At 39.2% G+C, this 136,071-nt stretch overlaps 2 protein-coding genes across 2 annotated transcripts; one reads left to right on the top strand and one right to left on the bottom strand.

Annotated features, from left to right (window-relative positions):
- Positions 1-32,248: 32,248 nt before the first annotated feature.
- Positions 32,249-72,314, bottom strand: LOC129088078 (inhibitor of carbonic anhydrase-like). The gene is made up of 17 exons (XM_054595220.1): positions 72,165-72,314; positions 70,322-70,494; positions 61,283-61,391; positions 60,348-60,524; positions 59,457-59,604; positions 58,660-58,715; positions 55,583-55,761; positions 54,009-54,183; positions 52,991-53,133; positions 50,546-50,636; positions 49,286-49,342; positions 44,656-44,811; positions 41,376-41,517; positions 35,533-35,597; positions 34,683-34,867; positions 33,270-33,456; positions 32,249-32,495 (listed from the first exon to the last, which is right to left on the bottom strand). Exons 1-17 carry the CDS (start codon positions 72,205-72,207, stop codon positions 32,461-32,463), a joined length of 2,121 nt encoding a protein of 706 aa, XP_054451195.1. The 5' UTR covers positions 72,208-72,314; the 3' UTR covers positions 32,249-32,460.
- An 8,796-nt stretch (positions 72,315-81,110) lies between these two features.
- TOPBP1 (DNA topoisomerase II binding protein 1) lies at positions 81,111-129,790 on the top strand. The gene is made up of 28 exons (XM_054595219.1): positions 81,111-81,277; positions 81,906-81,996; positions 86,193-86,327; positions 87,863-88,006; positions 88,859-89,040; positions 90,219-90,415; positions 92,075-92,248; positions 92,972-93,141; positions 95,238-95,401; positions 95,550-95,797; positions 101,065-101,408; positions 102,121-102,293; positions 105,637-105,848; positions 107,119-107,381; positions 112,130-112,303; positions 112,394-112,503; positions 116,411-116,534; positions 117,361-117,507; positions 117,625-117,727; positions 119,001-119,193; positions 120,920-121,140; positions 121,999-122,165; positions 122,414-122,525; positions 124,476-124,639; positions 125,394-125,531; positions 126,958-127,050; positions 127,224-127,385; positions 129,052-129,790. The coding sequence occupies exons 2-28, from the start codon at positions 81,913-81,915 to the stop codon at positions 129,193-129,195; spliced, it is 4,542 nt and encodes a 1,513-aa protein (XP_054451194.1). The 5' UTR covers positions 81,111-81,277; positions 81,906-81,912; the 3' UTR covers positions 129,196-129,790.
- The last annotated feature ends 6,281 nt before the right edge of the window (positions 129,791-136,071 follow it).

The raw sequence follows: 136,071 nt of genomic DNA, 5'->3' as shown, positions 1-136,071 counted from the left end.
TGCTCGCTCTGTACCAGGAGCAGAACTGCAGCTGATAGGGGCCCTGGGGAGAGGGGGGGGGGGGGGGGGGGGAAGCTCTGTTCCCGAGTCCCTAGATGGTAGAGCTGGACCTGCACCAGTCTTATGTGCTCATACCACAGGTGGAAGAGGGAAGGGAACTGTCCCAGATCAAGACTAGAAACAAAAATGACAGGCAAAGACTCTCCTGGGAGAGGATGCCAAAGAAGAATTAAGCTGACTTCAAGTCAGAGACACCAGGCTCTACACTATTCAGTTGTTTCCAGGTGTTGGTCTCCTGCTCCTGGGGTCTTAATGGCCTGCCCAACTGAAAAGCTGCTTTTTCCCCTTGTGCCCTGCAGAGCTGAGGCTCCTGGTCTGGAAATCTTCCTTCCCTTCATGCAGCCTGCTGGACATGTTGGCCTAGGGACAGAGTCACAGAAGAGACCAATTCTCTGCCACTGGAAGGTGCCCAGGAATGCAGTCAAGGCTCTGTGAGAGTCCAAACAAACTCAGAGCACAAAGAAAGAGGCCCAGGGGAGGCTGTGGCCTTATCTCAATGCCCTGGGTCATCCAGCTAAGTGGTTTCTAAACAGTTTTGATTGCACATCCTTATCAGGGAAAAATAGTGAAGTTTTATATTCTACATATGATTTTAAACTGATATATATAAACTAGTATGTAAACTTTTAAACTAATATAAACTAATTTATCCTTTTATTAATTTCTATTCCTTTCATTGATTGAAGGGCATTGAAGGGTAGGGATCTGACTTCATGTTGGAACCTTAAAGATGGAGGGGAAGTCAGGATCAGAGCTGGCTAGGAGAGCACTCTGCAGCTTAGGCATGTCCACATTCAACTGATGCCTTCCCTAGGCTCTACAGTGAGCTTGCAGGGTCTGCCCAGAAGTAGGAAGGAGAGTTGGTAAATGTTGAGCTAATCTACAAACTCAGGGAAGCTTGATGAAGGCCATGCCAGATCAATGGACCATGATTCTCCTCCCTGAGCCCTTATTGCACTCACATAGGGAGGTTTTCCTGAGGCAGCACCGCCATAGACAGGCCCACAGCCTATCCTGAGTCCTTCAAAGGGAGCACCATTGGGCCAGGCTGAGCCGTCTCTAGACCAGCCAACCCTATGCCCTGCCTCAGTGGAACCCTCTGAGTCCAAGCCCTAAGGTTCAGGTGATGAAGTGCAGAGCCCATGGCATCTTGAGGAAAGTAGGATGAGATATGGACAGCAGGAGTCCAACATCACCTACTCAAATGGGCAGGGACTCTAGTTCTAGCTCAGGAAAAGAACAGGAACAGACCCCTGTGTCTCCCATTCTTTGGAGGCAGGGGTTAGGCTGGCTGTGAGGTATACATGTATATAGGATCCCAGTTGTATGGCTGTGCCCATGTCCATAATGAGTAAGCAGATGTGTAGAGGTAAAGGTTAACATGACAGTGTTTCATGTCCTAGGTGGCACATGACACCCTTCCTTAATTCTACACCAGAGACATTCTAGAGTCAGGAAACCCATTGTTCCTCTTTTACTACCTAATGATGGCTAACATTTAGAGCTTTACTGGATGCTAACCCTCTGTGATTGGTGCATTAGAATCCCTGTTTCACAGATGAGATTAGGAAACCAAGGCTCTGAGAAGTTAATAACTTGTCCAAAGTCAGCTGGTGAGTCAGATGGAAAATCAGTCAGTCTGGTTCTAGAGTGTATATACCCATTCACCAAGGACACCCCCTCTTCTACGAAACAGACGCATAGAGGCCCTGGAGCTCATATGAGAAAGAGATAAACAGGGGACTTCCAACCCTACTGTTTCTCCACAAACATGCAGCCCTCGTCCGTCTAGTACCCCAATTGCAGAACCTCACTGACTGTTGTTCAGATGGAATGAAAGTATCATGTTTGCAACCCTGCCATGTATCAAGCGCTGTTCTAGGGCAAGATCTTGTGATCTTGACGAGCCACCTTAAGAGGGAGAATCAGTACCCCCATTGTTTAAATGTGAACACTGCAGTAAAATGACAGCTCTTCATTCAGAGAGCCCTGGAACTTGAACTCAAATCTCCTAAATTTCCCAGCCTTCTGAAGACCACAGCTGCCTCCTTGATATTGATCTTTATCCAGAAGAAGAGGAGATAAAGGCAGGAAGGTAAAGAAGAAAGAAGGAGAGAGAGAGGGAAAATGAATATGAGAGATTTTCCAGTTACAGAACAATCCAAGTCATGAACCAAATCTTCCATCATAAACTGAGTAAAACTCTTAAGTTTCAACAAGATTGGCCCTCCTGAAGAAAGAGCTGAACTTGTGTGTAAGACGTGCAGAGGGGTTGCGTAGCTGACCTAAAGAGGATGGGCAGAAAGACATTAGTTCTCGGAACCAATATTTGCTGTTTCCAAATGTTGCCTCATTTACAAAGAAACAGAGCAAACAAAGAGCCTCTGTCTGCTCAAACCAGACCCTCCTCCACCTCCCACTCACTGCACTCTGCCTCACAACAGTCTTTCTCCTCCAGAAGACCTCATTCCCCGTCAGAGACTTCTGTGCTCATAGACCTGTTATCCCCCAGACCTACAGCTCAGGGAAAGTGTAGTGAGACAGGTGGGAACCAAGGTCCTTTTAGAAAAATGTCAAGCAATTTGAAATGCCATATACCAGCGCCTCTTTCTCTCTGTCTTACCCCTCAGGAGCCCCCTCAACAATAATTGTTAGTTTCCATTCTTTTCCCAAGGCATCCATAAAAATATCCTTTTCATAAAGAATTGTCCAGGGACAGAAAGCTTCACTGACAAAATACTAAACATTTAGGAAGAATTAGACAGTCTTAGGCCTACTCATCCAGGGAACAGAAAAAGATGGATTACTCCCTGACTAATTTTTTAAGGCCAGTAAGTATAGTTTGAAAGAGAAAACCATCAAGGACATTATGACAAAGACTTAAAAATTAATTTTTATTAACATAGATGCAAAAATCCTAAGCAAAATATTAACAAATTGAATCCAGCAATATCTAAAAGGAATACTAATTATTACCCAGTTGGATTTATTCCAGGAATGCAAGTTATCATTTGAAAAATCAATCACTGTAATTGACTACATTAACAGAATAAAGGAGAAAACATATATGACCATATCATCTGTACAGGGACAGCATTTGGTAAAATTCAACCACCCTTCATTTTAAAATCTCTTAGCAAACTTGTCCTAGGAAACTTGCTTAATCTGATAGATTGTACATATATGCGTGTGTGTGTGTGTATAAACATATATAAAAGAAATGTTTTGTACATAAAAGAAATGGTTTGCAGTGGTGGAATGGTGAATAAAAGCTTTCCCTTTGAGATCGTAAAAAAGATCAGAAGGTCTATTATTATTAGTCAAAAATTTTACTTGCAGTCTTTGCCATTACAGGCAGGTAAGAAAAATATATAATATGTAAAAGGATTGAAAATATATATGTAAAAAGTATATAATATGTAAAAGTATTAAAATATAATATGTAAAAGGAAAATATAAAACTCATTTTCACAGATATGTGATTGTACATGTGTAAAATTCTAAGGAAATGATTAAATATTAGAAAGATAAATATTAGGCAATATTAGGCTGGATACAAGTTAAATATACAGAAATCTATTGTATTTCTATATACAAAATGAAAAAGACCATGAAAATGCTATTTAAAGTAGTATAAAATAACAAATGCCTAGGAATTAGTTTATCAAAAGATGTCTAAAATTTGCATGTATCAAACTATAAAATATTACTGAGAAAGGTTAAAGAAACTTTTTAAATATATATTTCATTGATGTTATTACAGTTGTCCCATTTCTTCTCCCCTTTATTCCCCTCCACCCTACCCCACACCACCCCACCCCCAGCATTCCCCCCACCCCTTAGTTCATGTCCATGGGTTGTACATGTAAGTTCTTTGGCTTCTCCATTTCCTATACTATTCTTAAACCTCTCCCTGCCTATTTTGTTCCTACTGTTTATGCTGCTTATTCACTGTACCTTTTCTCCCGTTCTTCCCTCTGTTTTACTGTTCATAGTTTTTGATCTTCTTTTTCTTCGATAAGCCCCTTTAACATTTAATATAATAAGGGCTTGACGATGATGAACTCCTTTAACTTTACCTTTTCTGGGAAGCACTTTATCTGCCCTTCCATTCTATGATAGCTTTGCTGGATAGAGTCATCTTGGATGTAGGTCCTTGCTTTTCATGACTTCGAAACTTCTTGCCAGCCCCTTCTTGCCTGCAAGGTTTCTTTTGAGACATCAGATGACTATTGTCTTATGGGAACTCCTTTGTACGTAGCTGTCTCCTCTTCTCTTGCTGCTTTTAAAATTCTCTCCTTATCTTTAATCTTGGGTAATGTAATCAGGCTGTGCCTTGGTGTGTGCTTCCTTGGGTCCAACTTCTTTGGGACTCTCTGAGCTTCCTGGATCTCCTGGAAGTCTATTTCCTTGGCCAGAGTAAGGGAGTGCTCCTTCATTATTTTTTCAAATAAGTTTTCAATTTCTTGCTCTTCCTCTTCTCCTTCTGGCACCCCCATGATTTGGATGTTGGAACATTTGAAGTTGTCCCAGAGGTTCCTAAGCCTCTCCTCATTGTTTTGAATTCTTGTTTCTTCCTTCCATTCCGGTTGAGTGTTTATCTCTTCCTTCTGTTCCCAATCATTGACTTGAGTCCCGGTTTCCTTCCCTTTACTGTCCATTCCCTGTATATTTTTCTTTATTTCACTTTGCATAGCCTTCGCTTTTTCCTCCATTTTGCGACCACACTCAACCATTTCTGTGAGCATCCTGATTACCAGCGCTTTGAACTGTGCATCTGATAGGTTGGCTATCTCTTCATCGTTTAGCTCTATTTTTGGACCTTTGATCTGTTCTTTCATTTGAGTCATATTTCTTTGTCTCAATGCACCTGTTATGTTGGAAGTGGCAGAGCTTTAGGTATTCGCCAGGGTGGGGCAACCCAGATCGCTGTGTTGTGACACGTATGTGGGGGAGGGGTCCGAGAGGGAACAATGCCACCTGCTTGGCTCTCGGCTGGCTTTCAGTCTCTTCCCCCACTACCCACAAACAAACCGGGCCCTTCTAGTGCTGGTTCCAGGGTGGGTGGGTTTGTGTACATTCTAGGACCCTGTGGGTCTCTCCAACAAACTCTCCTGTGAAGCTGGGAGTTTCTCCTGCTGCCGCATCCCTCACAGATTTTTACAGCCAGAGGTTTTGAGACTTTCTTTTCCTGCACTGGAACCCTGGGTTGCACACTCTGTCTCCCTCCCCATGTGGGACCGCCCAGTCCGCCAGCCCTTGCCTCGCCAGCCTGGTCCTCCAGCCGCAGCCTTGCTGCATGTCCTCTCTGCCCTGGCTGCCTGTCTCCGCCCCTCCTACTCGTCTGGATAAATGTTTCTTCTTTAGCTCCTTTGTTGTCGGACTTCCATACAGTTCAATTTTCTGGCAGTTCTGATTATTTTTTGTTTTTAAATTTACTGTTGTCCTTCTTTTGATTGTGTGAGTAGGAAAAATGTATCTACCCATGCCTCCGTCTTGGCCGGAAGTATATTTAAGAAACTTAAAGTTACACTCCCAAATTAAAGGAACTTTAAGTTATACACAAAACATAGAGTGGATACCCAATATTGTATAGACATCAATTCTCCTGAAACAAATGTATAGAATCAGTGCACTCCCAATCTAACTCCCAGTAAATGTTTTATATTTTTTTGGTGTGATTGACAATATCAATCTTAAGTTTATATGGAATTTCAAAAGCCCTAAAATAGACATTTGGTTGCTTGTGTAAACTGTAGCATACCAAGGTAAGAATCGAATGTATTTGATTTTTCTTACCTCGTTTGCCCAACTCTGAGCACCAAGATCTCTAACTAATTCAGGTGTTAATTATTAATAGTATCACCTAAATGCTTTCTATAACTTGATACTGGACTAGTAGTATGGAATGTAAATTACATACAGTCCACTATAGGATCTGTAGACAATTGTCTAACACAGCTGGTATATAGTCTAGTTCTCATGTTTATTCCATTTCTTCCATGTTAATAAGTAAATTATACTCTTGACTAGCTATGGTTTAGGTCTTTTTCAGATTTTTCTCATCATCCTCCTTCTTCTTTTACATATATATGAAAAAAGTTAAACATATATAAAAGTAGAGAAAATAATGTAATCAGCATTCATTCATACCTTACCTGACTTCAACAATCGTCAATAATTTGTCAATCTTATTTCATGTATTCTTCCACTTCCACTTTTTTATGGAATAACAAACATATTATTTCACTCATTACTGCTATTCATCTCCAGAACTCTTTTTATCTTGCAAAACAAACTCTAGATGAAGTAATCAATAACTCCTCATTTCCCCCTACTCCCAGCCCCTAGCAAATACACTTTCTGTCTCTATGATTTTGACTACTTCAAGTATCTCTTTTAAGTGGAATCATACAATATTAGACTTTTTAAAATTTTTTATTTTTAAATCATGTTTAGTCTATTACAGTTGTCTCAGTTTTTCCCCCTTTGCCCTCCTCCACCCATCCGATCCCACCCCACCCCTCTCTCCCACAGTCAATTCCCACTCTGTTGTCCATGTCCATGGGTCATTCATACACGTTCTTTGTTTAGTCCCTCTCCTTCTTTCCATCCTTGTCCTCCTTCCCCATCCCCTCTGGTCACTTTTGGTCTGCTCCATGTTTCCATGCCTGTGATTTATTTTGTTTGTTAGTTTATTTTGTTGAATAGATTCCACTTATAGGTGAGATCATACGGTATTTGTGTTTCACCAACTGGCTTATTTCACTTAGCATAATATTCTCCAGTTCTATCCATGTTGTCACAAAAAGGAGGAGTTTCTTCTTTTTATTTTTTAAATGCAGATTGATTTCATTCATTTATTTTTTAAATGTCAAAATCCATTCTAAAATATTAAAAAATTAAATCCATTATAAAGTCTGAGCAATTAAAACAACCTGACACCAGCACAGAAATAATCAAGTAGATCAATGAAATAAAATGAACATTCTAGAAACAAACATATATATCTAACAGTGTAATATATGATTAAACTGATATTTCAAATCAATGGGGAAAATAAGGCTTATTCAACAAAAAAAGGTGCATGGACCACTATTACTTGAAATAAAACAAATATAGAGCCCTATTTCACACATTATTCAAAAAATATTTAGATCAGTTAAAAATCAATATATAAACTCTAAGGAGTTTTAGGAGAAAATACAAAACAATATTTTTCTTACCCTGAATTAAAATATTCAAACCCAGAAACTATAAAGTAAAATACTGACAATATGACTATATTAAACATTTAAGACTATATAGTAATATACATATTAAAAAAGTTAAAAGACAAGTGATAGAATAGGAAAGTATTTGTGACACATCTAAAAAAGGGTTAATAGTATTTTTTTTTTAGGGAAAGAATTTTACAAACATTTAATCAGAAAATGGGTAAAGAATACCAAAAAGTCATTTAAAGCTTTTTAAAAATAATAGAAATACACAAGGAATATACAAAAACAGGTTTAGTTTCAAAAAATAATAAGGTAACAAAATAATACATCAATATCACAATCAGATTAATAAGTATTAAAAATATTGGTAATATCAAAATATTGGTGACTGTGAAAGGATGTGGGTATTCATAGACTCTTTCTCTTCATCTTCTTAAATCAGTCCCTTTGGCACATCTTGTAATGATAATTTGGTGGAGGTGTGTTCTTTTAGCCTCCTTTTGTCTCATAAACTCCTTATTTCACCTTCCATTTTAACTGAGAGCCTTGCTGGGTAGGACAGTCTTGGTTACAGGCCTTTGCTTTTCATGACTTGGAATATTTCTTGCCATTCTCTTCTGGCTTATAGTGTTTCTGCTGAGTAGTCAGCTGCTAGCCATACCAGGAATCCCTTATATGCTACTACCTCTTCCTCTCTTGCTGCCTTTAGGGTTCTCTGCTTGTCTTCGATATTTGCCATTTTAATGATTATGTGCCTTGGAGTGGGCCTCATTGGGTTCCTCTTGAATAGGAACCTCTGTGTTTCCTGGACTTGTGTGACTTTTCCTCTCCTCCAATTAGGGATGTTTTCCATTATTACTTCTTCAAACAGGTTCTCTATCCTTTGTTCCTCTTCTCCTTCTGGTATCCCTATTATACGGATATTATTACGTTTCAGGTTGTTCTGCATTTCCCTAAATGCCTCTTCATTCTTTTTGAGTCTTTTTTCATATTCTTGCTCTTTCTGGCAGCTTTTTTCTACCTTGTCCTCCAGCTCACTGATTCGATCCTCAGCTTCATCTAGCCTGCTTTTGATTCCTTCTACTGTGTTCTTCAATTCAGAAATTGTATTCTTCATTTCCTCTTGTCTCTTATTGAGAGTTTCTATGTCCTTTTTCATGCTGATAGAGTTTGCAGTAAGTTCCTCATAGTTTCCCTGTAGTTTTTTGTAATTCCCTCTGAGCTCACTCACTGAGTTTCCTTAGAACCATTGTTTGGAACTCAATATCTGATAGTTTACTTGCCTCTATTTCATTTAGTCCTCTTTTTAGGGATTCCTCCTTTCCCTTGGACTGGGGGGTGTTTCTTTGTCTTCCCATTATTTGTGAGGCTCTTCTCTTTTGCTTCTGCTTCTTATATTGATCTGTCTTGATCCTGACTTTGTGGTGTGAACTTCTATGGTTGGAGACCACTGTTATTTCTTTCTGGATCTGCCTCTAATGATGTCAGATGTTGACCCTGTGTGACCTTAAGCAGTCTGTTTGAGTCTTCCAGGAATCTACTGGCTGTGGCTGTTTCCTTCAGCTGTTAATCTAGTCAATCTGCACTCAGCAGGCCAGTTTAGACACCATAGGGCGGGGCTGAGTCCCTCCTGGGGGCAGGGCTATTGTGTCATCTCATGCTGTTCCCACTCAGGGGAGTGGTCTGCCTGAGCAAGATGGCTGCTGTCATATGGGGGATGAGTCAGCACCAGGATCCCACCAGCTACTCTCAGTTCTATCCCCAAAGCTTCCTTCCCCAGCCTCTCCTCAGACATCTCTAGCCCACTCTGCCCCCACCGTTGCCAGAGACCAGGGTAAGTGGCTGCAAATAAAAATTTATGGGTTGGCCCTTTGAACAGCTCTTTGCGTCTCCATCTGCCTGTCTCTGGCAGAGCAACCCTGCCGCTTTTCACAGCTGGCTGTTATCTGTGTACTTTATGGGCTCTGGGGCTGTAGAATGGAGATCCCCACTTATGGTTGAGACCCCACTCATCTCAGGGGAATCCAACTGGCCATTTTAATATCCTTCTGGTTCTGCCACCCGTGAGTGCCCTTTCTGTCTTCTCGAGTCTCTCTTGAACTTCTTACCAGTTAGGTTGTGCTAAAGCTGATTCTTCTGTCTGTCTGAGGTTATAAGGCTCCTCTGTCACTATTGTTCAGTTGTTTGTTCTAGGTGATTTCTCCACAATTTAGTTGTAATTCCAGATTGGTCTTGGGAGGAGGTCAGTGATCAGTGTGTCTTCCACTCATTCCTCCACCATCTTGATTCAATATTATTAGGCTTTCTGTGATTGGCTTACTTCACTTACCATAATGTCCTCAAGGTTCATTCATGTTGTAGTATAGGTCGATAATTTCCTTTCTTTAAATGGCCAGATAATATTCCATTGTATGTATGTATTATACTTTTGCTTATTTGTTCATCTATCAATGGACACGGGTTGTTTCCACATTTTAACTATTGTGAATAATACGTCCATAAACATGGATGCCTAAATATCTCTTAAGGCCCTGCTCTCTTTTCTTTTGGGTATCAAATCAGAAATGGAATTTCTGGGTCATATTGGAATTGTATGTTTAATTATTTAGGAACCTCCATATTATTTTCCACAATGGCTATACTGTTTTATATTCCCACCAGCAGTGCACAGAGTTCCAGTTTATCCACATCCTCAACACTTACTACTTTGTGGTTTTGGGGGTTTTTTTTATAGTAGATATCTTAATAGATACGAGAAAGTTTCTCATTATAGGTTTGATTTGCTTTTTCCTAATGATTTGTGATCTTGAGCATCTTTTCATGTGCTTATAATTTTTTTCGAAGAAAGGTTTATTCAAGTCCTTCACTCATTTTTGAATTGGCTGTTTGTTTTTTTGGTTTGGGGGGGGTTTGGTGTGGAGTTTTAGGAGTTCTCTCTGTATTTGGGGTATTAATCTCTTATCAGTTATTTGATTTTCAAATAATATTTTGTCCCATTCTGTAGGTTGCCTTTTTACTCTGTTCGTGGTGTCATGAAGCATCCAGTTTTCATACAGTCCAGTTTTTCTGTTTTGTCTTTGTTTCCTGTGCCTTGATATCATATCTAAGAAATCATTGCCAAATCCAAAGTAATGAAGCTTCTGCCCTATAGTCTAAGAGTTTTATACTTTTAGGTCAGAAGTTTAGGTCTTTAAATTATTTTGAGTTTATTTTTTATATGGTAATGGAGAGGGTCTAACTTTATTCTTTTGCATTCAGTTTTTCCAACACAATTTTTTGAAAAGACTATTCTTTCTACCATTAAATGTCCTTGGCCCACTGTGGAAAGCCATGTGACCATTTATGTGATGGTTTATGTCTTGGCTATTCTATTCTATTCATTCTATTCTATTCTATTCCATTCTTTTCATCTGTCTGTCTTTATACCAGTACCATACTCTTTTTTTAATATTCTCTTGCTATAAATTTATTATTTGTGAGGAAGAATTTCTTTTTTAACAACAAATGCAGAGCAGAACTATTGTTTATTAATCCCCAAATGGAACAAATTGTTAAAGGACTGTGGCATGGTGAAAACAGTACCATGTTCTTTTGATAGCTATAATATTATAAGTTACATAAGTTTTGAAGTTAGGAAGTGTGAGCCCTCCAACTTTGTTCTTTTTCAAGGGTGTCTTGGCTATTCAGAATCATTTGACATTCCATATGACTTCTAGGATTCTTTATCTATTTCTGAAAAAAAAAAAGTCATTGGGATTTTGATAGGAATTGCATTTAATCTGTAGATTGCTTTAGGTAATACTGACATCATATCATGACAATATTAAGTTTTCTAATCCACAAGCATGGGGTGTCTTTTGTTTATTTTTGTCTTTCTTAATTTCTTTCAGAGATGTTTTGGAGTCTTTCAACTTTTTGATTAAGATAATTCCTAAGAATCTTTTTGATACTATCATAACTGAAATTGTTTTCTTAAATTTCTTTTTGGATTTTCATTGTTAGTCAGTCTTTCACCACTGGGTATGATGTCTGCTAGAGGTTTTCATCTATGTCTTTTATTAGGTTGAGGTAGTTTTCTTCTATTCCTAGTTTATTGTTTGTTTGTTTGTTTGTTTGTTTTTTATCATGACAGAATGTTGGATTTCGTCAGATGCTTTTTCTGCATCAATTTAGGTGATCATGTGGGTTTTTCCTTCATTCTGTTAATGTATTACAATGTTAATGTATTACACTTGATCAGTTTTCACATGTTGAACCATTTTTACTTTACATTCCAGAAAGGATAAATCTGACTTAGTCACTGCTGAATTCAGTTTGCGAATATTTTGTTGAAGATTTTTGAGTGAGTGTTTGTAGGGTTATTGGCCCATGGTTTCTTTTTCCTGTAGTGTTCTTTTATGGAGTTAGTATCAGGGTAATGATGGACTCATAGGATGAATTAGGAAGTGTTCCCTCCTCTTCAATTTTTTTGAAAAGTATAAGAATTAGTGGTAGTTTTTTAACCACTAATGGTTAAAAACTGGTAGTTTTTAAGTGTTTCATAGAACTCATCAGCAAAGCCAACATATCCAAGGCTTTTATTTGTTGGGAGGTTTTGTTTTTTGTTTTTATTGCTGATTCAATCTCCTTACTAGTTAAAGGTCTCTTTAGATTTTCTGTTTCTTCATGATTTATTCTTTTAAAAATTATATTTTATTATTTATGCTATTACAGTGGCTCCAGTTTTTCCCCTTTGCCCCCTTTCACCCAGGCCCACCCACTCCCTCAGGCAATCCTCACAGCATTGTCCATGGGTTGTTCATATATGTTCTTTGGACTCTATTCTCTATACTGTACTTTGCGTCACCATCACTATTCTGTAACTACCAATTTGTACTTCTTAATCCTTTCACCTTATTTGCCCATCCCACTGATAGCCCCTCCCATCTGGCAACCATCAAAACATTCTTGTATCTATGATTTTGTTTCTGATATGCTTGTTTTGTAATTTTGTTTTTTTTTAAAGATTTTGTTTCTTTATTGTTAGAGAGGGGAAGGGAAGAAAAGAGGGAGAGAGACGTTGATGTGCCAGAGAAACATCAATCAGTTGCCTCTTGCACACACCGAACATGGGATGTGGCCTGCAACCCAGGCATGTGCCCTCATTGGGAATGAACTGGTGACCTTTTGGTTTGCAGTACAACGCCCATCCCACTGAGTCACACCAGTCAGGGCTGTTTATTTTGTTGTTGTTTTTTTTAGATTCAGTTGTTAATGGATATGCATTTATTGCCATTTTATTGTTCATATTTTTGCTCTTCTTCTGAAAGAAGACCCTTTAACATTTCACATAATACTGGATTGGTGGTGATAAACTCCTTTAGCTTTTCCTTGTCTGGGAAGCTCTTCATCTGTCCTTCAATTCTAAATGATAGCTGTGCTGGGTAGTGTAATTTTAGATGTAGGTCCTTCCTTTTAATCACTTTGAATATTTCTTGCCAGTCACTTCTAGCCTGCAAAGTTTCTTTTTGAGAAATCAGGTAACAATCTTATGGGATCTCCCTTGTAGGTAACTAACTGCTTTTCTCTTGTTGCTTTTAAGATTCTTTCTTTGTATTTAACCTTTGGCATTTTAATTATGATGTATCTTGGTGTGGGCCTCTTTGGGTTCATCTTTTTTGGGACTGTCTGCATTTCCTGGACTTGTATGCCTATGTCCCTCTTGAAGTTAGGGAAGTTTTCCGTCATTATTTTGCTCAAATAGGTTTCTAATTTCTTGCTCTTTATTCTCCTTCTGGTACCCCCATGATGCAAACATTGGATCTCTTGAAGTTGTCCCAGGGGCTTCTTACACTATCCTCATTTTCTAAATTTGTTTTTCTTCTTGTTCTGATTGTTTGGTTTTTGTTTCCTTATATTCCAAATTGCTCATCTGATTCTTGGCTTCATTCACTCTACTGTTGATTTCCTGTAAATTGTTCTTTATTTCAATTAGTGTATCCTTTGTTTATGACTGGATCTTTTCATTGCTGTTGAGGTTCTCACTACATTCACTGAGCAGTCAAATAGCCAGTGTTTTGAACTCTGCATCTAACAGATGGCTTGTCTCCATTATGTTTAGTTCTTCTTCTGGAGTTTTGTTCTGTTCTTTCATTTGGACCATGTTTCTTTGTCTCATCATTTTGACATTGTCTGTGTGTTTGTTTCTGTGTAATAGGTAGAGCTTTTATGTGTTCCAAACTTGGTAGACTAGCCTAATGTAGTAGGTATACTGTAGGGTCCAGTGGCATAACTTCCCATATTACCCAAGGTGGGTACTCAGTGTGCACCTACCGTGTTGTCTGTGTACACCCTCCTGTAGTAGTCGAACCTTTATTGTTATCGGTATGTACAAGGCCTGTGTTCTGCCCAGGGTCTTACAACATAAGCTTCAAAGCAATCTGCAGATGGCTACTACTTGTGCTGTGCTTGGAGATGCCCATGTGAGGCCAAGCCGTGAGCCAAGGCCAGCTGCTGCTAATGCTGGATCTGGGACAACTTAGCAAGAGGAAGGGGGACACTGAGGCCAAATACTGCTTGTTTGAAAGAATTTACAAAAATCTGAGGCATGGAAGAAGACAAGCCATTTGTATGGAAAAGCCACTGGAAACAGCTTTAGTAGACCAAAAGTTGGGTGGAGCAGGGCCTCAGGGAATCACCAGGGTGGAGCAAACAGTGTGAGCCAGGTTGATGGAGTCTCAGATATGACACCCATCTTCCAGTTCCGTGGCTCTGTGTGGCAGAAGGCCTCAGAAAAGAAAGAGTAGCCTCTGCCAACACTTCTGCTGGAAGAAAGCTGCCCCCTAGCTCTTACCCTGATGCTAGACAATTCAGTTCCTCCCTCTATCTCTCTAATGCGTTTCAACCTGCTGCCCCTGCACTGGAGCTCAGAAGGAGTGAGTCTGAGTAAGTCTGAGTGCAGGCCATTTAAGAGGACCAACCTGGGAATCCAGAAGTTTCTGTCTCCCACAGCCTCAATCCCTGCTGATTTTTATAGCCAGAAGTTATGGGGACTAACTTCCTAGCACTGGAACCATGGTCGGTGGGGCCTGGTGTATCACTGGGACCCCTTGCTCCTAATATATCCCACCCAATTTTTATCTGGTGCACTTGGGTATGGGACCAGCCTGTTCCACATCTTGGCCCCTCCTACTATCTCAATGTGGTTTCTTCTTTAATTCTGTAGTTGTAGAACTCCCATTCAGCTTGATTTCTGACAGTTGGGAATGATAGTTGTTCTCTAGTTTAGCTGTAATTTTGATGTAGTTGTGTGAGGAGGCAACCCATTTTTACTTATGCTGCCATCTTGACTGGAAGTCATGACTTAGTTTTGATAGGTTTTTTTATACCTAGGAATGTGTCCATTTTACCTATGTTATCCAATGTGGTTATGTACTATTATTTATAATACTCTGTATAATTCTTTTTAAAAAATTTTTATTGTACTTTTTTCCATTACCATTTATTCTGCTTATATCCTTTCCACCTGCACCCACCCCCTCCTCTCATAAACACCATAATGTTTCCCATGTCCATGACCATTTTATTTCTGTAGAATCAGTAGTAATGTCCCTACTCTCCTGTCTGGTTTTAGTAATTAGAGTGTTTCATTTTTCTTAGTCAAGCAAGCTAAAGTTTTGTCAATTTTGTTTATCTTTATTTAAAAAAAACAATTTTTGGATTAATTGATTTTCTCTAGTTTTGCTATCCTATTCTCTATTCCGTTTATTTCTACTTTTATCTTTATTATTTCCTTCATTCTGTTAGATTTGGGTTTAGTTTATTATTCTTTTCTTTAGTTCATGAAGTTGTAAAATTAAGCTATTGATTTGAGATCTTCATTCTTTTTTTAATGCATTTATAACTACAAATTTCCACTTAGCACTGTTTTCGATGTGTTCCATAGTTTAGTTATATTTTGTTTTTATTTTCATTCATCTCTATGTGTTTTCTAAATTCACTTGTGATTTCATCTTTGGTTGAGAGTCTGTTAAGAAATTTGTGAATTTTCCAGTTTTTCTTTTATTGTTTACTTCTAACTTAATCCAGTTGCGGTCAGAGAAGATTCTTTGTATCATATCTATTTTTTAAAATCTATTGAGACTTAGTTTGTGACATAACCTGGAATGGTCTAATGTCCCATGTGCACTTGGAAAAAATGTGTATTCTGTTGTTGTTTGGTTGACTGGTCTGCATAGAATGCTATCAGAAAGAAAGGGCTATTTTATCTTTGAGACATTTTACACAAACCTCATGGTAACCACAAAACTAAAAGGCAGAGCTATAACACAAAACATTTAAAAAAGAGGAAAAAAAAAAACCAGTATGGAGCCCTGACAGGTGTGGCTCAGTGGGTTGAGCAACATCCATAAACCAAAAGGTCACTGGTTTGATTCCCAGTCAGTGCACATGGCTGGGTCCCTGGGCCAGGTCCTCGGTTGGGGTGTGTGAGAGTCAGCAGATGAATACATCAATGTTTCTCTCCCTCTTTTTCTCCCTTCATTAGCCTCTTTCTAAAAATAAATGAATAAAATTGTTTTAAATCATTGAATATCACCTAACTAAAATAGCAGACAGACCCAGCCAAGAAAAAGTCTTAGGAAGATACACTTTTCTTCCTCACACAACCAAAAGAAGGACAACAGTAAATTTAAAAACAAAAAATAATCAGAACTGCCAGAAAATTGAACTGTATGGAAGTCCGACAACAAAGGAGCTAAAGAAGAAACATTTATCCAGACGAGTAGGAGGGGCGGAGACAGGCAGCCAGGGCAGAGAGGACATGCAGCAAGGCTGCGGCTGGAGGACCAGGCTGGCGAGGCAAGGGCTGGCGGACTGGGCGGTCCCACATGGGGAGGGAGACAGAGTGTGCAACCCAGGGTTCCAGTGCAGGAAAAGAAAGTCTCAAAACCTCTGGCTGTAAAAATCTGTGAGGGATGCGGCAGCAGGAGAAACTCCCAGCTTCACAGGAGAGTTTGTTGGAGAGACCCACAGGGTCCTAGAATGTACACAAACCCACCCACCCTGGAACCAGCACTAGAAGGGCCCGGTTTGTTTGTGGGTAGTGGGGGAAGAGACTGAAAGCCAGCCGAGAGCCAAGCAGGTGGCATTGTTCCCTCTCGGACCCCTCCCCCACATACGTGTCACAACACAGCGATCTGGGTTGCCCCACCCTGGCGAATACCTAAAGCTCTGCCACTTCCAACATAACAGGTGCATTGAGACAAAGAAATATGACTCAAATGAAAGAACAGATCAAAGGTCCAAAAATAGAGCTAAACGATGAAGAGATAGCCAACCTATCAGATGCACAGTTCAAAGCGCTGGTAATCAGGATGCTCACAGAAATGGTTGAGTGTGGTCGCAAAATGGAGGAAAAAGCGAAGGCTATGCAAAGTGAAATAAAGAAAAATATACAGGGAATGGACAGTAAAGGGAAGGAAACCGGGACTCAAGTCAATGATTGGGAACAGAAGGAAGAGATAAACACTCAACCGGAATGGAAGGAAGAAACAAGAATTCAAAACAATGAGGAGAGGCTTAGGAACCTCTGGGACAACTTCAAATGTTCCAACATCCAAATCATGGGGGTGCCAGAAGGAGAAGAGGAAGAGCAAGAAATTGAAAACTTATTTGAAAAAATAATGAAGGAGCACTCCCTTACTCTGGCCAAGGAAATAGACTTCCAGGAGATCCAGGAAGCTCAGAGAGTCCCAAAGAAGTTGGACCCAAGGAAGCACACACCAAGGCACAGCCTGATTACATTACCCAAGATTAAAGATAAGGAGAGAATTTTAAAAGCAGCAAGAGAAGAGGAGACAGCTACGTACAAAGGAGTTCCCATAAGACAATAGTCATCTGATGTCTCAAAAGAAACCTTGCAGGCAAGAAGGGGCTGGCAAGAAGTTTCGAAGTCATGAAAAGCAAGGACCTACATCCAAGATGACTCTATCCAGCAAAGCTATCATAGAATGGAAGGGCAGATAAAGTGCTTCCCAGAAAAGGTAAAGTTAAAGGAGTTCATCATCGTCAAGCCCTTATTATATTAAATGTTAAAGGGGCTTATCGAAGAAAAAGAAGATCAAAAACTATGAACAGTAAAACAGAGGGAAGAACGGGAGAAAAGGTACAGTGAATAAGCAGCATAAACAGTAGGAACAAAATAGGCAGGGAGAGGTTTAAGAATAGTATAGGAAATGGAGAAGCCAAAGAACTTACATGTACAACCCATGGACATGAACTAAGGGGTGGGGGGAATGCTGGGGGTGGGGTGGTGTGGGGTAGGGTGGAGGGGAATAAAGGGGAGAAGAAATGGGACACTGTAATAACATAATTAGTAAAATATATATATATATATATATAAATTTTTTAAAAAATAGCCAGAATCACAAGAGCAAAGAAGCAATGGATATATAAAACCATCAGAAAAAAGGTAAAATGGCAGCAAAAATCCATCTTATATCAATAATCACTCTAAAGTAAATACACTGAACTCATGAATCACAAGGCACAGAGCAGCAGGATAGATTGAAAAACAAGTCCTACTATATGCTTTCTTCAAAAGTTCCATCTCTGGTTTAAAGACAAACATAAGCTCAAAATGAAGGGGTAGAAGATCATACTCAAAGCAAATGATATACAGAAGAAAGTGGATGTAGCCATACTTATAACAGACAAAATAGATTTCAAGCCAAAAAAGGTAACAAGAAACAGAGATAGGAATTATAGAATGATAAATGGAACAATCCATCAAGAAGACATAATATTTATTAATACAGGTATATATGTATCCAACTTAGGAGCACCAGAATATATAAAACAATTATCAACAGACCTAAAGAGAGAAATAGACAGCAACACAATAATAGTGGAAGATTTTAACACCCCACTTACACCAATGGATAAATCATCCAAACAAAGTCAACAAGGAAACATTGGCCTTAAGTGATGCATTAGACCAGGTAGATTTAATAGACATTTGCAAAAGATATCCAAAAGCAACAGAATACACATTCTTTTCAAGTGCACATGTTAACATTCTCAAGGATAGGCCATATGTTGGGTCACAAAACAAGTCTTAATAAATTTAAGGAAGTTGATATCATATCAGGCATCTTTTCTGACCACAATGGTATAAAACTAGAAATCAGGCACAAGAAGAAGGCTGGAAAATTTGCAACTATGCGGAGATTAAGCAGCATGCTTCTGAACAACTTTTAGGTCAATGAAGAAATAAAAGAAGAAATCAAAAGAGACCTAGAGACAAATGAAAATACAACATATCGAAATCTTTGGGACACAACAAAAGTGGTACTAAGCTAAGAGGGAAATTCATAGAAATACAATCCTACCTGAAGAAACAAGAGAAATCTCAAATAAACAATCTAACCCTACATCTTAAGAAACTGGTAAAAGAAGAGCAAATGGAAGGCTAGTTCAACATCCACAAATAAATCAAGGTGATATACCACATTAACAAAATGAAGGATAAAAATTATATAATCATCTTAACAGATGCAGAAAAAGCACTGGACAAAATTCAACATCCATTTATGATTTTAAATAACTCTCAATAAATGGGTATATAAGGAAAGTACCTCAACACAATAAAGGCCATAGATGAGAAACCCACAGCTAACATCATATTCAATGGTACAAAACTGAAAGCTTTTCATCTAAGATCAGGAACAAGACAATGATGATCACTCTTGCCACCTTTATTCAACATAGTACTAGAAATCCTCACCAGAGCAATTAGGTTAAAAAAAGAAATAAAAGGCATTCAACTTGGAAAGGGAGAAGTAAAATTGTCATTATTTTCAGGAGGCATGATTTTATATATAGAAAACCCTAAAGATTCCACCAAAAACACTATTAGAAATAATAAACAAATACAATAAAATTGCAGGTTACAAAATCAGTATACAAAAGTCTGTTGCATTTCTAATCACTGACAATGAATTATCAGAAAGAGAAATGAAAAAGATCCCATTTGTATCACAACAAAAAGAAAGAAATACATAGGGATAAACTTAACAAAAGAGATAAAAATCCTGTACACTGCAAACTACAGTGTACAGGATTCAAGAAACTGAAGAAAATCAAGAAATGGAAAGATATTGTGTACTCATGGATTGGAAGAATTAACATTGTTAAAATGTCCATATTACTCAAAGAAATCTGTGGATTCAGTGCAATCCCTGTTCAAGTCCCAATGACATTTTTCACAGAAATAGAACAAAAAAAAAAACCCATAAAATGTGTATGGAATCACAAAAGAACCCAAATAGTCAAAAGGTCAACAGGCACATGAAAAGATGATCAACATCGCTAATTATTAGAGAAATGCAGATCAAAAAACATAATGTGATAATCACCTCACACCTGTTAGAATGTCTAGTATCAGAAAGACAAGAAATGACAAGTATTGATGAGGACATGGAGAAAGGGAGCCCTTGTGCATTGTTGGTGAGCTTGAAAATTGATAAAGCCATTATGGAAAACAGTATGGAGGTTTCTCAAAAAATTAAGCATAGAACTACCGTACCCTGGCCAGTGTGGCTCTTTTGGTTGAAATGTTGCCCTGTGCACTGAAAGGTTGCAGATTTGATTCCTGGCCAGGGCACATACCTAGGTTTTGGGTTCGATTTCCAGTCAGGGTGCATATGGGAGGCAACTGATCGATGTTTCTCATTCACATCGATTTCCCTCTTTCTCTCTCTCTCTCAAATCAATAAATGTATCCTTGGGTGAGAATTGAAATTTAAAAAAAGAATAGAGCTACCATATGTCCCAGCAATACCTCTTCTAGATATTTATCCAAAAAAATATGAAAACATTAATTCAAAAAATATATATGTATCCTTATGTTCTTTGTAGCATTTTTTTTACAATAACCAAGATATGTAAAAAACCTATGTGTCCATTGACGGATGAATGGATATAGAAGATGCAGCATGTATGCATATGTTTTTGTATGTATACACATATACACACGATGGAATTCTACCCAGCCATGAAAAAGAAGAAATATTGCCTTTTGCGACAACATGGGCGGATCTTGAGGGTATTATGGTAAGTGAAACAAGTCAGATGGAAAAAAAAACAAAACTGTATGGTTTCACTCATGTGGAATATAAAACAAAAAATAAACAAATAGACAAACACAACAAAAACAAATTCACAGATACAGACAACAGATTGGTAGATACCAGAGGGGGAAGGAGTAAGAGGAGAATGAAAGGGGTAAACGGAGTCAAATATATGGTAATGAATGGAAACTAGATTTTGGCGATGAGCACATTATCGTGTATTCAAATGTAAAATTATAATGTGTACCTGAAAGTTATAGAATGTTATTAACCAATGTTACATCAATAAAAAATAAATACATAATTACTGATGAGGACAGACTTCTGTCATTGTACTATTTACTTTCTATATGCCATGTAGCTTTTTTGTTCCTTTTTACCTGCATTATTGTCTTCTTTTGTGTTTGATTTTTTTTGTAGTGAAACATTTACATTCTATTCACATTTCCTTCTGTGTATATTCAATAGTTATTTTCCTTCTAGTTACCATGGAGGTTATATTTAAAATTCCTAAAGTTATAACACTCTAATATGAACTTTTAATAACATACAAAAACTCTGCTCCTTTAAAGCTCCTTTCCCCACCCCTTTCAGTTGATTTCACAAAATGTCATCTTTATACATTGTATATTAAAAACAAACTAATAATTATTTTTAATGCATTAGCCTCATATGTAGGAAACAGATGTGAAGTTATAATAACACTAGTTTTTTAGTGCCCATGTATTAATTGCCCATGTATTTTCCTTTACTATGAACTTTATTTCTGCATAAGGATTCAAATTGTTGTGTCATATCCTTTGATTTCAACCTGCAGGACCCCATTTAGCATTTCTTAACAGGCGGGTCTAGTGGTAACAAACTCCCTTAGATTTCATCTGGGAGTGTCTTAATTTCTTCCTCACTTTTGAAGAACAATTTGCCAGATATAGGATTCTTGTGACTTTCTTTTCTTTAGCACTTTAAATACATCAGCCATTGCCTTCTGGCCCTGCTCCACCCCAAATTTCTGAAGAAGAATCTCTTTATAATCTTATTGGAAGTCCTTTGTATGTGATAAGTAGCATCTCTCTTGCTGCATTTAAGATTCTCTTTTAGTTTTAGGCTTTTGGTGGTTTGCTTGTAATATGTCTCAGTGTGAGTCCCTTATTAGGTTCATCCTACTTGGTGTTGAATTTCTTGGATAGTTATATTCATCTCTTTCATCAAATTTGGGATATTTTTAGCTATTATTTCTTCAAATATTCTCCTGCTCCTTTCTCTTCTCCTCCTGGGACTCCCACAATGCATTTTGTTTCATGTTATGGTGTCTCATAGATCCCTTAGGTTCTGTTCACTTTTATTCCATCTTTTAAAGTTTCTGTTTCTCAAACTCAATAATTTTAATTGTCCTGTCTTTCAGTCCACTGACTCTTATGCATGTTCAAATATTCTTTTGAATCCCTCTAGTAAATTTTCATTTCAGTTACTATATTTTTTAACCTCAAATTTATTTTTGTTTTCTTTTTAGGCTTTCTATCTTTTTATTGCTATTTTCATTTTTCTATACATCAGATTCTTAACTTTCCTAACATCTTCTTTTAGTATTTTGAGCCTTTTTTCAATAGTGTTTTAAAGTCTGTCTGGTAGATCAGCAGTCCCCAACTTTTTTGGACCAGGGACCAGTTTCATGGAAGACAGTTTTTCCATAGACCACAGGGTAAGGATGGGGATAGGAATGGTTCGGGGATGATTCAAGAGCATTGCACTTATTGTGCACTTTCTTTCCATTATTACTACATTGAAATACATAATGAAATAATTATACAACTAACCATGATGTAGAATCAGTGGAGCCCTGGGCTTGTTTTCCTGCAATTAGATAGTCCCATCTGGGGGTGATGGGAGACAGTGGCACCAAAAATGCCACCTTTTGAACTGCAGCCTTGCCTAAAAGTTCATGACAAATGTCCCTAGCAGCAGGTAAGATCAACTCTTTACCAAAAGTAAAGGGCTTCTTAGCTCTAGCAAGGCAGTTAGCCCCTGAGAATGATGCTCTCAGTGCAGACACATTTGATGAAGTGGTGGCCTTCAATAATTGCTTCTGTTCTTCATGTTCACAGTATTTTCTTTTCAAAAACTCCAAAAGCTTGTCTCGTAATGCAGGGTGCTTTGTCTCCATGTGGTGAAGCAATTTTGAAGGTTTCATGGCTTCATTGGATAGCCAGTCACCACATATTATACAAAGCAGGCTTGGAGAATGTGAATCATCTGTTGCAATGAACCCGTAATTTAAGACTCTTGGTATTTTCTTTTAAACGCATCTTCCTTTTTGTTGGCAGTCTCAGAGTCTTCTGCTGTCTCATCATTGGGTCTTTCCCCCTTTTCAAAGAAGCTCTCCAGCAATGTTTGTGTTTTACCTACTTTGGCTAGAGTTAGCTTGTGAGCTTACCAAAACTGTGACTGAGACAAGTACACAGTGTGGGAAAGAGGTGCTGATGGAAGTAGTAAATAAAATAATAAGCAGGCCACATGCAGACTAAGTGTCAGAATCTGACTTAAAGCAGTTGTACAATTGAAGTACATCGACTCACTTGCCACTATAAAGCCAGCCACAAGATACAGCTTAATGTCACTTGATACTCGCTGATAGGGTTTTGATATGAGTCTGTAAGCAATTGGTTTACTATGGTCTCTGTGCAGTCAGACCTCTCTGCTAATGATAATCTGTATTTGCAGATGCTCCTCAACACTAGCATCACTGCCTCAGCTCCACCTCAGATCATCAGGCATTAGATTCTCACAAGGGGTGTGCAACCTAGATCCCTCACATGCACAGTTACAGCGAGGTTCATGGTCCTATGAGAATCTAATGTCGCTGGTGGAGGCCACCAGATAGGCCTCCAAGATTTCTCTATATTTTTTAGAAACCCCATTATTTTTTTAAACACTTCACTTTCTGGCAGAATAAAATATTCAGGCCTATCTTTTACTTCTCCTGCACCAACTCTAGAATCCCTGTTTCTGGAATCTCACTTCTCTAAAAAAAAACTTTATTCTTTTAATAGAGAATGGTATTTAGGAACCAAATTCTGAGTGCTAGTGTGGTAGCTACTATTGGAGAGACGTTGATACTAGCATCTTTCAATAGACAGAGGTACAAATAGATAAATAAGTCAATAAATATCCATGACACAGATCTGTATCTATTTTCCTTTCTCCCTCTCTCTCTAACCCTGAGTTCACAATGATTCCTCCAATTTCAATTGAACACCACAGCATATCTCCCAGTTTTTTTCCTCCCCATATCTGCAACTTCCTTCTCTGACAATGAGAAACATGGATCCCAATATTCTCAATATCTTTCTCTCTTTGCTCACTTCCTCTGTACATAATCAACTTCCTAATCCTCCAGCTGCCCCCTTGGTCCCAATCTCTGAAGTTCCACTGCCCATGGCCACAGTGAGGAAAGGAAAAGGAGGAAAGTGAATACCTATTTCTTAACTGAAGAAAAGAACAAAAAGGGGAAGAGAACTGAGAAAGGTCAGGAAAGAAAAGAAGAATATGAAAGGGAAGGCTTTTATCTGTCTCCACAGAAACACAGTACTCTGCAGGGCAAATAGCTGGATCATGTGCAAAATGAGGAATAACTAAACAGAGATGGTCAGCATCTTTCAATGTTACAAAGTTCTAGGTTCCTTTTCTTCAACTTAGTCATTCTGTAATGCACTGGCAGAAACGAGCAGCCATTTGTCTTCATTTCAAAAACAAGCAATATCCATTCTGTGAGCAAAAGAACCTCCTAAGAAAACCCCTTCCTCATTAGTATAATGTTCAACCTAATCCAACCATACCTGACCTCTAGGCCAACAGCTTCAGAGGCCACTGACCCTGGAGCTGAGTAGACTCTGGAAACTGTCATGTGTAAAGGAACAAAAGTCCTGACCAAAGGTAGGCATGCAAGAAAAGCTGGTCTCCTCTGGCACATTGTTTGCAGAACACTTGGATAGGTTTAGCAAAGATGGGAAGGGGGGTTAGAGGTCAGGGTCAGGGATACAGTTTACAGTCCATTGCAGGGTCGATTGCAGGCAAAATGAAACAGACTGCTTCTGTCCCAGAAATTGCTTCAGTTCCCACTCCAGAGGCCTCTCTGGCAATTGACTTCTCCTGAGCCACAAAGTTGAATGCTAGGGAGGACGAAGGAAGGCTGGGGAATTCTGAGAGCCTAGTATAAAAGTGGACCAGGACACTGGGTGTCAAGGAGTCTGGATTATAAAATAAAGAGATCTCAAGAGAGAGGACTCTTCTCCCAGAAATGGAGTTTATTCCCAGATTCCTAATTGGAAATCATCTGCTCAGTGCAAAATAGTAACGTATTGGTAGTAGAAGTGACATCAAATAAACATGAGATATGATCAGAACTGCAAAATTAGGAGAAAAGGAGAATATGGCCTTGGTTCTCCCTGACTGGGGCCACCACTAAGCTAGTGTAGTTTGGTTATTTGCTTCTATACATTCATTTCTTTATAGTAAGGCATTTAGTTGTTTAATGAATTAGGCAAGTTACTTAACTTTCAATTTCCCATCTAGTAAATGGAAATAATGACACCTACTTCTTAGAGTATTCCTTCTTATTTTTATTTATGTCATTACCAATACCTTCCCCATTTAAGTCCTGTGTACACAGCACTATGAGCCCAACCCATTAGGTTACACCACATCAGGAAGCCCTGCAAGCACTCTGACCACTAGATCCTAGATAATGCATCACAGAGAATACAGCAGACAGATCTAGCAGCATTTTTGCTCTGTATACCTGTTACCTGTGCACTCCTTTCATTATCTGTCCATTATTAAGAACAGGTGCTGGATATTATGTGTAATCTATGGAATAAAATAGTTATGAAACAGGAGTCAGAGACTCCTGGGTTTGAATTCTAGGGCACTTGTCCAGCATCTGCTGCATGATGCTGGACAACTTACTTACCTATTGTATTTGAGCCTCTGTTTTCTCATTAGCAATAGGGATATGAATACCAACCTTCTAGGGGCACTTTGAAGATGTGTTAAAAGTGCTGGCTCTGCCTGACATGTAGCAGTCACCATAGATGTAAATGACTATCATTATTACAGAACACCTGGCATAGACCAAGTACTGATGAAACATTCAGTGAATTGATTAAGTGACTGCACATAATTTCTTTATGGCTTCATCCATTGCTAATAGGCCAGGCCAGAGGACGTAACTGGGAAAGAGCCCAGAAGGACAGGCAAAGCTAGAACATAGATAGGACTTTAGTTTCAGTATCTTTAGCTGTCACTACCATCTTGTGACACACTTTCTTGGAGGGTGCCATTCCTTTTTGCTTCCAAGATTTTTTAGGGATTTTACTTCCCATTACTCTTTCACCAAGAGAAGCCAAGACCCAAGATCATCAGGTGGACCCATGTGTAGCTGCTGGTTAAGCTGAGCAGAGTCTAGTGCTCCTGGGGCCAAAACAAACAGATTACTGATCACTGTATTGCCCCCAGAGCAAACACCATTGTTTAATGTCCCTGCTGTCCACTGGAAGAGAAGAGCAAATTCCACCTGGTTTTTCAGCTATTCCAAAGTAAGCCTCTGACCAATACAGATTTGTAGACAATTGGTATCAACTATTAGTTTCTACAATTGAATTATCTTACTGTTTTTCTTGTTCTTAACATTCCCACAGATAGGCCTTTTACATATGCAACTTGTCTACATGTGTAATTTAACAACAGTTGGCCCCATAGGATATCGTCTGCCTAAAAACAGGTTAACTAGCCTCTATCTCCAGTCTTTCAGCCCAGAGACAGGTGGTATAAAGCTTCAGGGAATCACTGGACTGCAGCTATGAATACACAAAAATTGTACACCAAATCATACGTGTGTGTGTTACTATGGTGAGAGAGCCAGGCTTTTATTAATCCTCAAAAGGGGCCCCATTAGTTCCACAAATATGTTGAAATGCTAAACATTAATGATCTGTTCTACTCTTCTTTCCAAGTTCTTAGAATTGGAAGGTAGTGGAGGTAGGGTACTTGACAGCTCTTCCCCAGCACCAGTCAGTGAAAGGTCCCCACTGGACCGGAGTCTTCAGGCTCCTCCCTCAGATCTATGCCACTCAAGACTTCTAAGTTTCCTTCTCCTTGTAAGGGAAACTGGTGGCTGAAACTCAAGACCATCAGAGCCAACAGTCTCCAAGGCTTTGTCCAATGGAGCCTGAGGGCTTTGCAGTAGGTGAAACTCCAGGAGATAGTTTTCCTAGAACCTCCAGTGTAAAGGATAATCGTGCTTGTGGCTTTCTAGGGGCAGCCTGTAAGGAGATGACCTAAAATTAGGTGTGAAAATAGCTTTCTCAAGAAGTACTAAAGGATCAGGAACAATCTGGAGCAGGAGACACTATTTAGAAGTAAATCAAAATTGTGAAGGAAAGGGACAACAAGGATGAAGTAAAAAGAAGTTCTAGATCAAAGTGGAAGAGGGAATAAAATCAGGAAACCCTAGAAAGCAAGCAACTATGTTTTTGAATAATGCACAAAACAATAGAAGATGTTGCTTTGTCAAGTCAGAAAACATTTACTGAGAATAGCCTTATTCTAAAAGTTCAAGAGAGCAAATTTTGCCTAAAACTGAGCAACAAGAATTACTGTGGTCAAATACCATACAAAGTTATTACAAGAAAAAATTAAATTAGGAGAGAAATTACTCTACAATGAAAGTATGCCAGAAAAATATGACCGCAAAACACCTAAAATATCTAACCCACACGAAACTATGAAGAGAGTCAGAAATAGTAAAGATGTGTGTAAATAGTAAAGATTTTTCTTTTTCACTTTTAAATTTCCTTAAAATGTAATTGTTTATTTGATATAAGAATAACAAAAATGTATTGTGGAGTTTCTAACACGTAAAAGTAAAATGTATGATAATAAAAGCACAAGAGAGAAAAGAGGGAAATCAATGGAGTAATGCAGTAAGCTTGGGTTGACTTGCAAACACTGATTGTGTATATCTCTTCCCAACTCTGATTTCCTTGATGTCACTTTGGTAGCTTGAAATCTTCCATGACAAGTATTTACTCCATGAAACTGGCAAATGATACAAATCAGGCCACCCCCCAACCCCCGTTTTTTTTACTTTGAAGATCTTGTTCTTTACCCGCATATCACTGGGGAAGTAGAACTGTGCTATTATAGGATCTTACATTATACACAAAGTGATATAATATTATTTGTCAGTAGTTTTAAGCTAAATATGTATATTACAAATCTTGAAGATGTTAAAATATAAAAGAATAGCCACGCTGGCTGGTGTGGCTCAGTGGATTGAGTGCCGGCCCACAAACCAAAGGGTCACTGGTTGGATTCCCAGTCAGGGCACATGCTTGGGTTGTGAGCCAGGTCCCCAGTAGAGGGTACTTGAGAGGCAACCACAGATAGGTGTTTCTTTCCCTCTCTTTCTCCCTCCCTTCCCCTCTCTAAAAATAAATACATAACTAAAATCTTTTTTAAAAAATAAAAGAATAGCCAATAAGCGAAATAAACCAGGCAGTGAAAGACAAATACCATATGATCTCACCTATAAGTGGAACCTATCCAACAAAGCAAGCAGGCAAGGAAAATATGACCAGCAACATTGAAATAAAGGAGAAACAGACAGGGATGGGAGGGATAAAGGGAGGGAGGCAGTGGGGAGGGGAAGGGGAAGGGTCGGATCAAGGAATAGGTGTGAAGGACACATGGATGAAGCCAAGGTGGTGAAGGATTGAGGGGGAGAGGTGGGAGTGGGTGGGGCAGGGGAGAGTGGTGGCGAGTAAATGGAGACAAATGTATTAGAACAATAAAAAAAATTTTTTAAATTAATTGATAATTAACTTTTCTTATTGTGCTTTGCTTTATTGACCTTCACAGATGTTGTATTTTTTACAAATTAAAGGCAAACCCTCCACCAACAAAAAGATTATGACTTGCTTTTTTGCATACTCACTTTATTGCAGTGGTCTGGAACCAAACCCACAATATCTCTGATGTATGCCTGCAGAAGTCAGAAAAGCAGAAGCAAGGAACAAAAGACAGATAGATAACAAATATCAATAATTACATTATCTATACACATTTAAAATGGTAGAAATTGTCACAGTCAATGAAAAAAGACCTATGTGTTCCCTACAAGGAACCCAGCTTAATATAAAGAAGCAGATGGATTAAAAGTTAAAGAATAAAAATACACTAAGCACATGCTAATAAAAAAAAAGGTGGAGTGGTCATATTAATATGCAAAAAGTAGACTTAAGGACAAGTATTACCAGAGACAACTAAGTATTACCAGAGACAACTAAGGACATTTCATAATGATAAAGGAGTCAATTCATCAAGAAAGTCTAACGTCCTAAATGTGTCTATACCTAGCAGCGTCTCAAAATATACAAAGCAAAGTCTGATAGAACTGCAGAAATCAACAAAACTATACCTATAGTTGGAAATTTCAATCCTCTTCTCTCAGAGATTAAATGCATAAAAAGTAGACAGAAAATAAGTCAAGACAGAGGATTTGAAAAATTATGTCAACAAACTTGACTAATTGCTATTGTAGAGTTACACTAAATACAGAGGTTGATAAAAATTAGGTTTACAGTTGTGAGTATGGGAAACACAAAGTTTATTCTTATTTATTAATTATTGTATTATTTCCATACAAACAACTGTAAACCTACCTTTGCCTACCCTTATATTACAAAACTATACATTGTAGAATCACACCCCACAATTATAGAATACATTTTTTTTCATGTATACATAGAACATCCACCAAGATAGACTGCCTGTTGGCCATAATAAATAAATAAATAAATAAATAAATAAATTTAAGAAGATTGAGGTTTTACAAAATATAGTCTCTGACCACAAAGGAATTAAATTAGAAATCAATAAAAAAGCATATCTGGAAAATCACCAAATATTTGGAAATTAAAAATAACTTTTAAATAATAGATAAGAAAAGACATTTTTGGAAAGCTATTTTTAAAAAATTTTACCTGAATGATAAGGAAAGTACAACATAACCAAATTGTGGAATACAACTACACCAGTACTTAGAAGGAAATTTATAATTTTAAATGTCTTATTAGAAAACAAGAATGTTCTAAATCATTGATCTAAGCTTTCACTTTAAAAATCCAAGGAAACAAGTAAATGAAATTAAAAGTAAGTAGAAAGGAAATAAAGCTAAGAACAGAAAATTAGATAGAAAATAGATAAACAATAGTGAAAATTTATAAAGCCAAAAATTTATTCTTTGAAAATTTCAACTAGACTGATTAAGGAAAAAGAATAGAGAAAACACAAATTACTAGTATGGAGTATGGAAGAAGAGTTGTCACTGTACATCCTATAAATATTAAAAGGATAATAAGAAAATATTTTGAACACTTTTATGGCAAAAATAGACAATTTAGATGAAATGAACAAATTCCTTGAAAAATAAAAATTTTGCAGCTGTAGATTTTCACTGGTTCTTTGTTAAACCTTACACTTTTTATGTTCATGTTTTCATTTAAATCCTTTACATAAACAGTTGTTAACTTTTTATTGTTATTCTATTATAGTCCCAATTTTTCCCCCTTTGCCCTCCTCCCTCAGCCCAGCCCCCCTCACAGTCAGTCTCCACACCATTGTCCATGTTCACAGTCATTTATCCATGTTCTTTGACCAGTCCTATCCTCTTCTTTACACCACTGTCCCTCTTTCCCCTCTCCTCTGGCCACTGTCAGTCTGTTCCATGTTTCTATGCCTCTGGTTCTATTTTGCTTGTTAGTTTATTTTGTTCATTAGATTCCCCTTACAAGTGAGATCACATGTTGTTTGTGTTCCACCAACTGGCTTATTTCACTTAGCATAATATTCTCCAGTTCCATCCATGCTGTTCCAAAAGGTAGAAGTTCTTTCTTTCTGCCACATACTATTCCATTGTGTAAATGTGCTAGTTTTTGATCCACTCATCTACTGATGGGTACTTAGGCTGTTTCCAGCACTTGGCTATTGTAAATAGCATGGCTATGAACATAGGGGTGCATAAGTTCTTTTGAAATGGTATTTTGTTATCTCCAAAATATAGAAACTTATAAAACTCAACACCTGGGAGACAAACAATCCAATTTAAAAATGGGCAAAAGACCTGAATAGACACTTCTCTAAGGAGGACATACAGATGGTCCATAGACATATGAAAAGATGCTCAACATCATTATCAACATCCGAGAGAGGCAAATTAAAACCACAATGACATATCACTTCACACCAGTCAGAATGGCCATCATTAATAAATCAACAAACAAGTGCTGGTGAGGATGTGGAGAAAAGGGAGCCCTAGCGCACTGTTGGTGGGAATGCAGACTGGTGCAGCCATTGTGGAATACAGTGGAATTTCCTCAAAAAATTAAAAATGGAACTGCCTTTTGACCCAGTGATTCCACTGCTGGGAATATACCCTAAGAATACCAAAATACCAATCAAGAGTTGTTAAACTTTTAAAAGTTTATTGTCAGAATACAATCATCCCTGTGGTTTCTAGTTGCGTCTCCACTGGTTGATTTTTCACCTGATTCTGGGTCACATTTTGTGCTTCTTTGCATATCCGGTAAGTTTTGCATTTGATGCTGGACATTGCATATACCTTATTGAATATTTAGATTTTGTTGTCTCCCTTTAATGCGAATTGAGGCTTATTTTAGAAGGCAGTAACTTGGCAGATCAGTTGATTCTACCAAGGCTAATTTCACTCTCAGTCAGGGCAAATACAGAGCAGCCCTTAATCTACAGCAATTTTAGGCCCACATCCAAGGCTTGACCTTTAGTGAAGTCCTTAGGTTTCCAGTGAGGTCTCTTCATTCTGGTTGGTAGGAACGTGGGTGATTAGCGTCCCTGTATATGCCCTGAGAATTGTTCAGCATGTCGGTCTTTCACAGTTATTTTTTGCCCAGCCTTCAATTTCCTTGACAACATGGAGATTAGTATTTCACCAGAGACTCAAGAAGACTTTTTATAAGATCTCTTCTGTATACAAATTCCAATCACTGTGACTTTCCCCAGCTCCTACCTGTTTCCTCAGCTCAATGTGATGGGCTCTTTTGGGTTCCTTTTCTCTGTGCTGTGATCTGGAAATTTCCTCTAGGTAAAAAGTAGGATCAATGTACTATTCACCTCTTTTCTTTTTCTTCCTTCAGGGACCATAGCCCTGTGCTGTTACTGTCTAGTCTTTGAAAGCAGTTGTTTTGTATATTTTGTCTAGTTTTTTAGTTGTTAATGGAAAGAGGGCAAGTCCTGTGCTGGTTACTGTTTCACAGAAAGAACTCATGAAACTGACATTTAACAATATAAACTTAGGTTCCCATTCAACAGCATTCATTGAGGCACTACCATAAGCTGAAATTATGATAAAAATAGATATGAGAAAATCTCTGATAACAAACTGATTAAAAAGAAATGAGTTTAAATCTTTTCAGGAAGTTGACCATAAAAGGGTAGGATTAGATTCTTCCAGTCCTTTTAATATTTTCCAATTATTCTGAATCAAGAGTTTGATTCCATTTGACATTATAAAATTTAAATGTTAAAATACATTTAAAAATAAACTCATTCCTTAGCCTTTGTTTTTATTATGTAAGTCCTTGACACTACACACATTGGTGTTTTTTGCACACTTGTAATCACCACTCAGACTCCCTTCAGACAGATATATTGCATAGATTCTATTTAAGTGACTTGACTCTTAGGTAAAATAATAAAAGAATAGGGAGCTTTGAAAAAGTACAGTTTAATATATATTAAATTCAGAAGCACAATTCTAGTACAAAGAAATTGTTTTCTCCCCCCTCACTCCAAATGTTAGAACATTTAAGAAAGTTTTCTGAGAAGACAATTTTTATTCACTTTAATTTTTGCCTCAGTTATAGCACATAATTACAAAGATCATTGATGTTAACACGGACCCCATGCAGGCAAGTGAGAACGTGGCCCCATTGTATTTGCAGGCTCTGAGCATCTCTGCAGTGGCCCATTTTGATCAGTTTTTAACTTCTATGGAATGTGCAAGCGGCCAGAAGTTCTGTGAAGCACAATGTAAGAGAAAGACCTTCAGGTACTGCCTGTGCTTACTCAACACAATTCTGTTCCTATTTTTTAAATGATAAATGATAAGTAATAAAGATTTTTTAAAACTAATTTTCCATCTCCCCTCAGTAATATCAGTGCTATTCTTGACTACCTACATTGTCCTTCCCTCCTGCTTTCATTATCTACAACACATGAAATAATTCAACAAAAATTCAGGTACACTCCCAATAATTTGATTATCCAATCTCTAATTTTATTTCTCCAACTTCTTCTTTTTGAGGCAGCGATGTCATTCTAGCTAGAAAGGATCTATTATAGTGTTAAGTATACTTTGTTTCTATTAATATTATTTCTAATAATATTTTACTTCATTTTAATTAATTACTTAACTTAAAATCTTTGAAAAAAATCAGTCCACTGAGTGGTATATACATGTCATTTCCCAACCTTCTCCCTATATCTGAAGTACTCACGCACATATTCATTTTTTTTAGCAAAAAAGAAAATTAAATACATATGTAAAGTTCAATTTCCAAATGATCTCAAATTCTTTTGTACTCTGTCTCCTCCAAATGATTTGGTTTTTTTTTTCATCTAGTGTCTTACACTATTGTCTAATTGAGTCACCCCATTGGTGAGTTTGAATCCTCCTGCAGGGTCAGGAGCAAGTCCTCTGAATCTTTGTGTTCCTATTACTGTTGGCCCAGGGCTTAGCATGTTTACCTGACCCCCATGTTATTGCTCCTCAGTGTTTTATTCTACTCACCAGAGGGTACGCATTGTCTCACATTAGTGATGGCTCTAAGATACTCTGGCCCTAAGTATTTTTGATAAGTTGTTTTGTCCTGAAGGTTGGCCAAACACTCCGTGTCATCACTGAAGAGCAGGTCCTTGGTTGAGGATTTGAACAACTGGAACATCATATATTCAAACCCATTCCTTCCAAAGAGCTCCTGGATCAGAAAGACAGACAGTGAGTGACCAGCAGTGCCGGGGAAACCAGGGTTGTGTATTCTGCCCCAAAAGATCTGAGTCTGCTCCAGCCCCTAGGAAATCGGGAGCACAGCAACAATTTTGGGGGCACCATAGTGAAATGGCAAAAAACATGGCCTCTGGGTTCAAATCCTGACCTTGGCATTTCCTTGTCATGTGTCTTTGGGAAAATTCTTTACTGAGCTTATTGAACCTCATTTGTGAACCGAGATAATAACCCTACCTAGTGAGATGGTGTATGTTAAGCAAATGCTAAACAGAAAAAGCTCCAAGTTTGCCACTGTTGCCACTATCCTGTCAGTCATTCTCAGGTGTTTTCAACTTTCTGGGCCACACTTGCATGTTTTCCTGCTGCCTGGAGCCCTCTTTATTCTTTATCTTTCTTCATCATCTTTCTTCTTCTATCCTCTGGATCTGCCCCAGGTACCCAGCCATCTCCATCTCTTCTTTTCCCTCCCCTCTCATCATTTGTCCACTTCCCTTGTAACCAAGGTGGCAGCTCACCCTGTATGGGACCCAGCCCTTCACAAGTCTGCAACCAAGAGCTCTCCCCGGATTGTGTTTTTCCTGGGATGTGTTGGCAACATACGCTAAGACATGGATTTCTTATTGGAGCACCTCTAGGGATGGAGTGTGCTGGTGCAAAAGGCAGGCAAGGCTCTGGGTTTTCCCTAAAATCATTTGATTTACACAGCCCACTGCTCCATAGGATCAGCCCTTTTTGGCTTCCTGTAGAGGTCATAAAATAGCTGAATGTTGGCTTCATAACTCTCATGAAGCCTAAAAGAGTGTTCAGCTTGCCAGGTTCAGGAAACACATTGGGATCTACCTAGGTCAGAGAGAGTAACCTCCACTCTGCTTTTCCCACATATAGCTCAGCCTGGTGTGAAGGGCACTGAGCTAACTTGCTTATTTCTGTGACAGAACACACCCAAGAGGTGCCATGGCTCTGCTCAGAATTGAGGGAATCTCAGTGAGAAACTTCAGATGTTTGAGGCTTTTCAGTCCACTTTGGTATCCTAGGTGACCCCAGAGCAAGAAGTGAACACAGCCACCAGCCTTCTGCTTTCATCAGAGGAAGGGCTACAAGAATCAAGTGCCACCTCTCAGGGAGAAAGAGTGTGAGACTGGGCTGGCATGCATCTGTGCAGGTCTGCAGGTGAGGTGAGCATTCAGTTGCCCATACCTGTTGGTTGAAGAGCATTCTGCGAACAAAATCTGCATTATCTTCCCTTGAGACCACAGCATGATTTGGGACTATGGCTATGTGGCAGTTCTGAGCCTCGGTCACAGGCCTTCTGCTGTCATCGAGGCACAGCAGCTCAAAGTCTTTCTGCTTTAGATCCTTAGCCCAGTCTTCATGGTTTTTCCCTGGGGAGAGAGAAGCCAGGACAACCGATGGCTTTCATCGAGGTGCCCTCCCCAGGGGAGGTGTGACCAACCACCAGAGTCTGGGCTCACAGAGACACAGAGAAACAAAATAATAAAGCCTTTAAAATAAAACAAAAACATTCATAAACTAATAAATTCATCACGTTTCTGGTTAGTGCTTTTTCAGCCCTGTTAAAGACAAAGATTTCTTAAACAGGCATGGAAAAGCACTAGCTAGAAAAGGAAAGACTGATAAACTGAACTACATTAAAATTAAGAATATCTGTTCATCAAAAGACATTGTTAGGAAAGCAAAAAGTCAAGATTTTTCAGAGATGGACAATATACTTTCAATACATATAACTGTCAAAAAGTTGTATCCAGAATATATCAAGAATGCCTATAAATCAAGAGAGCCAGAGGTGCTCAGATGGACTGCATCCTCCGTGTGTTTGTCAGCTGGGCTGAAGGCCAGTGTGATAACCAACCCTGTGAAGTCTGACTGGACAGGAACAATTTTCTCATTCTGTAAATAAAAAATGTTAGGGACAAAGTCATTCAAGTCTGATTACTTAAAAAATTTCCTTGATTTCCCAACTCAGGAGGGATTTCCCATAAGAGACTCAGATTTTTCCAAGGGAGGAAAGGACAGAGCAGGCACGTACCATCTGTATTCTGCAGGACTGCCAGGTGCTCCACAAAGGCCACATCTCCCTTCTCAACCAGACACCTGCACACCAAGGGGGCAGGTCAGCGAGGAGGATCAGCAGGAGAGGAGGGAGAGACCCCGAGGGGGAGGAGAGACCCCTCCACCCAGGCCACATGGCATATCTAATGCTGACACTTCCACACACACAACTGTAATGTCTGGCCATCCATGGGAATTAGAGAAGAACTGTAATTTTTTAAAAAAGGAATATGCTTATTTAGTTCCTATTGTTCCTTACTTTAAATGCTGATCAGTTTCTCCAGGCGAAATGCTTGTGTTCTCCTATTAACAGAGATATTCAAGGATGACTGGTTGGAACAAAACTCACTTCAGAGATTAAAATCAGCATGGAAGATGAGATTTTGAAGGAGTCTTAACACATCCATATGTCTACTCAGCCTTGATAAAAGTTAATGTGCATCACTAGATATTTGTTTAAACTTAATCCCAGTGATCTGTCTTTTAACAAGACCTCTAGGAATTCTGATTTGTGCTCAAGTGTTAGAACTAGGGCTCAGGATAGCCACTCCCCAGTCTATAGAGCAATGGCTTCAAAACATTTCCCACTTCCTGCAGACCTCTGTCTCTCCTCATACCCCTCCCTGACACTCATACCCTGACAGGTGCTCCTGCTTCCCAGAGATCATTACTGGGCATTCTTTCAGCATCCTTCTGCCAAATCTACCAGTCCAAGTGTCCAGTGCTTTTCTCCTGCCCTTCAGGTACAAAGGAGGGAAGATCTCCCTCCCAGCAAAAGTGTCCTCCACAGGTGCTCTGCATCCCATCTCCACCCACATTCTCAGGCACCTCTGCTATGGCTAGCCTCTTTCTGTTATATAATCGGAGCCTTTTCCTGTTCACTGAGCTCTTTTCATTGGCATTCATACTTCTTTCCTTTAAAAAAAACAAAACAGTAAGCCCTACATTGATGCCACATGACACTCAGCAGTGGGTCTCTCTCCCTCACTCATCTGAGCACCTAAAAGGAATCATCACACTTGCCATCAGCACCCCTTCACACTGCCCTCACTGACCCCTGCCAGCCAGGTTGGGGGGCTGACTCACTCTTGAATCCTCTACCACCAGAGTCACCAGATCCAGGGGCCAACTTGCCATACTCATTTTATTTGCTCTCTGAAGTTCATCCTTTCCCCAGTGATTTGAAAATCATCTTTGTTATAGATCAAATATAACAATGTTCATGTGTCTGTCTTATAAGTCTATTCTCTTCTATTGATTTATTTGTCATTCTTGCACATAAATCAGCCTGTATAGACCACAGTATTACAGTATTGTGTGATTTTTATGTCCAGGAAAGCAAATTCCCTTTGTAAAATTTTATTTTAAAGTTCTTGATTCTTGTTTGGTCTACAAAGCTCTAATACTTTTTTGAGAACTGACTCCCTCCACCCCACTCAATCCACTTGGTCACACTGGAGGCAGCTAGAACTTCACAGTGCAACTTTTGCTGCTCGAGTTATGTGAGCAGGAAGTTTTTGCCTGAACTGGGCTGACAATCCCATTTCCTGGGAATTGGGACTAATACATTATGGTCTGTGTTTCCTTCTTTATAACGAAGGAGTTATAACAACACTTGCACTGCTGGTCACAGACATTTCCCTCCATGTAGACTGAGAAACAGAGGAAACCACTCTGCAGGGAAAGAGAAAATGAGGCAGATAGAAAAAGAGGAGACAAGAGAAGCAAAGTGGGTCCCCTTCTACTAAAAAACCCCTCACTGTTTATCTGGAATTCTAATTTAATTGGTCCTTCTGAATTTTATCTGGCAACCCTCACCTTAAATTACATTGGGTGGCCCTTAAAGCTCAGGTCTCAGACCTTACAGGAAGGAAGCCCATCCCAGAGCATCTGTTAAAACATCCCCTTTGACTTAAGATGGTTCACGTGGGTTTTTGCACTTGCAACCAAAAGAGTTCTTATATATTTTATATTTATTAGAGAAAAAAAGGCTTTAAAGAATATAAATAGCCCTGATGGGTGTGGCTCAGTGGATTGAGTGCTGATCTGCAGACCAAAATGTCACTGGTTCGATTCCCAGTCAGGGCACATGCCTGGGTTGTGGGCCAGGTCCCTTGTGGGAGGCGTGTGAGAAGCACCGATCAATGTGTCTCTCACACATTGATGTTTCTCTTCCTCTCTTTCTCCTTCCCTTCCCCTCTCTCTAAAAATAAATAAATAAAATCGTTTAAAAAAGAATATAAATAAACAAAATTTATATTATTCTAGAGTTATAATTGCTAAATAAAACATAAAGCAAGAAAGGGGGACATAAATTATGGTTGAAGATACGTGTGTGTGTGTGAGAGAGAGAGAGAGAGAGAAAATATATAGAGTGGTCAGGAAAGATTTACCTGAGAAACTCTAAAGGAAATGAAGGAATTAACCATGATGATATGACAAGAAAAAACACTCCAGAGTAAGAGCAAGTACAAAGGCCCCGAGGCAGGAGTGTGCCTTCAAAGGACAGCAGGGATGCCAGCATGGCTGGAGGAACAAACAGGGCAAGGGGGAATATCACAAAGAGGTCTTATAGGTTGAAGAAGGACCCTGACTCTTATTCTAAGTGATATAGAAAATTACTGGAGGGCTTTAAGCAGAGAAGAGTAATGCTCTGATTTATGTTTTAACAGCATCACTCTTGCTGATGTGTTGAGAATAGACTGGTGGGGGAGGATAGGACAGATGCATAGAGACCTTTTAGGGGGATATTATGACAATCTGAGGGGAGTTGTGGTTTGGATCAAGGTGGTATCAGTGGAGACAGGTGGTGTAGTTAATGCTGGTTACCTTTTGCACATAGAGCCAACATGATCTGATGGTGAATGAAATGTGGGGTCTGAGAGAAAGAGAGTGGACATGGATAACACACACCAAGGTTTTGACTTTTTTTCCAAAAAGAAAAAAAGAATGGAGTTGCTTTTAACTGAAATGAGGAAGACTGAAAGAGGTACTGGTTTGGATGGGAGTGTGTGAAATTTCATAAGGTCAGTTTGGGCCATTTAAATTTGAGATGGTGATTATAAATCCCAACAGGCAGTTGGATATACAAATCTGAATTCTCACTTGGAGTTTTGAAGAGGCAAGCTGAACAGGAACATAAATTTGGGAATTGGTTGGCGTATAAATGAATGGAGACTAGATAACCATGGGCATGAAAAGAAAAGTCCGAGGATGGAGCCCTGAGGTACACCACCATGTAGACGTTGGGGAAGTGAGGCTGAATCAGCAAGAGACTGAGATGCAGTAACAGGAGAGGCAAGAGGGAATCCAAGAGAGTGTGGGTCCTGAAGCCAAGGAAGAAACTGTATCCAAGAGGAGGAAGTGATCCGTGGTGCCAATTAAATTAAGTAATGCAAGGACTGACAACTGGTCTTTGGATTTATTTAGCAACATGGAAGTCATTGGTGACTTAAAAGTGCAGTTCCAGCTGCATGGGGGATGGTGGTGCGTGAAGCAGGAGGGAGGGTGGGAAGAGCCTGCCCATGTGCCAGCAACGAGGGGGACTGTTTTCGGTAGATAATTTGAAAACAATAATAAAACCAATTCCACTAATTAGAGGTGGGGGAGGTAGACAGATTCTTAAACTGGGTTCTGGGGGATTGAAAGGAGAGAAATTGGAGTGAGCAAGGATGTTGAACTTCAAGGGGATTTTGTTGTAAAGAGAGAAATAGGAAGCTGCTGGAGGGGAAAGAGATCAAGAGGGTTTTATTTATTTATGTTTAAAATGAAGAAAAGAGCACAATGTTTGCAGGCTGATGGAAATGATGTAGTAGAGAAGAAAATGTGATGATGCAGGAGAAAGAGGGGAGACGTGGTGGGGCAACGCCCTGGAAGAGGCTAGAGGAGAGGCAGTCGATGCAGGGACAGGACTGGGCTTCGCTAGGAGGCAGCCTAGTCATCCCAAATAATAGGAGGGAGGGCAATGTTTATGGGCACAGATGCCAGCGCGTGGGTAGATGTGGCACTGGGGACAGGGTGGAATTTCTCTTTTGATTGCTCCAATTTCCTCAGGTGAAATGGGAAACAAAGATCTAATAGATGGAGGAGGAAGTATTGGAGGATTAAAGAGGGAGAAAAGTATGGAACCATCTCTTAGGAGAGCAGGGTGGTGAATAGACACAGAGACATATGGCTCATTTAAGGTGAATTCTCATTACTTTAAAGGGAGACCAGTCAGCCCAGCAGTGCAGACACTGAGTAGTAGAATGTTGGACCTTAGCAAGGTTGTGGTTCCGCCAGGAGAGGGGACCGGCATTTGAGGATATGTGCAGGGGGATAATTACCATGGTTGGCTGTGGAATGTATGCTGGGTGCAGAGGGAGAAAAGGACATAAAGAGGGGTGAGAACAGGGGAGGGTTCATAGCATCAGTGGATCATAGGTCAGTAGGAATGAAGGGCTGTTGAAGTTGGGAAACTATAGGGAGTGTAAAGGCGAGTAGGAGGTGGTAGGGAGAATGAGGTGTTGGAGGCTGTGTTTATTCTTTTTGTGTTCATCTTTACTGTGGAAAGAGGGGAAGTCATGGTTCAAGACAGAACTCAGTTCTAGGTCCTCTATGATGTATCTTAATAGTACCAAAATGTGACTATCAAACCTAATGCCAATGCACCTTCCAATGTAAAGAAAAATTAAACTATTTTAACCTAGGTTTAGCATTCAGCACATATTGCTGTAGTGGGATCTGTGAAAATATGTAATTTATATATGGCTTATGAAAGAGACAAAACTTTGGAGAGGGCAGAACAAGGTAGTCTGGCAGTGCGATGAATAAAAGTGTCCTTCTAGAAGCTCACATGCTCTCCACACAGAAGCCATAAAACCCTAATTCACACAACATAGCCTATTGCCTCAAAGGGTCCCAGACTTCCCACCATACTTAGAATTAAATCTACCTTCTTAGCCAGGCCAATGGGGCACCAAGGCAGCCAATGTCTGTAGCTCTAGCCTCCTCACATACTTGATCCCCTCCCTCCCACACTCTACCTAGGGCCTTCTTCTCTGGCCTCAAACAGTATGATTTGTCCCACTCCATGCCTTTGTCCTTGCTATCCCTTCTTCCTGGATTACTCTTCCTCCAAATTTTCTCAAGTCAGATTCCCTTTTGATATTTAATCCTCAGTTCACATGGTGCCTCCTCTTGCTTCCCTGACCACCATTTCCAAAATTGTCCCCTCCCCAAGTCACAGTCACATCACCCACCTTGGTTCCTCTGTAGTACTTAACAAAGTGAGTAAGTGATTGCCCTTGATTTATGTGTTTATTGTCCTACCCTTGTGGAGTCAGGGGGTGGGGACTATGTGTGTCTTGTTGCTGTGATAACCTTCTACCTAAAAGAGTGCCTGCCACAAACTAGGTGCTCAATAAATACTTCTTAAATGGATAAAGGAGCTCAAGAATATCTGTTTTCAAAATCTCATCAGGCAGGTGTAAGAAGCACATGGAGGATGCCCCTCCTATGATTTTAAACTGGAGCTCTGAAAGATTCCATCATGCGTCCACAGTCACACCGAAGAAATGAGCAAAACCAGAACCAGGGTTGTGACCCTACACCATCATTTGCCTCTCCCCAAGTGCCTGAGGTCTGCTGGGTCTGTAGGTGAGTGTTCCAGAAAGGACTGAACTTGAGTCCTAGGAGCCACTGGGAATTTGCAGTTCTGGTTCTAAATTCGGGCTCCTCCTAAATGAAGCACCCAGGTACTGAGATAATGAAAAAGGTGAAAGGGCAAGAAGTTCATGAAGTTGGAGCCAAAGAGAAATGTGGTGCACAGACACTACTCACCTGAATGCCCCACTGGAGCCATAATATTTCTCGTGGCTGTTGGGAGCACACACATAGGCTGGATTGCTGCCACCGCCACACAAAGCACAAAGGCTGGAATCTGGATCAGACCCCGGGGCACAGCTTTGACTGAAAAATTCATCTGTGCAGGAGGAAACAGGAGGTCAGTTCTTCCTGCCTGTGTTAGCAAGAAAGCCTGAGAGTTTTGTTCCTAGAATTGTCTCCCTCTCATTTTTTGTTCTAGAATTGACTGAACAATCTAAAGGTGCATTCAGGTAGTTGGTACCATATTATTGGAAATAGGAACCTTAAGAAATTTTAAAAAAAGAGAGAGAGAGAGAAAAGTTGCAGCTGGAACGAAGTAAAGGGGGACTAATTAGCTGAAGTTGGGACAAGAGTCTGAGCTCACAAAAGTCCTCTCCGTCCCAGCACAGGAAGAACAGACATAGATTTAATCCTAAAAGTAGACAAAAATTGGAAGTCCTAGCTGGTTGAACCCGTTTCACATGTTTTCCAGTGTCTGCTGCCCTGCCCTCCTTTGCAAGGTCTGCCGGCATGACTCTAAGTCCAAGGAGGGGCTGGGAGGCCCAGCCACCAAGTCCTCTGCTGGGCTCCAGGGCACTGTGGTGAAGATCCACCCCCCTGGAACCTAAGTGTCTGGGGCAACAGTTATCACTCAAGTAATCACAGAGTGAATTCATGTTTTCCCCCTTGCTCTGGGGGGTGGAAAATGTGATTCCACAGACTGTAGGTAAAGGAACCCAATACAGACTGGGAGTCAAGAAGAGGTCTCAAGTTGAGAGGTGAAGAATGAATAGGAATTACCCGAGTGAAGGGCAAAGGAAGCAGCATCTGCAAAGGCCTAGGGTAGTGGTTGGGGGTGAGGGACCAACTACCTAGGGAGCTAATGGAGGAAAATGTTGGGAGAGGGAGGATTTTTAAAGGTGGACCACTCACAGCAAGAGTGAACGGGGAGGGAGCAGGGATCCAGACCATATGTGACCTTTTACACTTTGGTGTAGATTTTGTTCTTTACTGTTAGAGAAAATGGGGAGCTTCTGAAGGGCTTTAGACAGTGCAGGATATAGTCAGGTCTGCTCTTTGCAAGAATGGTCTGGCAACAGGGTGGGGGGAATCCAGGGCAGATGTGCTGTGCATGCAGCAGGCCACGGCAGTAGTCAAGGGGAGATGAGGGCAGCTTGGACTAGAGTAGCACAAAGGAGAGGTAGGTAGGTGGAGGGGAGAGAAACTGACACTCCCGGTGATGGGCAGGTATGTGGAGAATGACGCTTCCATGTTTCCAGCTGGGGCAGGTGGATGGACTGTGGGGCCCTCCACCAAGCGAGGCAGCTCAGCAGCAGGACCAGGCTCAGCAAAGATGGAATATTTCATTTCAGACAGGTTGAGCTTAATGTGCTTTTGAGATATCTAAGTAGATAATGTCAAATAGGCAGTTCATACATACATACAGGTCTGGAGGTCAACGAGAGATCTGTGCTGGGGATAAAAACTTGATATTATCAAAATATAGACATAACACTATTGATAGTGAAAGCGGCAAACATTTATCTAACGCTTGCTATGTGCCTTGCTGTCTACATACAATATTTGTTTAGATGGTGACCGGGGCTGTAGGCATGAGTGTGAGTGCTTGAGGACTGAGTTCAGAGTGGGGGGAAAAAAGTTACTTTAAGCAACTCGAACATTTATTAACCAGGTTGGGAAAGGGGGACTTTGTAGGGGTAGGAGGATAACCAAGCTTGTGTGTTTTCACAAAGCCAGGAGATAAGTGTTTTAAGTTGCTTTGAAGAAAGAGAGGTCATGGCAAAAAGGACGGGAGCCCCTCCAGTTAAGCAACAGGTAGGTCACAGTGGCCTTGACCAGAGTTCTTTGTGTGGAATGATGCAGAAAGCCAGAGGGCAGGGAGTGGGTGGGAGGCGAGGGGTTCAGACCAGGCTTTTAATAAGTCTGGCAGTAAAGAGGAAGAGAAAGAAAGCAGGAGCCGGAGGAGTATGCTGGGAGAGGGAGGATTTTTAAAGATGGAAGACATTGGGTGTGTTTACATGTTGAGAGAAATTGTTGGATATACCAGAGGGAGAAGTAATGACCAAGGGCATGAGGTTCTGGGAGGGGAGCAAGGGAGGGGCCCACACCTGAGTGCAGATAGAGGGATTGGCCGGGTTGTGGAGGGAGGCTGAACAGATGCAGCCATCAGGAGGCCACAGCTTCCGCAATGGGATGCTGAGGCGGAGAGGCTCTCTGGAGATTTCCAATGCCTACTGCTGGTGCAGATGAGATCATGTGCTGAGACAGGGTGAATGATGGGTGTGGGGTAGAGGTGTGTGGCCAAGTACAGCGGTAGGATAATTACTGGGAAGTGCAGGTGTGTGGAGCAGAGAAGCAGTGGCAGCACTCCTGAGTGCTGGGGGACCACTGAGGCCAGCGGCTACGGCGTTTCCAGTGGAACGAACTGTTCTGCCCTGTCAAATCCTCCAGCCATGTTCAGCTGCTCAGGTGCAGAGGGAGAGCAGAGCAGGCAGTGGGGTTCATAGAAGGGCTAGGATTTGTCAGATGGCTGGGGAAAGGAGGAGAGCCAGAGTCTTTTAGGTTTGGGCAAGAATGTTCCTAAAAAATGCCAAATATGGGAATCTAAGAAAGATGAGGATAAAAGTGAGAGATAAAGCACCTAAGGGCTTACTGGAGTAAGGTTTTCAATTTTAAAAAGTAGCCAGTTTCTGTGTGGCTCAATGGATTGAGTGCCAGCCTGCAAAGCAAGGGGTCGCTAGTTCAATTCCCAGTCAGGGCACGTGCCTGGGTTGCAGGCCAGGTCCCCAATAGGGGGTGTGCAGAAGGCAACCACACATTGATGGTTCTCTCTTTCTCCTCCCCTTCCCCCTTAAAAATAAATAAATAAACATCTTTTTTTAAAAAAAGCAGCCAGTCTATTTGGGGAAACAATGCACGTGTGTGGATGCGCACGCAAGCACGTGCGCACACACACACCACTCTTGCTTTGCAACCCCAGGCTTGTTCCCTGAGCCAGCTGCAAGTTAGAATAGGGCATTTCCCCAACATCTGCCCTTTGGGTCAAACCACTCCCTTCAAAAAAAAGGAGGTGAGGAGAAAGGGGAGAACTTGCTTAAGGGCACGTGAACCTCACCCACAATGTCTGTCCAGCCCTTTTATGCCATCCCTTGCCATGCGCTGAACTGAATTTCTCCCCTACACAGGCACAGGCCCAAGGAAGGGGCTGCCACACCGCCTCCCAGAACATGCTTACCAAATTTACAGGAGCCAGTATGGTTGTATATTAAGCCCATGGGGATGTTCCAGCCCGCAGAAGTGCCAGCTGCTGTGTGGCAGGACTTCTTGCCTCTCAGAGAGCTCCAGGTAAGGTGGGCATCTGATTTCTTAACCACTGCCACAGCATAGTAACCTGGCAACAGAGATACCAAGATGCAATTTCAATAGCTCCAGGGACTCCCGAAAATGTATTCTAGAGCTGATGCAGCTAGCCCTTGCCTGCCAGTCTCTCCAGGGAGGGGGAATAGTTTGAATCCCTCACCTCACTCTAGCAGAAGCCACTGCAAATAACTGTCATTATTTGTACTGGGCCAAACAGACTAACACTCCTGCTCCAGATACGCCTACATGTATACATTCACAAATATTTACACACATACTTCATATTTTTTCAATTGAATCCTGCTATAGATCCTTTTCTGTGTTATTTTTTTTTTCAGCAGTATATTGTGGACATCTTTTTCACTCAGTAGCAATTGATATAATGCTCTCATTCTAGTTAGTCCTGGTGACTCTAAGTTATGTTCCCCTGAATGGAAGTACAGTATTTTGTAATCCCCCTACTGGTGGGTATTTACATTGAGACCCATTTTTCCCTATTACAAACCACTTATGTATATAAATCTTTGTACATTTGAGTGTGCTCGTGTTTAAATGTTTCTGTTGAATAAAAGTCCGAAAGAAAGAACTTTAATGACTTTTGTAAAAAAAGTCATGTTTCTAATTTTCTAAGTTCACAATAACATTTTCTAATAATGACAATAGTTAAAAAGATTTTTTAGTTAATTTATTTTTAAAGAGAGGGGAAGGGAGAAAAAGAGGGAGAGAAACATCAGTTGGTTGCTTCTCACACACCCCCACTTGGGGACCTTGCCCCGCAACCCAGGGATGTGTCCTGACTGAATTGAACCAGCAACCTTTCGATTCCCAGGCTGGTGCTTAACCCACCGAATGACACCAGCCATGGCTCTCATAATGACAATTTAATTCTCTTCCCCCAATGTTAAAAAACATCTCTCTCTCTCCTCTTTCTCTCTCTCCATTCGCTTCCAAAATAATACCAAATGTCTTTGGTGGGAGGGGGCCTTGTTGTTCCTGACTCTAATGAGAACACCATTGATATTTCATGTATTCCTGTCCCAATATTATGTAACTGAATTGTGCTTATTGAGTAAGGCCTAAACTGCAAAGCTGAATTCCTAATATGATTGGAGTCATAAATCTCCAGAATTAGAAGATAATGTGGTTCACCATCATCAAACCCCCTCCCCTCGTGCGCGTACACACACACACACTCCCATTCTTGTGTTGTGGCTCAGGTTTCTATATATTCAAGCCTGAAAGAGTTGGGATTCAACATGGTAGGTGGAATACCTGTCCAGACAGTTACTTCCTAAATGAAATCACACAAGTCACTTAACATTTAGGATCCTAAATGTCTCCTCAATAACATGGTGACAATGATACCCATCCCAGAGGGTTATTTAAGATCAAATGTGCTAATATGAGCATATGGTATATTAGGAGTGGGAAAGGAAGGTTACATCAAAAGGTTTCCACCCATGTTGCAAGTGGCAGAAGAAGTACCAGAGCCCCCCTCTCAGTGAAGCAGATTCTCCCAAGGCTACAGCAAGCCCTTGCCTACCATCACAGCAGCCAAATACTGTTACAGAGTCTTCTTGAGATGTAACTCTGTCTGCACAAATGGCATTTATTGTCATCCATTATGTGTGTTTGTATGTGTAGCTTTTGGGTTAACCTTTCTCCATCTCTACTCAGATCTAACCTTCTTCATCACAGTCAGCCACCTTGAACTGTCTACTAAGCATCCTTGTTGACCTACATTTCCATATCACTGCATTTCGTGAAATTTCAACCACCCTTGAAGCAGCTAGAGTTCTTTCTGACTTCACATATTCTATAATCACAATAGACTACATGGCTGATGAAATGCCAGCTCTTAGGGTTGGAGATAAAGACAATTTGGAGAAAACTGTTAGCCATGAAAGCAGAGAAAGGAGAGGGACAGCAAACCTAGGGCTTGGATCCTGCTGCACTTGAATGGAAGCTGCTGCAGGGTGAGCAGCTTTGCATTCCTGAGGACTTTGTGGGAGGTGGTCAGTGCAGGGCCTCTGTGACCCTGTGTTTGGCAGGTGTTTGTGCTGTGGTGTTCCAAACCCACTCACTTACCCCAGCTCACCTATCTCATAAGAAACTCCAAACCCATTCTACCTGATTTCAAACTATAGTACAAAGCTATAATAATCAAAACAGTATGGTATTGGCAAAAACCCAGACACATAAATCAATGTAGCAGAAAAGAGAGCCCAAAAAGAAACCCTCACTTATACAGCCAATTAAACTATGACAAAGGAAGCAAGAATATACAATGAAGAAATTATCATCTCTTTGACAAGTGGTGCTGAGAAAACTGGATAGATATATGCAAAAATGAAATAAACCACTCTCTTATGCAATATACAAAAGTAAACTCAAAATAGATTAAAGACTTAAAAATAAGACCAAAATCATAAAACTCCTAGAAGAAAACATAGGTATTAAACTATTTGACATCAGTCTTAGTAATATCTTTTTGGATATGGCCCCTCAAGCAAGGGAAACAAAAACAAAACTAAAGAAAAAGGATGTCATCAAACTAAAAAGCTTCTGCACAGTGAAGGAAATGAAAATACCACCTACTGAACGGGAGAATATATTCACAAGTGATATATCTGATAAGGTGTTGATATCCAAAATAATATCAGAAACTCCTACAACTCAATAACAAACAAAATCCAATCTAAAAATGAGCAGAGGACATGAAGAGACATTTCTTGAAAGAAGACATACAGATGGCCAGGAGACATGAAAAGATGTTCAACATCACTAATCATCAGGAAAATGCAAATCAAAACCACAATGATTATTCTCTCACACCTGTTAGAATGACTTTTATCAAAAAGTCAACAAATAAGTGTTGGTGAGGTTATGGAGAAAAGGGAATCCCCATGCACTGTTGGTGGCACTTCATTTTGTGTAGCCACTATCGTAGATAGTACGGAGATTACTCATAAAATTAAAAATAGAATTACCATATGACTCAGCAATTCCACTTCTGGGTATGTATCCAAGGAAAACAAAAACACTAATTTGAAAAGATACATACACCCTTACATTCTTTGCAGCATTATTTACATTAGCCAAGATATGGAATCAACCTGGGTGTCCATTGATAGATGAATGGATAAAGAAGATGTGATTGACACATTCATACATGTGGACCTAGAGTGTATAATGCTAAGTGAAATAAAGTCAGACACAGAAAGACAAATACCACATGATTTCACTTATATAAAAAAATTTAAAAAGCAAACAAAAACAGAATCAGAAACAAAGAACAAACTGATGGTTGCCAAAACGGAGTGGGATAAAGGGATAAGTGAAAAAGGTGAAGGGCAATATAGTCAATAATAGTACAATAACTTTGCACAGTAACAAATTACTAGAGTTAGTGTGGTGAGCACATTGTAAGATACATAAATGTCAAACGTTATGCTGTGTACCTGAAACTAATGTAATATTGTATGCCAACTATATTTTTGACTTAAAACAATTTAAATTCAAAAAATAAAATAAAAAGAAACTTCAAATAACCACCTGTTTTCATCTCAGGATCCTTCATCACAGTTGTTTTAAAACCTTAATGTGCATGAGAATCAGCTGATGGCTTGTTAAAACACAGAACAGTGATCCCATCCTTGGAGTTTGACTCAGTAGATTCAAGGTGGGGCCCAAGAATTTTCATTTCTAATAAGTTCTCAGGCGATGCTAGTGCATCTGGTCCAAGTACTACACTAGATGGAGAACCACTGCTTTAGCTAATGCCAAAAATTAGTACTTCAGGGACAGATACAGACCCTCTCTGCCTATGTGGGGACAGAGACGGGAGAACTTGTCACCTCGTCTCCTATTCTAAACATGAGGTTGACTTCCCTGCTATTCAAGTCCAGCTGGCTAGAAGCTAAAGAGTGGTTTCAGTTTCCTCCTTATCTTCACTAGCAGCAAGGCCCCAGAAATGTGAGGAATAGGCTCCTGCCCCAGTGCTAACCTTCCTGCAGAGATGGGCAGGTGGCATGTGACAAGGAACAGTGTTGTTGGTGAGGAAGGACACAGTGTTTCCAGTCAGCCACCTCTTCTCAAGCCCAGGCACATTGACTTCCTGGCTGTGTGGCCCTGGTCAAATGACACAGTCCCTGAGCCTCACTTTCCCCATCTACATAATATGGGACAATTATACCCACATACTGGAGGATTGCTGAGAAAGCAAACAGAAATAGTGCGTGCAGGAGTCCCATCAACTATAAAGTACCCTACAAATAGTCATTATTAGTACAGCTTCATGACAGATTTGCTACTTAACAATTAACTGTGGTGTCTTCTTACTGTTTTCCTACTCCTCCTCCTCCCCCTTTCTTTCGCCCTCTCCCTCCTCCTCCTCCTCCTCCTTTTTCAAAACTCTAGTAACATTTATTTTTAGGGCTTTCCTCACTCTTTTCCCAAGAATAGGCCTTTACCCTTGAGCCCCAGTGTTACTGATTCTGGCTCACCTTCAGTGAGTGTATTCACACACTTAGACCCAAGCTGCTCGTTGCCATCTTTAGGCACTAAAAAAGAAAGAAAGAAAGAAAGAAAAACTACTGAGGTACGTGACATTAAAGTCTCACAAACTCATTCAAAGTCATGAGTTTCTCAGTCATAAGAGTTAAGAATAACATGAAAAGAAACACCAACTAAGGAGTTTTTCATTGGTCATTAACAACGGTAAGATTTGCAGTCCTGTTTTACCTTCTCTTCCCCTGATCTTTGCCATCTGAACATTAGGTTTCACCCCAGAATCTCCCCAATACTTAGGCAGATACAGAGAAAGACAATGGGGTGCTCTTTCAAAGGGAGGCAGAGACCACCGAAGATCTTGACAAAGATCTTTTTGCATTTGCTATGTGATTAAAATCATCCTGACATCTTTCTTCCCTCCAGGGTTCTGGCCTGTGGTAGACAATCATTACATTCTTGCTATGTTGGAGAGCCAAGAACCAGTTCATAGAATCAGAAAGACCTGGATGCTACCTTTATCCTACCTTAGACACAATATTTATGGTAACTTCTCTAAACCATAACTTCTCTAAGCCTTAATTTTTAACATCTGTAAAAGACATATCACTCTGTTTCATTTTGAAGGATAATATATGGCTTCTTGCTCGCTGCCTAGCAGATGAGGTGTCTAACAAATGCTACTGGTGAAATCCTCTTCTCCAGCTTTATGTTTTTCATGTTGGCAGATCTCCACCAAAGAACACGACCTTGGGGCCCCACCCTTCAGTCTTCCAGCGCAGCTGGCGTGAGTTAATTTTGGGTTAGTAAAGTTGGCAAAAGGATCTAGGCACACGTCACTCAGTCCCTTCTTTCTTTATTGAGGATAGTGGGGAGAGGGTGGTTTAGAGCTTCTCACCTATGACAAAATGTTTTCCTCTGCCCTCAGCCGTGGGGTTAGCCAACAGACCTGTTCTCCTGAATTAGTGGGCAACTCTAACTCAATTGCAATTTGACAAGCACTGCAGCCAGCTCTACACCATGCCCTCCCATATCACTATTTCAGTAATAAAGGTGTTATTTTTCTCTTTTTTTACCTAAATCCTATGTCTATATCTTAATTGGTTCTGACATTCAGGAAGGAGGGTGTTATCTTCTAGCTCCTGACAACCCAACAATAGTTGTTATGATCTCAACAATTAATTAAATTATTTCCTCATCTCTAAGTCCATGGCCCAGAGGGAATAAAACAGCAAGAGACACTGCCATCCACTTACTGTAGTTCTCGGCCAGGACAGGCACCAGACCACACTTGCCCGCTGTGTAGATAAATCCTCCCTCTAAGCTCATGGCATCAGCTTCTCCTTTCTGAAGTTAAGAAATAAATCAATGGCACAACAATGAAGTTGTTATCCTGTCTCACTAACCCTCAGAAGTTTCCAACTCATTGGCTTCATATCACATATCCTTGTGATTACTAAATTGTGTATCATCCAAAGCTGCTGCCACATAAACAGAGGTTTAGAAAACTGGACATATATTTGGCCTGTTAACCCAGGAGAAAGAGTTCAACCCAGGTCACACTCTCTGGAGTCTCATGAGGCCCATGCTGACTGCTGGACATGCCCTCACTATACTTTCACTATACAATTGTCACTCAACAATCCACATGGCCAGACTCAATGACTTCCTTTATCTGTTTCTATGAAACACATTTTCTTCTGTAGGTCAGAGTTCAATTGTCATCTCATAATCCCTAGCACAGCAAAGATTTTTAATAAATAATTAATTACCTTACTTCAATAATTCATTACAGGCATACCTCAGAAGTACTGTGGTTTGGTTCCAGACCACCACAATAAAGCGAATATCACAATAAAGTGGGTCTCACAAAGTTTTTGGTTTCTCTCCATGTAAAAGTTATGTTTACACTATACTCTAGTCCATTGAGTGTGAAGCAGAATTATTTCAAGAAAACAGTGCACATACCTTAATTTAAAAATACTTTATTGTTAAAAAAAAAAACCCACTATCATCTGAGCCTTTAGTGAGTATTAATCTTTATATTGGTAGAGGATCTTGCCTTCAATCTGTAAAAAACACCCAATATCTACAAAGTACAATAAAGCAAAGCACAGTAAAATGAGGTATTCCTGTAATAATTAACTTGTGGTTTTAATCAACAAATTTTTCCAACAGAGCAAACTATGTATACTTACAGTCATAGATAAGGTCATCAAGAAAAAACACACAGATACACACACACTTTTTGCTTTTGACCTGTTAACTGCCTTTCTAGAAATCTGTAAAAAAAAAAATCTACAACTTAAGACAGTAGTAACTCTATAAGGAAAAACTGGCAAAGCCCTTACTATGTACCAAGGCCTTTTCTAAATTCTTTCCAGTGATAACTTCATGTATTCCTCACAAATCCAATTAGATAGATAGTATAATTTTTCCTCTTTCATACATTAGTAAACTGAGGCAGATAGGGATGAATAATTTGTCCAATAGATGGTCACTAAGACTTAAACTTAGGTAGTTTAATTTCTTAGCTTCTGCTCATAGCCACTATGCCACAAGCCTTCAGCACCTGACTAGTCCAAAGGACACAGCTCTAAATACTATTCTACACACATTTTTTCATCCATAAAATAAGTGAAACATTTACTTAGGCTTATCATGATGATTAAATGAATTAACACAAGAGGTCATAATCAGAAACCTTAGCTGTCATTAATATTAAAGGCATACTCAGAAATACTGATGACTAAAGGACAGAAGTCTTCACTCCCACGTTATCTATAAGAACAAAGAATTTGGAGAAAATTCGTATACAATTAGAAATTGGTTAAATAAATTCAATCAGAAATACTTGGTGGAACATTATGCAGCCAGTAAAACTTATTTTAAATGAATACGTCATTACCTAAGAAAGTACACCAACTATACTCAAGACTTCAAGTAATAAGAACAATAGCTAACATTTATTGACTGCTACTGTAAGCCAGGCAATGTTAAGAGGGCTCAAATTTGTGTAAACCTTATAAAAATTGACAAAGTTAAGAGACTGTATAAATTACATGATCTTAATCTTATGGGCTGGTCCCAGGGAGGTTTACCAAAATTAGGATCTTCTTTCCTAAGAAAGATTGTCTCCTAAGTTTGTCAATTTTTCAGTCCTTTTATGTATAATTTTTTCTAATCACAAAACTATTATTTGTCCATAAAGAAATGGAAACTTATTAGCACAGCTTCATAACTCAAAAAGTATATGATAATGATCTCTGAGTTATGAAGTTGTGAATGATATTTATTTTTCATTTCTCTTCCAGCATGGAATATTTTTTATCACCAGAAATCATTAAACTTTCAACCAAAGGACTGAAAACGTGGACTTGCTTTCACAATCCACAAGGGCCCTGACCATACCCTGGGATGTCACCGACTTTCTACAGGTCTTAGGCAGGACAGTGCTCAGAGCTCCCTGGTCACCGGAGCTGAGTACCAGATGAGTTTGGGCCTTGGGTTGGCTCTTCGTTTCTGCCTAGCCCTGAGCTGGAGGGGCTGGTGGGATGGAGTGGGACGGGGCTTTGGAGAGTGGGGGGGAGCACACAAGCACCTCAGCCTCATGGCTGATGTGGAGGTGTCTGAGGAGACTCAGCAGAAGTGCCACGTGAGTGGGTATGCAAACCCAGCTGTGGAGGCAGGGCCTTCCTCACCACAATGGCGGCAATGCAGTCCTCAGTGGTCTCTTCCATGGTGCACGTTAAGATGCCACCACTCACGCCACTCCAGTCGTCACACTTGGCTCTCTCATGGTGGCCCACTGCGCACCACTGCACTCTCCGGGAGTCTTCCACACCTAGGATGGGTGGAGAAGAACCAGAGATCCAAAGGACGCTTCAAGATGGGTTTGCAGTTTTAGTGCCACCAGCTGCGGAGTGGCTGCCCAGTGGGGTCCCCATCAACAGCAGCAGAGTCTCATGCCTACATCACCACTCATGCCTGCCTGTCACTGTCCAGGAGAAATGGGACCTCAGTTCTCAGAAAGAACAGTGGAGGCACAGCAACCTTAATCTGCCTCCTGACCTCACCTTCTCAGGCATCACCTTCCCAGGGAAGGCTTCTCTAAGCACCAGCCCCGCGCAGAGCCTTCTAGGGTTTTTCTTACAGGACTGGGCTCTCCCATTCAGGGAACATTCCCCAGCTGGCAGTCAGGTGTTCTGTTCTAGGTGGGCCTGCTTGCTCTTCCCTCACCCAATGTCTTTGCTTAGCCCAGGATGCCCACATCTAACCCAGCGGTTTGGTAGATGCTCAGTAACTATTGGTTGACTAAATGGAGGAGGAAAAGGAAAGAAGGAAGAAATAGAAATTCAGAGGAATGCAAGAGATGGATTAAAATCCTCTGAAATTCTAGTTCTTCTGAGGGTGGCAAAGACCATATTCCCACTTCAGTTTAGGTGGGCTATTTTCCCTTTGAAATGGACCCTTTCATCGTTGAGTGCGGCAACTCTGGTTAATACAAAGAAGGCAGAACTATTATTACTTCAAATTGTTCCTAATCTGAAGGTAGGTTTCTCCCCAGCTCAACAGAAAATCCCCTCATTAACACCCAATGCAGCTGGTAGCTTCCCTGGGCTCTGCAGACCTGTGAAGTTTGGGTGAGGCGAGGCTTGCAGGTACTGGGAAAGCCTCTACGACCCCCCATCCTGCCTCAACGCCCTCCCAGGACCTTACCACCTGCCATGAGAGCCTGAATGGTAGCAAAATACTCATATCCCAGGTACAGTTTGACATCCATCTTAGGTGGGACTCTTAAAAATCCGTGGGCGGCGTCTGTAAACAGCAGGTCCTTCCCATAAGGAGAGCCAAAGAGCTGGAATCCTGCTGACTTGTCTTTTCCAAAATGTTCCTGTTAAAAGGATAAAGCAAACAGTGAAGGAGGAAGGCAGAGGGAAAACAAACCCCTAACCAGACAAGAACAGGAAGGGAAAAAACAATGAGTGCCTGAAAGTGAAGACAGTGGCCAAGACCCTCCGAAGTCCCTGTGGCTCACGGGATTCTCGAGCCTCTCTCCAGGCAATGCTTTACCCAAACACCAGCTTGTCTGCCTTGTGTGGAGTCAGGGAAACTGCCAGCGGCTGCCCCCTGATCCATACGGCTTGGGGTCGTTATATGCCAAGCAGCTGCCACCTCCAGAGCTGTGCTCCCACAGGGCGTCAGTTAAGGCTGCCTCACTTCTGGCCGCCTGAGTGCCCCAAGTGGCTCTAGTGATCTTTCCCCTGGAGCAGCAGGTGACCCAGCGCTCTGCCATTGAGGCTGGAGGTCAGGAGTCCTGGGCTCCTCTCCCACCCCAGTCCTGCCACTGAGGGATTTCCGGCAGTCCCTTTACCCTCTGGCCTCTGGGAAAACAAAGGCCCCTTTGCCTGTGACTTCCACTGACTGGCCCAAAGCTGTTCCTGACTGTTCTAGGTGGGCCTGCTTGCTCTCCCCTCACCCAATGTCTTTGCTTACCCCAGGATGCCCACCTACCACACACTCTTTCCAATGTCCGTCTGCTTTTTGCTTTTGCAGTGGCTCTGTGTACACTGTCACCTGCTGCCTTCTCTGGCAAACCTCCACACTCCCTTGGTGTGCACACAGCCTATTCCTCGGGGCCCAGGACTCTTCCTAGATACACCCAGCAAAGCAGTCTTTCCATCCTCTGTGAAGTACATACTCCATGTCTCCGAGGTTGTGCCATCCCATCTGGTGATCATTTCTATGTGTCCACTTTCTTTGTGAGCAACTCAAGGGCAGGGCTTTGTTTAATTCCTCTCTGAATGCCCAGTGCTGAGCAAACAGCTCCGACAGGTCTGGGACTGGCTAATGAGTGAGGACAGACTAGGAAAGACTGCCACCAATGCAGGAAAGAGAAAGGGATGCTCATGGAGAGGTGACAGCCACTGAGGGAAGTCAGGAGGGTGGGATCCCGTGCCTGTGGGGTCACGGGAACACTTCATGGCAGCAGGACAACGTGCACTGCATCCTGAGAACCCATTTAGAACTGAAAAGAATACAACGGGGCAATGAGGAACCTCTGCAGAGTCTTTGGCCCATGAAGTCGATGATGGCAGGCAAGGGTTTTATGGCCTCTGCTGTCTCTAACATTTATAGACTGAGTGGCTTGTTAGTGAAGAGGAGGATGTGTGCTGCTGTTCCTGCAGTGTCCTGAACCCAGGACTTCTAGAATGGCTGTAAGAGAACGAAGGAACATGCCCCACATCCAACCGGAGGCTCCTAAGGCAGAGAGAGAGCAGTGGATTTCGTACCTGGGCCTGGTTGAGAAGCTCCCAGATCAAGTCCTCCTTGCCACCCACGCTTCGGGCCACGACTGCACTGGAAGGGACTCTGCCCAGGTGACACTCCTTATATTTGTCCACTGGCTTCCGGAGGTTGTCTCTGCAGAGCAGCTCATACCCATCCCTGTCAGCCTGGTTTGCAAACGTCTCTGGGGAAAGAAAGCCGAGAAGAGCCAACAGAATGCAGGCAGAGCCATCAGCTGTGGTCCCTCCTCCTCACTGATTCACAACGACTTGACCTTGCTGAAACAGTTTTCTAGGCCCAAGATGGAGCCGCTCCTGCCCAGCATGTCACGTTAACAAACCAAAAATTAGGTAACTTTCATGTCCCTGTACTGCTCTGCTTGACCAGAAGTGTACTATCCAGCTAATCCAACTCAAATGCCAATCTGGCTGTGGGCTCTATACTTCTTTCTTTGTTCTTTCTCACCCCAAACAAGGTTGATGACATGGCCCCAGCTAATCAGATATTTCCTGTGTGTCTCTTCCTTATTCTTTAGTCTTTGTCCTATAAAAGCTTTCTAATGCTCCTCTTCATTTTGCCCTTTTCCAAATGGAGGCTGCCCCCTTCACGAAGCATTAATAAAGTGTGTTTATGTCACCAAAATAGTTTTATTTAATCATTCTCTTAACAATCCTAAGGGGAGTGAAAGAGAATCTTCAAATACATTTTCTACAGATGAGGAACCTGAGGCCAAAGGAGATGCAATGGCTGGCTCTCATTGCAGACAGACAGGGCTGGGAGGAATGCTTGGCCTGAGGCTCACCCACTGTCCTTCATCCCTATGGCTCTGCTAATATGAAAGGTGACAGCAAATGTTTGCTGAGCACTCATAGCACACCCAAGACTGTGCTGAAGTCTCTCCACGTTCTTTGTCATTCAATCCTCATAACAGCTGGGGGAGGCCAGTGATGTGACTATCCCATTCTAGAGAAGAAGGAACAACCGCAGAGAGATGAACTAACTCATCCACCTCACTAATCTGAGGCTGACACGTGGCCATGCTAGGACAATCCAGGTCCCCCACTCTGCAACACTTCCCTGAAGGCAGAGCCCACCAGGGAAAGGTGGCGGAAGAGTCAGGGGATGGACAGAGGCTGAGGAGCCCAGTCAGGGTGTTCTGTAGGGACAGAGAAGGACCAGAAAACCTTGTAAGAAAAACAAGCTCTTTAGTTCCCATTTAGTAATTAAAAGATGTTGTGGGTTGAATTGTAGGCCTCTCCCAAGATTCACATGTTGAAGTCCTGACCCCCAAGACCTCAGAATGTGACCTTATTTAGGAATAGAGTCATTGCGGATATAATTAGTTAAGATGAGGTCATGCTGGAGTAGGGTGGACTCCTACTCCATTATGACTGGTGCCCCTATAAAAAGAGGAAATTTGGGCACAGACAGACATGCACACAGAAGGAATGCCATGTGAAAAGAGAGACAAAGACTCGGGGGGACGTGACGAGAAGCCAAGAAGCACTGAAGGCTGCCAGCAGACTACCAGAAGCTAGGAGAAAATCATGGGGCAGATTCTCTCTCACAATCTTCAGAAGAAAGCAACCCTGCCAACATTTTGATTTTGGAACTTTGCCTCTAGAACTATGAGACAACAAATTTCTGTTGCATAAATAGATACTTCGTTATGGCAGCCCTAGCAAACTCATATAAAAAGTCTTTGGGGTTGATAAAATCGCAAAAGAGAAGGAGTTACAATTAGAGTTCTTGTGAGTGTTACAGTTTTAACTGGGTGTGTCATAGAGAAAATACATTTTAAATCTTTATATTAAAAAATGTAAAATGATTTAGTAATGTTAGAATTAAGTTAAAAGATTTACTATGATCCTATAGTTTCAGAAAGAAATAACTTTTCCACCTCAGTCACTTACCACCAACATTCATTTTCACCTCTAAAACCCAGTAGACAGTCTCTCATAAACTTCTACCTTTATAAGGGGTGTGGTATCATAGCAGACAAGTGACTTTCAGCAAAGATAAATCAGGATGGTCTGGGACAACCTGTTGTTTCAGAAAGTGAGGATGTTTTCAGATACTTCAGGGTGAGTGTTTGAAGATACTCTTCTCTAACGTAACCATAGTAACTTGAGCAACCAGAGAAGATAACAATGACAATTATTTGGAAAAACTTGCTCCTGTGAGATGAAAACTATAGATGACCCCTCTAATTAAAATTATTGATTATAAGCTATGCATCAATTACTAAAATGCTAACAAACCAGGTCAATGTGTAGTAATGAGGAGACTGTGAATTGTAAATGGCTAAACAAGAGAACAAAACACAGGAAACTCCTATTTTGTGTTAGAGAAAGAACTACGTAAGGAAGAACTAAAGCCCATGTGAAAAGTAAGGACTTAAAATTTTCCTTGAGTTAGCAGACATTAATTTTCAAATGAACCTAGCATAGTGAATATACACTTGGTTTTAAATGTCTTAAGTGGTACAAGTGTGTTCTGTATCTGATAGAAATTTAATGGGTTACAAAACCCAAAATCTGTAACCTCAGCGTATCTGAAAAAACTATTTTGTTTGTTTCTGATAAATTACTCAAAACTCGGGAAAGATTTTTTTTTTAAATATAGAAATAAAGAAGGAATACATTTTTGTCCATGGTAATAATGCTTTTACAACAGATTTAATTGTACATGTGTCAATAAATTCTGAAATAATTATGATGATTTGTATGTTTGCTGAAGGTATTCAAAGCATTTAGGAGCTGTTTATTATAAGTAGAATGTGATTACATTTGAAATAGATATTTCAGTGACTAAGAAAATTTTATTATTGAAGCTCAGTATGTTTTACTAGGTGTTAAGTAATGTTTAAATGTTCAGAAAATTTGTTTAGTAGATTTACAGACTGAACAAATAGAGCACTAAACGGTGTACAAATAACAAAATTATTTTTATACAGAAACTCTCCTAGTTCATCAAAGATCTTGTCATCACCCACCTCTAGACATAGGGAAACTTTCAGGAAACAACCAGTACCCCCAGCCAGGGTGTGACACACAGGATTCTCGCTCTATCCAGCACTTACCTAACACGGTCATATGACTCACGAAGCCCACGTCCCCCACACCGTGCTGCAGACACCTGAGGAACAAGACAGCTGTAGTCAGGCCACTCTCCAAGACAGGGCCTCGCCCTCCCCCACGCGCCCCCTCTGAGGTTCTGCCCCAGCCACAGGCTCTGGAGCCCCACAGCCGAGCCCAGGCCGGAAGCAGGTAGGAGCCCTGCAAGCCACATCCCAGGGCAGCTCTGGGGAGGAATGGTGTGAAAGTAAGACCCTCACCTCCCTCTTCAAAGCAGCCAAAAGCAATAGATTTTTTAAAAAATAAATGTTAAAAAAAATAACATATAGAATAAAAACTCTGGATAGCCTTGGATCCCTAGCCAATTTGGCTTTAGTTTTGAGTGGTAGCCATTTCTCTTACTACGCATGGAGTCGGGAGAGGTTCCTTCATGGGGCTGAGAGAGATGTAGGGAGAGGCAAGCACATGCCGCCGACATAGGGAGATGCTCAGGCAGAAGGAAGCAAACTGGGAGGTCCTGGCCTTTAACCCAGCTAGGAGTCCAAGCCTGTGTCTGTGGATCCCAGAGCCCCAGGGCCGGATTACCCCTCCACCTTCCAGGAGGGTCCAGGAGGGTAACATAGGCAGACCTCAGGCTTTGGGGAGATGAGAGGGGCTCCCACACAGAAAACTGTTCCACAGGATGGTTAGGAAGCACTCAGGACCCAGACACTGGAGGTGGCCTGGGGCAGCCCTGTCTACTCCCTGCGCCTTAGTTGCACCATCTTCAGAGTGAGGGGGTGGAGCAAGGAGTCTCACTCACTTGAAGGCACCCGAGAAGCCAAAGTATGGTTCGTGGTTAGAGAAGGCACACTTGTTGGGCCCTTTTCCCGCACACAGTTGACACAGTTTGGGAAAGGCTGAACCATCCGCACCGGGGACACAGCTGCCCGCGAAGAAATTGCCCACTGCTGCTCAACACAGAGAAGTGGAAAAAAGGGCATGAGCCAGCCTGGCCAGAGACAATTACAGCTCCCAGCCCAGGCTCATGAGTGAACTGAGAGTGACCAGAGCAAAACCAGCATACCAGCCCCAGCTGGCCTTTAGGAATGCTGCCACCTCAAGATCAGGGGTTCAAAGGGGGATGGGTTAATAATCCCTGTCCTTTCCCTGCCCTTCCCCAGAATTAGGACTGTGCCTGCCACCAGCAAAGGCCTGTCTCAGGTCGCTGTCAGCTCCCCACCTGCCTTGTCAGATTGGAACAGCTCAGAGAGGTCTCTTCTGGAAGCCCTGCCCAGAAGATGCCAGACCCGGCTGGGCAGGTGCAGGCCTGCATGGCCAGCAGATGGCCACCAGAGAGAGCTCCAGCAGAATGGGAAACCCATGAGCCACAGAAAGGAAAGCACCCCAGGGAGTGGACACGAGGGCCCAGTGACCTTGGACCTGCCGGAACCCTCTGTCAAGCCTGATGCTCTTGCGCCCACTCCTCCAAACAGCCTCCGCTGGGCTGTGGAGAGCTAAAACTCAGCTGACAGCTCCCAAGCGCTGCTGGTAGAGCAGACCTGGCCAGTCTAAAGCTGGTTAACCTCCCACCTCCACCCCAGGAGTCATCACACGTGACACCTGATCCTGTCTGCGTGACCTCAGGCTGGACTACGTGGGAACCTACAGAAGGGACGTCTGCCTGAGGACGCTCACCCTCCTGCCCGCTTACCTTTCTGAAGAGGCTCACGTGGCTCAGGCAATTCCGGGTAGAGTAAGCCTATGGGGATATTCCACCCTGCGGACCTGCCTAAGCCCGTGTGGCAAGACTTCTTGCCTTTGAGCTGGTTCAGCTGGAAGCCGCTGCCCTTCTTCACCACTGCCACAGCATAGTAGAAGGTTTGTGGATCTGCAGACACAGTGTGAATGGAAGACCAGCAACCTGGGCCTCAGGGAAACACTGCTCAACACTGCTGGGCTCCTGACTAGGGTCTTATGTTGGGTTGGGTCATAAAGAGGGAGGGATCAGGATGAGTTTCCTAGGCTGGAAGGGAAAGAAAGGACCACAGAGGGGACATTTGTAATAACCCTCCAGGCAAGCACGGGCAAGAAGCCACGTGCACATGTGCCCTGAATGATTTTTCCTACCCTGGCCCTGCGGGTTGTCTGCCTACATCTACCAGCCCGAGCCTACCAGGAAACTGGAGTTGTGGCACGGAGGCCACATTCCTGACTCCAACTATTTCCTGTCCCCTGTCACAGGCCCAGGGATAGTCCGGTTACTCTCGGAAAAGACACAAGGCTGTTGGGACTCCAAGTGTGTGCTCCAGCGTGGTCTCTCCTGTGAATGAGGCACCCGTGGTTCTTGGAGACTTCTCTTTACAGCTCTGAACCCGAATGGTTCAGGTCTGGCTGTGCCCAGCCTGCTCTGTTTCTCCAGGGAGCCCCTTTCCTGGCCCAGGAGGTCAGTGTTAGCACCAGTCCTCAACCTGCCTAAAGGCAGAGAGGCCTCGAGTTGTGCCTGTGGTGGCCAGGAGGGCACCTCATTGCCCACTCACTCTTCTGTCACCTGACTAAGGAAAACAAGAGTCTACCCGGAGAGAACAAGCGTCTCTCAGGGGAGAACAATGGCCACAAACTGCCTCCAGGTTTCCCAGGGAAACGTACCTTCTTTGGAGCCATAGAACTCTGCCACTACAGGTTTCAGATTGTAGGGAGCCAGACCCGCCTCAAACACCAAACCTCCATCCAGTGTCACAGCATCTGCTTCATTTGCCTGAAAGGAAACAGACCGAACACCAGTGAAGCCCTCCCTTCTATGAAAGCCCACCTAACCCAGGTGAGTGGGGGCAACTGACAAGGCTTCTTGGATCTGGGACCGGAAACCATCAGCTTGGCCACATCACACACTAAACCAAGCTTCATTTGGCTCCAGCGCCCTGGTGAGGGAATTTGGTTGCCATATTCCTATTGCTCCCACATAGAGGAAGGAATAGATTATTTTTTCCCCCGATGAGAAGCCTGGCTCCTGGCCCAGAAAATCATTTGTGATCTTTTAGGATCACCTGAGTTATACAAGCTTTTCCTAGCAGGCCTCGTGGGGGAAAGCTGCCCTCCCCGCTCCAGATGGGGCGCACAGCCCATGCATGCACTGCAGGCTCTGAAAGAAGTTGCAGTCAATGCCTCGGGTCCGCCTGCCTGGCCATGCTTTTACACGTGTTTACACTGAGAACCCAGGTGCTTCCTTCTGGTGACCTCTTCGTCTCGGTCCTCCTGCTGAGGCCTTCTTGGAAGTCACTGTGAAGCCCCCCTTATGGGCGAGTGGGGATTTGATGATACTCCCAGTCTGCTTCAGTGTTCAGTAGTGTACCCTCCTGCCCTGGGTCCGTATAACTGCAGGAGTCTTTCATGCATGGATTTAGCGTTTCTCTGGGTTTTAACTCTTGCTTTACTCTGAACTAAGTACTAAATGATCATTACTTCCATTATGGCTCATTGTTCATTTGCTGGACTGCTCAGACATGTCACAGCTCACCAGAGTCCAGCTGAGCTGCATTTTATACATTAAAAAATAGTGACACGGAAAGTTTAAGTCACTTCCTCAGGCCACGTAGCTAGTAAGCCATGGAACTGGGATATGAATTCAGGCCGTATAGGTTTATTACTTCCGTTACTCTATTACTTACTAGGGTTTCTGTTTTATTGTTTTTTTTTTTAAATTTCTGCTCCTACTAAAAATCAACCTTAAACTAATATTTCACTTGAAATATTATATGTGCCTTTCCGCTACATCTAGAATTTATTCTTTTAAACAGAAGCACTTTTTTATATAGACCCTAATAACAAATTGTATTGCCTTCTTTCTTGCTTCAACCATCTTTAGTCAAAATGATTTTTCTAGAAACCCCTGCTAGTAGTCTGTGAATAGTTTTTATTGATTAAAATATAAGGCAAAAGCTATATGTAGCGCCATGATTTGTGTCATGTTATAGTCAAGCAGTAAGATCAATGCTACAGCCCTAGCTGGTGTGGCTCAGTGGATTGAATGCTGGCCTGCGAACCAAAGGGTCACCAGTTTAATTCCCAGTGCAGGGCACATGCCTGGGTTGCGGGCCAGATCCCCAGCAGGGGGTGTGTGAAATGCAGCCACACATCGATGTTTCTCTGTTTCTCCCTCTCTTCCCCTCTCTAAAAATAAATAAATAAAATCTTTAAAAAAATAAATGATACAATTTTTCAATGAAATAAAATAATAATGTAATTCAAACTAAATATTTGTTTACCTGAAACTTTTCTTTTTAATTTTGGGGTTTGGCTGTTGCTTTATTGTAATAAAATACATAACATAAAATTTAGCATTGAACCATTTTTAAGTGTACATCTCAGTGCCACTAAATACATTCACAGTAGTGAATGATCTTTTCATTCCCCAAGACATCAGATATGAAACAATCTTAAGGCTTTCTTGGAATCACAAAAGGTAGGTCAAACCCCAGAGACTCTCCACACCATCCCCACTGTAGAATAAAAAGAAATAAGGAAATAAACAAAAGTTTTTCCAAGGGCAGTGAGGTTGGGTCTTTCTTGAACAAGACACCAGAATCCCAGGCAGGAATCACTGGAGCCTCAGGGACTCAGGAACCAAGCAGCCAGCACCCAATTCTTGGGGTCCACTAGAGCAAATTCTGAGCGGAACCTGAACCAGCAGGAGAGGGTGGATTAAAATCAAACTTGACCTCCCAGGTGTGGATAACCAAATCCAGAGTAGGGTAAGGCATAATGCATGGGTATGAACAAACTTGGGTCTTCAAGGATTGTGGAGGTTGGAAAAAGTCAGATGTAATGGAGAAGAGGTTCCTATGTGGTATTTAGTTTTATGTACAAAGTAAAGGCTATAATCACAGGGGTAAGCATGGAATAGAAAATTACCAAGTATAAAAAGAAAAAAATTCAACTGACACTTCTAGAGCCCAAAATATAACTATTGAAAGCAAAAAGTGAATGAATGGGCAACACTTGACTAAACATGTTTAAAGTCTAAAAAACTATTAGAATTAATAAATGACTTCAGTAAAGTTGCAGGATACAAAATCAATACACAGAAATCTGTTGTGTTTCTATTTACCAATAATGATCAGGAGAAGAAGTTAAGAAAACAATCCCATTTAAAATTCATCAAAAAGTATAAAATACCTAGGAATAAATTTAACCAAAGAGGTAAAAGACCTATATTATGAAAATTATAAGACATTGAAGAATGAAATTGAACAAGATAAAAATAAATAGAAGGATATACCTTGCTCATGAATAGGAAGAATTAATGTTGTTAAAATATCCTTACTACCTAGAGTAATATACAGATTTAATGCAGTCCCTATTAAAATAACAATGGTTTCTTCTCAGGATTAGAACAACTAATTCTAAAATCTGTATGGAACTACAAAGACTCTGAATAGCCACTTAATAACAAAAAAATCTTGAGAAAGAACAAATTGGGAGGTATCACACACCCTGATATTCACCTACGCTGCAAAGTTACAATAATCAAAACAGTATGGTACTGTCATAAAAACACATCAATAGATCCATGGGATAAAATAAAGAGTCCAGAAATAAATCCTCATTTATATCGTCAATTAATCTGTGACAAAAAGTTTAAGAATATACAATGGGGTTAAGACAGTCTTTTCAATAAGCAGTGTTGGCAAATCTGGACAGATTCACACAAAAAGATTAAAATGGACTACTTTCTTAGACTATACAAAAATAAACTAAAAACGAATTAAAGACTTAAATGTTAGACCTGAAACTATAAAACTCCTAAAATAAAACATAGACAGGAAACTCTTTGACATCGCTCCTAGCAATATCTTTTTTGTGTTTGGGGTTGAATTGTGTGTCCCCAAGGGTACACCTCCTCAAGCAAGGGAAATAAGAGAAAAAAAACAGACTTCCAGCCAAGATTGAGACATAGGTAGATACACTTTGCCTCCTTGTACAACCAAAAGAAGGACAACAAATTTAAAAACAAAAAATAACCAAACTGCCAGAAAATCAAGCTGTATGGAAATCTGACTACCAAGGAGCTAAAGAAGAAACGTTCATCCAGACCCGTAGGAGGGGCAGAGATGGGCAGCCAGGGTGGTGAGGACTTGTGACAAGGCAGCAGCTGGCAGACTGGGTGGTCCCACATTTGCATGTGGATAAACCAAAGAAGCAGCTGGGGAGCAAGACAGCAGACTCCAGGAATCCAGCGCAGGAAAAAAAGTCTCAAAACTTCTGGAGGTAAAAATCTGTAGGGGTTGCGATGACAGGAGAAACTCCTAGCCTCACAGGAGAGTTCATTGGAGAGACCCACAGGGTCCTAGAACATACACAAACCCACCCATCCGGGAATCAGCACTAGAGGGGCCCAATTTGCTTGTGGGTAGTGGGGAAGTGACTGAAAGCCAGCCAAGAGCCAAGCAAGTGGCATCGTTCCCTCTCAGACCCCTCCCCACATACACTGCTATAACGCAGTGAAGTGGGTTGCCCTGCCATGGTGAATACCTAAGGCTCCACCACTTCCAACGTACCAGGCATGCAGAGACAAAGAAATATGGCCCAAATGAAAGAATAGATCAAAGGTTCAAAATTAGAACTAAGTGATGAAGAGATAGCCAACCTATCAGATGAATAGTTCAAAGCACTGGTAATCTGGATGATCACTGAATTGGTTGAGTATGGTCACAACATGGAGGAAAAAGCGAAGGTTATTCAAAGTGAAATAAAGAAAAATATACAGGGAACCAACAGTGAAGAGAAGGAAACCGGGACTCAAGTCAATGATTGGGAACAGAAGGAAGAGATAAACATTCAATCAGAACAGAAGGAAGAAACAAGAATTCAAAACAATGAGGAGAGGCTTAGGAACCTCTGGGACAACATCAAATGTTCCAACATCCAAATCATAGGAGTGCCAGAAGGAGAAGAGGAAGGGCAAGAAATTGAAAACTTATTTAAAAAAATAATGAAGGAGCGCTCCCCTACTCTGGCCAAGGAAATAGACTTCCAGGAGATCCAGGAAGCTCAGAGTCCCAAAGAAGTTGGACCCGAGGATGCACACATCGAGGCACAGCAAAATTACATTACCCAAGATTAAAGATAAGGAGTGAAATTTAAAAGCAGCAAGAGGAGAAAATTTCCTACAAAGGAGTTCCCACAAGACTACCAGCTGATTTCTCAAAAGAAACCTTGCAGGCAAGAAGGGGCTGGCAAGAAGTTTTCAAAGTCATGAAAAGCAAGGACCTACATCCAAGATGACTCCATTCAGCAAAGCTATCATTTAGAATGGCAGGGCAGATAAAGTGCTTCCCAGAAAAGGTAAAGTTAAAGGAGTTTATCATCACCAAGTCCTTATTATGTAAAATATTAAAGGGACTTATCTAAGAGAAAGAAGACCAAATACTATGAACAGTAAAACAGAGGGGAGGGGGAGTGAGAAGAATGGGGGAAAGGGTACAGGGAATAAGCAGCATAAAGAGTAGGTACAAAATAGGCAGGGGGAGGTTAAGAACAGTATAGGAAATGGAGAAGCCAAAGAACTTATATGTACAACCCATGGACATGAACTAAGCGAGGGGGCAGAGGGAAATGTGAGGAAGTGGGATGGTGTAGGATGGAGGGGAAAAAAGGGGAGGGAAAAATGGGACAACTGTAATAGCATAACCAATAAAACATATTAAAAAATAAATGAAAAGAAAAAAGAACAAAACTAATGGGGCTACATAAAACTAACAAGTTTTTTGCACAGCAAAGGAAATCATCAACAAAACAAAAAAGCAACTGACTCAATGGGAAAAGACATTCAAAATTATATGTCCAATACAGGGTTAATACTAAAAAATATATAAATAACTCATACAACTTAACATCAAAAAACAAACAATCCAATTTAAGAATGGGCAGAGGACCTGAATATATACTTCTCCCAAGAGAATGTAGAGATTGCCAGTAACATGTGAAAAGATGCTCAATGTCACTAATCATCAGGGAAATGCAAATTAAAATCGCAATGAGATATCACCTGTCAAAATGGATATCAGTAAATCAACAAATGGAAGAAGTGCTGATGAAGATATGAAGAAAAGGGGACCCTCGTATGCTGTTAGTGGGATTGTGCCTCATTGCAGACATTATGGACAACAGTATGGAGATACCTCAAAAAATTAAAAATAGACTTGCCATACAACCCATCATTTCCACTTCTGGGAATTTATTTGAATAAAACAAAAACACTAATTTGAAAAGATATATGTACCCCTATGTTCATTGCAGCATTACTACTAACCAAGATATGGAAGCAACCTAGATATTCATTAATAGATGAATGAATAAAGATGTTGTGTGTGTGTAAGTAATTTGTTTTATATATAAGTAATATAAAATAATATTATAATAAAAGAATATTATTTAGCAATAAAAAAGAATGAAATCTTGCTATTTGAGACAACATGAATGGACCTAGAGGATAATGTGCTATGTGAAATAAGTCAGGGAGAGACAAATACCATATGATCTCACTTATATGTGGAATCCAAAAAGACTAAATAAATTAATAAACAACAAAAAGACTCAGACCCACAGATATAGAGAACAAGATGATGGTTGACAAAGGGGCGGGGGTATATGGTAAGGAATAAAAAAATTTTTTAGTTAAAAATTTAAAAAATAAGAAAAAAGAAATATAAGCAGCAACATAAATAAATAAATAAATAAATAAAGTATGAATTAGTAAAGTGGAAACCATTTCTGAAGAATTTATCCTGGATGCTGCCAAAAAGAGGTGCAGATGATAGAATAACTTTGAATGATTAAAACATATAAAGGCTAGATTTGAAAAGGCATCTCAGAATCTAGATTACAAAAGAAAGAATGGAGAGACTAAATAAAAGGTAGTTTTTAAAAAGATAAAAGGGCTGCAAGTTTTCTAGTACTGATGAAAAACATGATTCCACAGATTGAGTATACCCTAAGTAGGGTAAGTACCAAGATTTCCACAACTAGAAATACCAATGTAAATCTGTGGAGCATCACAGACCAAGAAAATGAAATCTTAAAATTATTCAGAGAGAAGACGACTGAGAAATGACAGAACAAACCATACTTCTCAATGACTCCAACGGAAGTTGGGAGATAGTGGAATAATATTTTAAAACACAGTAAAAATGTCAAGCTAGAATTATACATTCAGCAAAATTACCACTCAAGAATAAGGGGGGAGATTAAAGCATTTGCAGAGAAAACAAACAGCAGCTGACAGAGTTTAACACCAAGAGATTCAGTCTAAAGAATCACCAAAAAAATGTATTTCAAGAAGGAAACATGTCTGAAAAAGTATTCTGAAATATGAGAAAGAATGGTGAACAGGTTAAATGGCAAAAATGTAAGTTAATCCAAATATTCTCTCTCTCTGTCTCTTTCCCTCTAAGTTTTTGTATATATGTACATATACACATATATAATACATACATGGACACATGTGTACAAACATGCACATAAACACACACATATATAAATATGTCAGAAAGAAGTAGATATTTATTAGTAACAATTTTTTTCTTTTTTATTGAATTTATTGGAGTGACACCAGTTAACAAAATTATACAGATTTCAGGTGCATAATTCCAAAACCCATCATCTGTACACTGTATTGTGTGTTCATCACCCCAAGTCAATCAATAACAATAATTATTAATGGTCTAACCTACCACATAAAACAAATGAGGTTTTCAGATTGCATTAATCAACAAATTCCAGCAGTATGCAGTTTTCAAAAGATACAGGTGAAGCATAAGCACACAGAAAGTTGAAAATAAAGGAATGGAAAAAGGTACAGGAGGATACTAACCAAAGAAAGTTGATGTGGTATGTGTGTATCAGAATTTAGTGAAAAAGCACGACCAGAGAGAGAGGACCTCATAATGATAAGATATCAAATTCATGAAGAATGCTATGGATTATTCTCTCACACACTGCTGGTGGAAGTGGAAATCAAAACAACATTGGGTTTGCTTAAAAATCAAATACATTTGTCATTGTCTTAAAAGTCTAATAATCATATATCCCATGGCTCAATAATTCTGCTTCACATATATATGCAAGAGGAACTTTTAATATTTGTGTCCCAGAAGATTTGTATAAGAATATTCCCCCAGCACTCATTAGAATAACAAAAAAACTGGAAACAGTGCAAATGCCTAGTGACCAAAAAGAACAAATAAACTGTGGTATACTAACATAATGGACTATTGTAGACCTGAAAATGAATGAACAATGGCTGTATTCAACAACATGGCTGAGTCTTAGCATAATACTGAGGAGAAAAAAACAAGTATCAGAAGACAATACATAATAATGTCACATTTATAAAATTTTTTTAAGAAGCAAGACTATCATTCACACATACCCATGTAAGTCTTAAAACTAAAATAAAAGGCAGAAAACTCTTAGGATTCTGTTCTCTCAGGCAGGGGAAACACATAGGTCCTTGTAAGGAGGGCCAGAGGGTTACACCACCCCAAGGGTCACCATTCCCATGGAACCCAGAGCTGCCGCAAAGCAGCCCTATGGACGTAAGCTATCGGTGAGAATGAAGTGTTAAGAACCTGTGGTGAGTTTGCGGATAATATTATTTTATATTATTAACACATTTAAAAATAAAGAAGGGCATGCATAGACCAAACCTGAACTTATGTCATAATTCAGGGGTTATAATTAAGCCATGATAGTAACCAAGGTGCAATTTGAACACAAAAACAAACCGAACACATGAGTTGTTTATATCAAATCGCTGATTCCTTGAGTTAATCAAGCTCCATCTGACTGAATCTACTTCTCCCACATTATGGCTCCTTCCCGTCTCCTTGCTTTTCTCTGTCACCCTGGCTTTCCTACAGCAACTCAAACAAGCCCAGCTCTCCCCTGTCTCAGGCCCTTTGCACATGCTGTTCATGGCCTGGAGTATTATACTGTGGTTCTTGGCCTGCCCACGCTCATTCCTGGGGTCTCAGCTTCATTGTTCCCTCACAGGGAGATGTCTCTGACACCCAGTACTCTGTCAGAGTTTTCTACTTTTCTCCTTCATTGTTCGTCACACAGTTTGAAATTACATGTCCTATTGTTTGTATACTTTTCTTTTCTCCTGACTAGACTGTAAGCTCCTCAAGAGTAAGGACCACGTGTGTTTAAATTCACTGCAGCCGCATTGCCTAGCGCAACCTCTGACAGGTTCAAGTAAGCAGGAACAATGTTGAAGGAGTGAAGAGGATTTTGGAAAACCTAGAAAACAAAGGGTTCAGCGGTCATCTGCAACCCTGACACCGTATTCCTCCTCCCTGCGAACATCATTCACCTGCTTCTCATGATGTATCAAGAACTTCTAAGCAATGTTATATGATCAGTTTGATAGCATTCTTGTTTTTTCCCTGAATTCAGAGAACTTAGTGCCTCAAAATAGTCCTCTTTCAGAGCACATTGGATTTGGCTTTAAAACTTACTTGTTAAAGATGGCTGCTCCTATGTCCGTTTCTCAAGTGATTTTATTAACAGTGGGGGTTGACTGCCCCACACATCAGCCTCCTCTATGTGAGTACAGATTAAAGAAGCACCAGGAGCAACAGAAAGTATGGGTGGTCTTCCACGCTCCCTTAGGCAGCAGTGACTTACCGCGATGGCCTTGATGCAGTCAATGGTGGAGGTTTTCTTCACACAGGAGAGAACAGGACCACTCTGAGGAAAGACTTTCTGCATACTGTCACGGAAAGTGGAGCACTTACTGGCCTCATGACTTGAGATGGTGCACCATTTCACAGTTTCCCTGGGGACAGCGAGACACAGCCCTAGGAGAGAAAGGCCAGAGGTCCCTGTTACAGTGGGAGACACAGCAGCACCCTCTGAAGGGACCTGAAGGTACATCCTCTCTGTCCTGTCCTCCTCCCCCTCCTGTCCATGAATGCAGATGCCACTGCATTCTGAGGCTGGGGACAAGAAAAGGGGAGGCAACTCTTGCCTCTGGTTTGTAAAAGCAGAACGAATTGGAAAAGGGAACTTTTGGTTAGCCCCTGACATTGCCAGGAGAGAAGACAGAGGAAGAACAAACCACACAGGCCCTGTTCAGAAAGAATCTGGGACGGACCAAGGGGCAGGGTACACTCTGGATTTCCCTGTGACCGTAGATAGCTGGACCACAGCTGTACTCTGCCTTTCCCCGCTCCCCAGCCTCAGGTGAGCCCACTGTGAGGCCCTGTGTGGCAGGACTGGGCCAGGAAGGGCCCACCATAGCCCTCCTTGTCTTTCCTGCCTTCTCTTTCCTCTGCCCCACCCAGATTACCTATCCCCCCATATAAAATACCCCACTCTAGAAAGGATTTAAGACAGCTTTTACACCTTATAGAACCAGGGCTGGATTGAACCAACCATTGTTGAGCCAGGGAGGGTTCTGCATATGCCTGAGCTCATTGACTTTGCACCATTACCTTCTGTACAGTTACCCAGCCAAAGGCCCTGCCCACCCCATAACACAGGACAGTGACCCCTACACTTTTGTACAGGATATTTACCAGTTAGATAACTCATCTGTGTCTAGAGCTCTGCCATTTGACATATTATCTCATTTCACTTTCACAGCAACTGTGTACTTATTGTGAAAAAAACAATTCCTACTGAACTAATGAGGAAAGCAGCTCAGAGAGGTGAAGGGACAACCTAGAGTCACACAGCACTGAGTGGCAGGTGGATCCCATTCTAGGGTGGTTGTTTTCCCCCCACATTCCTCTACCTCCCTAATGTGAGGTAGGGATGGGAGGTGTTGTACAGTTAGGAGCAGGAAAGATCCTCTGGTTAGACACCTGACAAGTCAAGCACAACTGACATGTGCCCCTCCCTCTTAATCCATCTTAATAATGACCCTTGAGCCCTGGGAAAGTTCCTTATCCTCTGTGCCAGTTTCCTTCACTGTAAAGGGGATCAACAGCCTCTAGATCAGGGGTCATGAACTTTTTTCCATAATGAGCAAAGTAAATATTTAAGGCCACACAGTCTCTGTGGCAACGACTTAACTCTACCCTTGAAGCCTGAAAGCAACCATGGACAACATATGCCTGAAAGAGCATGATTGTGTTCCAATAAAATTTTATTTATGGTCACTGACATCTGAATTTCATATAACTTCCATATGTCAAAACTATTTTTTTGACTGTCTTTCAACCATTCAAACTTTCTTAGCTGGTCCTGATGCTGTACAACATCAGGCGGCAGAGGGGTATTGACAGCTGGTCATGGTTTGTGAACCCCAACCCTACCTACGCTAAAGGGTTTCCGCCAGGACAAAAGTTGGTCAGGTGCCAGGGTGCATCCGTAGGCGCAAGGCATTTGTGTGCCAGCCAGGCGCTAGGCTGCTGTGGGGTTCCTTAGACCCAGGCAGTGCAGTGTCTCGCTACAGCCAACCTTGGGCAAGCAACCCAGTCCCAGGCCTTGGAGGGCCGGCCCTCACTCCCGGTGTGCCACTCACCCAGGGCCCCCGCGCACAGCAGGGCACAGATGGTGAGCCTCATCCTTCGCTGCAAGAGAGATACACCGACGCGACTCCTACGGGCCTCCGCCAGATTTACCTTCCCTCTCAAGGCTGCGAGTCGGGGCGGATCTGTCTTTTCCGAAGGGATCCGCCGTTCAAGCGGATTGCGGTCACCACACCCACTCCTTCCCCTCGGGCAGCTCGCCAGCAGCCCAAGTCCTCCGGGGAGGGCGGCAAGTTGTCACCCACTCGCCGCCCGCCAGCCCGGACGCTGCCCCTTCTGCCCAGCGCCCGAGCTACGGGGCTGAAGCTGCGAGGCTGGACCTCCGGGCGAGGGGTCCGCGCCGGGGAGGTAAGACCAAAGCCACCCTGAAGCCCGCCGGACTAGATGAGAACAATCCGCCAGGGTCCCAAACGTTCCTGACCTCAGGGGCTTCATATTTTGCACACAGACCCCTGGGGACTGGGCAGCAGTCCACACGGTGAAAACCGAGGACCTTTCCCGCAGGAAAGCATGTGCACATGTATGTACAACGTTTGGAACACAATTTTCAGGGACCCCCCCCCTCCCCAATCTGTCATGAGTTGGAAATAGCTAGCATATTTCTGGTCAAGGATTCAAGCAATGTCTAGACCAGCAATCCCTGCTGAACATCATTACACAAGAAAGTATGAATGAATCCTCTCTTCTGTGAGACACTCATCAAGAAGTCCCTGGCACGGGATTTATCTGCCAGACATGGGTGTGGGGCTGCCTGTTCCAGGTTTCCGTCCCTCCTACCTGCCTGGATAAATGTGACTTATTTAATTCCTTGGTTGTCATACTTTCATACAGCTCAATTTTCTGATGATTCTGGGTGATAGTTGTTTTGTAGTTTAGCTGTAATTTCTGCTGTGGTTGTGCCAGGAGGCCAACTGTGTTTACCTACACCTCCATCAAGACTGGAAGTCATCGCGGATAAATGACTTTTCTTGAGATGAAATTTTTTGTCCCAAATGTTCACTAATTAGGTCTGAGATTTAACAAATGATTTATAAATCTTCTAATTTGTGTTATATAACTATAGTTATAAGCTGAATGACTAGGTGAGCTAGCATAATGTCATAGAAGACAAGGCCAAGCCACATGGCCTAAATATTTTTGGAACTGGTGTTTGTTAATGTTGTGAGACGAGAGCCTGTATTCACTTTTTCTTCCATGTGAATGCCCAACTGACCCAGCACCATTTACTAGAAAGATAATTCTTTTTTCACTGCACTCTAGTATAAACTTTGTAAAAAGTCAGATAGCTTTATATGTGTTTCTGGACTCTCCATTATGTTCTACTGATATCCCTCCACTTATGTCTCACTGTCTCAGTTTCTGTGTCTTTATAATAAGTCTTTATATCTCATAGTTTAAGTCCTCCAGTTTGTTCTTCAAGATGAACTTGGATTTGTTTGTTTGTTGTTGTTCTGGCTTCACAGTCCCATGTAAATTTTAGAATTGACATGTTCTGCAGAGATTCGATTGGATCTATACAGAAATGTAGATCATTTTGGAGGAATTTGACATCTTGACAACATTAAGACTTGCAATTCATGACTATGGCATATCCCTCCAATTATTTAGGTCTTCTTTACTAGGTCTTCTCTTGATAATATTTTGTAGTGTTTAAGCCTTGCACATCCTTACTAGATTCCTTTCTACATATCCACTGGTTTGGGTGCCATTATAAATGACATGATGATTTTAATTCATTTTCCTTTTGTTTGTTGCTGGTATATGAAAAAGCAATTGTTTTTTGTATATTGATCTTGAATCCAGTGACCTTGATAAATTATCTTATTAAATATAACAGTTTCTTTTGGATTTTTTATGTACATATTTATGTCTTTTGTAAACAATGTACATTTTGCTTCTTCTTTTCTATTCCTTATCATTTTATTTCTTTCTCTTGCTAACTGCACAGACTAGAAACTCTAGTACATTACTGCATAAAAGTGGTGACAGAGGAGTAAAGTTCCAATAATTCACCATTAGATAAAATGTTTGCTGGCATTTAGTTTTGTTGTGTTTTAGATATTATTTACCAGATTAAGGAAGTTCTCTTCTTTATTAGGTTGTTTTTAAAAAAAAAAAAATCATGAATGAGTGCGGAATTTTACCAAGCATTGGTTTCTTTGACCTGTTGAGATCATATAATTTCTCCTTTTTATGTTGATGTGGTGAACTACTCTAATTGATTTTTAAATGTTAAACCACATTTCTGGAATAAACCCCACTTGGTTGTTATGTATAATGCCTTTTATATATTGCTGAACTTGAATTTTTGATTTTTTGTTTAGGATTTTTTGCACCTATCTCATTTTTTTATGACAGATTTATATATATAGATACTACATGAAAATATTTTTTTATATTTGTTATATATCATGTGTATTATACTCATGTATATGTAATATATAAAATACTTATCTATATATAACATATACATAAAATACATAATAAATATATTTGTATATCTGTATATATATAACCATATTAGAAAATTGGGTTGTTTAGTTCTCTCTTTGATTTCTTTATTTTTATTTATTGATTTTAGAGAGAGAGAGGAAGGGGGAAAAAGAGAGAAACATTAATTTGTTGTTCCACTTATCTACGCATTCTTTGGTTGTTTCTTGTATGTGCCCTGACTGGAGATTGAACCCTCAACCTTGGAGTATTAGGACAATGCTCTAACTAACTGAGCTACCTGGCCAGGGCAGATTTATTTTCTTAATTGAATCATAGTTGACATACAATATTAGTTTCAGGTGTACAATATAGTGATTTGATATTTTTATACTGATTTCTTTTTTTCCTGTTTTTCTGTTAGCATTCAAGAGAGGTGTGTTAAGGTCCTCACTATGACTGTGAATTTCTAGTTCTTCTTTTAATTCTGTTAACTTTTGCTTTACATATTTTAAAACTATGTTTTTGAGTGCATACGTATTTGGGATTGTGACACCTTACTGGTGGGTTATTTCTTTTATCATTATGATCATTATAAAATGCTTCTTTTTATCTCTAGTAGGTGTTTCTTGAAGTTTTGTCTAATATTGGAATAGTTATACCAGCTTTCTTTTGTCTATGTATGCATGGTATACCTTTTAAAATTCTTTCGTATTCAGTGATTCTGTGTCATTATATTTAAAATGTCTTTTATAAGCAGCATATATTTTTAAATGCCATCTTACAATCTTAGACTTTTAATTGGCATAATTTGTTAACATTTAATGTAATTACTGTTATATTTGGTGTTATCTACTTCATTACTATTTGTTTTCCATTTGCTTAACTTCTTTTTTGTTCCCTTTCCTCTTTTTTCCTCCCATCTTTTAGATTAATTTATTTTTCTTTGTTTAGCCCACCATTTCCTCTCTATTCACCTATTAGGTACATATTCTTCTATTTTTCTAGCGAGTACCCAATAGATTACAACACACAAACTTGGCTTGTAGCATAAGGAACGTTATCATTTCTACAACTTCCTTGCTGATGCTAGGGGCTCTATAACATTTTAAGTTCACTGACTCTCTTCTGCCTGTAGTATTATTGATATGCACTTTTAATTACATTTATAGTTTAGAATGTCATAAAATATTATTTAAGTCAATATTTATTTATATATCACCATATATTCACTGTTTTCATTGCTCTTCACTCCTTTCTCAATTTCTGTTTCCAACTGGATCATTTTTATTCTGTCTAAAGAATTCTTTCTTTAGGACAGATCTTCTGGCAAAGAGATTTATCAGGGTTTTAAATGTTTTTAACTAACAGTTTTGTAGGATTTTTCCCCACTGAGTATAATAGTCCATTCTTTTAGTTATTTTCTTCCACAGCTTTAATAATGTCACTTTATTGTTTTATCATAATTTTTGTTGAGAATCAACTGTTGTTCCTTTGAAAGTAATGTATCTTTTTCCTCTGGCTGCTTTTAAATATTCTCCTTATCTTCTTTATCTCCTTTATCTTCTTGGTTTGACCATGGCATGCCTCAGTGTGATTTTACCCTAGCTATGAATATATGGGTAATATGTGGGCTGTTTTTCATCACTTTTCGGTGTGCTGCATGAAGGCTATGTTACAGTTTTGGTAAGCTTCCATGCCTTCCTGCTCAAAGCCTGGTGTGGTATGCAGAATAATGGTCCTCAAAGATGTCCATATCCTAACCCCACAGACTGTCAGCATGTTATGTTATGTGGCAAGAAGGGATTAAGTTGCAGATAGAAATAAAGCTGCTAATCAGGTGACTTTTATAAGGGATTTCCTGGGTGGGCCAATGTAATCACCAGGATCTTTTACCTGTGGAAAAGGGAAGCAGAAGAGTTAGTGTCTGAGAGATGCAATGCAAGAAAGGCTCTGTGATTTCTGGCTTTGAGGATGGAAGGGTGAGAAGCCATGAGCTAACTAATGGGAGCAGCTCTAAATGCTGACAAGGGCAAGAAAGTGGGTTCCCCTGTAAAGCCTTCGGAAAGGAGCACAGCTCTGATGACACCTTTTCCCAGTGAGACCCCTTTCAGACTTCTGACCTACAGAACAGTGAGACAATAAATTGTATTGTTTGAAGGCACTAAGTTTGTGGTTATTGCTACAGCAGCCACAGGAAACTAATACACCTAGTGTATTCATTGGGATCTCCCTAAGATGTAGAATTATTATTATTTTTTTTTTGGTGGGGGGCCACTCATCCCATGGAGCTTCAAATTGTGCCAAGTGTCTTAGGGGGAAACAGGTCATTATTAGGCTTAGTTCTCTGCACTTCCTGCATGATTACACTCTTGCCTCTACTTTTGTTTTTCGAGTGCTGAGACTGCCATCAGCTCTGCTAACAGTGGCCCTCTGCTCAGTCAAAACCAGGTGCCTCTTGCCTTGGGCCCAGACGTGGCAAATTTCCCCAGGGAGATATGGTTGCAGAATGTCATCTCACCTCTGTATGTTACTTTCCCTTTCCAGAAACTTGGCACCTCTAGCCTCTAATGCTCTTAAATAAATGTTTTCTGGTGCTTTATCCACATCTCGATGTTCTCAATTAGAGCACAGTTTATGCACATGTTATGTCATCACAACAGAAGCATAAGTATGGACTATAGTAGCTACTAATTTTAGTCTTTATTTTTTAAGATTCTAGTATATTTTTTCTGAGTGAATAAATTGTATAGGTTCTTGTGCTCATTTACAACTGCTCTAGCTCTCATTTCGTTTATTCATAACTTTGAAAGGAAATAGGACCTGTAAAGGCAGAGAATACATTTTTCTTGTTCAATATGCTAATTCTAGTTTGGAAAATAGGGTCTAGTATCATATAGGGCTCAAAAAATCAAATAAATGAATAAATTCACATAAAAGATTGTCTTAAAGTGGGTTGAGCAATCTGCTGTGCAGATCTGTGGACAAAAATCAAACAGGATCAAAAGATGAACATGCCACATGAAGTTAATCATCTATCTAAAGCTAACACAGCTCCAATCCAGGAGGGCCAAGGTGCCCTTTGATCCCAAGATGGAGCAAACTCAGAGAACTTTCTATGTACAGGGCAAAGTCATATCACAAAGGAAGGACTCCAAAATGCTAAAGCCATCTCTGTTGCCTTGGTACACCCTTTCACAGTAGCAGAGCAGGTTAAAAGATTGTGGTGTAGGAAATAATTTAAAGACTTTATGGCAAGAATGACCTTTGGGAAATTAAGAATTTGTAAATTTATCATCAAATGTGTACCAGGCACTAAGCTAAGTGTTTTTCAAGTATTAATTCATAGTAACCCCATGAAGTAGGTGCTACTATCATTCCCATTTCATACAGGAAGAAAGTGACAGAAGTTAAATAACTTGTGCAAGGTCAGACAACTAGTATGTGTCGGAGCTGACATTCAAAGTAGGCAGCCTGCTTCCTCAGTCCACATTTTTAAATTTCTAAATTCCTTCCTATTTTTGCTTGCAAATAAGCCAATTCTTTCCTGAGCTTGTTGTCTACTTCTTATAATACATAATTAAATGCAGCCAGGACCAACATGTGCTGCTACTATTCTATTTTACCCCCTCTTCCCTTCACCTCAGCAGACTCAGGAGGTTTATGTTTTACCTTTCAGGTTACTGAAGACAACAATTTAAACAAATATTTTGCCACTGCAAAGACTCTTTTTGCAGCAACAGAGATTACTGATCTCATTTTAAATTATAATCCCTTCATTTATAGCACTGGAAAAATATATAAAACCCTCAAAAATCTATTTTTTAGTTTATTTTTGATTTTGAGAAATCTTACCTATGTAGCAAAATATAACAATAAATACTCACATTCTCACCACCTATATTTTAAAAATAACTTTTTTGTCATACTTGTTTCCTGTGTTTTTTCACTCTTCAAATAGGTAAATATAAAGTTCCCTTTAATCCTACTCCAGGCAGGGTCTGGAGTGTCTGATTCTAGGTGAAGTGCCAAAGAAAGAGGGAGGTGCTTTTGAATGCCAGGGAGGTGAGAGGAAAGTTAATCCCTAAACTTCTTCTGAGGCAGCTACCAGGGGACATATCACAGCTATTACCCATTTTCACCAAAATCTTCATTAACCACTACACATATACCACTTTTACCTTTTCTTAACAGATTGCTGTTCAAGCAAACTTTAATGTGCATCACAATCACTTGGAGGACTTGTGAAAACACAGAATGCTGGGACCCATCCCCAGAGTTCCTTACTCTGCAGGCCTGAGGTAAGCCCCCAAAATATTCACTTCCAGCAAATTCCTAGGTGGTGCTGATGCATCCGATCCAGATACTACACTAGATGGAGAACCACTGCTCTGGCTAATGCCCATGATTAGTACTTCAGGGACAGATACAGATTCTCTCTGCCTATATGGAGGCACAGATGGGAGAATTTGTCACCTGCTCCTCTATTCTAAAGATGAGGTTGACTCTCCTGCTATTCAAATCCAGCTGGCTAAAAGCTAAAGGGTTGATTTCATTTTTCCTCCTCATTTTTGTTAGTGGCATCTATGACTCTCCTCAGGAGGCCTCTACTCAGGCCCAGAAATGTCAGGAATGGGCTCCTGTCCTGGTGCTGACCTTCGTGCAGAGATGGGCAGGCAACAAATGACATGAAGCAGTGTGGCTGGTCAGGAAGAGCACAGTGTTTCCAGTCAGCCACCGCTTCTCAAGCCCAGGTGCAGCCATTTTATGGTTCTGGTCAGATCACAAGTTCTTGAGCCTCACTTTCCCTACCTACATAACATGGGACAATGATGCCCACATACTGGAGGATTGCTGAAAAAAGCAAACAGGAATAGTGCATGCAGGAGCCCCGTCAACTGTAAAGAACCCTACAAATAGTCATTATTAGTACAGCTTCATGGCAGATTTGCTCCTTAACAATTAACAGTGGTGCTCCCTCCCTCTCTCCCCCCTCTCTCTCTCTCAGGCTTTTCTAACCCTGTTCCCAACAACAACAGGTTTTGTTTTTGTTTTACGTTTGAGCCCTAGTGTTACTGATTCTGACTCACCTTGCTTGAGTATATTCACAGACTTCGACCCAAGGTGTTCATTGTCATCTTTAGGTGCTAAGAAGAAAAGTAAAAACAATCAAGGTACATGGCATTAAACTCTCACATTACTCAATCCAAAATCATGAGCTTTTAAATTTCAAGAATAAAATAAGAAACACTGTCTAAGCAGTTTGTCATTTGTTTTGAACAAGACCAGATTCTGCGGTCGCGTTTTACCTCCTTTTCCCATGATGTTTGCCATTTGAACTTTAGTTTTTGTCCCAGACTTCCCCTACTCTCAGGGAGTTACAGAGAAAGACAGGGATATGCTTATTGCAGGGCAAAAGAGTGTGGGAGGGCCATTGATTATCTTGGCAAAGACCTCTTTGCACTAGGTGTGTAATTTAAGTCATCCGAACAATTTCTTCCCTTCAGCTCTCTTGGCTTTGGTAGCCAGTGATTATATTCTTGCTATGGTGGAGGAAAAGAACCGTGTCCATGGAGTCTATTGACATAAGAACGTCCAAATCTGTATAGTTTTTGTAAAAACTTATGAGCCAAACAGGATACACCTGGAAGCAAGATTGCACTAGACTGAGGTAAGTGTTTCCGGGGCTAAAGATTAACAGTTTGCAGTTGCTTTTTATGCATTTGAGATTAAGGAGGGGATGTAAGGAAGATTACATGAAAGTGGAAGAAAGCAAGGCCCCAGATTACAGGATAGTTCTGAAAGGGTAGGCACCGTTGGGAGGAGGGGTGCGAAAGGGGGCATTTCAAAGGTGTGTTAACCTACATGCGCAGAAACAATGGACAGGGCTTCCTTCAAGTAAAGATAGGCCTTTTACAAAAGCTGTATGTTCGGTGCATGACTACCCATCATGACCTGCCCAGTTAGGAATTTATGATCAGATCACCCTGTGAGGTTACTTTCCATAGAACCCCGCTTTTGTCCACAAGTCAAAAAGACTTGGCTAACATCTTAACTCTACCATTTAATTCTATGACCTTGGACACATTATTTGACATAACTAAGCCTCAGGTTTTACATATGTTAAAATGAAGATACCACTATTTGCCTGAGAGACTCGTTTTGCATAATACACGATTTCTCAAGTACTGCCTGGCCTGTGGTAGGTATAAAATATTTATTGAGGAAACGCTCTTTTCCCCGGCTTTATGCTTTATACTTCGGTGTTTTAGAACCTCCTCTATGCTACTCCGGCCGCTGGGTCAACTCCCTGCGGAGCCCAGGACCACTCTTCAGAACCCTAAACCCCAAAGCATCCGTCCCAATTTTCCACCGAACCCCAGAACTGGCTCAGTAATAACCCATTCCAGCTGTCCATCACCGCTTTTGACGACTCCAGCCTCTTCCCGCAGCTGCGAGATGATGTCACTTCCGCCGGAAGAGGTGAGCGCGTCAGCGCGGTTGGCGCGAAAGTCGGTTCGGGGCTTCGGCAATTTCCGGGTCCTCTGCTTGTCTTAGGGTGGGCGCGCCGCGGGGTGCGGCTGGTGTGCGCCGGGCTGGCGCCCGACCCCAGCCGCTCTCCTGCGGGCCGCGGGCGCCCCCACTCGCCGCTCCCAGTCTCCCTAGCTCCACCGAGGTGAGTGAGGCACGGAGAGAAAACCCCGCTCCTTCCCCACTCCAGGTGGGGGTCGCGACGCCTCCTCTGGCCTTCGCGGCCCTCGTTTCCTACCCGTATAACCGACGGGTGGGACTTTGATTCCGGGGACGTGTGGCTGCTGCTCCGACTGGGCCGGGATCCAGGCCTTTCCCCGGGAGCTGGGGAGCAAGAGCGTCCGGCTTTTTGGGGGGCATAACCTTGCTGCCTGGCTTGCACTTTTGTATTTAAAGTACATGAACTGAGAGATGAACAGATCTCGAGGCTATGGGTTACCCGCAGAGACAGATTCATTCTGTGTGCCCATTGCTAAATGCAATTGCTTTTTCATTGGCCTAGGGGATTTAGAGTGCCATAGCAAAGGCCCTCAATGTATTCAGTTTAGGGACGTTGATTGCATTCTCTGACTTGCAGGGACTGGTGTCACATTTTTTTTTGCCTTTGCCCCCATTCCAGCGTTTCCTACGAACGAAGTGAATGAATTCGTGGACAAGGCCGCAACGTCTTCCCTTAGGCATTCTTGTCTGGCCAGAAAATATAGATGCTTTAAGCATGTAACGTCATGAGTAATGTGGTTTTGTTTTCGTTAATGGCTCCTTTATTTTGACAGTTCAAAAATGTCCGAAAATGACAAAGAACCACTTTTTGTGAAGTTTTTAAAGTCCTCAGACAATTCCGAATGTTTTCTGAAAGCTCTTGAGGTAAGAACAGTTGAAAATATCTTGTTAGATGCTTTGAATTTTCTTTTTTTCTTAAGCGTTTTTGATTTATTGGACTTTTATGTCTTAGTTATTTTCGTAATACATAGTTTTACTGTAGTCTCCATTAACAGGTAGATCATTGTTATGTATTTTAAATTAATGTAAGTATATCATATATTTTGGGGGACTTTAAATCTATTAAATCTATTTCTGTTGAAAGTGGCAGACCTGCTGTTCTTGGAAAATAAGTTGCTTTCTTTTCTCTAGTCAGAATAGACCTTTGTGTGTTGAAATTTTTTGAGTCTTGTACTAGTTACAAATAAGTTTTTGGTTAACTCGTTAATGTTAAAGTATGTTTCATTGTGTACAGTATGATATGGGAGAATCCGGGGGTAGTGTGGGGCCTTGCTGCTCACAGACTCCAGCAGTATCAGCACGGCTTGAGAGTTTGTTACAAATGCCAAATTTGGGACTCAGCTCAGACTTACCAATTAGAATCTGCATTTTAACAAGATCCTTAGTGTGATTCCTGTGTATGTTAAAGTTTAAGGAGCTCTGTTGTAGCAAGGTTTTCCTTAAGGTTCACTCAAGCAGCTAATAATTATTGGTGTCCACATCTGATAAGCACTGTTCAAATATGTGGGATGCTTGGGATGCATCAGTGATCGGGCAAAGATCCCTGGTTTCTCAGAGTTTACATTCTGTTCTTGCAGGAGGAAATAAACAGTTATCAGACATGATAAATAAGTAACCTATATAGTATGTTACAGTGTGCTAAGTGCTATGGAAAGAGAAAAGAGCAAAACAGGTTAAGGGATCTGGAAGACGTTTGTTGGGGGAGGAGGAGACCCGAAGGTTGTAATTTTAAAAAGAGTGTGATCAAAGTATCCTTTGTGGAGAAGATATTTCGGTATACTTGAAGGAGATGAGATAGTTAGCTCTGTGGACATGTGGTGATGAGGGTTTCAGGCAGAGGGAGCAATCAGACAGGCCCCTGGGAAGGTGCTTAGAGTGTCTATCCAACGTTAGTGTGGCTCTAGCGTAGTAAGCAAGGGATAGCGGAAGACTATGTAGGAGTGCTTAACAGGGTAGGAGCAAAGAAGTCCTGTAGGGCTTTGTAAGAACTTTATGGCTATTTCTTTGAGTTGGAGAGCCACTGAAGGGTTTTAATTAGAACAGTGACATGATCTGACTTAATTGTTTTAAAAGGACCACTAAGTATTTATTTAACATAAGGACTTCAAATTTTGTTCAGAAAATATTTGAGTGCCTACCTGGGTGCCAGGATATGATGGCAAACAAGATCATGAAATGTTATCAGTGTTATTTTTCTACATAACATAGACTGGCGGAAAAGGCTATTTTTATTTCAAAAAGCATGAACAGGAAAGATATCTCAGAGGAGGTGACATTTGAGCAAGTCGAAAGTAAGGGATTGAGTCTTGTGAAGATGTGGAAGAAGAGTATCCCAGGAAGGGGGAACAAGAGCAAAACCTCTGTTTGAGGTCATGCTTAGCTTGTTCCAGTTGTAGCAAGAAAGCAGAAGTGGCTAGAGAAAAAGCAAGATGGGTGAAAGGTAAAAGCTAAGGACTGGGAGACGGGGAGACGGGGAGGCAAGGGCCAGGCTCTGTGGTCTTGCAGGCCATCATAAGAATTGTGGATTTTATTCTGAGTGTGCTGAGAAGCCATTGGAATTGGATTTTGTTTTTCTTTTTAAGATTTTATTTATTTATTTTTAGAGAGAGGGGAAGGAAGGGAGAAAGAGAGGAAGAGAAGCATTGATGTTCAAGAGATATATTGATCAGTTGCCTCTCGCACTCCCCCAACTGGGGACCTGGCCTGCAACCCAGGCGCGTGCCCTGGTTGGAAATCATACCTAGTTCTCAGGCTGGCACTCAATCCGCTGAGCCACACCAGCTAGAGCATATTGGAATTTTTGAGCAGGGAGTAACACGACCTGATTTATAGTGTTAAAAAGATTACTTGATGTTCTATGGAGAACAGATTTAGGGTAAGGGAGGGAGAAGGAAGCACTTTAGAGACTTCTGCAGAGGTCTAGGCAGAGATGACGATAGCTTCCAGCAAAGAAAAGGCTGGATTTGAGATGGGTTTTGAAGATAGAGTTCATAGGATTTAAATACAGGTGACTAATTTCAGGTACAGTCTTTTTATTCTTTAATATATTTTATTGCTTATGCTGTTACAGTTGTCCCAATTTTTCCCCCTTGGCCCCATTCCCCTCAGCGTCCCTGCCTTAGTTCATGTCCATGGGAAATGGGTAAGTTCTTTGGCTACTCAAATTCCTGTTCTGTTCTTAACATCACCCTGCCTATTCTGTACCCACCAATTTATACTTCTCAATCCCTGCATCTTTCCCCCTCAAAACTGGTAACCATCCAGATGCCATATCTATGATTCTGTTTCTATTCTGCTTGTTTGCTTAGTTTGTTTTATAGATTCACTTGATAGTTGTAAAATTATTGCCCTTTTAATGTCCACAGTTTTAATGTTCTTTTTCTTAAATAAGTTATTTTATCATTTCATATAATAATGGCTTGGTGATGATGAACTCCTTTAGCTTTACCTTGTCTGGGAAGCACTTTATCTGCCCTTCCATTCTGAATGATAGCTTTGCTGGATAGAGTAATCTAGGTTGTAGGTCCTTGCTTTGCATCATTTTGAATACTTCTTGCCAGTCACTTCTAGCCTTCAGAGTTTCTTTTGAAAAATCACCTAACAGTCTTATGGGAATTCCTTTGTAGGAAACTATGTGCTTTACTCTTGCTGCTTTTGTGATTCTCTCTTTTATCTTTAACCTTTGGCATTTTAATTATGGTGTGTCTTGGTGTGGTCCTCTTTGGGTCTATCTCGTGTGGGACTCTCTGTGCTTCCTGGTCTTGTATACCTATTTCCTTCACCAAATTGAGGAATTTTCCTTTCATTATTTTTTCAGATAAGTTTTCAATTTCTTGCTCTTTCTCTCCTCCTTCTAGCACCCCTATGATTCAAATGTTGGTATGCTTGAAGTTGTCTCATGACTCCTTAGCCTATCCTTGTTTTTTGGGATTCTTTCTTCTTCTTGCTGTCCTGAAAAAATGTTTTTTTCTTCCTTATGTTCCAAATCATTGATTTGATTCTCAGCTTCATTCACTTCACTGTTGATTTCCTTTGAATTTTTCTTTATTTCACTTAGTATAATCTTTATTTCTGTCTGGGTCTTTTTTTATGCTGTTGAAGTACCCAGTGAGCTCCTAAAGCATCCTGATAACCAGTGTTTTGAACTCTGCCTCTGATAGGTTGCTTATTTCTGTTTTGTTTTGTGTTTTTTCTGGAGTTTTGCTCTGTTCTTTCATTTGGGCCATATTCTTGGTCTCAGCATTTTGGCAGCCTCCCTGTGTTTGTTTCTATGTATTGGATAGAGCTGCTTTGGCTCCCTATTTTAGTAGCATGACCTGTTGTAGAAATCTCACCTGTGAAATTGCTTGGGGTGGAGCCTTAGGTAATCCGCCTGGCTAGGGCAAGCGGGTAAACCAGGTTGATGGAGTGTCAGATATGGTGCCTCTGCTGTTTGACTCTCTGTGGGGAAGGGCTCAGAAAAGGGACAGTGGCCGCTGCCTGGCCTCTGGAGTTTTGTCTGGAAGGAAGCTGACCCCAGGCACTCACCCTGATGCCATACATTCATTTTCTCCCTATGTACCACTTGTGCCCTTCAAGCTGTGGCCTTGGTGCTGGAGCCCAGAGGGAGTGAGTCTGCGTAAGGCCTAAGTCTGTTGGGGACCCTTTAAGAGGAGACTTCTGAGAATCCTGCAGTTTCTTCCACCACCCCAACCTCCATTGGTTTTTACAGCCAGAAGTTATGGTGACTTATCTTTCTGGCACTGGAACCATGGGCTGGGTGGTCTGATGGGGGCTGGGGTCTCTCGCTCCCGAGACATCTCTCCCAATTTTTATCCACCCTCCGTGGAGTGGGACTACCTGTTCCACATCTCCACCCCTCCTACCTGTCTAAATGAATGTGTCTTTAATTCCTTAGTTGTCGGACTTCCATACAGCTTGATTTTCTGATGATTCTTGGTGATAGTTGTTTTGTAGTATAGTTGTAATTTTTTTCTGTGGTTGTGTGAGGAGGCAAGTCATGATTATCTGTGCCTCCATCTTGACCATCAGGTGCAATCTTATTTTATTTTTTCTTTCAGTCAATAAAAGAGTTCCAATCAGAAGAGTATCTTCAGATTATTACAGAAGACGAGGCATTGAAGATAAAGGAGAATGATAGATCACTTTATATCTGTGACCCTTTTAGTGGTGTTGTCTTTGATCACCTCAAAAAGGTTTGCTAACTTCTAGTATATTCCTTTATTGGTGTGGTTTTTGGTTTTTGTTTTGTTTTGTTTTGTTTTTTTTACATCAATGGATGTAAGTTCTTTACTGATCATGAAATATTATGCAAGTTATGAATACAGAGGAATCCTTTGGCTTGGGGAGACCAGAATATTTTTAAAGGCCAATTATGTTATTATAAGCTTTTGTTATATATAATTTTTATATTTCTGGGGATTTAACTTTGCTTAGTATAAGTGAGCCCTATAGTAATGAAGCATTTTAGTGGAGTTTAATGGTATTTAAACTCTGTGATTACAAAATATTTCAGGGAGAATAATAAAGAGTAAGAAAAGACCACAAAATAATGCTTGGTTACTTGCTGTCTTTCCTACATGCTTGTGCAGGTAGAATTTTAGTACCTGTACCTTATGCAGTCTCTGAAAAAATTGTATGCTAAAAGGAAGCATTTTGGTGATGACTATTGCTAATATACCAGTGAGCCATCTTATTTCTTTCTGTTGATTCTAGAGTCTACTGACTCATTACTTTTTTGGTGTCTGGACAAGAGAGAAGCATTGAAATAAAAGTAAACGGGCTGTAATTCCATCCAGATTACAAAGAAGTGATTCTTGTTTGAAGGAGAAGAAAACATAGAAGAGTAGGTAGATGCAGTATCTGTACAATATATGGAAGGTCTGTGCCCGCTTTTGCCAAAAGCATTGTTGGTTTTATCCTCATTTTGGAAATAACACTGCTTGTCAGAATCAATAGCATCAAAAACTCAGTTTTTTCCTGGCTGACCAAGAAGATAACAATAACCATTGACCATGTAGATTTTTAAGTCAGTCATACCATGGTGACTTTCACAACTGTAGGCTTAGCTTGGCTTGAATGTGCTGGTGTCAATTATCAATAAAAATGAAAGGTCATTTTTTTAGTAATTTAGTTACCTGCAATATCTTAAGAGAAGTCTTTGTGGGTCTTCCATGGAAAGACTTTGAACTGCAGACAGAGTATTTACAACATAAATGTAGAAACTGCCAAGGGTTATGTTTTGTTTTGTTTTTTTTGTTTTTGTTGTTTTGGTTTTTTTTTCGGTGACATAAGAGGTATTTTAGAGGGAGGTTATTTAGGCTTATACTTTTAAACTGCTTCATTGACTAGATGCTTCATTTGAAAAGTATATATGGGTATTTCCTAATTATTATAGCGTAAGTCTATTATTACTCAAATCACCCATCATTAAGATTGTATGTGTTTCAGAGATTAAAATTTCAGTGGCAATTTTGAGTGAATGCGGCTCTCAGATCTTATTTCTTTTAATAGGCTGCATTTTTTGATTTGTTTTTATGTGTGTGCATGTGTGTATTTAATGAGTAGTGTATCTGAGAAATTATATAATGGTTTTTATTTTTTTCTTATAACAATTTGGTGATTTTTCTGCGGTAGTCATCAACTTCTATAAAGAATTGGTAAATATTACAACATGTAATTTTGTAAATCTGGGATTCTTTTCTCTACTTAGCTTTTTCTTTTTTTGTAGCTTGGCTGCAGAATTGTTGGTCCTCAAGTAGTCATATTTTGTATGCACCACCAGCGATGTGTCCCAAGAGCTGAACATCCAGTTTATAATATGGTTATGTGTGATGTAACTGTATCTTGTACAAGCCTGGAAAAAGACAAAAGGGTAAGTGTTGAGGTATTGAGGAATATGATCAATATTTCAATTTCCATACTTAATTCTTCACTGTGTAGACTGTACTTTGAAAGACCTTACATTTGGCATTTATGATTTATAACCAAGTCAATATACAACAGTGTATCTCTTCTATTTTTTTAATAAATTGGATACAGAGGAATCTTGAAAACTGACTAATTGAAGTTTTTTTTAATTTTAAAAGGACGCTCACTTTTTTATATAGTCAGTGAGTTTGCTTTTGAATCACATTTTTTTACTATAGATGGTTAATCTTAAAAAAGATTCTGAGAGATATATGTATGTTATATATGTAACTTACATATTTTAAAATATGTGTGGTAAATTAAAATATATTGTTTTTTTTTTTTTTAAGATTTTATTTTTAGAGAGAGGAGAAGGGAGGGAGAGAGGGAGAGAAACATTAATGTGTGGTGCTTTTCATGTGCCCCCTACTGGGGACCTGGCCCACAGCCCAGGCATGTGCCCTGACTGGGAATAGAACTGGGGACCCTTTAGTTCACAGGCCAGCACGCAATCCACTGAGCCACACCAGCCAGTTCTATATTGTTTATTGTAGAAGCAACATAGTTTAATAACTTCCTGGAGTTGAAAGAGATAAACAGGAAAATAATGTATAAGGTAATTATTTTAAAATTTATTTATAATTTATATTTACCTTACTTCCAAAAAGTAATTTGGTTATTTAACTTTATGGTGGTGAGAAACATTTGTGCATTCAGGCCTAGCAACAACAAGATACTTATAGAATATTGTATAAAAAAATAGAAGAGAGGTTGTTTGCTTCAGTCTTAATAATATATTTTTCTCTTGGGACTACAGGAAGAAGTTCATAAATATGTACAAATGATGGGTGGACACGTATACAGAGACCTTAATATGTCGGTTACTCACCTTATTGCCGGAGAAGTTGGTAGCAAAAAATACTTAGTTGCTGCAAATCTAAAGAAACCAATTTTGCTTCCTTCTTGGGTAAAAACACTTTGGGAGAAGTCACAAGAGAAGTAAGAAAAACATTTAAATAGTTTCTAGATTTGAAAAAGTGATAAATTCTGTCATTCTGGCTTATTGTGGGTTTTAATAGGGAAGATTTTATGGTATCCTCTTTGGATTTGTCATTCAAGGACAAAAATGGGGTCATTATTCTTTTCTCCAATGAAAACGAAAAAGCAGAATCTAGAAGCTGTTATTATCAGGGTAAATGATAGGTAGAATGGGCTGTGGGTTTACATTAGTTACAAGGTAAGAAATGCTTTGATAATAAAATTGTTTTCAGCAGTAAATGTTTGTAAAATAGTTGGGAAAATCATTGTGGTGGCTATAACTCTTACATTGCTTTATCCTGCAATACTGTGCCCATATGTTAAGATGGAGAGCAAATTAGCCATTTTGGCTGTTGTATTTCCTCCCAAACTGGGTATGTGTAAGGTTGAAAGTAAACATGTAAGCCATTAGCAGGGATGTGATCAGTCAATAAATATTAATTGAGTTCATTTTATGTACTTAGCCTTAGCTAGGCAGTAAGTTGTACATAGTGAGCAAAACAGGATAGCATCTGTGCCCTTGTGGAGCTTAGAGCCTATTTCAAGGGACAGAATTGAGTTTACCCTAAAATTAAGGATAACAACCCTAAGTCCAGGTACCACTTTTTGAATTAACTAGGAATTTTTACAGTCTCCTTTCAACACCATCCAGTACATCCTAGTCATGTCTCCACATTGGCACCTTCATTCCCAGCCTGTTTCATCAGCATATCTGCCTAGCATGGCAGCAGTTTGACGATGATATTTTTGTTGGTTTCTGCCCCGAATCATTGTTTATTATTTATACAGTATAATAAAAGAATACAAATTCCATTTTTCTAGTAAGCAACCAAAGTTAAAATTTTGGAAAATATACCACTGTGGCCAGTGTGGACTTAGAGTTAATGAAATATTTTCCCTTAAAACAGTTTCAAGAAACTATCTGAAACATTTTATTAGAGACATGGTGCCAATCTAGATGAGCAATTAGTGTAATTCTGTGTGTGTCTGTGAGTTCTTCTTTTCTTAAAAGTAATTAAAATCTTAAAAATGAGGAAAGCATTAGTGATACTGTCTGTCCTTATTTTTCTGGTAAATTTTAAAGTATCTGATATATTTAATGTGTTTGTTTTTTCCTTGTTACCATTTGCTCTCCCCAGTAAAATAACTAGATATACTGATATAAACATGGAAGACTTCAAATGTCCTATTTTTCTTGGTTGCGTAATCTGTGTGACTGGCTTAGATGGTCTAGAAAGAAAGAGGGTTCAGCAACTCACAGTTAAGCATGGAGGTCAATATATGGGACAGTTGAAAATGAATGAATGTACACACCTCATCGTACAAGAACCAAAAGGTAAAACTGTATTTCCTAAATTGACAAATGCAAAATTTTCTCTACTTTTTAACATTTTAAGATTTTTTACAGCATGGCTTTTGCTTCTGACGTGTCATAAACCTAGTATGATTTTTTTTTTCTAAAATCTTACGAGGATAGTTTGGGTCACAGTCTGTAGAAAAATTGTGTGACTCTCCTAGTGTTTATCATCCAGGTCATTCAATCAGTATAAAACAAAAATTTCCAGTGGTGTTTTATCTAAAATTATTATCTGATCTTTGATTTTTTTTTTAAAGTCTGCTACACAGTTACCAAATACTCAAGAGACAAGAAATTTGGATGGATAACAAGAAAACTAATAGATGTAACTAAACTGCATTTCTTTCTAATGACATTTTAAAGGCTTGGCTCCATTTTTAATTGAATGGATCAGCTTTACTGAATGAACAATAAGTTTTAACTTGAAGATACACTTAGCAGAAAATGAGGCAATTAAAAGAAGAAAAATATATTACCAATGAGAAGAATTCCTTAAAATTGCTATTGATTTTGGTGTCCTATAATCTTTTTTTTTTAAGATTTTATTTATTTTAAGAGAGAGGGGAAGGAAGGAAGAAGAGGGAGAGAAATATTGATGTGAGAGAGAAATGTAGACTGAGAAACATAGACTAGTTGTCTCTCGCACACCCCCAACTGCCCCCAGTGAGGCACCTGGCCTGCAGCAACCCAAGTTTGTGCCCTTGCTGGGATTTGAACTTGCGACCTTTCTGTTCTCAGGGCAGCACTCAATCCACTGAGCCACACTAGCCAGGATGGTGTTCTATAATCTTTATTCTGGAGAATATTTTTTACCAATACCCTTGAAATATACACAAGTTGATAAGAAATAATTTTGTTAATGTTTTTATTATCTCATACCTACACAGTGTTTTACTCAGCTACCTAGATAAGAAAAAAATTAGAAAAATATTGTTAAAAGTAATTTGTAATTGTACTTAAGTCAGAATTTTGGGTATGGCCAATTATGATATTATGATTGTAGGTAGAGTTGATAACTGCTATTGATATTTTCTAATTCTGAGTGTAGTTCGTTTCCTCTCAAGATTATTAAAAAAAAAAACCCAAACCTTTCATGTTATTGTTTATTACATGTTGACTTCAGTTTTCTCAATGATACTGTTGTGAAGTACATTGTGTTAAAATATTTTTAAGGCAATAAAAAGTTATACATTTTTAATATAATTTATCTATCTGCATATCTATCTTGGACTTCAAGTAGAATATGATGATGTAAGAGTAGTCTACTCAAAGCTGATGTTTTTTATATTGCAAACATTTGAAAATTTCATAATTATTTTATACAGTCTTATTAAAATGATGTAATTCTCTGAGTTATTCCTGTGTCACAGATAAAGAAACTGGTTTAAAGAAATTAAGTGACGGAGGCTATACTCAAACCAAGTCTAGTATTTCAGTTGCCTCTGTCTCTATATAATTTTGTAAGACATATACCCCCTCACATAGCACATGTATTTATTTAAAAGTAAGAGTAATTACTGGTAACGTTAATTTTGTCTCAGGTGGGTTTTTTTCATAACCTATCATAAGTTTGAATATTTCTGCCAAGGCAGAGTCTAATGGTTGGCATTTCTCTTTCTTTCTTAATGAACATGACAGGTCAGAAATACGAATGTGCCAAGCGATGGAATGTACATTGTGTGACCACACAGTGGTTTTTTGACAGTGTCGAGAAAGGTTTTTGTCAGGATGAATCCATATACAAGACAGAGCCTAGACCAGAAACAAAGACTATGCCTGATACTTCAACTCCTACTGGCCAGATTAACACAGGTGATAGTAAATCTCATTGGGATTAAAGTAAACTACCAGTTTTCTGTGTAAGAATTGAGTTGTTAATAGGATCAGTAGATATAGTTGGGAATTCCTTCTTTTATTGCTCTGCCTCTAGGCATAATTGTATATTAAGCAAATTGAATGAAAAATTAGTCCAGAACTCCTGATGTTTCTTTTTATAATGAATGCATACTTTCTTTCATATCCTGATGTAATACAAAAGATGATTAAAGAAATTAAGAATACTAACAGATAAAGACTTCAAGTGAAAACTTAATTTTTAAAAATTTGAATGATGTGCAGATATTAGTGCATTTCCTTTATTAGTTTGCTGCAGTTGTTATAGATCATCTGTATTCATATAAAATTGAAAACTGTTCCTATTTGTAGATGACATGTTGGCAATTTAGCAAATGTATATAAACTTTTCTCAAATGTAAGCTTCTTGAACCACAAAGCCAGCAACTTCAGATTTTTATTAAAAGCATGCCACTGTTAAATAAATACATTAAATATATTTTTTATTTAAATAAAATATGAACCTTAGTTTTAGTTTCCCTTTTCATGCTTTGCCACCAAGATTTCAGTAAAAACACTTGAATCTTAACTTTGGAAGTTGTTAATAGCCCTGTGTGTATAAGAAAACTTAATCTATTGGAAAACATGTAATCACAGTTATTTTATCTTCATAAATTTATAACATCTTTGTTAAATGCATAGGTCGTACTCTTTCAGATGTCAGCCATATTTCGAACATCAATGCAAGTTGCATAAATGAATCAATATATAATTCCATTCTTAATAGCAAAGTGGATCCTACACTTGAAAATCTAGAAAATCTGGATGTCAGTGCATTTCAGTCACCTGAAGATTTATTAGATGGTTGTCGGGTATGTCTTTATTATGTAATAATTGCAGTAAGTGACAATGTGCATTGGTACTTCCTAGTCTGACTTTGAAGACCCTTCAGAGTTGGGCCTGCTCCCTATCTGCATAAACCCTCAGTGCTAGCTAAACAGATGCACTTATTAGGCCATATCCATCCTTTAACTGTCAGGGTTCCTCTGCATGGGATGTACCTTCATCTGTCATCCTTCAAAGTCCATTATCAGTTTTCAGCTCTTCTTTGTACCCTTCTAACTACATTGAACTTTCCATCTACTGTGTTTTGAGATCACTTAGTTTCTGAACCACTTAAGGGATTTTTAAGTGCTTATAATATGCTAGACACAGTGCTAATCATTTCATATATATTATTAATATGTTGTGTGTAGGCTCATTTAATTCCCACAAATAACTCTAAAATGTCTATTATCCTAAGGCTGGGACTTAGAGGATTAAAATTCTTGTTCAGAGTCACAGACCTTAAGTAACAAGCCATCTATTCCAAGACCTGTATTTCTAATATTTAGACCCACTGCTTTGTTTAGTATCTTTTTGGGCTGTTTAATTTTTTAGTGCATGAATAACTATCTTACAGGTGCTTTGATGGAAACATCATATGTTTTAGATCCCCTAGAGCTGAATATTTATTTAATATACTCCTATTTGTAGAATGAATAGGCTATGCATTAATTCTCAAAGAGTAGCAAAGATTTAACCCTGTTTGATTGTTAAGAAAGGAAATTGGGCAAATTATTTTATCTTTCATAACTTTTAAAACTTATCAACTTACTGGCAGAACAGACACTGTCTTGTAGGTTCTTTTATCCTAGTCTATACTAATTCTGGATATGACTTAATTATTCTTTACTTTATAGGAAGTATATATTTCTAATTTTTGTTCAGATATATTCTAGTAATGGAGGTTATTTAGTTTGGGATATAAATGCAGTTAGGAATAGATTTGTTCTTAAATGTTTTTAAAACATAAAACAGACATGAAAAAGATTTTTTAATATTGATTAAATTAGTTGAGATCCGTGCATATAGAGTTAAAAATAAATTTTTGTATAACTATTATCCACAAAGCAGGGCTCATCTCGTGACTTAAATGTTCTTCTTTATTTAACTCTGTGAAAAAGATATTTTGATTTATAGGTAAGGAAATTGGTTTACCGAGCCATGGTCATGTGGTTAATCATTGGCAGCTGAACCAAAATTTAAACCTGGGTTTTTGGAATTCAGACATTTAACTTACTACTATTATTATTTTAAAATTTACAAGTAATAAGATTTCTTTTAAAATTTTTTAAAAATTTATTTATTTTTAGGCGGAGGAGAAGGGAGGGAGAAAGAGAGGGAGAGAGACATCAATGTGTGGTTGCCTCTCTTGCACACCCCCAGTGGGGACCTGGCCCGCAACCCAGGCATATGCCCTGACTGAGAATTGAACCAGTGACCCTTTGGCTCACAAGCCAGCACTCAATCCACTGAGCCACACCAGCCAGGGCAGAGGGCAGATCTCTTTAAAAAAAAAATTTTAAATTTATTGATTGATTTTTAGAGAGAGAGAGGAATGAGGAGAAACATCAATGTATTTTCCACTTAAGCATTCATTGGTTGATTCTCATATGTGCCCTGACTAGGGACTGAACCTGCAACCTTTGTTTATCAGGACACACTCTAACCAACTGAGCTACCCTGCCAGCACCACAAGTAGTATGATCTTTAAGAAGCTGCCTGTGTTTTAGAAATTGCTATATATCACTAATATCAGATGATAATTAAGGCTTTTATGTAAAGCATCAAAGTAATTATCAAGTATCTATTGTGAGGGATAGTAATGCTATGGGATTATGAAGAAGTAATAAAAATCAAAATTTCAGAATTAAAAAAAAAGTCAAAGTTTTAGAATACATCCCTCAGTATATCTTTTCTTGTTTTTTTTTCTCATTTTTTTTCTATAAATATGTCTTAAAACGTACACAAGAGTTGTCTTATTTACACACAATAGATTTTTAACATGTGTTTAATAAATGTGTTGCAAGAGAAATAAAACATCTTCCATGCATTAATCTAAAGTAAACATTTTCTTTCTTCGCAGATATATCTTTGTGGTTTTAGTGGCAGAAAACTAGATAAACTGAGAAGGCTTATTAACAATGGAGGTGGAGTTCGTTTTAACCAGCTCAATGAAGATGTAACTCATGTTATCGTGGGAGATTATGATGATGAGTTGAAGCAGTTTTGGGATAAATCAGCCCACAGGTTTTGTCACTTTTTAATTCAAACCAATTTCTACTCTGATCATTTTTCTTAAAATTGCCATGTTTATGTAATTTTGGAAACTGCGTGGCAAGTGGGATGATAGTCTTTATAATGTAAACTAATCTATAACTATGTACTGTTTTCATAGGCCTCATGTAGTGGGAGCAAAATGGTTGCTAGAGTGTTTTAGTAAAGGTTATATGCTTCCTGAAGAGCCGTATATCCATGCTAATTACAAGCCAGTAGAAATTCCAGTCTCAGATCAACCTGAAAGTAAAACATCCTTTTTGAAAAAGAAGAATAGCAGCTTCTCCAAGAAAGAGTGTGCTTCTGCTGAAAAGCATGAACAAGCCGATGAAGACCTGCTCTCTCAATATGTAAATAATAACACAGTAGGTAAGAAATAGTTGATTAATATCTATAGTCATTAAGAGCTATTTTAGTATTCATACATACGTGATTTTTGCCAGGTTTTTAAAATTTTAAGTTAAACTAACACTTATTTAAGTTTTATGTTTGTAACTTTTTCTAGGCAGGCCAAGCTAAGGGGTTCTGAACCCTCTGACCCCCTCTTCTCTCTACTCAAGGGTTCCACTTTGATCTGTTTTATATCTAGCATCACTTAGTTTGTGTAAGTTTGTGACAATTGTAACAATGTGAACTTTTAAGAAATATTTATTTTTCAATTGCAGTTTACAGTATTCAGTATTATTTTGTATTGGTTTCAGGTGTACAGAGTAGTGGTTAGACAATCATGTACTTCACACAATGAATCAAGAGCATCAAGTGGTTTCTAAAGCTAATGGTTACCCTGAAGCTATCTTGGCAGTAATCTAGATAGACCCTTAAAATTTAAGGATACCACACAGAGGGACACATGTTAAGCCTTTGGTTTCACACAAATTGCATGAAATCCATATTATTACTATAGACTATGTTGGGCATTGAATTTTTAAAAGTTGTGGTAAAGTATATATAACATAAATTTTAGTATTTTAACCATTTTAAGTGTACAGTTCAGTGGTTAATTATATTCACATTGTTCTGCCATCAGCATTACCATTCATTCTAGAACTTTATCTTTCCAAATTGAAACTCTGTCCCATTAAACAATAACTTCCCATTTCTCCCTCTGCCCACTCCCTAGCAACCACCATTTTGTTTTCTATGAATTTGACTATTCTAGATTAGCTCATATAAATGGAATCATGTAATATTTGTCCTTTGCCCTGGCTGGTGTGGCTCAGTGGATTGAGTGCCAGCCTGCAAACCAAGGGGTTGCCAATTCAATTCCCGGTGTAGGGCACATGGCTGGGTTGTGGACGAGGTCCCCCAGTGGGGGGTGCACAAGAGGCAACCATGCATCGATGTTTCTCTCTGTCTCTTTCTCCCCGTCTCTAAAAATAAATACATAAAATATTTTTTTAAAAACTTGTCCTTTTGTGGCTGGCTGAATTTACTTAGCATAATGTCTTCAAGATTCATTCATGTTTTAGCATGTGCCAGAATTTCCAGTTTAGTTTTTTATGTAACTTGAAGTTTTACTGCATGATGATCCTCATTTTTCTAATAATTTTTTAACTTAAAATCAATTTTGTCTGATACTAATACAACTATCCCTGCCTCATGTGGATCGGCATTTAGTATGACTGACTTTTTAACTGTAAATTTGATTGATATATATTTATTGTTATTTGTGATATATTTTTCTTTTTCTACCTTCTCATTTTGTACTCTGTCCCATTTTTCTGTGCTTCCTTATTTTTTAACACTTTTGCCTTTTGGATGGGTTGAGCTTGCCCCCTTCTGCCTCAGATCCCACTCTAAACTTTATATCTTTCCCTCTACTGATTTGGAAGTTGTGTACACTATTTATACTCTCAGTGGTTACCCTTGGAACTTTAATGTGCATCCTCGCTTAAAATCTAAAGTTATTCAGAATTCTGTATTTCTTGAATAATACAAGAACCTTATAACACTTTAACATTGCTGACCGCATCCCCTGCATGTGCACTCGTTAGTACACTCAGGTTATGTGATTTTTGTCTCATATTTTTATTGTCTTTTTTAATGTCACAATTAGACATTGTCATTATTGTTCTATATGGTCAATATATTTTGACTTGCCAACATGTTTTACCTCTTTCTTTTCTCCCCTTTTCTTGGTGTTTCTGAAACCTCCCTCCTGGAATCATTTTGTTTCCTCTTGAAATACATCGTTTAGAAATTCCTTTAGTTTCTGTTAATGTTTTTTATTTTGCCCTTTTCCTTAAAAGATAGTTCTGCTAGACATACAGTTCTAGGCAGTTACCTTGTCTAAGCTCTTTGGATATTATTTTATTGTCATTTGTTTCCATGGTTGCTAGATAAGAAGTCAGTCAGTCATTATCTATTTTTTTGTAGAAAATCTTTTTTTCCTCTACCTATTTTTTACATCTTTTATTTTTCATGTCCAAAGGGTTATCATTGATTTGTCGTTTTATAATTCATTATTTTTTCTGAATCCAAGAACTAATGATTTCTTTTTATTTTTTCTTATCCCCCATTCTCTATATTGTCTAACTCCCATGAGCTCAGTGTATAGGTCACTTAACCTTTCCTTCTAATTTCATCAGTTTCTAGAAGTTCTAGTTCTTTTAATAGTCTCTTATTCTGTATTCATGTTATTTGTTCTTTATTTCTTATAACACATTCAACTAATTGCAACATCTGAATGGAATGGAGAAGTTCTCTTGGTTATTGTTCATGATGTCTGATTTCCTCATGTCTTTTGTGATATTTATCATTCTTACTAGGACTTTGGGAGTTCTGAGAAGCCGAGGGTGAGAGTTTGTTCCTCCAGAAAAGATTCATATTTAAATCTACCAGGAGCCTAGGAATCTCCCAACTTAGGACACCTCTGAGTTAGTTTATTGGCAAGACATTCTTGGACCGTCAGGCTTGTGTAAATTCATACCCTTACCTGATTTGAGGACCAGTTCATGGTGACAGCTTCCCAGGACAGCCATGTTTTCCCCTTGACCCAAAGCCAAACCAGGTGTACTGCTTATCTACTTTTGCAGGATATATTTCTGGTGGTGGTAGTTGATTGGTTTTGTTCCACGTTTTTAGTGAAGGCATTTCCCTTTAGGGTTTCTAGGTTTGTTTTCTTAGGGTGTGCTCTGCCCCACTGCTAATTTCTATGAAACCAAAGGCTTAACACCTGTCCCTCTGTATGATATCCTTAAATTTTAAGGGTCTAGGTTACTGCCAAGATAGCTTCAGGGTAACCATTAGCTTCAGTAACCACTTGATGCTCTTCATTCATTTCATTTCCCTTGCTTTCTTATAATCTCAGCTATGCAATTATATGGATATCTTTAATATTTTATGCTATATTTTCCAGTGTTTTATAGTGAGTGTTTCTCATGTTTAACCTACCATATTTCTAGAAGGGAATTTCCAGTATTCTTTTTTTTTTTTTTATCCACACTATTTATGTTCATGATGCACGACAAAATTGATTTTTGTCATATCAACTGCTTATGCTTTAGTGGTTCATCATAGCAGATCATCCTAACTTTCTAGGATGTTCTGGTATAAAGAAGCCACAGATTGACTGGGAGTAGCCTTATGCTCTACCCTTCATCAGGGGCACTTACTGGAGGAAAGCGATTCGTTTCTCCAGTCTTCCTATCTGAGGCAGCTAGTGGTCTGCTGACTTTGAAAGGATTTGGTGACATTAAATCTCAGTGAATCCCCAAGCACCTTATAAAGAAAATAATCAAGTATTTTACAGTTTTTTAAAGCAGAATTACTTGTCATTCAAGGAAGCTTTTTTAATAATAGGTTTATCAAGAAGTGCCCCAGTGCTTCTGAATGAAGTCTGTTTGAAAAAGGGGTTCTACTAAAATGGAAAGAATTGCTATAGAACATGCTAATTTATTCTGACTTTCTTAATAACTTCAGGGCTTTACTTATAGTTTATAAGCACTTGGTATTTCTTTTGTTTGTTTTATAGTAGTAGTCTAAAATCCCATTGGGATTCTTCTTCCCGCCTCACCAGCAATATATAGACATCAAAGGTATTTCCCCCCCCAGCTGTTATTGTGAGACAATTATAATTGCAAAAAATTTTTTGTTTTTACATTTTATATTAAGAATAGCAATTTTAAAACTACTTTGCAGAATTTTTACGGTAACATGTCATCTTTATTTCCATCTAAGCTTACTCATCCTCATATAGCTATCTAAATTATAAATATACTGTTATCCTTTATTCACTGTAGTATAAAACTGAGGGTCAAAGAATCTCCTGATCAGTTAATGCTCTAGACAAAACTATGCTTCTTCAGGGTGTCAATAAGAGCAATTTAAATACTTTCATTAAGTAGAAATAAGGTATATATATATATATAACTTATTTATAGATATATGTGGCAATAATTAGTTTAGAAGTGAAAATATTAATATCTGTTGGAGAAGAGAATAGACATAAGAAGATGGTATTAAAACACCATTATGGACTTTGGAATTAAGCAGATGTTGGTTTATATCATTTCTGCCAGTTTATAACTATGACCTTAGGAAGGTTGTATAACCTCCTAAAACCTGAAATGTCTCTTGAAGAAAGGGTATAGATCTACTGATAATATCAACCTAATAGCATCATGGGCATTATTTACATGCCTGTAATGCACTTAGGCACAACGCCTGTATTAAATGAGTAAGTGAAGAATCCTTGACTAGCTTCTAGGCTTGGTGGAATCCCATAAAGTAGAGGTTGGCAAACTTTTTTTGTACAAGGCCAGATAGTAAGTATTTTAGGCTTCACCAGTCACATTCTGTCCCTGTCACCTATTTTGTTCTGTTTTTACAATCATTTCTTAAAATGTAAATACTGTTCTTAGCCCACAGGCTATGGGCCCTGGTAGTTTGCTGATCCCTACCATGAAGTGTTATTTTCCAGCAGGATGCCACTAGAGTTTTCAAAAACACACTGTTTTTACCTCTTAAACTTTTAGCCTTGATTGGACAATATTTATTGCATACTAGGGACTGTGTAGTTTAGTTATCAACACTTATTTATATAGCAATTTTTTTCTTTTACTACCCATCTATCAGCCAACTTTATCTTAAAACAAAGTTAAGATCATTTGCTTGGGTCCCTGATCAGTTCTCTTAAGAAATCTATATAGAAGCTAAGTAGCTCCAATTTCAATATGAAACATTTTAGGAATTTTTAAAAGAGAAGTAACAATAGTTTTCTTACTACATTTTTACAGTTATTCCATGTAAAGGGCTTGACTGTTTTCCTTAATGGTATATTCTCTATTGTGAATTATCTGAATGTGTTTTGGAACTAAGACACGCCCATGAAGTTACTACAGCTTCATAATTTTCAAGGAATTTGTAGAATGCTAGGAGCACTTAAACCAGTAACATGATTGCTGTTGTCCTTGCGAATGACACACGGTAACACTGATAGCACTCCTGGTAATCCGGACGGTGGGGTGGTGGCCCAGAAGATGGTGTGGGTCATATGCTTTATGCATTGTGTACTTGTTAAACCTTAGTTTTTAAGTGTGGTCATGATTATTAGGCTCTGTGTTACCTTAATGCCCTTGCTAGGAAATAAAACTTTAAGATAAATTATTTGGAAAACAATTCTTTTTTTCTTCCAGTTGAAGCTGCAAAGTCGGAAGTTGGGGCTTTTAATGACACTACTCATGTTGAGCCCTTCAATGATTCTACTCATATTTCTCTGCAAGATGAAAACCAATCTTCTGTCAGTCATTGCCTCCCTGATGCTTCTACAATTCCTGACGAAGGTTTATTTAGCCAAAGGAGGTTCCTTGTTTTGGGTTTTAGTAGTGAAAATGAATCTAACATTGCAACTGTCATAAGAGAAAATGCTGGAAAAATCGTATCCCTTCAGAGCAGAGCTCTTCCTGACTATACTGTGGTTCCTCTGCTGGGGTCTGAGGTAGAAGCAGCTGTGGGAGAAGTTGTCACAAATACATGGCTGGTAAGAAAATACTGTAGCAGTTTGAAGAAATCTGAATGCCAGGAGTGTTAATGTTTATTTCTTAAGCAGTTCAGTTTAGGTTAAATTGGTATTTGGGTAGGGGCGGTGTCTGGATTTTGCTTTTTGCAAAGGAAATTCTAAAATGTGAAAATGTTCAAGCTCCTTGGTCCTAATTCTGGTAGAGGAGAGAGGATTGTTTCCCAGGGGCCAGGCCAGCAACATTTCCCATTAGGAAGTTACTTCAGATCATTTCATGTGACCTCAGTTTTCCCTGTTTTCTCACAACCAGAGCATGACATGCACTTTTATATTATTCCATTTTGTTGGCTTATCACTGGCTGGTAATTTCACTATTGGCTGTTGGTTTGGTTCAATTTGTTTGTTTGTTTGTTTGTTTTACTCTCCAAGCATTAAGAGGAAAAAATTATAAACTAATACGTTATTTGAAGAAATTAAGTTTGAAGCAATATTTAATGATAAGTCTCACTGATTTTAATATCCTCAGTATTTTAGAATGTAGCATTTAATATAATGAACTGATGTACATATTTCTTTACATATTATAATTTAAATGTATTGAGAGTAAGCATTCACAAGTTTAAAGTAAAAGTGCTTTTTACCCAAAGTAAAATTATTGCTGCTATAACCGAACCAGTGTTAACCACTGGTTGCTTATTTCAGATTGATGTTATTGTTTCTGTTGTTTTTAAAGGTATCTTGTATAGACTATCAGACCTTACTCGATCCAAAGTCAAGTCCTCTCTTCAGGCCAGTCCCAGTGATGGCGGGAATGACCCCTTTAGAGGATTGTGTTATCTCATTCAGCCAGTGTGTGGGAGCAGAAAAAGATTCTTTGACATTATTAGCAAAGCTCCTTGGAGCAAGGTATGTAGTATTTTTAGTGTATCTGCTGTCTTGATGTATTTTTATTTGTTTTGACTAACTTGAGAGCATTAATTTGAGAGCATTCAAATTAATTTGGCTGGGTGGCTCTGTAGTGCATGTGGGTAGTGTGCAGTGTAGTCTGCGATGGCGCCAAGGGAGAGGGGAGAGTGCCGCCAGGTAGGTACCTGGCAGATGGTAAGACTCCAGACATTAATGCGCACCCACCCGGCAAGGGAATCTGTAAAGCAGATACGTGCGCCATTATTGAATGTTGTTTCTCTCTGCATTATTTCCTTCCATGTGGTATATGGTTGATTTTTTTCTTTTTCAGTATACTTTCATTGTTCCTCTGGTTTTCAGCCAGAAATATAAATGTTAAATGGGAATGATGACTACTTTGGGAGAAAGAAAATTAATTTAAAAGTTGCTTCCAAAATCGAAATTAACCCTAAGTGAATGTTAGATGGTGGCTGTTTTAAAATGAAGTAGAAAACTGTTATACCAGTAAATGTAGATGAATTAAACTTTTACACTAAAAGAATAGTTATTTTAGATTAGATTATGAAACACTTAAAATTATTTTAAATAAGAGATACACCTAAAACAAGGTGACTCAGAAAATAATATATATCAAGTCAATGCAAACAAAAAGAAAGATGGGGTTGCAATTTTAATGTCAGACAAGTTTGGGTTTGAATCAAGGCATTAAACAAGAAAAAGAGAGCCTATAAATCAAGAGTGCTATTCACACTGAAATGTGAATATGTTAAATAGACCATGACAGTCATTCATGAAATAAAAACCAGGGGAGATACAAGGTGGAATCGATAGAAATATACACTGTAGGAGACTTTAATTCCCATCTTTTACTTCATTACAGGTCAAATAGAAAACAAGGAAGGATAGATTTCTTTCTTTTTTAAGATTTTATTTATTTATTTTTAGAGGCAACCTCAATATGTGGTTGCCTCTCACACGCGCCCTCTGAGGACCTGGCCTGCAACCCAGGCATGTGCCCTGACTGGGAATCAAACCCACACTCCTTTAGTTCACAGGCCGGCACTCAGTCCACTGAGCCCCAACAGCCAGGGCTAGGAAAGGCGGATTTAAACAGCATAGTTAGAGATCTACCCTCAAACAGTGAGCGTACTTTTTCAAATGCTTGTGGAATACTCATAAATGTTGCCTATAAAGAAATTTGCCACAAATAAAACCTCAGTAAATTCCTGAAGTAGGAAAAGTGCAGACCATATTCTCTAATCACAGTCCAATAAACTGGAAATGAATAGTAGAAATCGAAAGCTAAAAGGCCTTGTCAACTGGACATTTTAGAACTGTTTTATTTTGGGTTTTTTTAGTATTTCTTGGTTCAAAGAGGAATTTGAAATCATTTATAAGCCTAGAAGTAAATCATCATCAACTTAGTAGGCACAAGGAACCCCAGTGCCCAGATTGTGATCTTAAAATACCATTTCCCACTAAAGAAACTAAAGGTTAAAGAAATAGATTAATTCCAGACCTGGGGCAACAAAGGTACCAGTGAGTCTGGAACATTTTGGTAGAACAGATAGCAAATACATTATCAAAGGCTATTAGGGAGAGTTGTGTCAAAAGGAATTCCACTGGCCCTGGCGGGCGGGTCAGTTGGTTGGAGCATCATCCCACACACCAAAAGGTTGCAGGTTTGAATCCTGGTCAGGGTGTGTATAGGAGGCAACCGATTGATGTTTCTCTCTTTCCCTTCCTGTCCAAAATTAATAAACATATCCTCAGGTGAGGATTAAAAAAAAGAAAAGAAGGAACTCCACTGGCCAAAGACAGGAAAATTTAAGTACAGTATCTCCACATGATAACGACAGTGGATCTAACACATCAAATAATGTTTCAGTTGGGACTTATTAATGACACCAAAGAAACTAAACTAATTGGTCATGTTTGAAAGGTGCTAGGAAGCCAACCCATTATTTCGAGAGCTGATCAATAAAGCTGGAAAGGATGAAGTATTTGTCCTGCCTTTCCTACAGAATCTATGTCAGAGTACCATAATAATGGCTAAAACAAAGTTTCCCTTTATAGAGGTATTCCAATAAATAAATGAATAAGGAATGATGAATGAAAGAATCTAGGCATTGAAAAATCAATAGTAAATCACATAATATATTATGAGAAAAACAGACATTTTGTTTCTTCTTCTGAAGAACACCCCACCCCCTTGATGTAGTCCTACCTAAATGATGAAAACTGAGTACCCCACTACCAGTGGGTTCAACTATGATGTGTAGCAAGCACAGTAGGAGGATAACATGTTAAGTTACACCACGGTACTACAATCAGCAAAATCCAGGCTCTGAGATAACTTTACATTATACATGATCATAAGGGGGTGGGGAAAGAAGAGGGAACATATAAGCTAAAAGACATAAAATGCAACTACATGTAGTGTTTAAGGATGCACTATGTGGTACAAATACAAAAAGGTAAGGAAATGATCACCATAAATAGAAGGGACGGAAGGGGGTGTTAACTGAGACAGCACATTGGAGGTTCTGGAGTATCTGACTTGGTTTTGTCTTCTAACATGGGTAGTGGATATAAGGGTTTTCACCTTAGAATTATTAAATTGTACATTTCCTTTTTGTGTTCTGTATTTGAATTACACTAAACAATAAAAAAGCTTTTTGAAAAAGTGAAATTGTAGAAAATCTAGAAAATAACAGTAGCATGACAGCAGACTTCATGAATAATTGGGTTGAATGTGAAAAATGAAACCATGAAAATAATGGAAAAATGTGGAATGCTAACGAAATTTTAAAAAGTGGAGAATTTGAACGTAAAACTCAGAAGTCATAAAAGAAATTATTGAATTCTGCTTATACCTTAAGTGATGGACTTCTGTTTCTGCCTCCACACACTCTGTGTAATAGTCTGTGATCTTGAGCAAGTCACTTTCTTTTTATCTTTTGCCAGGTTGTATCTTTATAATATTTTGTAAAAATAATTGGTATTCCACAGATATTGAGAGGATCAAATGAGATTATATGTGGAAATGCTTTGAACAGTTGTAGTGGACTGAAATATATAATGTGTTATTCATACACTTTTCTTTGCTCCCTTAGATGTTCACGCCTCCTTTTGGGAGGAAAGGACAAGGTGGGTGGGTGATGACTAATTAAGGAGGAGATTTTTCTGTTTATTTCTTGAAAGTCTAAGGTATAGGACTGACTTTTAATCAGTGAGTATTTTCTTAGAGCTCTAACAACATTGTTTTATTAGAAACTTCATTGTTAGGTTGCTGGCTAATTATGTGTATGACCATTTGCTTTTCTTTAAATACAACTTTTAGCGTTCAAGAATTCTTTGTCCGCAAAGCCAATGCAAAGAAAGGCATGTTTGCGAGTACACATCTTGTGTTGAAAGAACCAAGCGGTTCTAAATATGAAGCTTCCAAGAAGTGGAATTTACCAGCAGTCACTATAGCTTGGCTGTTGGAGACTGCTAGAATGGGAAAGAGAGCAAATGAAAGCCATTTTCTGATTGAAAATTCAACTAAAGAAGGTTAATATTTTTATGTTCTTTTATATATACATGTTTTTACAATTTGATGGTTTCTGCGATTCCAATGTTCCAAAGCTTGTTTTTAGGAAAGATTGTTGATTTCTACGTTTCCCATCGGGTACAGGGAGCCACTGTTGGGCATTCATTATTGGGTGGGAAAATGAATGTGTGTTCGTAGTACCAGTGTTTAATTTGTATCTCTACTATCAAATGTTAGCACTGTTTGAATACTAGAGGATGCAAAACAATATAGGAACATTGTAGGAGCTCATTGCTTGAAGTCTAAACATGTGAATTTGGATCCCTTTTACTGGTCCTTCTGTGGCTCACAGTGACACACCATGTAATTAGGGTTCTCCCTCTCACTTCGAACTTTTGCGTGTTTTCTCTAGCCTACCTCATGCTTGCCCTTTCCCCCTTCTTATCTTTCGTTCTCATTTTGGATGTCACTTTCCCTGGGAAGCCTTCCTTGACTCACCAAGTGTGGCCTTTGTCTTGCCATCACACCCTGTATTGTCCCTTTTATAGCTCCTGTCCCAGTGTTACAATTCTGGTTTGCTTTCATGTCTCCTTCCTCAACTGTAAGCTCTGAAAAGCAAGGACTATGCATGTCTTGAGCATCATGTATTTCCATTGTCTAGCATTGGGCTTGGTATGCAGTAGCCATATAAGTGTTTTTATTAAATGTTGGGAAAAAGAAGGAGGTAGGGGTGGGAGACACAGTAGCCCCTCTTACGAGATGGTGGGATTCTTGGACAGACTTCACAGACAGTTCAGTAGCCTGGGAACTCCTCTCAGAGCCATTCCTTACTTACCTAGACAGACGGGGAAATGTCATAGCCGAGGCACAGCAATATTTCGGTCACATTAAAATTTGGTTAAGGACTCTCCAGAAACTTGGCTAGTTGGTAACTCTGAGTGCATGTAATTGGAATTTTCTTTTTACTTTCTCATTGACTAAGAGGACATTTATTTATATAATTTTTGGCAAATTGTGAAATTTATTGAGAATATTTCAAGTTACAAGCTAAAATGGGAAATCTGATCTCATTAATTATTTGTTTCAGTTGATGTACTTGTCTAACTCAACATTTTTTAATACATCATCTGGTCTGTTTCTTGGAAAGTAGATACATAACTTTGTGGTTTAAAGTGTACTTGAGAATTTGCATGAAAATTAACAATAAGATAAAAATCTCACTTATGTACCTCTTTAGAGGAATAAAAGGCATCATTAGTGGCTCACATTTGTTTCTTTTTAAATCTCCAGAGCAAAGTTTAGAAACCGAAATGGCAGCTGCTCCGAAGCATCCTGCCCCGTGCCTGGAAACGCACAGAACAACAGCCGTTACACCCTTAGATGTGAACCGCTTTCGGAGTAGAGCTTTCCATGCCGTGATCTCACAGCACACCCGGCAGGGGCCGGTTTCCCCAGCAGGACAGCCACTCCAGAAGGAGCCCTCGTTACACCTGGATACACCATCGAAATTTCTGTCCAAGGACAAACTCTTCAAGCCTTCCTTTGATGTAAAGGTAAGGTTCCTAGAAAATGGCCCTGGAATTAACAATTTTAAAAAGTTAAAGCACCGTATTCTGCATCACCTCTTAAAGTTTGTAGTGGTACATTTTCCAAGAGATGTTGGCAAGTAGATTCATGTTACTGAGTCCCTGTTTATACCTATGGTTGAGGCAACAGCTAGAGGTAAATATAGTGTGAAACCAGGACATCTGGGTTCAAGTTCTCTCTCTCATGAGCAGTATAACTCTAGGCAGATCATTTAACCTATGATATCTGACTATCAGTTTCTTCTTTTGTATGAAGAGAATAATATCACTTACTCTGAAACCTCAGATTTATCATAAGGATTGAATGAAATGGTGTGATAAAATAATTATATAAACTGAAATAATGCACAGTGGAGCAAAAGCAGGTTTACAGTAATGAGTACATGAAACACAGAGTTTATTCTTATATCAATAGTTCTTATTATTTTCCATACAAACAACTATAAACAACTTTTGCCCTACCCTGTATAATAAACATGTTGCTATTTATATTTCGGTTCTAGGAGTACAACCAATGTAGTGAAAGTGTCTTTATTATCACCTTGCTTATCAGTTATTTCCATTAAAATGATGAGTTAAGTCTGCATCTTTGCTTCTTCTCCTGGGCATTGGAGTATGGCTCCCTTTGTGGAAAAAAATCATTTGCAAATCAAGGGCTAATTTAACTTTATCAAATGGTTTACTTTTACTCCCCAAAGATGATTTTCTTCATTGTTCCTTTAGCAGCTTTTGGGTTTTAAATGTCTGTTCAAACCATCTTCTGATTTTTTTTAAATCCATAGACCTTTGCAACATTATTGTACCATATATTTATTTTGCTCATAGGGTATTAAGAAGCAAAACTTTAATAATAATGATAATTTTTACTAGTATGTTTTGGAGTAGACTTACAAAGTTTATAGATTGTTCATCTTCAGAAAGTAAATATAAATTAATACCTGGGACAGTATTCTCCAAGTTAATCATTGATCAAATCTCTTTTATTTATTTTTTCTTTTACTTATTTTTTTAAAATTACAGTTGACATTCAATATTTATGAGTTTCAGGTTGATCAGACCTCTCCTGAAGTAGCATTTTGTACTGTGATTATCACTGCTCCTTTTGTCTTAACCTGGAAACCACTGGTTTGGGGACTGCGAGAGCTAGCGCCAGGCCTCTGCCTGGACTCTTGCTGCCTTTTAAAGCAAATCAACCTCCTTGGGCTTCATTATACACCTGTGAAGTCATGGACTATATATAGATGGTCTCTAGGATCTTGGGATCTTTGAATAGTAAATGAAGTAATGTTAATAGGCAAAAAAATAGTTGAAATATTTGCAATCATTTAGATACCTTGCAGTGGAAAACCGGTGGTTCTGAAATAGTCTCTATGAAGGTGCAAAATACGTTTAAAGGTTTCGTTGTCTAGAGTCATAGTTTATTTAGCAGTGTTTTCTGTTCTTTTCTTTTTGGTCATAAATAAACTAGTACTTCAGCTTATGATCAGTGATTCTTCATATTGATGTAGTATGGTATGTTGATATTTTTATTTGAAAACAGAGAAGGGCAGGTGGAATAATCACAAAATTGTGCATATGTTAGTCCTCCCAATGAAGAAAACACCTCTTATTTAAACTTTATGTGTAATTGACATATCAGAAAAGTACAACAAATGTCCCACTAAATGAAGTATCAGTGTTAACAGTTGGGAAGCCACTTACGTGTCAGAAAGAGATCGTTGCTAATGCTGTACAACCTTCCTTACATCCCCTCTCCATATTGCTTCCTTTTTCTCTCCAGAGGCAACACTCCTCACCTTTAACTCTGTAGCTTTGTTATGCTTGTTTTTTACTTTTAAATGGGTGAAATCATAGTATTTATTCTTAAGTCTTTTTTGTTGTTGTTGTTCAACCTTCATTTGGAAGATTTGTCCATGTTGTTGCTTCTAACTGTAGTTCATTAATTTATTAATGTGTAATATTAAATATTTCATTCTTTGGATATACTGCAATTTACATATCCAGTCTACTGTTAATGGACAGTAAGTGGCTATTCGTTTTTTCCTCTTCCAAATAGTGCATTTATGAACATTCTTGTGCATGTCTATTTTCTTCTTTCTTCTTTTTTGCAATGGCGAAAGTATACTTATTTGCAGATCACTAAGAATGAGAATGGGAACTTGTACTTAAAGTTTAAAGTCCAAACTCCCCAATAACTGGCATCCAGGGCTTTTAAGGGCAAAAAACCCCCACAAAACCCATGAGTAAGGGGTTCAGGGTCACGGGCTGTGTCGATTGGTCATTTCTTATGCAAGTTTCAGCAATCATGGGTTTTATTTCAACTTTAGTACAGACTGACAAACTGTCAAAGTGGTTGTATCAGTTTATACTCCACCAATAGTGTATTGAGCATCCAGTGTTCCCCATCCTTGCCAACAAGATATTATAATTTTTTAAAAACTTTTTACTTGGAAATGATTTCTAACTTACACAGAGTTATAAAATAAAAATAGTACGAGCACTATTCATATGTCCTAGAGATTCTTAAGAGGCCGAGTAAGAAAGTATTTGAGGAAGGAATGGTTAACAGTCACATGCTGCTGAAAGATCAAGAAAGTGGAGAAGAGAAAATTGGTCACTGGATCTAGTATTCTGAAGGTCACTGGAGATCTTAACAGTAAGGGTTTTGATGACGTGGTGGAGGTGGAGGCCAGTGTGGATTCATAGGTGAATGCAAGAGGAATTGGAGTCAGTGAATGTAAACAGTGCATCTGAGAAATTCTACTGTAAAGGGTAACCAAAAATGGGGTGGGTGGGTATAGGACAAAATAGGGTGAAAAGAAGATTGTTTTGATTTTAAGATGACATAAATAAATGTATGCGAACGTGAGTGATCCAGTAGAGATCTAATTGATCATGAGAAGGGAGGGGACAATTGCTGATGCCACATCTTTGAGTTGTCCAAACCCCTGAGAGGGGTTTGGATCTAGTGCTTAAGTAGAGGAAAGTACTAGAAGGGAAGTAGTGTTCCTCTCACAGGTACTGAAAGCAGGTAGATGTGGTATGGAGCTTCTTGGGGTTTTTTGTATGCAAAGACTCCTTTTAAATGCTATGGAGAATTTTCTTTAAGCTTTACCTAATGGAAAGCCTTACCATGTTCTTGCAAAAAAGACTAAACATCACAAAGATTTATTATATTTAATAGATTCTATTAAAAATGCAAAAAGATATAGCATTAAAAATCTGAAAAGAATAACTGAAGGTAGGAACTAGTCCTACTAGTTATTAAAACAAAGTTGCAGTAATTGCCACATAAATTGTCAAATTGGTGCGCAAGATAAATCCCAGAGATGGGAGAATATATTATCCTTGTATAACAAGGAGGCAGACAACCAAGAAAACAGATGGGCTGAAACCTCATACCTTGCATCAGAATATGTATCAGAGAATCAGGTATTTGAATGCAAGAAATGAAGGCATAAAAATTCTAGAAAAGGCCATTAGAGAGTTTGTTTTTAAATAATTCACTGTGAGGAATGCCTTTCTAACTATAACATACACCCCAAAAGAAATAAAAATTCATAGAATTTGACAGCAATATAAAATTCTCCATATTTAAATATGCAGATTTTATAAATGTGCAGTAACAGTATTTAAAAAAATTCTCCATAGCAAAAATTTGATAAACTACAAATTGAAAACAAGTATGTGTGTGTGTGTGTGTGTGTGTGTAAAAACTAGTATCACAGTGGAGATATATATGTAAATTCATACAAATATCTTCATGCAAGTGAATATAAAAAAGATTAATAACCCAGTGGAAAAATGGACAAAGGATAGGAAGAGACAGCTATCACAAAAAATTAAATAGACATATTATACATGCATAAATCTGTTTGATCTCATTTAATAAAAGAGGATGGGAAATTAAAACATACAAATATATTTACTTAAACAATCAGGTTGGCAAAAAAGAAAAATCTGCTCACCCACTGTGCTGTCAGGCATATCGGGAAGCGTACACTTAAATGCTTTGCTCAGGAGCATGTCTGTGTTGGTATATACATTTTGCTTAAATGGTTCCTTTTATTCTTGCATGTGCAAAATGGTGTGTGTACAAGGTTAGTTGTTGCATTATTATATTGGCAAAAGATTGTTAATGAAAACAGTCATCGGTTGAGCACTGGTTAAATACATTCTGTGTACACGTGGGATACTGTGCAGATGGAAGGGGAATGAGCAAGCCCCCGAACAACAGTGACTTCGCCTGAGAGAACTGTGGGGGGCTTGGGAATAGGAACATATTGTTATTTCGTACTTTTGAAGTTTTTTTCATAATTCTCAGCTCAGCCCGACTTCTTAACCTTCCTTATAATTAGTTCATGTCTTGCTTATATCCGTCCTTGTTCACTTGTTTCCTTCTGTGTTTTTTGTCTGTTTTGTTTTGGATTGTTCTTTATTTAAACTACAATTTAAACTCTTAAGATTCAGGCAGATATGATAAAATAGACAGTATGAATTTTTCTCTTTGTAGTGTATAAATACAGATATTTCATTTTCTTGTTCTTTGGAGTAATACCAGAGGAGGTTACTGCTATAATCCAGTTGATTTTGAGGATTATCCTCCTTCACTCTTGAACTTTTTCTTTTCCTTTCTCTTCCTTTGTCTCGCCTTTTCTCCTCTTCCTCTCTACCCCTCTTTCTCCCTCTTTCATCCTCCCGCTCCGTACATACAGGATGCACTGGCAGCCTTGGAAACCCCAGGAGGACCTAGCCAGAAGAGGAGGAAGCTGAGTACACCGCTCTCAGAAGTCATCGTCAGAAACTTGCAGCTCGCTTTGGCAAACAGCTCTCGGGATGCTGTCGCTCTTTCTGCCAGCCCTCAACTGAAGGATGCTCAGTCACAGAAGGTAGTATTAGGCCTCTTACTAAAAGGAAGTTATAGATAAAACATTTCAAACAATAACGGTCAATCTGTTTCTTTTATTGTCCATGGACAGGAAGAAGCTCCAAAGCCACTTCACAAGGTAGTGGTATATGTTAGTAAAAAACTCAGTAAGAAGCAGAGTGAACTGAATGGGATCGCAGCCTCTCTGGGAGCAGATTACAGGTATTGAGCACATCTGTCTGTTTGGTGGTCATATGGCCTGAGCTTATAGGGAAACCCAAAGGTCTTATGAGCACCTACAAAGAAATATTTATTTTGCCTTTTAGTGTTTCATTTTTATTTACAAAATCTTTCCAACTTTTTTTGTGAATTTTTAAAAATCACAATTTTTTGTGATTTTTAATTTACCACATCCTTTAATAATATTCTCTGCCATATCAGTATATTCTTATATTCTTTTAGGGTGTCTGACAAATTTTTGTCAACCTATTCTGTGTCTCTTACTATTCTAAAAACTTGTGCATCTAGGTCTGAGGTTAAGCATATTTTCATCTTAGTGATTTTCAGAATAGAGCCCTTCAGTAAGTAGTACTAAATACTCCAGCAGTACTCCTGAATTAAAATAATCTTTTTTGAGGATGTTTTGATTTCTATCATTTTTACTACTTTGGAGACATAGTAGCAGATCTGCCTTAAACCTGAGAGCCAAGCTAAAGACAGGTCTCTAGCACATGTGAGAGAACTGAGAGACCCGTGCCTGGCCCAGCCAACCCCAAGCCAATTGAATCCTCCACTGTCCGCAGTGCTTTCTGAACACATGTGTTCAGCTAGTCATAGGTAGCATAATGATTGGCTTTACAAGTAACACAGTTTGGGGATTACGATTAGCTTCATCTTCCCCTTCAGTAAGTCCTATTTCAGTTAGCTTTCGATTCGATAAAAGAAATTCAACCAGGAGAATATAAAAATAAAATGTGTCTGTCATAGTTGTCAGCATCTTAGTGTTTAATGCATCTATTGTAGGATAGTGAAGTTTTCTTATAACTATTAGGATTACCTATTTAATATATATAATATCTATTATTATGTTATATAGTTACCTATTATATATATATATATATTAGCTATTACCAGTTGCTGAGTGCTTAGTGTGAGTATTATTATTTCATTCTCACTGTAGCCCTATAAGAGTATGTATATTTGTCAAAATTTGAGTGCTTCCTTGGATATTGTTTGGATGTGGACTTGGTTTGAAGTTTGTATTAAATCTGTTCCTGAAGTGAATTTCTCAGACTTGGTGAAAGTTAAGAGGGAAAAGCCCGTTACTGTGCAGAGGTTCCAGTAGTTACGTGTTCAAGTGCAGCTCTCCCAGGTGTCCCTTCCGTAAGCCAGGACCAGAGCGTCCTGAAGGGGCCACTCATACCGTCTCCCGCCTTCCAGCAGTTAAATAACCAGATCATCTCAGTACCTCCAATCCAGCATCCCCTTTTTGTTACAGGTATCTACCTAACATTCTCTAAGGTTACTTAAGATTTCATAAAGGTTACTTATGTACTTTAATAATTTGTTTTTAAATCCTCACCCAAGGAAAGAGAAAGAGAATCATCAGTTGGTTGCCTCCTGTATGCGCCCCAACCAGGGATCGAACCTGCAGCCTTGTGGTGTACAAGATGACGCTCCAACTAACTGAGCCTCCCGGTTAGGGCTACTTTTATGTGTATATATATAAATCTTTTTTTTTCCACTGAAAATGTTTATTTCAAGTGTTAATATTTTATATGCTTTTATAAGTTTAAAAAATACAAGTCAGTAGAAGGCACATAATAATAGAGTATGCTTAGTATGGAAATGCCTGTGCCTGAGGACACAAGAAGGGAGTATTCATTTGGATGTGTGTATATGTAAAATCCCCTCAGATGCTGCAGCCACTGCAAGGCTGAAACAGCTAAGGAGACTCGGATACCACAAGCAGCATCTCTCTCGGTAATAGGACTTGATAAAAAATATGACTTGATCAAGGTTTGTTCACAATTTGGCAAAGTTCCAAATTAAGTAAAGTACATTCTCGTCAGTTACTCAGTAGTTGTATGCCTGGTACACTAGTGTGTATTAAAAGAGAAAAAAATTGATGTGTTTGTATGTAAAACAGGTTCTAGACTCATTTAATTTCAGTTGACCCTTGAACAGGGCAGGAGTTAGGGGCACTAACCCCTGCCCTCCGCTGTCGCAGTCAAAAATCCCTGTATAACTTTTGACTCCCTGAAAATTTAACTATTAATAACCTACTGATGACTGGAAGCCTTATTGATAAGTCTATATATATATATTATGTTACATGTATTATATACTGTATTATACAAGAGAAAAATGTTATTGAGAAAATACATTTACAGTACTGTAGGTATGTATTGGAAAAATAGATATGTAAATGGATCCGTGCAGTTCAAACCAATGATGTTCAAGGGACAACTGTATATACAACTTTCTTTTTTTAACCTATGTGGATTTTTGTCAGGACATTAGAAAATCATGTAGGATATGGGATAACTGTATATATTCCCCAGAAGTTCTAGCACCCCTAGACTTACTTACTAAATGCTAGTGACAACGCCCCCAACATGCAAACACACATTTATTGTTACAACCAAAATTACCCTCACAAATTTCCAGAATAACTCCTAAAGTAAAGTAACCAACTGTGCTGAAAACACTGAGCTAGACCAAGGGGTAGGCTGGCTAGACATCTGATTTTGTAAGTAAAGTTTTGTTGGAACATAGCCATGCCTGTTTGTTTACCTACAAGGGTAGGCAAAAGTAGGTTTCCACTTGTCCATGTGGAAAAAGACAATAAATAAATAATACAAGAATAAACTGTTAGGCTTACTCACAACTCTAAACCTGCCCCACCCTGTATTTTCTGTGGCTGCTTTCATCCAAGGCAGAGGTTTAGTAGTTGTGAGATTGTTTGCCCTGCAAACCCTAAAATGTTTATCACCTGGCCTTTTAAAAACTAATTGCCAAACCCCCTGATCAAAACCATCTGTAATCATTGAGATTCTGTCCTTGAAAGACCTCTGAGGACTGAAACTCATAATTTATCCATTTTATTATAGTGGATAGAAAACCAAGATGATTTAGGCAACAGTATTCTTGTTTTTTGGAATTACCTTGATAATTCGTTTTACTTCACAGCAGAAAAGACAATTAACTAGAAAAATTAACAGCTAAATTAGGCAAGGTGTTTTTTACTATTATATTTAAGGATGTGTAGGCTATAGGAAATAGAGATGTTTATAATTTAGGAGGAAATATCTCTTCTTAATTTGTTTAATTTGGCTATTTAAAAAGTTTAGAGATATTTCTTATTTAGGAAGTAGGAAGTGTGGTAAATGTCCATAAAGAGAAACTTCTGTTTATTTTGGTGATTATGATTATATTTAGAAACACAATTTTTATTTCCCCTTTGGTTTGTACTTTATATTTTGCAGGATGGTATATTTTACATTTTTGAGATTATTTTCCTAGGTCAGGAGAATATTATATAGGAAGAATCAAGAGATCATAGCATAATAAAATAATTAAGAGTGTGAGTTTTGAAGTCAAACCTGGCCCTATCACTTATTCACTGAATATCCTTGAACATATTAACCGTGTCCTTCCTATTTCTTACCTGTAAAATGGATATAATAATGCCAGTGTTTCAGGATTGTTATGAGGAATGGATGGGGATAATGATGTGTAAAGTACATGGCCTGTTCTGGGCTGTAGAGCAAATGTACAATGAATAGTGACTGCCAACAACTAGAAGACATTGAATTCTTTGATTTGAAAATACCTTTATTATTACTATAAAGTTATATTCATTATAAGAAAGTTGAAATAATTCAGGAGAGTATAAAGGAGAAAATATTTTAAAGTATAGCCTTCCAAATATCTCTCTGCACATGTACTCCTAGAAATGTGTATAAAATTTGACCAAAAAAGTGGAAACTATCATTTAATATTATTGCTTACTCTAGTTCTTCAAGATTTTGTGAAGGTCAGAACATTCTATTCATAGAGAATAATGATCAAAAACTAATACAGATATTTCTGTTAGTTACTTAGTTTTTGTACTTGGTTGTTTCAGGTGGAGTTTTGATGAAACAGTGACTCATTTCATCTATCAAGGGCGACAAAATGACACAAATCGAGAGTATAAATCTGTAAAAGAAAGAGGAATACACATTGTTTCAGAGCACTGGCTTTTAGAAGTAAGCAACACTTTTTAACCTCCCTGTCTGTTAAATGAAAATGTATACAAACATCATTTCAAGGTATAAACCAATTTCATTGTACATAAAGAAGTTTGATAACCTTAGTTATTTAACAGTACACATCTCATTTCTTTGACATAAACTTAAGATCCTTATTCCTTAAATACTTAAGTCTTTAATGGGTACTCTCTCTGAGTCTCTTATTCTCTTGACTAGTTAGAAATGATGTGAAAGAAAATTTTATAATTGAGAGTTAATTAATGTATATATTTACTAGTACAATTTAGAACTGTCTTTCCTCTCCCCTTCCCCCGCCCCGTATTCCCTAGAATGTGGTTTATACCTTCGCAAATGCATAGAAATGGAATTAGATTTTATACTTTAGTGAACATGACAAGTGAGGACAGCCCTGGCTGGTGAGGCTCAGTTGGTTGGAGCATTATCCCTTACGCCAAAAGGCTGGGGGTTCGATTCCTGGTCAGGGCACAGTTATAGGAGGCAACCAGTCAATGTTTCTCTCTCACATTGATCTTTTCTCACTTTCTCCCTTCCTCCCTCTCTAGAATCAATAAACTTTTTTTTAAAGTGAGGACAATATTGAATGTAAACTACAATTGAAAAATAAAGATAAATTTTTTAAAAAGTGAAGACAGTTTGTCTTTTGTATAATGGAATTTTTTAGTGTCAACTAGTTTTCAAAACTTTAATTTTGCAAATTCTTATCATCTTATTATCTAATATATTGGTTATCCTTATCCAAGTTAACATCACTTATTCTCTAAGATTTTTGAGCACTGTTTTAAAGCACACCATTGTATTGCAGTGTGCCCAAGAGTATAAACACCTTCCTGAATCTCTGTATCCACATACTTATAACCCCAAAATGAGCTTGGATATCAGCGCAGTCCAAGATGACAGACCCCGTAATAGTCGACTGCGCTCAGCTGACGGGACAGCAAAGGATAATGAGGTAACTAATACGGATGGTACATTTTCCTCTCCATGAGCTGAGTGTATTATCATATATTCTTGTGAAACCTAATACAATGGCTTGGTTTGAGCAATTGAAATTTTTCTCCTTCAATAGACAGATCATTTGCCTTTAGAAGAAAATGATATAGATAATATGACCACCAGTAATAAAGAGGAAGCAACATCAAATGGAAATGGAAGAAATGACTCTAAAGGAGGTAAAATATTTTAAATTACAAAAAATTTTATTAACATGCGATTCTTTTGCATCAGATGGAAGAATAAGTTATTTTCTATGGTGCTGAATAGAAGTAAAGCATATATATATGAGAACTGATTGAGTTCATTCTGTGCCGATCATTAACTAATAGTTTGCAAAGCTTTAAGTGTAAAATTTGTGGAATTAGGTATTTTACTGAGTGTAATATAGCCCTCTTTTATTAAAGGTAGGTGGAATTGGTGATTTAAAATTTTTTTCTTTGGTTCAGTTTTTTTAGTGATATTCAGTAAGTTTTAATATACGTACAATGTATTTTAACATAGTCACATGGTTTTAAAAGGTACAGAAGGAGGTATGAAGAGTTTCTCTTACCTTCCAGTGGTACTAGTTTGTTGTGTAAACTTCCAGGGCTATTTTATGCATACATAATCATAAATGTGTATGTTCTCTCCTTGCCTACTTTTTAAAAAAATGCCTAAATAGTGGACTACTATATATGCTGTTTTATACTTTGATCTTGATCTTAACAGTTCAGTTTGTGGAATGTTTCATAGTGGTACATATGGAGCTACTTCAGTCTTTTTCTTTTTTTGGCAATGGTATAATATTCATTGAATGAATTGCCCACTATATTCAGCGAGTCCCTTCTTGATGGGCATCTAGGTTATTTCTAATTTCTTGCTATTATAAAGTGTGCTGCAATGAACAATCTTGTATCTATAGGTGTCCTCTTTATAATGGATTAATTATTTTCTATTTTCCATACCCATCCTGCCCTATCAGAGCTTTGCCCATGACTTCCCTATTTAGTTACTCCTACTCTGTTCATTTCAAAAATATTCATTTAACACCAATTTTAGTGTTAAGTCTGCAAGGAACCCAAAGATAAATCTACTATGGTGTGTGTTTTCAAGGACCAGAGGGGAAAATCACATGCATAAATGATTGTCGTACATAACATAAGAGTGGAAGCAGACAGGGAGCCCTGCAAAAGAGATTGCAGAAGACTTTGCAAGTCTTAGCAAAGTGTCTTCGAAGAGCTTCCTCATTCTCTTCTCTACAGCCATCGTGGTGAGGGCTTGCCTTTCTGTTCTGCAGTGTTCATGGTCTTAGTACATTACTGTAGCCTGTAAGTAGGTATTCCGTAAATGTCAGGTTAATGAATTTGTGTTCAACCAAATCTAGACAAAATAGTTAATGTGAATAAGATGTGATTTTATTATTAAAAAAGAGAAACTTACCTTGAGTGGTATATTTGTGTATGTTTCAAGCTCTGACACAGACCTTGGAGATGAGAGAGAACTTCCAAAAGCAGCTGCAGGAGATCATGTCGGCAACTTCACTAGTGAAACCCCAAGGGCAGAGGACTTCCCTTTCCAGAAATGGTTGTAACAGCACCTCCTCAACCCCCGACAGCGCTCGCTCCGCCCGCAGTGGACGCAGTAGAGTCCTAGAGGCCCTGAGGTATGTACCTGTCACGCATCACGTGGCAGAAAGGAGTGACCAGATCACCTGAGAGAAAGGTAGCTCCTTATGTAGGTATGTACTGCCTCAGTTCCATGAGTTAAGCCTAATTTTGCTTCTTTTTTTTTTTTTTAAATTAGTAAAGCAGAAGTTTAGAATATCAAGACCCTGAAAAGGTTATATTACTGGACCTTATTTAGCCCAAACTATATACAGGGTTGGCAAAAGTAGGTTTATAGTTGTATGTGAAACACAGTTTATTCTTTTATTATTATTTATCATCGGATTATTTTCCAAATGAACAACTGTGAGCCTACTTTTGCCCACCCCTGTAAATTATATTCAAATACTGCCTTCCTCGATTTTCTGTCTTCCCTCCCTTGTTCCAAGCAGTTCTGGAATTCTTAGTGGGGCTTTGGAAACAGACACAGAGGTTTTGTTCCTTACCAAGCAGTGCTTTACAGCGAGACATGATTCAAACAGTTATTTTTTACTGGAACTACACGCATTTTGTATCTATACATCTAGCTTCTAGGAAATGTGATTACAGATCTTAGTGTGATGTGACATTAAGTTCAGTATCATTACTTCATCTTCTTCCTGATAGAAAATTCTCTAATTATATGATTAGTATTATGGGACTTAATATCTTGAATTAATTAAGCTATGCATTTATCTTATGCTAACAGTATATTTCATGAGGCTAACTTTCATCTGAATACAGAGTAACAGTGGCTTTTTGTTAATATACTTCAGGTCATGTTTTATTTTAGAGAGCCTAATTCTTGGGCCAGGTTAGAGTAAATACTCTGAGAATAAAAGGCTATCTTCCTTCTTTTTGAGGCAAGTGACCTCTTTGAGGGTATGTGTATATCTATATAATTGAATTTTATGTATGTGACATGAATGTGTATTTGTGTGTGTGTGTGTGTGTATTGAAAGATTTGCTATATATCTTGAAAGAAAATAGTTGGAATTCTATATTCTCTTCAGGGGGTTTATTGCAATTACACTATAAAACATGTTTTACTTTAGTTCAGCATAAGGCTGGTCTATTTGAGACTTTAGGAGGTTTGGTTACGAAGAGCTAAAAGGTCCTTTTAAGGCAGTATTTACAGTACAATCCCATGTAATTATATTATTTCAAGTAATAAAAATACATCTACCAGTAAGCAAAGTAACCAGTTCCCTAAACCTTACCTTGGTTTCCTAAGCCTAAGTATGAAAAACTCCCGTGTTTAAATACAGCAGTCATTTGAAATTAAAAATTTTTGACAGTGAACTTTTCCCCCCTCTTTGAAGTTTTAAATATATGGACATTCAGTCAAAATATGTTTTATTTTTCTCACTAAAACAGATAAGATTCTGGGAGAAACTTTCTTTTTAAATTTTTACTTATTGATTGAGAAAGAGATCAATTTGTTGTTTCATTTATTGATGCATTCATTGGTTACTTCTTGTATGTGCCCTGACTGGGGCTCGACCCCGTAACTTTTGCATATCGGGACGACCCTCTACCCAGCTAAACTACCGTGTCAGGGCTAAGGGAGAAACATTTTAAAAAGAAAAAATTTCCTAAACTTTATATGATAGCTTTAAGCGATTACTATGTACTGGATGGGCATATAAATGGGAACCACAAATGTACTGTCTAACTTCAGGGACTTATGGATGCAGATTTTGTTACGGCTGTCTACCTATTAAAATTGTCACTTTTATTCCTTAGGCAGTCTCGTCAAACAGTACCTGATGTCAACACGGAGCCCTCCCAAAATGAACAGATCATTTGGGATGACCCTACAGCCAGAGAGGAGAGGGCGAGGCTCGCCAGCAATTTGCAGTGGCCTAGTTGCCCCACACAGCACTCTGAACCTCACGTTGACATTAAAAAATTGGAGGACTCTCCTTTCCAGGAACCTTTACGTGATTTAAAAATTCCTGAACATGGTAATGGGAAAGAAACCTATTTACTTCTTTGTATTAAGTACATGTTGACCTCTTGAAAATAAACAGATAAGCACATTGTGATTTTCCAAGTAGTATGTACAAATGAAAAACTTACTATAGATATTTCTGATTTTGGTTTAAACTTAAGAGTCAGGAAAATAATTATAAGTTGAGGTAATTAGGATTATCAGTAAATTGAAAAATATATTTTGATTTTTAAATTTGGAAATTCAGGATTGGGCATTATTTCCCAGGTATGATTTTCATCGTTATTCTTTCTCTCATTTTAGTCCTTTTTGCACTTGTTTTTTTCTCTTAATCATCTTATTTTCATTTAAGTCTTCTTCTGAATTCTACTCAGCACATCATCCACTCAGCACGAAGAACACTTGTTCTTCGGATTTTTATGAGTTTATTTCTGAGTTCCCCTACTGTTTTCTTCCTTGGGCTTTTCCTTGGGAATAAAATGTTTCCTGTCTCCCATCTTTGCTCGTGCCCCCAGCCTTCACATCAATACACTCTTTCTCTCACTAGGGACATAGATTTATCCCTGCTTCTGATTTTCTCCAAGTGCAGCCTGGCTTTTATTTTAGAAATTTTGGATACTTTTTTACTGGTGAGAGATTGGTATTTAAAGAAAAGGTTGGAAGAAGCCCACAGAAAATATACCATTTACCCTTTTAATGCCAATTAATTGCATTTATTTATAAGCTCTAGAAATTGGCCACTTCTTTTGCATGTTCTTTTTACATTCCAGAATTTAATTTCATCTTGGCTAAGGCATATGAGACTATTTCCCAGAATATGTTCTTGGTCATGTTTGGATAATATCACACTACAACATTTTATTGCCCTCAGCTGTCCATGATCCTGGGAACATGTGTGTGACTGAAGCTCCAAAACACCCAGTCTCTGAAGAACTGGAAACTCCAGTGAAGGACAGCCACCTGATTCCTACGCCTCAAGCCCCCAGCATTGCCTTCCCCCTAGCCAACCCGCCTGTGGCTCCACACCCTGGAGAAAAGGTTTGTTTATCCCTAGAATGGTGATCCGGCTTTTGAGTATTGCTGTTAGGCCGCATTCACAATCTGTTGGTATCAATGTCAAGGGCTCATCAACGGTTCATCAGCTGTTGAAAACTGCATTCCTTTGCATTGTATTATTTTCATATTTGATAATTCAGAAGACTAAATAAAATGTTTAGTAGAAGTACTATAGTACCTGATAACTTTTTTAATGGTATTTTTTCTAAAATAAAACTCTTCCATTTCAGATTATAACAATAGAGGAGACTCATGAAGACTTAAAAAAACAGTACATATTTCAGTTGTCATCTCTGAATCCTCAAGAACGTATCGATTATTGTCATCTGATTGAGAAACTAGGTATAAGTATTTTACTTGTCAAAAATGTCCCATACAGTAACCTTATTTAAAAGGCAAATATGGTTGATATTGGTATCATTTTTTAAGGTATAGAAATTGAGACCCCAAAAAATGGTTAATTTGTCTGAGACCATACATTGAGTCAGCATTAGAACTTTTATTTTTTAAAGCTCTAATAATCTAATTTAGTCCCTGGGTCATAGGATTTAAAGATTTGAATTGAAACCAATCATTATGGTTTAAGAATCTTTTGTGCTACTTTGAGCATGTATTTGTTCATTGAGGAAGCCTTGAACCAGATCAATTAAATTATAGACTTACAGTGTAAGTAAAACTACTTTTTTAATGAAGTTGAAGGTATGTAGCATTATTCTTATTGCACTGGTTGTCAGGCTCTCAGTTTGACATCACTCTCAGAAGCTGGCACCTTGTAGCCACATAATTAGTGCTGTCTGTCCTTTTAAGGATGTGGAGAGCCATGACATGCGTTTTTTAAAGCTTTGTGTTAGCTCTGGCTGGTATAGCTCAGTGGGTTGGGTGTTGTCCCACAGATCAAAAGGTCATCGTGGGTTCGATTCCAGTCAGGGCACATGCCTGGGTCCTGCCTGGGTTGTGGGCCAGGTCCCTGATTGGTTGCAAGTGAGAGGGAACCAACTGATGTTTTTCTCCTTCTCTTTCTCCCTTCCCCTCTCTCTAAAAATAAAAATCTTTTTTCAAAAAAAGATTTCTGTCAAATACTCTTATACACTTGAAAAACTGTGTTTCTTGGAAACTATTCAGGTAGAACATTTTGTTCCCCAGTCGCCTATTGAGTTAGATAGAATTATAAGTCAGGATTGCTAAACTTTACCCAGAGCCTACCAAAATGGAACACTCAAGTGTCTGTCTTCTACAGATGGTTCCATCTCTCCAAGCTCTGGGCAAGAGTAATGGCAATTGGCAGAAAGTTGTCTAGAAGAGGACACAGAACGGGGGCACATGAGCATAGATTGTGCTGGAATTGGGAGTCTGTGATTACAGGGTTTCTGATGTACAAAGCGGAGTGGCCCTTCACTTCATAAATGAAACAGCTGTGGTGAACTGATATACATAAGTCAATCTATTATGTTGTCTGGGTCACAGAATAAATTTGTCAAAGAGTTAGATATTGATATTAATACAGAATTTTTACATTATCGTTCTTTGTTACCTCAGTGATCCTGGGTGAATTACTCTACATGTGGCTCCACATGTAAATTGCAGATAATAGTAACTTCATAAAGTTGTGAGGATTAAATGATTTAGTAATCTTGAGTACTTTCAACAGTTCCTGGGCTATAGTAAGTGCTCAAAAAGTATTGCTCCTATTATTAGTCATCTTTAAAGCCATGAGTTCAAATGTTCTGTTTAAAATCTTAGAAAGTCATTGATGCATCTCCACCTAACCAGTCGTCAAACCCTAAAGTATAAATCAACACCATGCTTTGCATAAGCTTATATTTACTTTTGCCTTCTTTCTTTCCTCAAAGTCAGGCTTCATACATTTATATCTGAGAGGAGATTTCAGCTCTTGCCTGCTGCTTTATCTCTACTTAGTGTGCGTATTTTCTTCCCAAGCTTCTCTGTTGGTCAGATGACCTTATTTCCATTCACAAAAAGTTATTTTCTGCTTTTAATCTGTAGATGCCCCATTCTGGCTTCCATCTCTCTTGTTATCTGTATTCAGTACTTAACGTTGCTACGGTAGTTGAAACCTAAGAAATATAACAGCCAGCTGCAGTATGTGCCCCTTGTTTGTATTTTGTTTTTGTTTTTTCCTTTAACACCTTAATTGTAACAAACCCAAGGCAGGCAGGAAAATTTGAACAAGGATTTAGTATTGAAATAGCCAAGAATTTTTGTTTGTTATTTTAGATCTAATAATGGCACTGTGTCTGAATGAGAAAATTTCCCAATTTTTCTCTACTTCAGGTGGATTGGTAATAGAGAAGCAGTCCTTTGATCCCAACTGTACACACATTGTTGTGGGACATCCACTTCGAAATGAGAAGTATTTAGCCTCAGTGGCAGCCGGGAAGTGGGTGCTTCATCGCTCCTACCTTGAAGCATGCAGAGCTGCTGGGTGTTTCGTGCCGGTGTGTATGCAAATTAACATGAAGGGTCATTTTTCTCTAAAAGTGAACATCTTAATAACTGACTCAAGCACATACATAGACCATTTGTGTAATTGAAATTAACAAATATGGCCAATTAGAGTACACCAGTTTTGTAAGGTCCACATTAACAATTAAAGCAAAAAAAAAAAAAAATTAGGTATTAAGACCCAGATTTCTAGTGATGTCATTTTGATTTACTTTAATTTGAATTCTTAATAGAAATAACAGCAAATATTAAGATGGTCTCACTGTAAGTTTTTATCTTCACTGCTAGCTAATTAAATATTAAACTAATTATTTGACATTTTTTGATTCCTGACTGACCATCACAGTTATATCATGTAGTTTTTGAAGATTTTAAGCAAGAGATCTTGGGAATCTCTTCTATGGAGGTAATCAAGCTGTTAATACATATCCACTCTGAGACTGTCATGCTGTGAAGTTCTTACAGTGGGTGAAGCCCAGTAATCTAAACATTGCCCATTGTTGTGGTTACCTGTGTTTCTTAGAAATGTATCCAATATTTTTTTTGATTTCTACTTAAAAACCACATATACTTGGCTCTCATATAAAGCAAAATTAATCTACATTTCCTCCATGTGCATAAGTTGGTGCTTGCTTAATATTCTCTATATTTATAACAATTGAGTGTATAGGTTTTAACTCTTAATAGATCATGAACTCCTTGAGGACTGTTGTAGGAACTCAAAAGTTTGTTGGACTAATTCTCTAGGAAGAAGACTATGAATGGGGAAGTAGTTCCATACTTGATGTTTTGACTGGAATCAGTGTACAGCAACGACAACTAGCACTTGCAGCAATGAGATGGAGGAAAAAAATCCAGCAAACACAAGAATCGGGCGTTGTTGAGGTATTAAAATGTAATTATGTAGGTAGTATAAAGGTCATTTGATGTCATAACTACTTCAGATTTTAAGAGAATGTGCTTGACCAAATAAGAGTAATTCTATTTGTATTTTATCCCTTGATTATTATACTTAGTTTGGGTGTTCTAAATTGAGCTTAAAGTTAATTCTTAATTTTCTAATTGTGTTTGAAAGTAAGATATATATGAAATGTTGATTTTTTTAAAAATTTTAAATTATTTTTAGAAAGAGGGGAAGGGAAGGAGAAAGGGAGAGAAACGGTTGCCTCTAGCATGCACCCTGGCCAGGGACTGAACCAGTGACCTTTGCTTTGCAGGATAAGGCCCAGCCAAGCCACGCCAGTCAGGGAAATGTTAATAATTCTTTTAAAAATAGTTTATATGTTAAGTGCAACCCATAGTGTATCTCTTCCAAAGAATCCTTTGAGGATCTAGTTTCAGGGATTCTTAAATTGGTGTCCACAGACTCTCACAAAGAAGTTAAATGCAGGAAAGCTATACACTTTAGATGAGGGAAAAATACATACATATTTTTACTATTCTCTAATTAAAAGCCCACATTTCCTTTAATTTCAAGTATAGGCAACAAATCACAACACTATTAACAGTACCTGTGACTTTGCCCAAAGAGAAAAATAGATTTTTGCTTTGCATTATAATTGTAAGAATCTTGAAGTGTTTATGTTCACTACTTTAAAATTATAGTAGTTATTTGACTCACTGCTAATTTTCAAGCACATCTATTATATCACAATGTTATAATTTTATAATTTTCAATAAAATTGTTTCCTATGTAATCCTTTATATTTTATTTTGAACACTTAAAAAATGTTCATATGGTATAGAAATTACACAACAAAGCTATTAGAAAAATTTTTAGAGAACTGGTCTATAGGTTTTACCAAAAAGGTAAAGAAACCCCACATTCAGGAATCTTTGTTGTATTCTGAGTTCTCTCCTTCTCCGCTTCCTTATTAGCCTTGATTCCCTTTCTTTTAAGGTAATTCCCTTTTATATTTCAGTTTGTAAATATTTTTCGAGAGAAATATAAAGGAGGCTTCATCTATTCTAAGAAGCTGTGCTTTAGTCTCTATACCCTTGTTTAATTGTAAGAAAAAAATACTAGAAATCGCTCAAAGACACTTGACTTTTGTTTAATTTACCTAATCATTAAATTATTTTCCTTCATTCTTCAAGTATTTATGGATGACTTAACTGTGTGCCAGACGTGGCTGTGTGTTTCAAAGTATTCTGACCAGAGACAATTACCAATTACCACTGTGACAGAAGTAAAGATTACAAGATTATTCATTGACATGAAACCACATTTACAGATGATTGTTATCTGTATTGTTCTGTCATTTATCTTCCATACAATTTCACCCAAAAAATAATTTCTTTTTTTTTTTAGGGGGCATTTAGCGGGTGGAAGGTTATCTTAGATGTTGCTAATCAGTCCCGAGAAGCAGGATTCAAGCGTCTGCTTCAGTCTGGAGGAGCTAAGGTTTGTATTGAATTCAATTTACTGAGTTTTTTACATGAATTATTTTCTAACCAAGGTTGCTGTGATCAGGTTCTGATTTTCTGTACTTTGTGAAATAGTAATCCTTATTTACGGATTACACAGTGGAATTACTTTGGGACACTGATATACTACGATGCTTCTTGTTTTATTAGGTGCTACCTGGTCATTCTGTGCCTTTATTTAAAGAAGCCACACATCTCTTTTCTGATGGTAATAAACTGAAACCAGATGACTCAGGAGTTAATTTAGCAGAAGCTGCTGCCCAAAATGTTTACTGCTTGAAAACAGAATACATTGCTGATTATCTTACGCAGGTTTGTAAGATTCTGTCCTTCACTTGCTTCCTCATTACCAAAGACCTGCTTATGTGCATAGAAAAGTAACTGCACATCAAAGTCCTCAGCTTGTTATTAATACAGGGTTAGTCTCCTGTTACTCTGTTTAACACCTTTCAGTTTTATTGCGTTTTTTATAATAATGAAAACATATGTAAACATTTAGCTTGGAAGTTAAAGATGAGGTAGGTATAAAAATCTAGGTGCTTTTAAAACTGTCCTTTTAGATGTTGGAATATAAAGAAATCAAAAATAGATTCCAAGAGTTCAAGGAGAACCATTTATCCGAGGGTCCTCCTTTAGTTTTCTTGACCTTTTGCATTGATACACAGTAAACACCTGTGTTAGACACTAAGGTAAATCAAGATTTGTTTTGGAGGGCTCACTACACTCATAATATAGTGAGTGGCCCATGTTGTATGATTACATGTCATAACATGGCAAGGAAAAATCTTCCTGACACCAGATAGAGTGCCTAACATGCCAATCAGGAATAAGCAGAGTATGACACGTGGTCATTAATATCTTTACTATAAAAGGATTTTGAACAGAAATAAGGGGAAGCCAGAACTCAGCCTGCCTTGCAATTTTTGCTGCTTGTGTTTGGGAGTTGCTTTGGGTTTAAAGGAAAGAATGCCTAAAACATAAACGTGAAGCCTTTGTCATAAAGCCTGGGGCGTACTGAATCTCATCCCCTCCAAAACTCCTGATCGTTTCAGATACGTAGCTGCTGTCTAAGACAAAAACTGGTAATTATTAATTGCCTGTGTTGTGCTGGGCACAGTGTTTGTACATGCATTCTCGTTTCACTTTTTTTCTTACATATAAGAGTGTATAAAACATGTACTGGTTAAAGAATAGCAAAATGTCACCTAGGTACCCAGGTTAAGAAATAGAAGACTGCTACACCCCTAGGCATTTCCTGTGGCACCTCCCCAGTCCCGCCTTCCTCCTCGACCCCAGAAGTAACTGCTCTCTGGCCCCGGTTGGGTCCCTGCCTTCCCCAGGGTCACAGTGTGTGTCGGGTCCTAGATGGCTGGAGGGGTGCGCTGTGCTGTCCTGGCAGTCTGTTCTGTGTGTGGGAGTATGGTTCTGAGAAAAACGTAAGGGTTTAGGAGTTAAACAGAGAAGTATATGAATTTTGGCTTTGCCGCCTGGGTAGTTATGCAACATTGTGTTATTTAACCTTTTTATTTTTATTTGTAAACGGAGAATTAAAAAACCACCTCTCACATGTTTAATGTAAAAATCAAAACTTCAGGAAAAAGGTTTTTTCAAAAACTACCTAAGCATACTATGGTAACTATTAACTGTATTTTTCCATATTTTCTATATTCTTTATTTAATTCATATTTTACAGATAAAACCATTGTTAAGGTCTGAGCTAGCCCTGCTCTGCCTGAGCTCCATTTTCTGATAGAAGGTGAGGCTGTTGCACACAGGACCTGTCCACTGAGTGTGACAAGTGATAAATGGCATACCTTGAAAGACAAATGTTTCTTTTGCAGGACCTAGGAATGAATTTACATTTTCCTTTTAAAGTTTCTGTGGTCAAAAAGCAGAGTAAAAGAAGCCAGTCGCTGATCATTTAACAGTTTGAAATCTTAAAAAACGAATAATGTAGGGTTTTTTCCCTCTTTCATAGGAAACCCCTCCTCGAGTAGAAAATTACTGTCTACCAGAAGCTGTTTCATTTCTTCAGAATAACAAGGAGCCTGGGCCTGGATTATCACAAAAGAGAAAAGCTCCAGCAGAGAAAAATAATATCAAACGACCTAAAGTGCACTAATCATATCTACCCTTTAGTGACATTCAGTAAATGTTTTTAAATTAAAAGCCCCTTATTGTGATGGATTTGTGTAATAATGTAGAGACAAGTACATGAAGAATTTAGCTTCCGAGTGTAATGACGACCCTGCTTGAAGTTAGTTTTTAACACCTGAAATTTTAATCAGTGAAATATTAACTTCCTGAATGGAGAGTTACCTGAAACAACAAAGTACACCTCCTCGGCTAACTTGCTGTTAAACCACACTGAAGTCTGCAAGCGGCTTTTTATGTAATTATTCCCTTGTGAATATATGAGGCTATAGCTTAGTGCAAGTTTTATTAGCAAGGTGATGGATTTCGCCTTAAAATGTCTCCTTTCATTCATAATAAGGAAGTTGTCAATTGGGATTAATTCATGTTTTCCCTGATTTTTAACTTCTCACCAGTTTACCTCTTTTTAACAGGAGCCTGAGCACAAGGTTTAATGAAGAACTGAGGCTTTAAACTTAAAATGTATGTGTATATATGTATGTATATGTTTGTACAAATCTCCATGATGTTTGCTAAGTTTGGATGCCAAACTTGGAAAATAAAGACAATAAAGAATAAAAGTAGTGACTCAGATTAGTTTTAAGATAGGTAAGTTTAAAAAGAAAAGTATTCTGGTATTCATTCTCTTAAAGCAATAATAGAATTGTAAAACTGCTTAAAAAGCTAATTGCTCGTTATATTTCTGATGTTTGTTATTTATTTAGAATATTGTTCCTTTGGGTTAAAAAAAAAAAAAGAACCACCTTATTAGAACCGCAAAATTGCATTAGCTTTTTTTACCAGATACTGCATACATTACCAAAGGCTTCCAAATATTGCTACCTCATTTTGTTTAAAGGACAACCCAGAATCAGTTAGGACCCTAATTTGTTAAATTCCTGATTCTTCCTTTGAAAGGTATATGCAGACAGTGAAGGGTCTAAGTTCTTAACCTAGAGTGTTTTTCAGCCTCTTTCATCTCATGGTGCACATAAACTAATGACTAAAATTCTGCGGCACACAAATATTTTTTTTGCCACCGAACGCCCCCCAAAAAAACTTCTTTTGAATCATTCATTTATTATTATTATTTTTGACAATGGAAGGGAAAGGAGGTCCGTGTCCCTGACCAAATAGGTAATACATGTTTTAAAAATTCTTGCAGCACACCGGTTAAAAATCACTGAGCTAGACGCAGAAGGCCTGAAAGGAGCAGGGGTTCTCCTGGCTGCTCAAGAATTAGCCCCTTGCCCTGGCCCGGGCTCATGCAGGAGGCAACTGATCAATGTTTCTGCCTCCCTTCCTCTTTCTTGCTTTAAAATAATAATAATAATAATAATAATAATAATAATAATAATAAATATATATCCTCCAGTGTGGATTAAAGAGAATTGGCTCCTGAAAGCATTTAGGTTTGAGCTATATCACAGCTTAGGGCAGTTAGTCTCCGTCACAGCCAAATAGGTGTCGCGCTGTCCTGTACACTGTACTGCCCTCCCGAAACAATCACCCTCATGGGCCTGGTTTCCTCAGAGCCGTTACCTGTCAGCTGGCTCCTGTCACAGTGTGCAGTGCATGTCCCTAACTGCCACCAGTTAAAAATTCTTTCAAGTGGGCAATAGTCTTCAAAACTTCTTGATGAACACACTGTTGATAAATGTTATGACCCTTTTTCTTTTTATCAAAAATAAAATTACCTAATGTATCATTTCCTGCTAAAATTATGAACTATTTTCCCAGTTTGTCTTATCAACACAGCTGATAATTTTAAGACTCATGATTCTCAGCTTCTGACTTCTTCAGGATCTGTCCACACCCTCTATGAACCATTTCAGCTCTGCATTTGACTCAGTCTGGAAATACCCTAATGCCAGCAAGGTCTTCCTACATGCAAATCATCTCAAGTATAGATAGTTCTCTCATTAAAAAGGAAAAAACAAAACAAAACACTTCCCTTGATTATCCTAATTCCTAGTGTCTCCTTAGAATTGCAACAGTATTTTAATCTGTGATATATTAGCACCTTATATTCCTCCATGAATTTCCTTATGCTTTAGTCTGTCTTGCTTTCATTAATTCATTGAAGATGACTCCTTAGCCTGCAAGGTATGGCTGGGATTCAGGAGCAAACCACTCAGACCTCGTGCTCTCAAGAGCGAAAGAGGCAGAATCCTCAGGTTAGACACAGAACTCATGTATATGGTGTTATGGATGGAATTGTGTGTCTCCTCCCTCCCCCAACTCAGGTAGGAAGTCCTAACCCCCAATGCAACTGCATTAGGGGACAGCCTTTAAGGAAGTAAAAAACCACCCTGGCCAGTACCTTGATCTTAAGAGTTCTAGCCTCCAGAATTGAGACATTGCTATTGTTAAAGCCACCCAGCCTGTATTTTATGGCAGCCCAAGCAGGCTCATAGCCTGTTGTAGTGAAAAGGTCTTAACCTGGGGCCATAATACCTGGGCATGGACTTAGGCACAATTTTGTGTATGTGCATTTTCAGGATAGGGCTCAATTTTAGAATTCAGATCTGAGACCCCATTCTGCCTTCACCCAGAGGGGCTTTAATACCTAATGCTTTTTATCAAAGTTTGGCAAAAATTTCTGAAGTCCAGATACTTAACATTTTAAGCTTTGTTGGCCAGGACTTTATGGCATACTCTCTTCAACCCTTTAAAAATGTAAAATCCAGCCCTGTCCAGTGTGGCTCAGTTGGTTAGATCATCATCTGGTAAACCAAAAGGTCAGGAGTCCCATTCCTGGTCAGGGTACGTGCCTAGGTTGCGGGTTCAGTCCCCAGTCGGGGTATGTACGAGAGGCAACTGATGGATGTTTCTCTCTTGAATTGATGTTTCCCTTTCTCCCTCCTGTCCCCTCTAAAAACCAAGAATCGTGTCCTTGGGTGAGGATTAAATAAACAAAAAAATAAAATCCATTCTTAGCTCAAGGTCATAAAATACAGGCAGTGGTCAGGGTATTTATTCAAGAAAACCAAAACAGAAGCAAAAAGGCAGGCAGCTATATGTTCATTGCAGCACTATTTACAATAGCCAAGATATGGAAGCAGCAAGCGTGTGTACAATGGAATATGACTCAGCCACTAAAAAGAATGGTATCTTGCCATCTGTGACAACATGGGTGGGACTAGAGAGTATTGTGCTGAGTGAAATAAGTCAGACAAAGGAAGAAAAATGCCATGATTTCACTTAATATGTGGACTCAAGCAGAACAGAAACAGACTCATAACTAGAGAATTTTTTAAAAATTTATTTTAGAGGACAAGAGCGAGACATTAATTTGTTGCTCCACTTATTTATGCACTCATTGAGTGATTCTTGTATGTGCCCTGACTGGGGATCAAACCCGCAACCTTGGGACATTGGGTCAGTGCTGTAACCAACTAAGCTACCCAGCCAGGGCCAGAGAACAATTTGATAGTTGCTAGATGGGAGGGCCGTTGGGGAATGGGTGAAAAAGGTGAAGGGATTAAAAAGTACAAATTGGTCATTACAGAACAGTCACAGGAATGTAAAGGACAGCACAGGAAATACAGTTGATACTGCAATAACTATGTAAGCTATCAGATGGGTACTAGACTTACCTGGGTGATCACTTAGTACGCTATATGTCTAATCACTGGGTGGTACACCTGAAACTAACTGTAATTGAAAATAAAAAATTATTTAAAGTAAAAAAAATATGCAAGAAGGGCAGGATAGCCCCATTCAGATTCAGCTGTCTCCTTGGCACCTGGGCAGGAGCCTGGCCTGCCTTTACCCTCCCAGAGCCAGACCTCGTTCTTGGGTACAGGGCCCTGTTGTGACCTGAACAAACCGTGGCAGTGTTAAAAATCAGGAGCAGGGGTTGGTGTGGCTGTAAAATGGTACATGAGGGCCTCTTGTGATGGAACTGTTGCTAACTTACCTTTTTGTATAAACTTGAAGACACAATTGGCTTTATTAAATGACTTATGAATTGGGCAGCGTATCTCTAGCAAGCAGAGGGATCTCCTGTGCTGTCTGTGTCTGGACCTTGTGGATGTCAGTGTCCTGGTTGTAATGTGCTGTGTAGTTTTACACGATGTTATAGTTGGGGGAAACTGGGTAAAGGGTACACAGGGATCACTGTATTTCTGTAAAACTGTATGCTACTTTACAATTATCTCAATAAACTTAGTTTTTTTATAAGTTCAGCCCTGGCTGGGTGGCTCAACTGTTGGAGCATCATTCCAAACACCGAAAGGTTGCGGGTTCAGTCCCTGGTTGGGGAGCATTAAGAGGGGCAACCATGGATGTCTCTCACATTGATGTTTCTCTTTCTTGATCCCGCTCCCCTTTCCTCTCTCTTTAAAATCAAAAATATCCTCAAATGAAGATTTAAAAAAAAGTTCAGACATGCAGGACTGGAAACAAACTATGCTGTGGGCCATAGTTTGGATCCCCGCCCTGTAGCCCTAAAAACCCCTTTCAGTCCAGATCTGGCAGTAAGCCAGGCGCCCAGCTGTTCGTGTTCCCACCACCCTGAGCGGCAGGAGCCCTTTGGCAGAGCCCCCTCATGCCTAGTCCGCATTTGGGAATCTGCAATTAAACAGACCAAGTGTTTTAAATTTGTGAGGTACTTATGGGAAGAAACACCATGATATAGATACTTGTTTAGGCTTTTTCCAGGAATGGATGAATGTTAAATTTTTTTAAGCCATAGAAACTGATAAAGGAGAGAATCAAGCAACTGTCCTATCCGTATGAACTGCATTTCAGGATAACCTGACCGTTTGAGACAGGATAGTAAAAAGCTAGGAAAATTCCTTGGCAAGTGGACTAGGGAAACTGCAACGGACAGCTGAGCGCAATAGCTGGGCAACTCACAGCCACGCGCACATGGTCACCTCCCTGGGGAGAACACCTGGGCCTCAGATGTATTTCAGCTCTAGGCCCAGAGAAGCAGCAAAGCCAGGTGGGTGACACCAGGACCAACTGTAATGACTAAAGACCCCCTGTCACCAACCGGTGGAGACCAGGACCCTAAAAGCACACCTGGAGAACTAATGAATGTTTTACTGAAACTCCTCCCCTAAGATGCCTCGCTGCAGGGGAGAGCTACAGCCCTCAAGAGCCCACGCCATTCCCCTTCCCCTCTTCCTCCCCACTTCTTTCCCCACAGGCCCTGCCTCCTAAACTCTAGGGCAAAGGGCAGTGGCAGCTTGTCTCAGGCTGATCCCCGAACCTGTCCCCAAGGTCCCCTTTTCTCTGACTCCCCCCTGTCCCCCAGTGAGCTAAGGCAGCCCGGCTGAGGCTCTCCTGTTGCTTCCTCTGCGGTGGATAAGCCCTTCCTTGTTTCACTGTCCCTAGCCTTCATAAACGCTTCTCTTAGTCACCTGGACTCGTGTTGTGAAATCTACATGAAGTTAGGAAGCCACGCACTACAGCTGGCCCCAGGCAGACCTGCTGAGGGGCAGGCCCCTGTCCGGTAACAAGTGGAGGAAAGACGACTCTTTGTAGAGTAATTCCAGGTAATAAGTACAGAAGAAATGACAGAAGCAAACCATTTTACAACTAACGAAATCACAGATCTAAGGAAATGGGCTGTTATAATGATGGCTCAAGGTAACAATGCCTGAATTGACTCATCACTCAAGAAGACAACCAGACATGCTTCCTGATGTGATACAGTAGGGAATAGATAATATTTATTACCCCCATTAATTACACTTGAATTTGACTAAGGCCCCAGATCCTATACCTATAAATACAATCAAAATAGAGTCAGGAGTTTTCTGGCTCAAGACAGTGGTGGCATAGGATCCAAATCTTAAGTCCTCCCACAGTCACACTTAATACAACTACACACAGAACAATTTCCTCTGAAAGAAACCCAAAAACTAGTTAAGCAACTTTTGCACAATTGGGCAAATAAGGAAAAACCCCACATCAAAACGCGTACAAGAGGCTGAAACGCAATCACCGTAAGCCCGCACGCCTGGTGCAGTGATGCACAATCAAGGAAAGAACTCACAGCCCAGGCTTCCCCCTGGGGGAGGAGTCCCCAGAACACCGAGTTTCAAAAGCCACTGGGGCTTGCCTCCACGAGGCTCACTAGACGAGAGCGATATTAGAAACGGTTCTTAAAGTGCTCCCGTGGACTCACCCACCCCAGAGCCCAGCACAGAGGCAGCCAAATGAAGAGCGCTTTCTTTGTGTGAAAGAGGCCTTTTTGCTTATCTTAAAGCTTGTGGGCCATAATTTAACACACATCTTAGGGCTTACTGAAATACTCTCCAAAGAGAGGCCAACTGCCACCATCTTTGTGCTCTCCTTCTGCCCCATCGCAGGTCGCTGGTATCTTCCAGCAAGGAGCCTGCGTACTTATTTGGCACCCTGATTTTTGTGGCTGCCACCCAGGGGACGCCCCTTGATCACACGGCCCTGGTGGCAAGTGGGGCTCATGCTCACAGGTCCCACAGGAGTATAACAAGCAGAGAAAGAGTCTTTAACCTGTTGTACTTCTGGGCATACCAGAGAAGCCAGCAGACTGAAATGCCCAATCTCTCAGTGTAAGAGACCTAATAGCTCCTCCACATCGCTGCAGCCTGAGGGGCAGCCTCTGATTCCTCACACCTCTACAGGCCAACTGTGAGCCTTTCCAGAGGAGTCAGTGAGTTCTGTCGCTTGCAGTGCTCATGGTTCGGTTGCTGAAATCTCGCAGAGGATCTTACGCGCCCATCTGGTGCCCCAGTTGAGTGCTGCCCAGGGGACAACTCTTCCCCGGCTCAGGTGGCCAGCAGGGCTCCCAGACACGGGCCCACACAGTAACAGACAATTCTTAACTATCTACCACCTCCAGGGCGCATTCCAGCGACTGAACACTGGG

Source organism: Pteronotus mesoamericanus, unplaced genomic scaffold, assembly GCF_021234165.1.
Source record: "Pteronotus mesoamericanus isolate MK-2021 breed Mesoamerican mustached bat unplaced genomic scaffold, CSHL_Meso_final scaffold_54, whole genome shotgun sequence".
NCBI classification, from domain to species: Eukaryota; Metazoa; Chordata; class Mammalia; order Chiroptera; family Mormoopidae; genus Pteronotus; species Pteronotus mesoamericanus.
This window is presented reverse-complemented; position numbering and strand designations above follow the sequence as displayed.

Excerpts from the sequence above, each read along its gene's own strand:
- LOC129088078 (XM_054595220.1), bottom strand. The coding sequence starts at position 72,207 with ATGAGGCTCACCATCTGTGCCCTGCTGTGCGCGGGGGCCCTGG. Across the intron at positions 35,598-41,375 it reads GGCTCCAGTGGGGCATTCAG|GTGTCTGGTTGAGAAGGGAG; the intron begins GTGAGTAGTGTC and ends CTTGGTGTGCAG. Across the intron at positions 33,457-34,682 it reads GAATGCTCTTCAACCAACAG|GAGCTCTTTGGAAGGAATGG; the intron begins GTATGGGCAACT and ends TTTCTGATCCAG.
- TOPBP1 (XM_054595219.1), top strand. The coding sequence starts at position 81,913 with ATGTCCGAAAATGACAAAGAACCACTTTTTGTGAAGTTTTTAAAGTCC. Across the intron at positions 107,382-112,129 it reads AGCCTTCCTTTGATGTAAAG|GATGCACTGGCAGCCTTGGA; the intron begins GTAAGGTTCCTA and ends CCGTACATACAG. Across the intron at positions 125,532-126,957 it reads AAGAATCGGGCGTTGTTGAG|GGGGCATTTAGCGGGTGGAA; the intron begins GTATTAAAATGT and ends TTTTTTTTTTAG.